The following is a 144,179-nucleotide window of genomic DNA, read 5'->3' on the forward strand; positions in this document are numbered from 1 at the left end:
TCTGCTTGGTTTGTCTATATAATTGGAGCTACTTATGGTATCTATCTCAGTGAATACTTCTCCAATATCTCTGTACTTTTTGCCTGTTTGAAAAACATTGTTGCTTTACAATATCTATTTATCTAGTCTTTCTCATTTATCTGGTTATTTTTCAGAATGCATTTGTAATTTTTTTTCAGATTTCAAAATCTTACGGGGGCCTGGGCGGCGCAGTGGGTCACCCTGGCAGATTACAAGGTCAGGAATGTGAGACCAGCCTGGCCAATATGGTGAAACCCCGTCTCTACTAAAAATACAAAAATTAGCCAGGTGTGGTGGCACGTGCCTGTAATCCCAGCTACTTGGGAGGCTGAGGCAGGAGAATTGCTTGAACCTGGGAAGCGGAGGTTGCAGGGGCCACTGCACTCCAGCCTGGGCAACACAGCGAGACTCCGTCTCAAAAAAAAAGAACAAACAACAAAAAAAACGGGAACTTTTACTGAAACGGAGTTACACTGTATGGCGGCAAGAACCTTCGAGTTCTAGTTATGCCACTGCTAATTGTCTGATCTTTCACAAGTTTAACTCTAAACCTCAGTTCCTCGTGTGTAAACTAGGGATAACATTAACATTTATCTCACAAGATTTTCAGGACTGAGTGTTTAAAAATTCCTATAAGACATTTAGCATATTTCCTACTTGAACGCCTGGCGTAGGAAACACTAGAAAATTTAATTATTATGATTAACATGGGGGCAAATATCCCTTTACAATGTGAAGACTTCGATGTAATGGCTTCTTTTAGATTAAAGATCGACAAGAGTGTCACTGTCGTGCTTTTCGTTTAACACCCACTTCAACGAGGTGCCCGCTGCGCCCGCGACCGCCGCCCCTTCCACCGGTCCGATTTAAAGCGGACCAAGCTCCACGCTTTAGCAGAACCCGAGAAGCGGCGGGAGCGTCGCCTGGGAGATGAGGGTAGGGCGAATCTAGCATTCAGGTACGGCTACTGGAGCCCAACCACCGGCACTTCCGGGGGGCGGGAGGAAACGAAGGCGCGGCACCGGACGCAACGCCCAGCAGCCAATCAGAAGGCGGGGCGCCCATTCAAATTGCGGCCTTCTGGGGAGCCGGCGCTGGAGGTGGTGAGTGGCATGGGGACTGTCTTGAGGGGGTCCCCAAGGTGTCGGACTCTGCGGAGGGGTGAAGTTTCGGCACTGGGGAGGGCGTGCGGACGCTTTCCGTGCAGGCGACCGCTGCGCTGCGTGCGGGTGGTCTTAGCTCAGTTCCCGCATTCAATTCCTCACAATTCCAGGTCGGCGGCACAGGGGTCCCCGAACGAAGGGCGCAGGACAGCGCCCTTCTCTCTGTCTTCGTCTTCGCCCTTCTCTTCGTCTCTGCTGGGACCGAGAAGGCGGACTTCATGGCCGCTGGGCCCGCGGGCTTCTCCCCGAGTCTCCCCGAGTCGGTTGGCATTAAGAGGTAATTCTTAGTCATAGCCCCTAGTAATGACTAGCAGAGAAAGAACAGAATCACCGGATGTTTTGGTTTGGATTCCTTGTAATCCTTCCAGTGCTCTTTAAAATCTGATGGCGAAACTCCTCAAACAGAAACCGTATTGATTTGTGCAAATCGCAAATGGTTTTTAGTTGCAAGAGAATTTACAGAATCTTTTATTTTTGCCCTTAAATTCATTTCATAACAGGAGAATTTTGTATTTTGAGTTGAAACGTTGATGGGAGATGCTTATAACCTGACGAATTTTTTTTTTGTAACGACTGTTATTTATGTAAACATTTAAAAGCCTCATTTAAAAATTACCTTCCATTAATTTGTTCCTCGATAGCAATAATCTTTGCAATAGTTTGAACCAGTGTCATTTTACAGGTTAGAACCCGGCATGCAAATTTAAAGTCTTGTTTACATCCTTGTAAGGAGTTGGATACTAAATTGACTAAAAGCCAGGTCTCTTAGCTGTCACTGCTGTTCCCTTTCTTTAAAACGTTAATACCTGATAGATATTGTTGCTGTATATTTACATACACCTCTGTATAATTTGTCTTACTGCTAAAGGGCGGGTTGTCTGTTTATCTAATCTTGCATGTTTTTTCTCAACACAATTAATTTACAGTTCTTATTGTACTTACTGCCTGTGGTACTTGGGAATAATCTGCCTCCTGACACCAATCAATTTAATCTTCTCTGTAGGCATTCCTGTATTCAACATACATGGGCTGGGCGCGGTGGCACACACCTGTAATCCAGCACTTTGGGAGGCCGAGGTGGGTGGATCACAAGGTCAAGAAATCGAGACCATCCTGGCCAACAAAAATTAGCTGGGCGTGGTGGTGGGCGCCCGTATAGTCCCAGCTCCTTGGGAGGCTGAGGCAGGAGAATTGCTTGAATACGGGAGGTGGAGGTTGCAGCAAGGCAAGGTCCCCCCACTGCACTCCAGCCTGGCGACACAGCAAGGCTCCGTCCAAAAAAATATATATATATTTTTATACAAATAAAATAAACCTTCTTATGGAACATTGGTGGAAAAAAGAAAATACTTTGTAGCAGGTATTTATAAAAATACTTTGCTCCACACTCTGATTTAGGTGCTAGGGTTTCCTTTAGTCCTTCCCACTCCCCAAGCTGGGAGTACTTGAAAATCTATGTTGACATCCACTTTTTACATCTAAGTCACTTGACACATTTGGCCTGATATATGGCTTATCAGTATATTTATTCTAGACTAAAGAAATGGGAATTGTATTCTTGTCTTTGAAGTCTACACTATCTATCAGAGGGCCTGGCACTAGTGGAAAGTTCGTCAATATTTGTTGAATAATGATGGTAGTTCTCTGAGAGACTTGCCTGAAGTTGCTTGGAAGCAGTATCTGAGCTGCAGATTGTGATCTATTGTAATATATGCCTCTGGGAATTTACTTACACAATAGGATGTTCTCTATATATTTTTGAAGCTTGTTTGTAGTCTATGTAATCTAAATCTTTTTTTTTTCTTTCAGTTTAGCAGGTATTTTCAGAAACGGATACATAAGAAATGGCTGGAAATCAAATGAATGTCCAAAGAAGAGCTTAGGGTCTTATTCTTTTTTAAAATAACTGTCATTATTCTTTTTTAAAATAACTGCCAAAATGTCATTACACAGTACTCATAATAGAAATAACCGCGGCGATATTCTTGATATTCCTTCTTCCCAAAATAGTTCATCACTGAATGCCCTCACCCACAGTAGCCGACTTAAGCTGCATTTGAAGTCAGATATGTCAGAATGTGAAAATTATGATCCATTATTGAGATCTGCAGGTAAAGTCAGAGACATAAATAGCACTTACGTTATTTCTGCCAGTGAAAAAACAGCAGACATGCCCCTTACCCCTAATCCTGTAGGTAAATTGACACTTCAGAGAAGAACTACAAGGAACAAAGAATCATCTTTGCTTGGTAGGGATTTGGAAGACACAACTGAAAAAACAGCAGAAACACATCTTACATTACAACGTCGTGCTAAAACAGATTCTGAAGAAAAGTGGAAAACAGCTGAAACAGATTCTGTCAAAATGACACTGAATGTGGGAGGTGAAACAGAAAATAATGGTGTTTCTAAGGAAAGTAGAACAAATGTAAAGATTGTAAATAATGCTAAAAACTCTTTTGTTGCCTCTTGTGTACCTTTAGATAAAGATCCACAAGTCATTGAAATGATGGCTGATAAGAAATACAAAGAAATATTTTCTCCCCCCAGTAGAGCAAATGAAAATATTGCACTTAAGTACTCAAGTAATAGAGCACCCATTGCTTCCCTGAGTCAGACTGAAGTTGTTAGATCAGGACACTTGACAACAAAACCTACTCAGAGCAAGTTGGATATCAAAGTGTCGGGAACAGGAAACTTGCATCATAGAACTATTGGGAAGGAAATTGCAAAAACTTCAAATAAATTTGGGAGCTTAGAAAAAAGAACACCTACGAAATGTACAACAGAACACAAATTGACACCAAAGTGCGGTCTGCCTCAGCTTAAGAGCCCAGCTCCATCAATACTGAAGAATAGAATGTCTAACCTTCAAGTTAAACAAAGACCAAAAAGTTCCTTTCTTGCGAATAAACAGGAAAGGTCAGCAGAAAATACAATCCTTCCTGAAGAAGAAACTGTAGTTCAGAACACCTCTGCAGGAAAAGACCCCTTAAAAGTAGAGAATAGTCAAGTGACAGTGGCAGTACGCGTAAGGCCTTTCACTAAGAGGTATGTGACGCCTTTCAAAATCTAAAGCCAAGCAGTTACATGTAACGTACCTTTAATTCCTCTTTGCCTTTGGAAAGTCTGTATTCATGCATCTTCAAACTTGAAACTTGTTGGCAATATTTTTATATAGAGAGAACTTTTAGGTCTAGTTGTAGTGTGTTGATAATTTTTGATGACTGACTATAAAATTTAAAAATTGAATCACCATATTTTGTATGTTGAAGTTTCTCTAGATATATTGTTTTTAAAAAGTCTGAATAAGTCACTTAGGTCTCTAATGAAATCTGCTTTCAGATCTGCAATATATGCTGGAATGTTATACCTATCCCTTAAAAAGAGCCATAACAGGCCAGGTGTGGTGGGTCACACCTGTAATCCCAGTGCTTTGGGAGGCCGAGGCAGACAGATCACTTGAGGCCAGGGGTTTGAGACCAGCCTGGCCAATATGGTGATACCCTGTCTCTACTAAAAATAGAAAAATTAGCCAGGTGTGGTGGTGCACACCTGTAATCCCAGCTACTCGGGAGGCTGAGGCAGGAGAATCACTTGAACCTGGGAGGCAGAGGCTGTACTGAGCTGAGATCAGGCCACTGCACTCCAGCCTGGGTGACAGAACAAGACTCTGTCTGTCTCAAAAAAACAAAACAAAACAAAAAAAAAACCATAACAAACTACTGGTTCCCTAAAGAGGTCCTTTCAAAACCCTTTCCAGAGTAGTGATTACCATCATCATCGTCTCCGATTACTATATAGTAGTTATAAATGCAGTGATGCATTAGATTTGATTTTGATGGCAAAAAATCTCTCTCTAAAAGTGGTTGTGGGTGGGAAAGACACAGATTAAAGATAAGGTTGGAAAAGATGGACATGAGAAAATGTGAATGTGACAAAATATAATTGTTTTAAAATATTTTGATGTAGTAGTTTAAAATATTTTAAGGGACAGTGAAAAACTTCACAGGATTAATAGTGTTTAACTTGAAGCTGTGTATCTAAGCAAGTTAGAAGAGGATATGGTGACCACTGCATTGGGGCAGGAACCTCCAGTTTGAACCTAAGGGGTCAGTAGTTAAAGGCAAGTTATACAGTACTGTAGAACCTTTTTTGTGCAAATGGGTTAGTATTAAGAGGGAGAACTGAGGGTGAGTTGGTTTGAGAGAATTGGAATGCCTAACAGAGCCTCAAGAACCATGATAGGAAGAGAAACAATAGAAAGAGCTGGTAGGGACAAAACGCAAGATGGATGACTATACTGAACTTATTAAGGAACCAAATGTCTGATTCCAAACTCATCAGACAAGACTTGAAAGCAGGGCCAGGGTAGAGTACTTGTCAAATTGATGAGGCAGGTGTTTTTTCCAGAATAAATTCTGATTTAAAGCAGTCACAGAGTCAGGGGTGGAGGGGGGAGGGAGTGGATATCTGGAGCCAGACAAGGAGTGATGATGTTTTTCTGTAGATCTAAAGTAAGTGAAAGATTTCCACCTAAGTCTCAAAGGGAAAAAGGGTATACATGAAGATTCATGATTTTAAGGAAGAGAATCTAGAGTAAGAAGGAGAGATCTTTAGTAGCCAAGAGAGACTTATGATTCAAACTTATAGTCAACTGAGTTTGTTAAAATTATATTTGTATTTTATGCCAGCTTTATTTAGATTGGTACCCCCCAACTTTGTATAAGAAAGATGTTTCTAGATTTGAACGAAGAGTATAGGTAGATTATAGTAGGTGGGATGGGGAAAGGTGTAGTTCAAGAGAAAAAAAAAAGAGGAAAAAAATCTTGTAAAAGTAGGATAGGTTTAAAGGAGAAATCTGGAATTTTCCCTTTGGGGGCACTGAAGCCACAGGAAATATATTTTGGAAACCCACTAAAATTGTTTGCTTATCTGCATTTTCCACATAAAACTAAAGGATTATCTTGCCTTGGAAGATTGTTTAAATAGTTTTGAGGTATTTATTATGTTCTGTGAGAATAATACCCATGACAATTTTAGTTACTTGATTTTTTTCTTTGTGCTTCTTTCAAGAGAGAAGATTGAAAAAGCATCCCAGGTGGTCTTCATGAGTGGGAAAGAAATAACTGTGGAACATCCTGACATGAAACAAGTTTATAGTTTTATTTATGATGTTTCATTCTGGTCTTTTGATGAATGTCATCCTCACTATGCTAGCCAGACAACTGTCTATGAGAAGCTAGCAGCACCACTCCTAGAAAGAGCCTTTGAAGGCTTCAATACCTGTCTTTTTGCTTATGGTCAGACTGGCTCTGGAAAATCATATACGTAAGTTGTATTGGAATGCAATTATCCAAGTGTTTAAATATACTTTTGTGAGAAGTGGCATGGGGGTGATAGAAAGAATATAGTTTTGAAACCACACAGATCTTTGCCCAAATCTCATCCATTTTATATACTAGTTCTGCAAACTTGGGCAATTTACTTAGCCTCTGGGCTTCAGTTTACACATTTACCTTGATACAGTTCATCTTGTAATTATCACTGGCCCCATTTTACTGTACTTTATATATTTTATGTAAACTGAGGCCCAGAGAGGTTATCTTATAAGTATTTTGGCGAGAATTAAAAGTAAGGCGTCTAAGCTAGGTGTGGTGGCACACACCTGTAGTCTCAGCTACTTGGGAAGCTGAGGTAGGAGGATTGCTTAAGCTCAGGAGTTCGAGTCCAGCCTGGGCAACTTAGTCGCCATCTCTTAAAAAGAAAGGAGTAGGGGGACATCTGATAAATGGTAGCTATGATAATGATACCTGTCCTAGAAGGAAATACTCAGCATTTTAACAGTAGCTAACATTTGAGTTCTTACTATATTCCAGGCGCTGTGCTAAAGACTTTGCTTATATTCTCTCACAGCAATTCTCTGAATTAGACAGTTTTATTATTCCCATTTTACAGTAGAGGAAATTTAAGTTTAGTGAGGTTAAGTATCTTGGAGTCACGATTTGGACTCAGGCAGATTTAACTCCAGAGTCCAGATTCTTAATTATGAGATTCCATGAACTTGCGTCCTACTCCCTTCCCTGCCTATTTCCCCAAAAAGAATAAAAAAAAAATGAATTAGTTTTATTTCCTCCTTATTCATAATGTATTTTTCAGGATGATGGGATTTAGTGAAGAACCAGGAATAATTCCAAGATTTTGTGAAGATCTTTTTTCTCAAGTAGCCAGAAAACAAACCCAAGAGGTATGTTCTTATAGTACCTGCAAGCTTCTTATCAGAGTAGAAAATAGTCAAATTAAGTTGAAATCAGTCATGGCCACTAAGGAAATACTTAATGCAAGATCAGTTCTAATTTATAGATCACTATTCTTTGGAACAGTGGTATGGAGAGGGAGGGTGGAAATTCTAAATTCAGAATCAATTTCACCTGGTGGGCAGTGATAGCGAAGTTGTCTCTTCTGTCTTCTCTCGTTTTTGCTTTACTTTGGTGTATACGTAGAGGCTCACAAATGTGGTAGCTATGTGCTATTATACATGTCTTTGTAGTCAGATAGGTGCACAGACTTAACTAAGGACAGCAGGCGTAAACTTTTGGACAGTGTGAATCAGAAAGAGTAGTGAAATTGGAATTTGAACCCAGAGTTGACTTCAAAAGCCACACTTTTTCCACTGTACTATACCTGAATAGGTTGTACTGGCTTCCTGTTTCACTTATTCATTTATACATTCAGCTACCTTTTACCGAGCATTCTGCTGTTGCTAGGCAGCTTGTTAGATCAATTTTTTTTTTCCTCAAATTTACTTGGTCATAAGAATTAACTGGGGATTCTTGGCAGGGACATATATGTGCATGTGTATGTGTGTGTGCACACTTGCTAAAAATCTCTTCTGGGAGTTCTGAGTCAGTTGGTCTGGTGTAGAGTTTGGGATTTTACAATTTTCATGCTTTTCCTCCAATATTTTTTATGATAAGGGAAATTGGGAAAATTGTGCTCGATTAGGGGTCTGGAGTTAAAAGACCCAGTTCCTGTATTCAAAGGAGTGTAGTGGGAGAAATAAGTCAGTTAACAGCCAAGTACAATCAATTAAATGCTAAGCAAACTAAAGTAGATGCTCTAATAGAACATGTAAGTGAGAACATACAAGGTTGGAGGGAGACATTCTCTTAGAAGAAGGAGCAGCTGAGCTTATTTTTGAAGGCTACATAGCATTATTAGCTTGGTGAAGAAGGGGAGAAGGACATTCCAGGAAGAGGGAGCAGCATGTACCATGCATGTACTATGCTTTGCTTTCAAAGCAAAAAAGTAGGGAGCCTTTGGGAATCTATAAATTGTTTACTTTGCTTTGAGCATGGAATTTGAGGGTGGAGAGTGAAAAGAGAAGAAACTAGAGGGTGGGTGTGGTGGCTCACTCCTATAATCCCAGTACTTTGGGAGGCCAAAGCGGGCAGATCACCTGAGGTCAGGAGTTCGAGACCAGTCTGGCCAACATGGTGAAATCTGTCTCTACTAAAAATACAAAAATTAGCCAGGTGTGGTGGCACATGCCTGTAATCCCAGCTACTTGGGAGGCTGAGGCAGGAGAATTGCTTGAACCCGGGAGATGGAGGTTGTAGTGAGCCGAGATTGCGCCACTGCACTTCAGCCTGGGCTACAGAGCATGACTCCGTCTCAAAAAAAAAGAATAAACTAGACAGGCAAGCAGAACTTGACTCATGAAGGACTATCTTAGTAAGTATAACTGGTAAGACTTGCTGATTATTGGAAATGGAGGATGAGGGAGAGAGAATTTAATGTTGGACAACCAGATTAGATACCGATGTCATTTTTTTGAGATCACAAGAGGAAAAGTAGATTTGAGTAATGATGAGTTCTGTCTGCTCTGTAGATATACTGCCTGTCCTCTGTCTTCTTCTACCCTCAACCTCTCATTCCCAGTAATTAAATTGAAAATAAGAGGAATATGGGGATCAATAGAAACCTGGTGGTCTTGAGACTATGAGAGGAAATATGATTCAAGTCCAAGTTTAGTGGGCATAAGGGAGTGAGAAAGCTGTGGGCCTGTAGGGTAGAGTCCTCTATTGGCTGTTCACATTTTAGAAGGATAGTAATTTGAAGGTAAAGCCAGGGAGAGAGAGATAAGTGAAGCTGAAGCAAAGTTGAGGCAAAGGTCTTTGGAATTATTTCAAAGGATGGAAGGCTCGGAATTTTGCATGGAATGACTATGTCATTGAATGGCATAGTGTAATGAATGCTTAAGAGCATGGTCAGCCAGGCATGGTGGCTCACTCCTGTAATCCCAGCACTTTGGGGGGCCGAGGCAGGCGGATCACTTGAGGTTGGGAGTTTGAGACCAGCCTGGCCAACATGGTGAAACCCTGTCTCTACTAAAAATACAAAAATTAGCTGGGTGTGGTGGCGGTCGCCTGTAATCTTAGCTGTTTGGGAGGCTGAGGCAGGAGAATCACTTGAACCCTGGAGGCAGAGATTGCAGTGAGCTGAGATCATGCCACTGTACTCCAGCCTGGGTGACAGAGCGAGATTCTGTCTCAAAAAAAAAAAAACAAAAACAAAAACAAAAAAGAGCTTGGACTTTGGAGATACATTATTTGAATTTGAATCTAAGCTTTATCACTGCAGTAGAAATGTGATCTTGAACAATTTACTTAATGTCTCTGTGTTTCGGAACAGAAAATAGAGATGATATTGACAATATCATTCTCATAGATTTGTTGTGAGGATTGAATGAGTTGATCTATACAAAAGGGTTTGAAGAGTGCCTGGTACATAGTGAACCCCACTAAATGTGGTTATATCAGGATGGTAGAAGATAATAGTACGTGGATGGGGGTAAGAGAAGGTGGTGTACAAGCACGATGCCAGGAGCCTCAAAGGAGAAGAAAAAAGTGGGTCCTCTCCAATGTGGCCCCAACTACCTTTTCTAATTTGTTCCCTACACCACATTTTCATTTCTAAGTCTTCCTGGAGCTTCTGTAACATAAAATACTACTTTACATAATAAAAGCATTATTACATATTTATTGAATTCTGACAGCCCCCATCCCTGTTCATAGCATTTGGCAATTACCTTATAATTACTTGGTGTTCCCATATACCTGGTCTCTTTGTCTGGAAGTGTTTTGTTTCTCTCTCATGACACCAACTATATTCTGTCTTTTATTACTCATGTACTATATTGCATATCCAATTAGATTCTGAGTTCTTTCAGGATAAAAACTATGTCCAGTTCATCTCATATTTTCCCACAGCTCCTAGAAGAATGCTTTGTACCTTATAGGGCACAATAAATATTTGGTGAATTGAACTTAAATCTCTTTGACACTCCCTTGAAGCTTCCAATTCTGTTAGATGCTTGCTGACTCACTTCTGGGTCAGTGGATGAAATTTATTCTCTGATAAGGAAACCATGCCCTAACTGTCAGAAGAACTGTTTAGAAGCAAAGTTTTCCCTTTTTGGCCTCTACACTGTATCTTTCTGAGTCAAAAGGAGGAGAAGCTCAGCCCACTTAGTCTAATGATTGCTTTCTGCTCCAATCAGGAAGAATTAATTTAACGTTCCATCTTACCAGATAAAATGTCAACCTACAGGGTGTCTTTCCTATTTTGAGCACATGCGGTGCACAGATGCTGCTGTCCTTACCCAAGAATGCCCTACCCCTCTTTCTGGTTTAGTCTACTCTGTCTCTCATGCCTCACATTCTATTTCCTCCTTCCCTGTTCTCTCTGGCCATCCTAAATTTTCCCTTTTCTGATTAGTCATTTTATTTATAGTCATCTCATTTTGTTGCTTAATTAATTTTCTATTGCTATGTTTTGTCTGTTGGAAGGTATGTTATATGTCTCTGAGATCTTAGCCTCATGGGCAAGAACCTTGTCTTACACTTCTTTATGTCTTTCTGACAATAACCTAAAGCCATACACACAGTAGGTAGGTACTTAAGAAATGCTTATTGGATTTAATTGAACCTTATGTAGAAGTTAAGAAGAAATGCAAGGACTTTTGTTGTTGTTCATATTCAAATTTTTTTTATTGAGATAAAATTCATATAACATCAAATTAACCACTTCAAAGTATACAATTCAGTGGTATTCAGTACATTTATAATGTTGTACAACTATTACCTCTAGTCCTAAAAAATTTTCATTACCCTCAAAGGGGACCCTCTACCCATTAAGCAGTCACAATCCATTCCCCCTTCTCCCCAATCCCTGGCAACTACTAATTTGCTTTTGTTCTATGAATTTACCTGTTCTGTGGAAATTTCATATAAATGGAATCATGCAGTATGTGATATTTTGTGTTTGGCTTCTTTCACTTAGCATAATGTATTGAGGTTCATCTGCATTGTAGCATATACAGTACTTCATTCCTTTTAATGACTGAATAATATTTCATTGTATAGATATGCCAGTTTTGTTTATCTGTTTATCAGTTGATGGACATTTAGGTTGTTTATACCTTTTGGCTATTGTGAATAGTCCTGCTGTGAACACTGGTACATGTTTTTGTTTGAATACCTGTTCTCAATTGTTTTGGAATGTATAGGAGTGGAATTTCCAAATTTCTATGGTGATTCTTTCTTTTTTTTTTTGAGATGGAATCTCGCTCTGTCGCTTAGGCTGGAGTGCAGTGGCACGATCTCAGCTCACTGTAACCTCCACCTCTCGGGTTCAAGCGATTCTCCTGCCTCAGTCTCCCAAGTAGCTGGAATTACAGGCACCGGCACCACGCCTGGCTAATTTTTGTATTTTTAGTAGAGACAGGGTTTCACCATGTTGGCCAGGCGGGTCTCGAACTCCTGATCTCAAATGATCCTCCCACCTCGGCCTCCCAAAGTGCTGGGATTACAGGTGTGAGCCACTGTGCCCGGCCTGGTAATTCTAGTTTTAACCTTTCAAGGAACTGTCAGCTATTTTCCAAGTGGCTGTACCATTTTACATCCACTAGCAATGGAGGAGGGTTCCAGTTTCTCCACATCTTCACCCACACTTGTTGGTTTCCACTTCTTCTTCGTATTATTGCCATCCTAGTGGGTGTGAAGTGGTTTTTCACTGTGATTTTGATTTGCATTTCCCTACTGAGAAATGATGTTGATCATCTTTTCATGTGCTTGTTTGCCATTTGTACATTCTTCTTTGGAGAAATGTCTATTCAAGTCCTTTGTGTATTTTAAAATTGGGCTGTTACGTTGTTGAGTTGTAAGATATTTTTATATATTTATATATTTTGGATGCTAGATCCTAATCACAGATATTATTTGCAAAACATTAAAATAAATTATGTGCTGTGTTTCTATTTCTACTAGGTCAGCTATCACATTGAAATGAGCTTCTTTGAAGTATATAATGAAAAAATTCATGATCTTCTGGTTTGTAAAGATGAAAATGGGCAGAGAAAGCAACCAGTAAGATTAAAACAATTTATTATTGGTTTTGAATTTCTGTTCTTATAAATGCATCTAATTATTTGCATTCTCTGGACGATATAGCTTAAACTTTTACTAGAAATATATGACAGCAAATGTTTGGATCTATAGTCCAATTAGATTATTTAGAAAATAAGTGGAACATTGGCTGGGCGCAGTGGCTCACTTCTGTAATCCCAGCACTTTAGGAGGCTGAGGGGAGCGGATTGCCTGAGCTCAGGAGTTCAAGACCAGCCTGGGCAACACGGTGAAACCCTGTCTCAGGGGTTTTTAAAATACAAAAAATTTTAAAATACAAAAAATTAGCCAGACATGGCAGCTTGCGCCTGTAGTCCCAGCTACTTGGGAGGCTCTGGCAAGAGAATTGCTTGAACCTAGGAGGCGGAGGTTGCAGTGAGCTAAGATCGAGCCTCTGTACTCCAGCCTGGGCGACAGAGTGAGAGTTTGTCTCCAAAAAATAAAAAATGAAAAAAAGAAAATAAGCAGAACATTATCATTAGTAGAAATTAAATTAGTTGTTAGATTTAACCTCTTATTTTAATAAAGAATTGTGTAAAACTAAAGATAAAATAGTTGTTCCAAGATTTAGTTGGACCGTGTAAGTTGAACACCAGATCCCTAAGTCTATAAGCCAAAATGTAGTAAAACTTTTTAAAATTATATTTTATTATAGAATATGTATTTCAATGGGTTACTTTGCAAATTCATACCTTGTAGATAATCTGTGAATAGAAAGTTTCACAATTATATCATTTTTTAAAAAAACTGCTATTTGAATTTAAAATTTTTAACTTTGCAATGGACCTTGGAGCACAATAAACAAAAATCTAAATAAGTCAGCCAGGCGCGGTGGCTCACGCCTGTAATCCCAGCACTTTGGGAGGCTGAGGTGGGCAGATCGCAAGGTGAAGAGATCGAGACCATGCTGGCCAACATGGTGAAATTCCATCTCTACTAAAAATACGAAAATTAGCTAGGCGTGATGGCACATGCCTGTAGTCCCAGCTCCTCAGAAGGCTGAGTCAGGAGAATCACTTGACTGGGAGGCGGAGGTTTCAGTGAGCCGAGATTGCATCACTGCACTCCAGCCTGGCGACAGAGCGAGAGTCTCTCAAGGAAAAAAAAAAAGTCAGCTGCCTTCTTCACTTGCCCGTGGTCGTGCCATTTACTATTGGCAACATCAAGAAACTTAAACAAAACTTGATGTTTGCTTCTATGATTTCTGTATGTTTAAAGCTTCTGCTCACAAAGTTGAAAATGTATAATGTAACAATAAAGAAAAATTTTAATGTCTGAAATTTAACAAATATGTTTTAGAGAGCATTTAAAAGTATATAAATCATAGCTACTGCAAGATTTAAAATTCAAATGTCTTACTGAAAAACTAGGAAGATAAGCTGGGTGTGGTGGCTCACGCCTGTAATCCCAGCATTTTGGGAGGCCGAGGTGGGCGGATCACTTGAGGTTAGGAGTTCCCGACCAGCCTGGCCAACATGGTGAAACTCCTGTCTACTAAAAATACAAAAGTTAGCCGGTGTGGTGGCGCTGTCTTATAATCCCAGCTACTGAGGCAGCTGAGATAAGAGAATCGCTTGAACCCTGGAGGCAGAGGTTGCAGTGAGCCAAGATTGTGCCACTGCACTCCAGCCTGGACAACAGAGCAAGACTCCATCTCAAAAACAAACAAACAAACAAACAGGTAAGACATCTGATGCTAAAATATATTGTTCTAATTATTGTCTATTAGACAATTCTAATACCAGTTTTTAAGAATAAAAAAACTAGTAAGACATTTGATGCTATAATATATTATTGCATATTGTACTACTATAAACAGTTTTTTATATTGAAGCTGTTTCCTAATGCCTCACAGATTTGTTTTTGTGAGAGCTTTTGTGTGTGTGTGTGTGTGTGTGTGTGTGTGTGTGTGTGTGTGTGTTTCTGGATAAAGACAAATCTCTTACCTTAAACTCAAGATATAGAAAAAGCCGATCATTTAAAATTATATGAAATATTTGTCATACTCCTAATGATGCATGTATTTGCTTCTACTAGCTGAGAGTGAGGGAACATCCTGTTTATGGACCATATGTTGAAGCACTGTCAATGTAAGTGTTTGGCTCAGCAAGGGCAAAGAGTATAAAACAAATGAATAGAGTGAATGTTACTCTCCCATAATCTTTATTGTATTCTCATTGGCCTTCCTAACTTTGAAACCCTGGGTAACTATTTCGCCTTCTACCCTTGATATTGTCCAGTTGAGTTTTCCCTCTCTTTCCATAGCGTGTTAGTTACTTGTTTATATACTTGCTTGTATCTTTCACAGTACCTGTAAAGTGTCTGCCATGGAGTATTCATTATACTGAGTATGAAGTAAATATTTGCTTTTTCTCCCTTTTACCCCTTCCATTCATCATTAATTAAGTCTTCCCTCTCAACCTGCTTTTTATACCTATGACTCTAAGCTAAACAGGAAAGGAGGTAGTAAGAAGAGTTAAGAGTTTGATACATGCCAGGAGGCCTTTACTTTCTTTTCCAACCCTCCAAATGCTTTCTTAAAGGAAAAGAAAAATGATTAAGTATTAACTCAGCTGCATTTAATACATCTGGGATTGTATTGGGACCCATATACACCCACATATAAATATACCTATACATATACATATGTGTTAAAGTATATCTTTTGGCATTGTGATTTAGACTTCAGTATTAAGATGCTAAGGTGCTTCATTGTGTTAAGAAGAATCATACTTTTTGTTAAAATTAAAGCATTATTTTATTTCCTGTCCTTTAAGAATGGGGAAAATAAAAGATTCTGGGAGAATCAGTAAAATAATATTCATGAATTAGTCCATTGCGACCTTCAGAGAGTAAATATGTAATTGAAATGTTATTATTGTTTTATGAGAACAAGAGTATAATCATCAGTAAAATTGATTTTGTCTTTTCACTTCTTAAAAATAGGAATGTTGTCAGTTCTTACACTGATATCCAGGTAAGATTGATTGCATTTTGTCTTCTTTTCACTAGATAGAAAGAGCATAATCCTACATATTTTCTCTTAATTGCTGTTTTACAAATAAAAGGTTAGTTTCTTTAATTTATCACAAACTGATTTTGTTTAAGTTTTCATCAAAATAATTGCTCTTCTATATTAAAAATATTAACCTTCATGTAAGCTTAGAGTTACGGAAACAGTCTTTTAAAGTTATTATGTCTTGCCTCAGATTTCTATGACAGAAAAAAAGGCAATGGGAATATAAATTATTAAAAGATATGTACTCATTTCATTTTATAAATTAATTACAAATGTGAATATGTTATCTCTCTTAATTTTTATACCAATGAATTACAGTCTGCTGATCTGATCTTCCTTCCTTTTTCCTTACAAGAGTTGGCTAGAATTGGGAAATAAACAAAGAGCTACTGCTGCTACTGGGATGAATGATAAAAGCTCCCGATCTCATTCAGTTTTCACCCTGGTGATGACCCAGACCAAGGTATTTTTTTTCCACAGGCAAAATAGTAAATACATTTAAGTAATTCATGTTTTTCTTACTGTCTTCTTTAAATCAAAAGGTAAAAGTACAGTCATATAAATATATAAATTCAATTTGATTATAGGAAATACACCTTAGTTTCAATGACTTTTGGTCAATGACCAAATGACTTATGGCAGTATACTATTTACCAAATTTTTAAATCAATAATAGATGCTTATTATACCATTGATATGATCATATCAATATATGATAGTATGTTTTAAAATAATATATAGTAATTATGCAGAGTATTTAGAAAAACATCAGAAAGTAAAAGATTTTTTGAAATTTAGCCCTAGGTTCCACGACTCAGATAGTCCCCTCTAAACATTTTGGTATATAATCTTTCAGTTTTTTTTACCATCACAGTTAAATTCACTTAAAATCACACTGTTAAAATCTGTAACAATTTTATATTAAAATTTTTATAAAATAATTTTAATAGCTATATAATATTCCATTAATTATTATAGTTTCTCAAGTTTTTCTCTACTGTTGGACATTTATATTATTTTTAAATGTTTTGCTATTATAATGCTGGGATAAGCAACATCTTTGTGCATTAAACTTTTTCTTTATTTATTGTTATTTCTTTAATATAACTGAGTGGTTATGGATTGTAATCTCTTTAAAGTAATTTGTTTTATTTTGGCATAATCTATCCACTGCTCAATATATTCTTTTCAGTAGACCGTGTGAATATTTTTGTTTTATAAATTATCACAGATTCACAAAGGGATGATTTTAGGCCAGGTGCAGTGGCTCATGCCTGTAATTCCAGCACTTTGAGAGGCCAAGGCAGGAGGATCACTTGAGCTCAGGAGTTTGAGACCGGCCTGAGCAACATAGTGAGACCTTGTCTGTACCAAAAATTAAAAAAAGTAGCAGGTGTAGCAGCATGTGCCTCTAGTCCCAGCTACTCCGGGGCCAAAGTGGGAGAACTGCTTGAACGCAGGAGATCAAGGCTGCAGTGAGCCATGATCACACCACTGCACTCCAGCCTGGGCGACAGAGTGACCCTGTCTGAAAAAACAAGAAGGGACAATTTAAAAAATAAAAGAGTGATGTGTAATATTTTACAACTTTCCCTTTAAAAAGCGTATATTTGCGAAGTCATAGAACTTAAATTATTTTAATTTAATATCATTTTGCTGTAGACAGAATTTGTGGAAGGGGAAGAACATGATCACAGAATAACAAGTCGAATTAACTTAATAGATCTGGCAGGCAGTGAGCGCTGCTCTACGGCTCACACTAGTGGAGATCGACTAAAGGTAAATGGAATGGTTTTCTCCTTTGGATGAAATTTATTCCTGAGGTCATTATTTTAAGGAGAATACAAACTGAATACACTTAACCTCCCCCCAAATACATCTTTATCGGCAGTTTATAGACTGCAATGCTGTGGCTGAAAAAGAGATATGTACTTTTTGGTTATGATTAACTTTTAAAGAAAATATGAAATAATGGCTGGGCGCGGTGGCTCACGCCTGTAATCCCAGCACTTTGGGAGGCCGAGGCGGGCGGATCACAAGGTCAGGAGCCGAGACCACGGTGAAACCCCGTCTCTACTAAAAATAGAAAAAATTAGCCGGGCGCGGTGGCGGGCGCCTGTAGTCCCAGCTACTCGGGAGTCTGAGGCAGGGGAATGGCGGGAACCTGGGAGGCGGAGCTTGCAGTGAGCCGAGATCGCGCCACTGCACTCCAGCCAGGGGGACACAGCGAGATTCCGTCTCAAAAAAAGAAAATATGTTTGAGTCATAAGAAAGTTGGTAGTTTATAGAAAAAAGTATTTATAGACAGGCGTTGTGGCATGTGTCTGTAGTCCCAGCTACTTGAGAAGCTCAAGTGGGAGGATCGCTTGAACCTGGATGGTTGAGGCTACAGTGAGCCATGTTTGTGCCACTGCACTCCAGCCTGGGCAACAGAGTGAGTCTCTGTCTCAAAAAAAAAGAAAAGAAAAAAGTGTTTACTCAGTAATTATATGAGGGGAGAAATATATTTTGTGAAATAAATTTCTTGCTAAGAAGTATTTTAAGTTAAAAATTTTTTTTTTCTTGCATGCAGGAAGGTGTGAGTATTAATAAGTCCTTGCTAACTTTGGGAAAAGTTATATCTGCACTTTCTGAACAAGCAAACCAAAAGAGAGTTTTTATTCCTTATCGTGAATCTGTTCTTACATGGCAAGTATCTTTTGATGTATAAAGAACTGTATAAAATATAGCGAATACTATGGGGAAAAGAATGATAGACTGACTTCATTAACTTTGCGATGGAGAAAGGTGGTAAGCATTATGAATTCTAGAGCCAAACTACCTGGATTTGAATCTCAGCTCAGCATCTTATAAGCTCTGTGACTTTGGGTAAATTACTTAATATTCTAGGCTGTTTCCTCGTCTGTAAAATAGGAATAAAATCAGTAAGTGGGGGGTAAGTGAGGATTATTAGTTTTAGGGGTAAGTGAGGATTACTAGTTACAATTCTTAATACATAATATGTACTATATGAGTGTAAATAACTGTTCTTGTACTTAACTATTATTTGTGCCTGATGTTTGAACATATATGGTACTACCAAACATATTGGTAGTTGTATAAAGAGAAATTGAATTATTTTGTTTGCTTACTACACAGTGACTAATACATTGGTACTCAATAAATGTTTTCATTAGTGAATGTATATTTAATTTTCAATATGTTACATTCAGATTACATCTGTATGGATTTCATATTCAGTTCTGATAGGCATTTACGATAAGGACTGCATCTTTACTTGAGGGTAATGTGTTTTTATAATTGGTTTATTATAATGTGGTTGCCACCTTGAAACCTGTAAGGGAAAATCTGATTTTTTTCATGTCTTATGGAAGTTAAAAATAGTGGTATTCATTTTGCACTGATACATGTTTTAAGTCTCATACTGTTTTTCTCTAAAATAAAGATTTTGCTTATAGTACAATATAGAATTTTTGTTTCAATGTTCATTCATCATTTTCTACATTTATTGAGCACCTGCTTCAAAAGGTTGTGGTGGCACTGGGAATACAAAGATGACTAAGACACATAGCGCCTTCCCTATGGTAGCTCACAGTCACAAATACTTGATGATTAACCACATTTTAAAATCTCTGCACAGATTGTTGCCTCCTCAAACAATATAAAAAGTGTAAGAGAGAAAAAGTGTTTATGAGATCTAGAAATAGTTACAAATACCAGAAAAAGTTTTAAATGGTATTTGAATAGAGTATAATAATACTGTATTATATACCCTACTAGTTTGTTTTGTACTTTCTAGATAATTACTGTTATTAAGTTGTTGTAGAAGCAAAGTCTTATTATGACGTTTTTTCTTGCAGGCTGTTAAAAGAAAGTCTGGGTGGAAATTCAAAAACTGCAATGATTGCTACGATTAGTCCTGCTGCCAGCAACGTAGAAGAAACATTAAGCACACTTAGATATGCTAACCAAGCCCGTTTAATAGTCAACATTGCCAAAGTAAATGAAGATATGAATGCCAAGTTAATTAGAGGTGAGTATTTTCTCGGAATTTAAAAATTATTTTGCCACAATTTAGTCTCAGGTATTGTTAGTTGCAGTCTTAAAATATGCAATTTATGAACATCAGAGGTATTTTTCTATAACTATTTTAATAGATTCTAGTCATCAGCCTATAGTGATGGAGGATGATAGGTAGAAGGACAGATAATAAATAAGAAGAAAGACAATTAGAAAAAGAACATAGAAAACAGAGTCTGGGTAAGGGGGAAACAGTAAGCATTAAACAATAAATTTACACACTGAGTCATAGATGTGTGCAGCAAAAAACCAATAAAACTATTTACTGTTTTTCTTTTATGACCTCTCTTCCATTGACATTTTATGTACTAGCTCTGCTCATGCTTAGTTCATTGACCCAGAGACAATTTGAGCTTGAGTTTCTAGTATAGGTTGATCTTCATTTATGCTAAATACTGCTTTCTGTTTATCTCTAGGTAATCATCAATTTAGGATAGACTTTAATGCCTGCAAGAAATCTTGATTTGTACAGTTTTATCTTTGCTGATGTAGAACTATCATCTTTTCATGCCCCTTTGTCCTCTCGCCCTTTTTAGCAGGAGGTGATAGACACTTCAGATATATGAGCCAGAGAAGAATCTGTTTTCTCTATCCTGGTCCATCCTTGCCCTTTTGGATCCCTTGTGTTTCACAAGTGGGACTGTTTTCATTAAAAATTAGTATTCTGAGCCGGGTGCAGTGGCTCATACCTATAGTCCCAGCATTTTGGGAGGCCGAGGCAGGCGGACCATTTAAGGTCAGGAGTTCGAGACCATGCTGGCCAACATGGGGAAACCCTATCTCTATTAAAAATACAAAAATTAGCCAGACACAGTGGTGGGCACCTGTAATCCTGGCTACTCGGGAAGCTGAGGCAGGAGAATTGCTTGAGCCCGGGAGGCAGAGGTTGCAATGAGCCGAGATTGTACCACTGCACTCTAGCCTGGGCGACAGTGAGACTCTGTTTAAATAAATAAATAAATATTCTGAATTCCAGCTTGAAAAATCTTTGATTTTGGCTGTTCTGCCTAGTGAATAGCCATTCTTTTATTTCTTTACTTTTTAAATAAACTTATTTTCACTTTAACAATTCCCCTTTTGCCTCTCGAAAGTGTCCCACTTTGGTCAATACATTATACAGCTTTCCTACTTATGAACAGGGAAAGTTCATTAATATGGGAGCATATTTCAGGTTAAGACTAAGTAAAGATTTATAGGTTATATAAGTAAAGTAAAGCTGATTTCTCCAATATTCTATTTTATTTAGTAATACTGTATTTAAAACTTCAAATGAAATAGAAGATTGGAGGATTATGCTTACTGTGGAAATTATGTATTAGATGTTATTATTCATGCATCTTTGTATAAATCTTCAGAATTGAAGGCAGAAATTGCAAAGCTAAAAGCTGCTCAGCGAAACAATCGGAATATTGACCCTGAACGATACAGGCTCTGTCGGCAAGAAATAACATCCTTAAGAATGAAACTGCATCAACAGGAGAGAGACATGGCAGAAATGCAAAGGTAGAATATAGTCAGTACTCTAAATGCTAAGTGTGTTGCTCTGGAATCATAGGAATTGCAGGGACTTCAAGAGGATACTGAGTCTTTTTCCCTACCTTCCTTATGAATAGAGCAGCCCACTCCCAGATTATCGTGTTTTAAATATTACTAGGTAGTTCCTTAATTTTCACTGATTGTCTCTTGACTCTCAATCTTATATATCTGGATATTTTTAACTCTTATTATTTTCTTTGTCTTTGGAAAGAGTGTGGAAAGAAAAGTTTGAACAAGCTGAAAAAAGAAAACTTCAAGAAACGAAAGAGTTACAGGTATTAGTTCAACTTTCTAAACTGATTTGAAAATAAATATGCCAAGAAATAAATATCGCCAATATGCCAATGCATGTAAATTTAATGTTTCAAATACTTACTGTATACTGACTCTGTACAAAGCAATACCACAAGGAAAATTAATATAAAGAAATGTTAAGATCAAGACTGATTGCTTAGAGCCAGTCCATAAGCTAGTTGGAAAGTTAAAATATGAATAAACCATCTTGTTATATTTACTTTGGTTCTACAAATATATATTAAATGTCTATGCTGTGCCAGGAACAGGGGAAGCCAAGGTTATTAAATACAGTTTCATCCCTCAGAGAGCTTGTGATCCAGAGAGAGATTTACAAAACATAAATAGAAGACTGAAATACAATGTGATTTCATTAGATTGAGCCATAAGCAATTGCCATTTTTGTAGGTAAAGAATGGTTGAACACTGGCAGTTTCATATGGTTGAATCTAATGTAATGAAAAGTATTTCAAGTGATTGGAGGAGGGGAGTACTATAAGAATTCAGGAGAAGGAGGGAAAATTCCGTGGTGTGGCCAATCCAACCTCATAGAAGAGGTGGCATTTGAGATGGGCTTTGAAGTTTGCATAAGATTTTAATAGGAAGAGAAAAGGAAGAGAGCATTCTCGGAAGAGAAAATTCTGAAAGTAAAGGTAGAAAAGTTTGAGGTGTCTTTAGAAAGGGTATGTAGATCAGTTTTATTGGAAGCAGTTTATATGAGATCATGAGGAGATACAATTGGAAAGATATGCTATGATTAGTAGGACTTGATTTCCAGGCCAAGGAAATTAAGTTTTATCCTGTAGGAAGTGAGAAGCTGTTGAAAGTGACCAGGGATTTACATTTTGAGAGTATCCTTTCAAGAGAATTAACTGGCATAGGATATAAGATGGATTGAAAACAGAAGCTATTGATGGTGATCAGGAGGCTGCTTCCATAGTTTTGGTGTGAGTTGACAGGGGCCTAAGGTGACGGCAATGAAGATACAACAAAAGAAACTGATCTATTCTAAAGACCATCAGTCAGTATGAATAGATCCAATTTGGTGATGGTAGATTGATATATGAGTAGACTGAGGATGGTGAAGGACAAAGAAGGTAGGGAGATAACAAAGGAGAGATTCTAAGGAAGGAGGAGAGAGTCTAAAAAACCTTTAGGGCCAGGCACAATGGCTCACGCCTGTAATCCCAGCACTTTGGGAGGCTGAGGCAGGTGGATCACCTGAGATCAGGAGTTCGAGACCAGCCTGGTCAACATGGCGAAACCCTATCTCTACTAAAAATACAAAAATTAGCCGGGTGTGGCAGTAGGTGCCTGTAATTCCACCTACATGGGATGCTGAGGCAGAATTGCTTGAACCCAGGAGGCAGAGGTTGCAGTGAGCCGAGATCATGCCACTGCACTCCAGCCGGGGTGACAGAGCGAGACTCTGTCTCAAACAAGTAATTTAGTGAGACTTCATATAGAATTGTTCTAATGTTTAATATAGACCATTTGTTTTAGGTGAATTTAACAATTTCATACTGTGATTAAAATTAACTTCTTTTTCTGACTTCTACCAGAAAGCAGGAATTACATTTCAAATGGACAATCATTTACCAAACCTTGTTAATCTGAATGAAGATCCACAACTATCAGAGATGCTGCTATATATGATAAAAGAAGGAACAACTACAGTTGGAAAGTATAAACCAAACTCAAGCCATGATATTCAGTTATCTGGTGTGCTGATTGCTGATGATCATTGGTATGTTAATCCTTTAAAAAAAAAGGCACCTGTTCTATATCTTGATAACATGTGGTTTCCTTCATATGGCATATTCATTGATACTTATTGTTCAGTATAATTCTTCAAACCCGTTGTTTAGTCAGGAAAAACATACATTCTGAGTGTGTTGTAAGAATGATAGGTCAGTTACTGTCGATATAAAGTACAGTGTAAAGCTCTGTTTTTGTTTTGGCATACTTGATCTGTTGATTGAAGAATTATAATGATGCACATGAAAATAAACTATCTATCTTACATAACAGAATTTTTGGTTGGATTGACCAATTTAAAAATATTATTTTATGTGAATTTTGTTCATATGAATGGAATGATACTTGTATATATTGTTGGAATGATAGTATATGTAAACTTTTTTGACTCTATATTGTGTTTCCAAGATTTATGTATATTGGTCCTGTTTTATTGTCACTGCTATGAAGCATTCCATTGTATGACTTTATCTCTTATAAAGTTTAGAAAGCGCTTTTAAATTGTATGTCTAAGAGTAGAGATACTAGGTTGTAGAATATGTGCATGTTCAACTTTAGTAGATAATTTCAAATTATTTTCCAAAATGGATTTTTACTCTCATTGGCCTTGAGAATACCTGTTACTCCACATCCTTGCCAATATTTAGTACTGTCAGACTTTAATTTATGCCAATCTGATGAACATAAAATAGTATATCATTATGGATTCATTTTACATTTCTTTGATTAATAATAAGGTTGAACATTTTTTCATGTGTTGATTGGCCATTTTTGTTTACTATTGTGACTTGCCTTTTCATATCTTTTGCCAATTTTTCAACTGATTTGTTTATTTCTTAATAATTTGTAGGAGTTACCAATCTTTCATGAGCTTTTTGGTATAAATATCTTTTTTTCTAATGTGTAACATCTTTTTACTCTCTTTGGTGCCTTTTGATTGATTGAAGTTCTTAATTTTATTGTAGTACCTGGCATCAGTCTTTTCCTTTATAGTTGTCAGTTTTTATGTCTTAAAGAAAGAATGTTCTGGCTGGGCGTGGTGGCTCATGCCTGTAATCCTAGCACAGGCATGTGGGCGGATTGTCTCAGGACTTTGAGACCAGCCTGGGCAACATGGTGAAACCCCATCTTTACTAAAAATACAAAAAGTTTTCCGGGCATGGTGGTGCCCGCCTGTAATCCCAGCTACTTGGAAGACTGAGGCACAAGAATCGCTTGAACCCAGCAGGTGGAAGTTGCAGTGTGCTGAGATCATGCCACTGCACTCCAGCCTGAGTGACAGAGCAAGACTCTGTCTCAAAAAAAAAAAAAAAAAAAAAAAAAAAAACAGAGAAAGAACGTTCTGGCCAAGTGCAGTGGCTCACGCCTATAATCCCAACACTTTGGGAGGCAAAGGCGGGCGGATCACTTGAGACCAGTTCAAGATCAGCCTGGTCAACATGGTGAAACCTCGTCTCTACTGAAAATACAAAAATTAGCCTGGCATGGTGGTGGGCACCTGTCGTCTCAGCTACCTGGGAAGCTAAAGCATGGGAATCACTTGAACCTGGGAGGTGGAAGCTACAGTGAACCAAGATCACCCCGCTGTACGCCAGCGTAGGTGACAGAGTGAGACTCTATCTCTATCTCAAAAAAAGAAAAAAGAAAGAGGTCTCTATGACCTCTACATTGAAAAAATTTCTCCTAAATTTTCTTCTGGATGTTTTGAAGTTTTGCTTTCACATTTAAGTTATTGAATGTCTGGAATTTTTTATTTGGTGTGAATTAGGGGTCTAAATTCATTTATTTTCCACATGAATAGCCATTTCTCCCAGTAACATATATTAAATAGTTTATTGCTTCTTTTGGGATCTGTAGTGCTCCTACAAAAAATTCCTAAAAATATGGGAATCTATTTCTTCCTACTAATACCCTATAGTCTTAATTACTTGAGCTTTGTAATTAATCATTATTTATTTATTTTTTGATTCAGAGTTTTGCTCTGTCTCCCAGGCTGGAGTGTAGTGGCGCCATCTCAGCTCATTGCAACCTCCACCTCCTGGGGTCAAGCAATTCTCCTGCCTCCACCTCCTCAGTAGCTGGGATTGCAGGCATCCACTATTATGCCTGGCTAAGTTTTGTATTTTCAGTAGAGATGGGGTTTCACCATGTTGGCCAGGCTGGTCTCGAACTCCCACCTCAGCTGATCTGCCTGCCTCGACCTCTCAAAGTGCTGGGATTACAGGTGTGAGCTACCACACCCAGCCTCTAATGAATCTTTATATCTTAATGATTCATGGAGCCTCACTGGTGACACAGCCTCACTGTGTCACCCAGGCTGAAGTGCAGTGGTGTGATCTTGGCTCACTGTAACCTCTGCCTCCTGGGTTCAAGTGATTCTCGTGCTTCAGCCTCCCAAGTAGCTGGGATTACAGGTGCATGCCACCATGCCCAGCTAATTTTTGTATTTTTAGTAGAGACAGTTTCGTCATGTTGGCCAGGCTGCTCTTGAACTCCTGACCTCAGGTGATCTACCCGCTTTGGCCTCACAAAGTACTGGGATTACAGACGTGAGCCACTGCACCTGGCTAAGAATCTTTATATTTGGTCGGGCATATCCTCTTGTTCTTTAGGTTCTTTTGCTCTTTTATTAATTAATTATTTTCTTTAACAAATAAATACAGAATTATTAACATCTGTGGCAAAGATACAGAAAATGCTCCCAAAGAGTTAAGAGTCCAGTAAGAAACTTGGAAGCCTCCTGCTTGCCTCTAACTCTCTACTTCCATTTTTAGTACCTTCCTCAGTTTATCTCATTCACTAGACCATGAACTTTATGAGAGCTGGTTTCAGGTCTGTCTTCACTGCTGACACATACCTGGCTCTTGGAGGTTTAATGAATAGAAGAACTTCATGGCTGAGGCTGGTCATGTGAAAGAGAAAAAAATAACTTCAGTATCTATTAATGCATGTTAAGTGTTATATGAGTGCTGCATACTTACTGCTTAAAAGTGAAGAGAAGGAAGAATTGACTTCTAACTTAAACCCTAAAGAACAGCTTCTTAGAGGACTGTAAGTTGGGCCTTCAAGAATGGTTGCAAGAAGGGAGAGCATGCCCTATCCGGAAGGAATGACTCAAAGAAAGGAGGAAAGCTGACATTAAGGCAAATTCAGAGTATTCATATGGTTGATTGAGTGTGAAATGGGGTTCTTATGGGAAAATAGTGGCAGATGAGGGAGTTTGGTGGTTGAAGCCAGATTGTAGGGAGTCCAGAATGGTAGGCCATGGAATTTTGAGAGCAGAGTAGATATAATTAGGAGAGGAAAGGGGTCAGAACAAGTACACATTGTGTAAACCTTCACCTGGATAAGACACTAGACTGGTGGGAGGGATGTAGTGCCTAAGGATGAGCTATTTTTTCCATATACTTTTCTCTGGATGCTTTAATTAAACTATTATTCTCTAATCACATATCTTGGAGCCTCATCAACAGCTAAAAAGATCTTTGGTTAGGACTCAGCTTTTGTTGCAGTTTTTCTTTTTCTTTCTATCCAGTTAATCCAAAGATGAATTGGACTTTGGAGTTTCTTTCCTATTATCTGAATAAAAAGTCTCAAATATGTAGCACTTATAGCTGATTTTCCACAGTATCACCTTATCATCCAGTTAATTAGATGACTTAAGAAGTAGACTTTGATCTCCATGTTTTTCCTTCCTCTGTAGTACCCCAGTTTTCAAGAGGGGAAAAATATTTGTTCTTTCTGTTAAAGCTCATATGTAAAACCAGAAGCTTAGAAAATTAAAAAAACACTTAAAATTGTTTTATTCATAAGAAATCATTGGCAGTATGTTAATGTTTTTTGCTAGAGTTTTTTTTTTTTTTTTTTTTTTTTAATTTTTTGGGGAAGGTTTTTGTTTTCAAAGAAGTTATAATAAAAATACACCCAATGAAAAATGTTCCCACCACTAGTGGATTGGATTGCTAGAGGCCAGGCTTTTTTCACCACACTTCAAAAATCTAATTGGAGGCTCGATGCAGTGGCTCATGCCTGTAATCCCACCTCTTTGGGAGGCCGAGGCAGGTGGATCACTTGAGGTCAGGAATTCAAGACCAGCCTGATGAACATGACGAAACCCCATATCTACTAAAATGCAAACGTTAGCTGGGCGTGGTGGTGGATGCCTGTAATCCCAGCTACTCGGGCGGCTGAGGCAGGAGAATTGCTTGAACCCAGGAGGCGGAGGTTGCAGGGAGCTGAGATTGTACCACTATACTCTAGCCTGGGTGACAGAGCAAGACTCTGTTTGGAAAAAAAAAAAAATCTAGTTGGAGGAAACTAAAATAATTTAAAGTTATTGTTACATATTGGTATGAACCTTAACACCAAAGGAATAGCCCAAGCAGAATTATCCCATATTGCCTTTTTCTTACTTTTTAGTGTGTTCTGTAATTGTAACAATGTGCTTCTTTTTTTAACAGTACTATCACAAATTTAGGTGGGACAGTGAGTATTATCCCACTTGGGGAAGCAAAGACATACGTAAATGGAAAACTTATTTTGGAACTCACAGTATTACATCATGTAAGTGGATGGGTGCTACAATATAAGAAACTGTTTGACTTTGGACAAGTCATTTAATTTCTTTGAGTTCTGGTTTTCTCTATAAGATAAGGTGTTGAAGCAGATTAAGTACTTTTTCATTTCAAAAATTCTTTTTCCTATTAATTGCCTTCTTGTGCAAAGACAAAAGTTATTTTTATATGAATCAGTACCTGAAGAGCTGACTACTAACAGCATCATTATATGTCCTATAAAGACCTAGGCTTTAGAATTAGACAGACAGGGTTGGAATCCTGGCTTTGCCACTTGCTATGTAACCTTTGGCAATTTATTTAACTAGGTGATTAAACAATATCACCCAAGTCAGGACACTTTTGAGATCATTATTAATAATTACATCAAGAGAACAAACATCAGCAGTGTGTTGCAGGCAAACCCAGACATATTGTGACTATATATCCTGCCTTTCAGGGATAGCGAAGGATTAACTGAAATAATAATTTGTGTATATAGTTCTTAGAATAGTATCTGCAAATAGTAAGCTCTCAATGAATGTCTGTTGTTATTATCAAGCTTCGTGCTCTTTAGTTTCCTCATTCCTAAAATTGGGATGATTATAGGTATCTCACTGAGTTGTTGTGAATCGTAAATGAGATAACATACAGTCTTGCACCTCATAATGATGTTTTGGGCAATGAGGGACCACATATATCACAGTGGTCCCATAAGATTATTATACTGTATTTTTACTGTATTTTTTTTCTGTTTAGATATACAAATATTTACCATTGTGTTATAGTTGCCTATGGTATTCAGTACAGTAACATGCTGTACCGGTTTGTAACCTAAGAGCAATAGGCTATGCCATATAGCCTAGGTGTGTAGTAGGCTATACCATCTAGGTTTGTGTAAGTACATTCCATGATGTTCACACAACTATGAAATCATCTAACAGTGTACTTCTCAGAACATATCCCTGTTGTTAAGAGACTTATGACTGTATATGTAATGTGCTTAATGCAGTGTTTGGTATATACAAAGTAATAAACGTTGGGAGGCTGAGGTGGGTGGATCATGAGGTCAGGAGTTTGAGACCAGCCTAACCAACATGGTGAAATTCCATCTCTACTAAAAATGCAAAAATTAGCTGGGCGTGGTGGCGCACACCTGTAATCCCAGCTACTCAGGAGGCTGAGGCAGTAGAATTGCTTGAACCCGTGAGGCTGAGGTTGCAGTGAGCTGAGATTGCGCCACTGAACTCTAGCCTGGAGACATAGTGAGACTCTGTGCCAAAAGAAAAAAAAAATAATAAATGTTAATTGCTATGATATTTATGTTTATCATTAATACTAGACTATATTGAACTGTTGGGCATAATGAATTTTCTCATATAATTTTTTGGTTGAGACTCATCTCAAGTAGTACATTTTTTTGTGTGCTTTAGGGTGATCGAGTGATTCTTGGTGGAGATCATTATTTTAGATTTAATCATCCAGTAGAAGTCCAGAAAGGAAAAAGGCCATCTGGAAGAGATACACCTATAAGTGAGGGTCCAAAAGACTTTGAATTTGCAAAAAATGAGTTGCTCATGGCACAGAGATCACAGTAAGTATTGCTGTTGATATGAAATAGTAAGTGTATGAGAGAGATCTACAACAGAGTGAATCATATTGTGCCAGTCTCTAGTAATTAACTCTTTGGGTGCTGGTTTCTAGTGATGTAATTTTTTCTCTTGGTACATTCATTAGTTCAGCAAATGTTTATTGACCATCTATTATGTGTCTGTCACTGTACCAAATGCTGGGGATATAAAGAACAAGGATTGAAATTTAGCTCATGTGCTGGAGGAATTCATCATCTCGAGGGGCTGACAGTTCTAACAGTGCTGTGACGCAGTGCTCTGACAAGAGTCCTGAACTGTATGGTGTGGAAGCTCACGGGGTGACACCTGGCCCTGACCAGTTATCAGTGAAGGTTTCTAGAAGATGAGAAGACGTCCCGTAGAGGAGAATCCCAATAGACGATTAGAATTTAGCCAGAGGAAGACTGGGAAAGTGTACTTTTGTTTTTCTTTTCTTCTTGTGCCCCAGTTTTAGTTCATGCAGTATTGTAGGATTTCTGGCATAAGCAGTATCCTTGTAAGCTAAATGGTAAAGTATATACAAATAAAATGCTAAGGAGTTTAGACTTTATATTAAAGGATAAGGGAAACATTAAAGAATTTTGAGCAGACGTGAGACACTTATAATCAGAATCACATTTTTAGAGAGATCACCAGCACTCAAATCTGTAGAATGTATTAGAGATAGAGCAAGCTTAAAACCTGCAAATGCAGCCAAGAGACTACCAAAGTAAGATAAATATAGTGTGGTTAGGTAGGAAGGAAACATAAAGGAGATAAGATTGACAAGGCTTGATGACTAAAGAGGATGAAAGGAGGAGGAATCAAGAACTAGTTACAGACTAGACTAACTGCTTTGTCACCTTTTAAGAAGCCTCAACCTGCTTTTGCTCTTTAAAAATATTTTTTTTATTGAATACAGTATAAATAGCATAAAATTACCGTGTAAGCCATTTTTAATTGTGTAGTCCAAAGGCGTTAAGTACCTTCACATTGTTTTGTTTTGTTTTGAAACGGAGTCTGGCTTTATTGTCTAGCCTGGAGTACGGTTGGCATGATCTGGGTTCATTGCAACCTCCGCCTCCTGGCCTCAAGCCATCCTCCCACCTCAGCCTCCCAAGCAGCTGAGACTACAGGCGCACACTACCATGCCCAGATAATTTTTGTATTTTTTTGTAGAGATGGGGTTTCACCATGTTGCCCAGGCTGGTCTCGAACTCCTGAGCTCAAGCAATCCACCTGCCTCAGCCTCCCAAAGTGCTGGGATTACAGGCTTAGTCACTGTGCCCACCCTAGTGCCTTCACATTGTTGTGAAACCATCACCATCAGCCATCTCCAGAAATGTTTTATTATTACACACCAAAACTCTGTATTTGTTAAACAATAGCCATTCTCCTCTCTCCCTAGCTGTGATATCCACTAGCCTTCTTTTTGATATTCTTATTTTTTTTTTTTTTTTTTTTTCTGAGACAGAGTCTCGCTCTGTCGCCCAGGCTGGAGTGCAGTGGCCGGATCTCAGCTCACTGCAAGCTCCGCCTCCGGGGTTCACACCATTCTCCTGCCTCAGCCTCCCGAGTAGCTGGGACTACAGATGCCCGCCACCTCGCCCGGCTATTTTTTTGTATTTTTTAGTAGAGACGGGGTTTCACTGTGTTAGCCAGGATGGTCTCGATCTCCTGACCTCGTGATCCACCCGTCTCGGCCTCCCAAAGTGCTGGGATTACAGGCTTGAGCCACCACGCCCGGCCTCTTATTCTTTTTTTCAGTAAAATTGGGAATGGAAATTTCTATATAATGTAGTTACTAAAGCACTGATTTTATTGAGAAGAAAGTGTCTTTAGTTTTCTGTAATCATTGATGCTTTCTCTCCCATATATGGAGAAGTGACAAAGCTGATTTCATGTTTTGACTTATCAAAACATCAAATTATTATAAATGGTTTAAAATACATGATACAATCTCTACCTTACCAGCTCTTCTATCATGTATTTTTAGTCATTTCAATATTTTCCTAACTTATGACCTAAACATAAAAACTTGATATATGAAATATAATTTTTGCTCTAACCAGTTTGTTTAACATAAAATAACCTTATTTTGTATTTACTATAATATTAACTATAATTTTACTGTACTGTTTATTATGACATATTTTTGCATAATTTATTTTCCTTAAGCATTAGAAAAATATATTTATTCAAATATCAGGCATCTGCAATAGTAACTAAGTTAGAAATAAGCAATTTTTCATCCTGTGTGTTTAAATTTTGAGTGTAAACAATTGTAGAGCCAGTGAAAAATTTAAAAACACTGTTGATAGAATATCAGAAATTAAGTTTTAAGATTTAAACTTTTGTTCAATGGAAAACTTTTCAGTAGCATTAAGAACTATTACGATGTATAAAGAATTCTTAACATATATCCTGTAAACATCTTGCTACGTTGTAGACTTGAAGCAGAAATAAAAGAGGCGCAGTTGAAGGCAAAGGAAGAAATGATGCAAGGAATCCAGATTGCAAAAGAAATGGCTCAGCAAGAGCTTTCTTCTCAAAAAGTTGCATATGAAAGCAAAATAAAAGCACTGGAAGCAGAACTGGTAAAAGGCAGAATTGGTTTTATTTATTTATTTCTTTTTTTCCGACAGTGTACCCCACGTGATGTGTTGCCTATAAAGTTGATTACGTCCCTTTAAGGGAACTGGGAGAGATCAGAGATTAGTGAATCAAAGCCACAGTGAGTCTTGGCCCTCTTTAATTTTACTTTAAGAAATAAGTCGGAGCTGGGCATGGTGGCTCGTGCCTGTAATCCCAGTACTTTAGGAGGCCAAGGTGGGCAGATTACTTGAGCCCAGGAGTTCAAGACCAACCGGGGGCAATGTAGGGAGATCGGTCTCTCCAAAAAGTTTAAAATATTAGCTGGGTGTGATAGCATGCGCCTGTAATCCCAGCTACTCAGGAGGCTGAGATAGGAGGATCACCTAGCCCAGGGAAGTCAAGGCTGCAGTGAACCTTGACAGAGTAAGACCCTGTCTCAAAAGAAAAAAAAAAAGAAAAGAGACAGGTTGGTGGCAATAATAGACAATGGCTATCGGAAGAAGAAGAAAAATAAAAAACTTCTGTCCTCTAGCCGCTTGAGTCATGGCTGTCTCCATGGTTTATTGGAAATCTTGGGTTCCCAGAAGCCCATTTTAGAGAATACTCTTAAAAAGTTTGACTAGTGGTATTTATTTTTAGTTAACCTGAATGAAGTGGAGAAGCTTTAATAGGGCAACTTTTCTATTAGTGAGTAATTTCTTGTACATTGGCTAAAGAAAGGGACTTTTGTACTTTTTTGCTACTTTTTTTGCCTGGGTTATTTTTTATTATCATTCTTTAAAGAGAGAAGAGTCTCAAAGGAAAAAAATGCAGGAAATAAATAACCAGAAGGCTAATCACATAATTGAGGAATTAGAAAAGGCAAAGCAGCATCTTGAACAAGAAATATATGTCAACAAAAAGCGATTAGAAATGGAGACTTTGGCTACAAAACAGGTAATTTTATTGTGTAACCAGTTTGCTCTATTCTGAGAAAAAGCTGAATTTTTTTCTTTTTCCAAATAAGTTGCTTATGGTATGTTGACAGAAGAGAGCCAAATCCAGGTTTGTAGATGTGTAGATGAGAAAAGTACTTCTTGCCTGAAAGCTTGAATCCTGGTACTGCTCACAGACCTGCTCACACATCACACAGAGATTTTGAAAGAGACAGACTTCTTATTTCCATCTTGTTCCACTCCAGTTTTCTCTTTTTATGCATCTACAACTATCTGGTCATTGGTCATGCCAAGTAATTTAAATAACTGAAATAGTACTAGGGCACATCTGAGGAAGGAAAAAAGGCACAGCTCTTATACTGGGTCACATCCTGATGTCACAATGAAACATCTGCCTGTGGAAAGAGCAGCAAGCAGCCTGTTTCCAGAACTCACAGTAGGGCATTCCTTACCTCAGTCTTACGAGCTTAGGCACCTGCCTGCTTTTATCATGTCATTGAGGATAAAGGCATCTTTCATGGGCCACCTCAACTATTCAGTTTCACAAGCCTAAGGGATAAAACCAGAATGTTAATACCTTTAGGCACCTTACTGTCAACATTTTGGGCCATTCTTTCTATTAGTGGTTCTTGAAGAGGTGGTCCCTAGACCAGCAACATCAACATCACCTTGGGAACATGTTAGAAATGCAAATTTTTAGACCGGGCATGGTGGCTCACGCCTGTAATTCCAGGACTTTGAGAGGCTGAAGCGGGTGGATCACGAGGTCAAGAGATCGAGACTATCTTGGCCAACATGGTGAAACCCTGTCTCTACTAAAATACAAAAATTAGCTGGGCATGGTGGCGCATGCCTGTAATCCCAGCTACTCAGGAAGCTGAGGTAGGAGAATCTCTTGAACCCGGGAGGCGGGTTTGCAGTGAGCCAAGATCGTGGCACTGCACTCCAGCCTGGTGACAGAGCAAGAGTCTGTCTCAAAAGAAAAAAAGAAAAGAAAAGAAAAAAGAAATGCAAAGTTTTAGGCTGCACTCCAGAACTACTAAAGCAGAAACTGAGAGTGGGGCACAGAACCTATTTTAAGAAGCCCTGTGGGATGTTCTGATGAACACTAAAGTTTGTAAGCTCTGTTTTGATTCCTTATATCTTAGTCTTAAGGTTTTACTCTCTCAAATGGCAATTTTATTTCTCTTTTTTCCAAGTTTGTGAGGTCGGGGAAACCAGGGTGGGAGTTGGGGTGGAAGAAAATACTCCTAGTAATTGCAAAGTATTGGTACCATAATACAGTTATTATGGATCTACTAGTCAACTCACGGACACAAAGTGACTAGTGAACTACCTCAGAGAGGTTTAGGAGAAAAACATAGAACTGTTTAAATCTTGAAAAACAATTATTATTACTGGGATTATAATGCTTACTTGTGCTAAGCTAGATTTCTTGTATCTTTTAAATGTAACTTCTTTGTTTAGTCAACAAGTGTTCTTGGATGTGGCCTCTTTTTTTTTTTTTTTTTAACAGTTTGTCCTTTTTTCTTCTTTTTTTTTCTGCCTTTTTTGAGTTTTCTTATTTTTAATTCATTTTTATTTCAGTAGCTTTAGAAGTACAAGTGGCTTTGGTTTCGTGGATGAATTATATAGTGGTGAAGTCTAGGATTTAGTGCACCTGTCACCTGAGTAGCTTACATTGTATCCAATAGGTAGTTTTTCATTTCTTGTCCTCTCCCACCCTCCTTCTTTCTGAATCTTCAATGTACATTGTACCAGGAGTACACACAGTTCACAATTTAGGTTGCACGCTCCTTATGATAATCTAATACCTGATGATCTGAGCTGGAACCATTTCATCCTGAAACCAACCCCTGCACCCCTGTCTGTGGAAAAATTGTCTTCCATGAAAGCAGTCTGTGATGCCAGAAAGGTTGGGGACTGCTGCATTATACCACTCTATATGCCTTTGCATGCCCATAGCTTAGCTCTCACTTATAAGTGAGACCATGCTGATATTTGGTTTTCAATTCCTGAGTTACTTCACTTAGAATTATTGCCTCCAGTTCCATTCAAGTTGCTGCAAAAGATATTTCGTTTTTTATTGCTAGGTAGTATTCCATGGTGTGTGTGTTGTGTGTGTGTGTGTGTATATACATATATACACACACACACAAAAAAAAACATATTTTCTTGATCCATTCATTGGTTGATGGACACTTAGGTTGATTCCATATCTTTGCAATTGTGAATTGTGCTGTGATAAGTATACACATGCAGGAGTCTTTTTGATATAATGACTTCTTTTCCTCTTTTTTTCTAGTTTTTTAACTTCTATCAATGGGAAGAAAAAAGATTAATTTATGTCATCAAAAATTCCTAATGATACTGTTGTGGGGAAAATTATAAGGAAATTTTATAAATCATTTTTAAAAGCTTTTCATGTTTAATAAAACACATAAAACATGTTAACTATATAGGCTTAATAAAACATGTACTATAAAATGAAGTTTACTATAGTGTGTTATCATTATCAATCTTTCTTAAAAATAGGTCTTATTGTGTATATTTAAGTTATATAATGTTATGGGGTATATAAATTGTAAAATGGTTACTATAGTGAAGCAAATTAGCATATCCATCATCTCAATGTGGTGTTATAATTTCTCTATTTGCATATTCTCACATGTGGGTCTGTATGAATGAATATCAATTAGGCTTTAGAAGACCATAGCATCCGCCATGCAAGAATTCTGGAAGCTTTAGAAACTGAAAAGCAAAAAATTGCTAAAGAAGTACAAATTCTACAGCAGAATCGGAGTAATAGGGATAAAACTTTTACAAGTGAGTATGTGCTGATTTCAGCAAATATTTTCTAAAATTATGCATGTTATATGTAATATAATTACTAAAATGTTACCATTAGTTGCCTTTATATATTCAAAATATTTTATTCTAGTTGACTTTTCTGGATCTAAATAAATTTGTATGAATGGTTGTTTTTGAATATTCTGTTTTTAGGATATTTATTATATCAATGCTTTAGACTGAATGTTTGTATTCCCCCAAAATTAATATATTGAATTCATAACCTCCAAGGCAATGGTGTTAGGAAGTGGGGGCCTTTGGTAGGTAAGTCAGTCATGAGGGTAGATCCCTCATAGATAGAATTAGTGCCACTGTGAAAGAAATTGCAGAGTCCCCTCACCTCTTCCACCAAGTGAGGACATGGCATGAAGATGGTAGTCTGCAACCCAGAACAGGGCCCTCACCAGAACCTGACCGATGCTGGAACCCTGATCTCAGACTTCCAGCCTCCTGAACTGTGAGCAATAAATTGCTGTTGATTATAAGCCACCCAATCTGGCAATTCGTTAGTAGTACTGCAACTGAGCAAATAGTAAGCAAAATTTCAATGTGCAGCATGTTTTTAAAAAATGTATCTTATTCTAATTCTTAATCCTTGTTTTATATCTGTTAATAGTTGTGCTTCATCATGGATTACTTTGTTTTCTTTTTCACTTAGACACTGTTTTCTTAAGAGAGATTTTTTCTCGCTTTACTGAGGTATAATTAACAAATAAAAATTATGTATATTTAAGATGTACAACGTGATGTTTTTACATATATTGCAAAATGATTACCATAATCAAGCTAGTTAACATATTTATCATCTCACCTAGTTTTTTTTTTTTTGTCATGACGAAACCTAGGATATACTCTCCTATTTCAAGTATACAATATCATTATTAATTCTAGGCAACTTTCTGTACATTAGACCTCCAGAGTGTATTGATCCTGTATAACTGAAACTTTGTACCCTTTGACAAACATCTTCCTATTCCCCTATCCTATATTTCCTGGTAACCATCATTCTACTCTCTGTGCCTATCAGTTCAACATTTTTAGATTCCACATATAAGTGAGATCATATAGTATTTATCTTTCTATGTCTGGCTTATTTCACTTTTGGTGGTGTTAAAGTTTTCTAATATATAAGATCATGTCATCTGTAAACAAACAATTTACTTCTTCCTTCTCAGTTTGGATATCTTTTATCTCTTTTTCTTACCCAACTGGTTTTGTTAGGACTTCCAGCACTATGTTGAATAGAAGTGGTGAGAGTAGGCATCCTTGTCATGTGCCTGATCTTAAAGGAAGAACTTTCAACTATTTGCCATTGAAGATGTTAGGTGTGGGCTTGTCATATATAGCCTTTATTATGTTGAGGTACATTCTTCTATATCTAATTTGTTGACAGTATCATAAAAGGATGTTGTACTTTGTCAAATGCTTTTTTGCACCTATTGAAATGATGATATGATTTTTATCCTTATTCTGTTAATGTGGTATATCACATTTATTGATTTGTATATGTTAAACCATCCTTGCATCTCAGTGATAAACCCCACTTGATCATGGTGTTTGATCCTTTTAATGTGCTGTTGAATTTGATTTGCTAGTATTTTGTTGAAGGTTTTTGGATCTATGTTCATCAGGGATATTGGCCTGTAGTTTTCTTTTCTTGTAGTGTCTTTGTCTGGCTTTAGTATCAGGGTAATGCTGGTCTTGCAAAAGGAATTGGAAATGTTCCTATTCAGCTTTTTGGAAGAGTTTGAGAAGGATTAGCATTAATTCTTCTTTAATTGTTTGGTAGATTTCACCAGTGAAGGCATTAAGTCCTGTGAGACCTTTCTGTTTTTGAGACAGAGTCTTGCTCTGTTGGCAGGCTGGAGTATGGTGGCGTGATCTTGGCTCACTGCGACGTCCACCTCCCGGGTTCAAGCGATTCTCCTGCCTCAGCCTCCGAAGTAGCTGGGAGTACAGTTTTTGTATTTTTAGTAGAGATGGGGTTTCACCATGTTGGCCAGGATGGTCTCTACCTCCTTACCTCGTGATCTGCCCACCTTAGCCTCCCAAAGTGCTGGGATTTTGCCCAGGCTGGAATGCAGTGGTGTGATCTCGGCTCACTGCACCCTCTGCCTCCCAGGCTCAAGCGATTCTCCTGCCTCAGCTTCTGAGTAGCTGGGACTACAGGCATGCATCACCAGCTAATTTTTGTATTTTTAGTAAAGACAGGGTTTCACCATGTTGGCCAGGCTGGTCTCAAACTTCTGACCTCAAGTGATCTGCCTGCCTTGGCTTCTGAAAGTGCTGGGATTACAGGTGTCAGCCACCATGCCTAGCCAAGTCCTGGGAGACTTTTGATTGCACTTTTTTTTGGTACATTTCTGTGTAAAACACAGCATATTTTTAATATAATCTTTTTTTATTATGGAAAATTTTAAACAAACTATAAAAGTAGAAATTGCTGCAGTAAGCCTTTATATATTTATCCAACTTCAGTGATTATCAACACATGCTCAATCTTGTTACCACTATCCTCAAACTCACTGCTTCCCTGGACTATTTTGAAGCAAATCCCAGACATCATATCATTTAAGGTGTACACACTTCACTGTGTATCTCTAAATTAGATAAGGACTCTCTTTTTGCTCTCCCTCTCTTTCTCTGTCACTCTTTTAAGCATTACCATCATAACTATATTAATAATAATTTCTTACATATCACACATTTACTCCATATTCATATTTCCTGGATTGTTTCATCCTTTTTTTTTAAAAAAAAAAACAACTTGATTTGTTTGAATCAGGATACCAATATGATCTACACATTGTGTTTGGTAGATGTGCCTTTAAAGTCTCTTTTAATCTGTAAATTCACTCTTATCTAATAATTTGTTGAAGAAATCAGATTATTGGTCCTGTAGAGGTTTTTTGGATTCTGGATTTTGCTGATTGTGTCTCCCTGGTATTGCTTAACAGGCTTCTCTGTTCCAGTGTTCCCTAGAAAGTGGTAGTTAGATCTATAGGCCTATCAAATTCAGGTTCAGTTTTTTAGCAAGAGTACTTGGTAGGTATGTTGTGTAGTTTCTATATCTTCTTTAAAATAGCTTTTAAAATATTAACACTCTTTTTTTTTTTTTTTTTTTTTTTTTTTTCCTAAGACAGAGTCTTGCTCTGTCGCCCAGGCTGGAGTGCATTGGAGTGCAGTAGCGCAATCTCAGCTCACTGCAACCTCTGCCTCGCGGGTTCAAGCAATTCTCCTGCCTCAGCCTCCCGAGTAGCTGGGACTACAGGTATGCGCCACCACGCCTGGCTAATTTTTGTATTTTTAGTAGAAACGGTGTTTCACCATGTTGGCCAGGCTAGTTTCAAACTCCTGACCTCAGGTGACCCGCCTGCCTTTGTCTCCCAAAATGCTGGGATTATAGGCGTGAGCCACTTCACCCAGCCAATACTCTTTGTATCTATTGCCAGAAATAAATACTTTTATTCTTCTGAGGGCCTAGATAGTGCCTTACAATGATTACTTGATTTTTTAATTCTTGTGAATAATGAGTTTATCCTTCCAAAAAGCTATTTTTAGTAGACTATTGGTTATAAGTTTGCCTCAACAATATAGAAAATATTCATGGTAAAAATCTTTTTTTTTTTTTTGAGACAAAGTCTTGCTCTGTCACACAGGCTGGGGTGCAGGGTGCCATCATAGCTCACTGCAACCTCAAACTCCTGGGCTCAAGTGATCCTCTTGTCTCAGGCTCTCCCGTAGGTAGGACTACAGGTGCAAAGGACTACAGGTGCATGCTACCTTGCCTGGCTAATTTATTTTATTTTCTAGAGATAGGGTGTCACTATATTGCCCAGGCAGACCTTGAAATTCTGGCCTTCAAGTGATGCTCCTGCCTCAGCCTCCCAAAATGTGGGGATTAGAGACATGAGCTACTGTGCCCAGTCAGAATCTTAAATTCAAATTAGGAGCTGGGTGTGGGTGTAATGGTGTAACTCATGCCTGTAATCCCAGCACTTGGGAAGGCTGAGGCAGGCAGATTGCTTAAGCCCAGGAGTTCAAGACAAGCCTGAGCAACATGGCGAAACCCCATCTCTACAAAATATAAAAAAGTTAGCTGGGTGTGGTGGCATGCACTTGTAGTTCCAGTTACTTGGAAGGCTGAGATGGGAGGATCACTTGAGCCTGGGGAAGTCAAGGTTGCAGTGAGCCATGATCCAGCCACTGTACTATAGCCGGGGCGACAGAGGGAGACCCTGACTCAAAAAAAAGGAAAGTGAAATTATGCACTAAATTATTTTTCTTTTTTATTTTAATGTCTTGACATACACACACATATATATTTTTTAATTTTTAGACAAAATACAAAAGGGCATGTTTCTATATAAGTAAGGCTATAGAATACCCAATATTTGAAAGAATTTAGAAATGAGGAAGAAATAAAAACGACATTAGAAAAAAAATTTTTTTTCTAGATATTAGAAAGTAAAGCATTGTCTTTGGCTTATCTTTTTTACATCAACTTCAATTTTCTTAAATCTTTCTGCAGGCAAAAGACCTCATTTTACAGGAAAAATGTTTTATTTCACCAAATTACTCAAATATCATTATCCTTCTGCAATATAGAGTTAAAACCATTCATTTACAATCAGTAATTTTTTTTAGGAATTGTTTTGCTTAATGATATATGTTAGTGCCCATGTATGTATTTTGAATCTTTTCTGTGTGCTTTGTATTAGTGCAGACAACTTGGAGCTCTATGAAACTCTCAATGATGATTCAGGAAGCCAATGCGATCAGCAGCAAACTGAAAACATACTATGTTTTTGGCAGGTGAGTAATTAATTATCCTGATTATAAATGTTTTAAACAAGTTGGCCTTTATATCATGTAGTTTCTCTCTCTTTTTTTTTTTTTTTTTCTGAGACAGAGTCTTGCTTTGTTGCCCAGGCTGGAGTGCAGTGGCGCAATCTGGGCTCACTGCAACCTCCACCTCCTGGGTTCAAGCGGTTCTCCTGCCTCAGCCTCCCGAGTAGCTGGGATTACAGGCGTGTGCCACCACATCCAGCTAATTTTTCTATTTTGTAGAGATGGGATTTCACCATGTTGGCCAGGCTGGTCTCAAACTCCTGACCTCGTGATCCACCTGCCTTGGCCTACCAAAATGCTGGGATTATAGGCGTGACCCACCGTGCCTGGCTATCATTTAGTTTCTCTAAAGTCCGTTCTACAGCTGTAGGAAAGAGCTGGTATCAGAATCCGCAGTGAGACTTTACTGTTTCAGAGGTCATTCTGGAGTAAGAGAGATTTCAACAATTAACATACTAGTGTATTTATAAATAAAATAATTTTAGTTGTTTTAGTAATTTGCTAATTTTCTTTTGAGTTGAAAATGTATCAGTATTTCATTGTTCAAAAGGAACATACCTTATTAGAAATTTTTGACTTTAAAAATTTTTTATGTTATTTTTATATGTTATATACTTATATGATTATTACTATAATAAAAATACTTAACTGTGGAAAGACTTAATCAGTGGATGGAATTTTAAGGGAAATTATCTACCCCTGAAAACTCTTAGTATAAATGGGTATGTATGTTTCATGATAAGCTTTTTTTGTTTGTTTTTCTTTCAGACATGATGTATCAGATAAAAGTAGTTCTGACACTTCTATTCGGGTTCGTAACCTGAAACTAGGAATCTCAACATTCTGGAGTCTGGAAAAGTTTGAATCTAAACTTGCAGCAATGAAAGAACTTTATGAGGTTTGGAATATTATTAAAATCTCTATAAACTTTTTAAAATAAAAAAGTATAAAAGTTCAAGTACCTGCTTTTGGTGAAATATATATATATATAAAAGTGACATATTTTCTGTATAGAAAATTTGGAAAACAAAAGGCAATCTGTCAATTACCTAAACCAACCAGTATTAACAATTATATATATTTATTTTTACATTTAAATGGAGTTTTATTGGATTGTTTTAATACAGTTATAGGTACAATGGAGAAATTTAATAGTGGAATCTATTGTCATAATTGTATATTTAAAAAATTTTACATTTAAGCTTAAGGAAAGAAGAAATTTGATAGACATAAATGATATTACATCGTTTGAAATGATCTTCCTAAGCCTAATGTACCTTTTTGCCTATTTATATTTCTCCGTTGCTGTCCTTTGAGTGCTTCCAGCTGCCTGCTGCCTGTTATAGTCACAACTAAAAAATCTCTGTACATAGTAGTTTTTAATATCTTATTTTCTCATATTTTCCAAAATGAAACTAAAAATATGAACTTTTTTTTACACTCTGATGCTTACCGACAAATTGCTTGCCAGAAATATTGCCATTTACCAATGTTACCAGTTTGCATTTTACACATATATATGTGTGTGTGTATATATGTGTGTGTGTATATATTTCAAAAAATATATACACACACATATATATATTTTTTGAAATGGAGTTTGCTCTTGTCACATAGGCTATAGTGCAATGGTGAGATCTCAGCTCACTACAACCTCTGCCTCCCAGGTTCAAGCGATTCTCTTGCTGCAGCCTCCTGAATAGCTGGGATTACAGGTGCCTGCCACCAGCCCCAGCTAATTTTTGTATTTTTTTAATAGAGACGGGGTTTCACCATGTTGGCCAGGCTGGTCTTGAACTCCTGACCTCAGGTGATCCACCCGCCTTGGCCTCCCAAAGTGCTGGGATTACAGGCGTGAGCCACCACACCTGGCCTTATTATTATTATTTTTTAATAGAGACAGAGTCTTGCTATGTTGCCCAGGCTGGTCTTGAACTCCTGGCCTCAAGCAATCCTTTCACCTTAGCCTCCCAATGTGTTGGGATTACAGGTGTGAGCCATTGTGCACAACCTGTATGGTTTTTTTTTTTGAGACGGAGTCTCACTCTGCCCCCAGGCTAGAGTGCAGTGGCGCAATCTCAGCTCAACGCGAGCTCCGCCTCCCGGGTTCATGCCATTCTCCCGCCTTGGCCTCCCAAGTAGCTGGGACTACAGGGACCTGCCACAACGCCCGGCTAATTTTTTTTTTTTTTTTGGTATTTTTAGTAGACAGGGTTTCACTGTCTTAGCCAGGATGGTCTCGATCTCCTGACCTCGTGATCTGCCCGCCTCAGCCTCCCAAAGTGCTGGGATTACAGTAGTGAGCCACCGTGTCCAGCCGCAACCTGTATTTTAATAACTAGTAAATCTAGGGACTTGGGATTTCACTGTTTTTTCTTTAGGGGTAAAGTATGTGTTCATGCTCTTTGAATTTTTTGTTAAATGAAATGTAGGAAATTAATACAGCTCTAGAAGTTATTTACATATTTTGATAAGCCTTTATATTTATCATACCCTTTTTTTTCCTAATTATATCATCTTTTTGGTTTCATTTTGTTATACAGGCATTTTTAATTTGGTAAATTTGAATCCATCTATTATTCCAGAGATCTTACTTAAACATTGTACAACTCCTGCCTTTTCTTTTAATTAAAAAAAAAGTTCACATCTTTGAATCACATAGAATTTATTATGGTGTTTTGTGAGAGGTATGAATTTAAAGTTTAAAGTTCATATTATCTAATTATCCATAAAATTATCCCTAAAATAGTTGCAGCATGTATTAAATTGTTGCATTGCTACTATTTGTAAAATATACTACCTTTAAATGTAACTCCATATGGAACTATATACTATTTAGATCATTATAGTAATGAAGTTATCATATGGAAAAACTTAGAGGATGCTGCCAAATTGTAGCCTAACACTTCAATTGTTTAATGGAAAAATGAAAATAAAAACAAAGTAAAACAAAGGAAAGCAATGAAAGGAATCATGATGAGATAAAAGCAATAATTAATTAATTAGAAATTAATAAATATAAGCTCTTGTTCTTTGAAAAGATAAATGTGATTTTAGAAATGAGAAGTGGCATTTAAGTAAACATAAAGAAAACATTAAAAAATTATGTTACTATAAAACTTTATGGTAATAAATTCGACAATTTCCTACAAAGAAAAGACTTTTTTTTTTTTTTTTTTTTGAGGCGGAGTCTTGCTCTGTCGCCCAGGCTGGAGTGCAGTGGCACTATCTCGGCTCACTGCAAGCTCCGCCTCCTGGGTCTCCTGCCTCAGCCTCCCGAGTAGCTGGGACTACAGGCGCCTGCCGCCACGCCCGGCTAATTTTTTTGTATTTTTAGTAGAGATGGGGTTTCACCGTGTTAGCCAGGATGGTCTCGATCTCCTGACCTCGTGATCCACCCATCTCGGCCTCCCAAAGTGCTGGGATTACAGGCTTGAGCCACCGCGCCCGGCCAAAGAAAAGACTTTTTAGAAAAAAGATAAATTATGAAATTTGACTTCTTAGGTGAATAACCATGCAATAATTTGAAACATTCGTCAACAAACTGGCCTCAAAAAAAAAAAAAAAAAAGTGTAGGAAAAGAAGGTGCTAATCTCAGACACTCTTATGGGTAAGCTCTTTTAAACTGCCAAAGAACAGATAAATCTTATTCTGTTTAAACTATTCTAGAACATAGCAATAAATAGAAAGTGTCACAGTTTATCTTATGCTAGAATAAGGGATTAAAAACAAAACAAACAAAAACCACAAAAACTGACAAGATGACTCAGAAGAGAATTACCAACCAATCTTTTTTGTTTGTTTGTTTTTGAGACAGAGTCTCACTCTATCGCCAGGCTGGAGTGCAGTGGCGCGAGTTCGGCTCACTGCAACCTCTGTCTCCCGGTTCAGCAATTCTCCTGCTTCAGCCTTCCTAGTAGCTGGGACTACAGTTGTGCGCCACCATGCCCAGCTAATTTTTAGATTTTTAGTAGAGACGAGGTTTCACCATGTTGGCCAGGATGGTCTCAATCTCTTGACCTTGTGATCCACTCGCCTCGGCCTCCCAAAGTGCTGGGATTACAGGCGTGAGCCACTGTGCCTGGCCTATGAACTAATCTTAATATGAACACAGCTATAAAAATCCTAAAAGAAATGTTAGCAGGGTCGGGCACGGTGGAGGCCAAGGCTGCAGGATCACTTGAGCCCAGGAATTCAAGAACAGCCTGGGTAACGTAGTTTTTGTTTGTTTGCTTGCTTATTTGTTTGTTTGTTTTGAGACAGAGTTTTGCTCTGTCGCCCAGGTTGTAGTGCAGTGGCACAATCTTGGTTCACTGCAACCTTCGCCTCCCAGGTTCAAGCAATTCTTGTTCCTCGGCTTCCTGAGTATCTGGCTTACGTGCCACCACACCCAGCTAATTTTTTTTTTTTTTTTTTTTTTTTTGTATTTTTAGTAGAGTCAGGATTTTACCATGTTGGCCGTGCTGATCTCAAACTCCTGACCTCAGGTGATCCGCCTGCCTCGGCCTCCCAAAATGCTGGGATTACAGAGATGAGCCACCACACCCGGCCGACCCTGTCTCTTTTACCAAAAATCTAAAAATTAGACAGATGTGGTAGTGCATGCCTGGAGTCCCAGCTGCTTGGAAGGCTGAGGTTAGAGGATTACTTGAGTCCAGAAGGTCAAGGTTGCTCTGTAATCCCAGCACTTTGGGAACCTGAGATGAGAGGATCACTTGAGCCCAGCCTTCTCCCTACAAAAGAAAAAAAGAGAATTCTTACACCATGAAGAAGTAGGGTTTATGTCATAAATGCGAAGTGTATTCATAATAGAAAATCCAAGAAGGCTGAAAGCAATTATACCAAAGCATTGACAATGTTTATGTGAAAATCATGGGTTTATGAGTGGTTTTAATTTTTTTCTTTGTGTTTATATGTATTAATAATTTCTAAATTTTCTACAATTAATATGAATTGCTTGTGTTTTTAGAACAACAAAAGTAGCGTGGAGGTCCTTTGATTATTCTTGCCTTGATATATACTTTAAAACCTAGTGGTTGAATTAACCTAGCTTTAACTTACCTCCTACTTTTAACCATTCATTGCAATTTTTTACTTATTTTTCTGTATAATTATACTGTCTCTGAATCAAGTTCTATGTAGCATTTTGCTAGAACTGTAATTGTTATTACTTTAAATATGTAAAATATAGACTATAATCCTGATCAAGATATTCAACCAGGAAGTGACTACATCTTAACTTCGTCAGATTATTCTTTTGTGTCTCTCCTGAGGATTTTATTGTTTATGTTTTTACTATTCTTATAAATCTCAAGTTTATTATTCCTGAATTATTTAATGATTTCTGTTGTTTTTACTAAAAGTAGATGTCTTTTAATATCATCCGTATCATCGTGTGATTGATTGTTAATTTGATCAGGAATGATTTTTTAGACTTATCAGATAATATATAATCTTGCTAATTTTATGGTTTAAATGTAACAAAGGATTTAATCTTTTTTTTCTTAGTTACTAAACATTTTTTTCACCCCAAATTAACTGAAACTATATATTATATTTTTCTTAGAGTAATGGTAGTAACAGAGATGAAGATGTCTTTTGTGATCCTGAAGATGAATGGGAACCTGACATTACAGATGCACCAGTTTCTTCACTTTCTAGAAGGAGGTAAAGACATTTTTGTTAGTGGTTTTCTTGCTCTGTGTGCGCGCGCGCACGTGTGTGTAAATTGTATATCATGTATATTATTTCCTTATTTTAAAAGAACCATTGTCATGATAGATGTCTGGATAGGAAACCCAGAACTATAAGAGGAATAATATGTTATTGGTCAAATTACAGCACTTAGGGCATTAAATTGTTTATTAGTCAGAAGAGAAACCAGATTTTCAGTGTTTCATCATGTAAGTCTTAAGAGCAACTTAGAGTAGCATAAATTAAATTTTCCGTAAAAATGAACAGTATTTAATTACCTTTAAATTACCCTTTCTCTGGCCAGGTGTGGTGGCTTACGCCTGTAATCCCAGCACTTTGGGAGGCCGAGGTGGGTGGATCACAAGGTCAGGAGATCGAGACCATCCTGGCTAATGTGGTGAAACCCCGTCTCTACCAAAAATACAAAAAATTAGCCAGGCGTGGTGGCGGGCACCTGTACTCCCAGCTACATGGGAGGCTGAGGCAGGAGAATGGTGTGAACCCGGGAGGTGGAGCTTGCACTGAGCTGAGATCGCTCCGCTGCACTCTAGCCTGGGTGACAGAGCAAGACTCCGTCTCAAAAAAAAAAATTACCCTTTCTCAAGAACTTGGTATATTCTATGATCTTTTCTTGTAAGGTACAGAATTTTAAATGCAGTAAACTAGTATGAACTCCACAAAAGAATAAATCATGGTGATAGACAACTTCTATATGTGACAAATGTTGCTTATTAACTCAAAACATAGAAGTCTTCCATGGTGAATAATAGATGCTTTTCAAGGAAAAACTAGTTCTGCGTAGATCTCAGATACTTAGATTACAGAGAGGCAAAATGGTATCTTGGAAAGGCCTTGGAGCCAATTTAGCCTCCTAGTTTGGCTTGGTTTTTAAGCAAGTATTTCTTTGATGACTACTGTCTGCCATGCCCTGAGGAAGCAAAGATGAATACAAAATACTCCCTGTCCTGAAAGACCAGGAATTGAGGAAAGTAGAGGCAGGAGCAGTTGACAAAAACCTGAACTGAGGCCAGACAGAAGGATTTTTAAATGCAGTGAAGAGGAAAGTGGAGTTTATACATATTCAGGATGCAGAATCAATAGAATGCAGAGACTGGTTGTGGGGCTGAAGGTGTGAAGGGTGCTAGGATGACTCCTGGTTTTAAATTGGGTGACTGACTAGAGGAAATTCGTGTTGCCTGAAATGGAGCGTTTAAGAGGAGTTTAATTTTGAACATGAAGAATTTGAGATTCTCAGGGGACATCCAGGTGTATATTTGGGTTTAGAACTTTGGTGGATGGAGCTGGAGATTTTTCGGATGTAAGGGTCAATAGTATTTATCTGTCAGCAGAAGCATCATTGTTATTAAGAGCATTTATTAAATGCTTACTGAGCCTTATCTCACCTAGTACACACTACAAACCTATGAAGTAGATATTGTCATTACCCTTATTTTACAGATGAAGAAACTGAGAATTTAGAGAGGTTGAGTGACTCGTCCAAAGTCACAGAGCTGATATGTCTGGGTGACTCCAAAGCTCCTGATTTTCTTAACTGCTATGCCATATCGCCTCTCCATTGTATATGAAAGAGTAGCATCCTTCTGTTTAAGCTAATTGTTTTTTGTTTTCTTAAACTTCATTGCCTTCAGCTGCAGATCAGAATCCATTCGGGTTTCTAAATCGTTTTAGGCCTATAGCATTGTTTTTGACTTGGCTTATTTTAAACTCATTTATGATTTTCCTCAAAGAGATGAAACTATTTTATAGCAGCTTTTCCCCCATTATTTCTGCTTTATTGGTCATATGATAACCTCTAAGCTATGGAAAGAAATTGCTAATACATAGCAAGCATTATCCTGAATGAAATACAAAGCATATCTTTTACACAGAAATGAGCTCGTTGAGTATAGGGAACATGTCTCTATCCCCTACAATATAGCGTAGTAAAAAGGTCACAAGCTCTGATATCAGGGTCCTGGGTTCTATTCCATGCTCATTGTGGTCATGTACAAGTGACATTACATCCCTAGCCTTCAATTTTCTCATCTAAAATGAAGACAGTAATATATACCTACTTTACAGGGATTTATTATTAAGATTAAGTGAGGTCCTATGTATAGAGCAGCTGCTGCTCCTGCTACTTCTACTATGACCACCATGATTGACAACATGGAAATCATGATGGTTATGTTGCAGAGTTGTTACGAGAATTAGAGATAGTGCATATAAAGCACATATTACAGTGGGTGGGCATTCAATAAATGGCAGCTCTGATTATTAGTGGATGCTTAATATATATTGAATAAGATTAAATCTTAGAATACAGAGAAGCTGATTTCTGTCCAGTACCAGTAACAGATGGTAATATCTTCAAGTGATTTGTATTGAGGACTTGAAAGAGCTGGCTTCTGGCACTGAAGTGAGCTAAATATGGTCCTTAGTTGAAATTGAGTAGATAGAGCTTGAGATATTTAAGCCAACCTAGAGTAACCCAAAAATTTAAACCAGACCAATAAATTCATCAGAGAATGATTTATGAATATCTTTGGATTTTAGGATTGCTAGTTTTGTATTATTTTTATTATAAACAGATTTTTTTTTTTTTTTTTTTTTTTTTGAGATGGAATCTCGCTCTGTCCTCCAGGCTGGAGTGCAGGGGTGCGATCGCGGCTCACTGCAAGCTCCGCCTCCCAGGTTCATGCCATTCTCCTGCCTTAGCCTCCCAAGTGGCTGGGACTACAGGCGCCCGCCACCATGCCCGGCTAATTCTTGTATTTTTAGTAGAGACGGGGTGTCACTGCGTTAGCCAGGATGGTCTCGATTTCCTGACCTTGTGATCCGCCCACCTTGGCCTCCCAAAGTGCTGGGATTACAGGCGTGAGCCACTGCACCCGGCTATAAACAGATTTAAACTTTGTACATTTAGAATTGTAAATCACAATATAACCATTAATAATGAGCATTAAACTTTTAGCCTACTGGGGCCCGGCGTGGTAGCTCACACCTATAATCCCAGCACTTTGGGAGGCCGAGGTGGGTGGATCATGAGGTCAGGAGATCTAGACTATCCTAGCTAACACTGTGAAACCCCGTCTCTACTAAAAAATACAAAAATTAGCCGGGCGTGGTGGAGGGCGCCTGTAGTCCCAGCTACTCGGGAGGCTGAAGCGGGAGAATGGCATGAACCTGGGAGGCGGAGCTTGCAGTAAGCCGAGATCCCGCCACTGCACTCCAGCCTGGGCGACAGAGGGAGACTCCGTCTCTAAAAAAAAAAAAAAAAAAACTTTTAGCCTCCTGTATGTTGGTAATTTACATCATATTTTCTGTTGACTTTTAAGTTAATAATTAGGGAATCAGCAGAAATTTAAAATGTTACCAAAAATCAAAACATCTCAGCATTTTCTAAGATTTTCAAATTGGGTGTTTTCATTTCACAGAGATATTTTTGGATACTTCTATAATTTAAAAGTATCATATTTTTTAAAAATGAATTGCTCTTAGTCTGAGACCTTGTATATGAAGTTTCAGCCTTGTAAGAATGTTTATGACAGAATTCCAAACTCTGAGAATGCCTGTAGGTAATGGAAACACTGACAGATTCTTAATTATAGAACTTCTACTGGGCAATGATATGCCACAGTCGTTCTGCAATAAAATAGACTGGTTTGGCTGCCTATAAATTTTGATATATACTGTTGACAGTTAAAAGTAAATTTCCCTCTGATGTTAAGTAAACACTCTTTGAAAGTAATATGACAAGCATTTTACTTGGGTTTAAACATTGTTTAATTATGATGTTGTTGCAAGAATACTTGTTTTCCTAGTTTAGACTTGCTGTAATAATATACTTTTTTTCACTGCTAAGTAGAAAAACTGTAATATTTGAGAATTGATATTTCCTTTCCCTTTTATCAGTCCTATTTCTGTGTTCTTGTAGGAGTTCATAGCGAAAATTTTATATTTGAAACATTTAGGCTACTAGTGATAGAATGCTTTGGCTTAATAATCTTTTCAACAAATAGTATTTTTCTTTGAGTGGCCGACTGTAGTACAGAGTTGTGTTAGGAAAAAATACTTCAAAGGATCCACTAAATTTAGATCTAGATCACTGCTCTGTTAGTTTTATCGACATAGGAATTAGAATTTGGGTTTAAAAAATTTATAGATGAATGGCAATATGGAGGTAGGCTGCTTTCTCCAGTAGCAGAAAGGGTGGCCTCCATTTTCAAGAAGCAAACAGAAAGAAAGAAAATAACAGCTTAGGCAGCCAAGCAAACTCAAAGCAGAAATTGGGGCATTTTTATAGGCTGAGGAAAAAGAGGTCAGCAAAAAGAGCAATTAGAGATAGAAACATTTCTTCCATTTGTACCACTGCTGCACTTCACAGGTATTATGCTTTGCACACAGTGTAGCAGATACCTACTTTCAGGTTTATTTACCTAAATCACTTCCCTGTTTAAAATCTTTCCTTGAAACATTGAGTACACATGGACACAAAGAAGTGAATAATAGACACTGGGGCCTATTTGAGGATGGTGGGTGGGAGGAAGGTGAGGATTGAAAAACTCTTTAATACCATCAGGTATTATGCCTGTTACCTGTGTGACAAAATTATCTGTAGACCAAACCCCCACAGCATGAAATTTATCCATGTAACAAACCTGCACGTGTACCCCTTGAACCTAAAATGAAAGTTGAAAGAAAATAAATAAATCCCAACTCGGCCACTTAAAAAAATAAGATAAAATCCTTCCCTAGAGAATTTCCTCAGGATAAAATCCAAGCTTTATTGACATACAAAGACCACCTCAAGCTGGCCCCTGTGCACCTCCCAGCCTCATCCCTTGGTGCTCTCTCTCTTACATTATAGGCCACAGTCCTTCTGAACCTCGTTTGGTTCATTGAATGTACACTACTTTCATTTATCAAGTCTTCCTGTTGCTTGTGCCTGTTTCCCAAGCCTGCCCTCTGTTTGGCTAAGTTTTACTTATCCTTGAGGGTCACTGCTCCAAGGAGGCCCCCTGGCTTCTTGGGCCAGGTCAAGTTTTTTTATAGAGTCTACCACAACACTCTATGCCTTCATCACATTCATTACTTTATTGTCATTATTTACCTAATTTATCTCTTTGGTTCTGGACTTTAAGCCTAGTGAGCCCAGAAACCAGGTTTGCCACATTTTACCACAATATCCAGAGCCTGCAAATAGTAGTGCTCAATAAATATTTATTCTGTTTAATTAACTATCTGCCTAGAACAGTGCCTGTAAATAGTAAAATTCTTGCTCAGTTAACCAAATGAATTTTTCCTTGGATGAAAATTTTTAATGAAAAACACACACATGAATGTCCATTTTCTTTAGAGAACTTATAAATATTCTTAATAATATTATTCCATGTGGTATAGAACTGCTAATCTTATGGTTTGTCTTTTTTCAGGAGCAGGAGTTTGATGAAGAACAGAAGAATTTCTGGTTGTTTACATGACATACAAGTTCACCCAATTAAGAAGTTGCATTCTTCACATTCATCAGGTATTTTTTTCTTCACATTTTCTGCATGGCGAGAAAAGCATTAAGTCCTTGTTCTACCATTACATTTTTTCTTGTCCTTGTGCAAATCATTTCATTTCCTGGAAGCTTCCGATTCCTCTGTAAAATTCCTTTCCACTTCAAAAATTCTGTGCTCTGTGATTTATTTCAAAACCTTTTAGTAGAATAATTCAAATATGGAAGATGTGTTTGTTCCAAAATGTATGAGAATATTACTTCCTTACAAGTGAAAAAAGCAAAGTGCAGCGGATTATGTATTTTATTCTATCATTTGTGTGAGAAAGAGAAGATGATGTGGACATAGGTGCTTGTAAATGAATAAGATCTCTCTGGAGAACTACACCAAAACCCCAAAGTGCTGGCTGTACATGGCAGCATGGGGATGGAGACAGGACAGGAAGGAAGGCACCCTTTTCACTGCATACCCTTTGGTTTCTTCTGAATTTTGCATAATGATCTATGTATCATCTATCCCAAAATTATTTCAATTTTTTAAAAAAAGTTAAGGAATTATTCCTATAAATATTTTGTACCGATATTTATTATAATGTTATTTTAAAATGTAGGAGGAGAGGATACACTGTAAATTGTATATGTGTAACTACCTGTAATAATTACAATTTAAAAATTACTACCTGCTGGGCCAGGCAGCTGCATGACCGGTAATCCTAGCACTTTGGGAGGCTGAGGTGGGTGGATCACCTGAGGTTGGGAGTTCTAGACCAGCCTGACCAACATGGAGAAAACCCGTCTCTACTAAAAATACAAAATTAGCTGGGCGTGGTGGTGCACGCCTGTAATCCCAGCTACTTGAGAGGCTGAGGCAGGAGAACCGCTTGAACCTAGGAGGCAGAAGTTGCAGTGAGCCGAGTTGGCACCACTGCACTCCAGCCTGGGCAACAAGGATGAAACTCCATCAAAAAAAAAAAAGAAAAGAAAAAAGAAAAAAATTACTACCTACTACCAATAGACTACTATGCAGCAATAAAAAAGAAGGAATGACTGATTCATACAATAACCTGGATGAATTCCAGAAACATAATGTTGAGTTAAAGAAGCCAGATCCAAAAGAGTGTATACTACATGATTCCTTTTATATGAAGTTTAAGGACAGGCAAACTAAACTATGGTGACAAAAGCCAGAGTAGTTTAGAACTGAATAGTGGTTACCTCTGTTGGGAGTTAGTAACCCAGAAGAGGAAACCTGTTGGGACGGGATGGTGGAAATGTTGTATACATTGAACTAAGTGGGGTTTACATACATACGCATATATAAATCGGCTGTACACTTAAGATATATGCACTTTACAGTACACATATTTAGTAAACAAAAATTTTAAAATAATTATGTAACATAATATCTATTTGATAAAGGTTCTAATAGAATATGAGTAGCCATAAAAGGTATTATATCTCATCTTGACTTAAAATTTTAGAAATTAGGGTTTCTTTTAGGAAGATAATTGTGATCCTACTACTTATTTAATCTAAGGTAGATTAAAATATGCTGTGGGTTTTTTATTAACCAGCAAAATAAAAAGATATATATCTGTGGTAGCAACTTATTTATTTGGTATTATCTGAGTAAGATACTTTACAAAAATAATTTTATTTGTGGTTTTCAAAGACAGAAATGGAATCCCACATGTGAACTTAGTAGGACCCTATCTGGGCAGCTATGAGTGGTGGAAGGGGCACCAGGCCTGGGGGTGAGGGGCTGTACCCCAGTGTCTAGCACTTTCTAGCTTTGGGAAGTTGAGCAAGTATCTTAACTTGTAAAATTCAGGGCCATATATTTTACTGTATTTTTGCAGATATTTCTAAAATGTTTTTGTTGGATTTTAGAATGCATTAATACAATTATCTTCTTAAATAGAGAATATATACTTAACTATTCTCGATGACTATACTATAGTCATTATCATCATAACGATATTGAGTCATCGTTACCCTACTGTAGCTTTGGGTTTTGTAGCTTTTCTTTTTTCTCTTTACAAAACCAAACTCTTTTTTTTTTATTTTTAGTAGAGACAGGGTTCACCATGTTGGCCAGGCTGGTCTTGATCTCCCAACCTCGTGATCCACCCGTCTCAGCCTCCCAAAGTGTTGGGATTACAGGCGTGAGCCACCACGCCCGGCCTTCCTTTTTTTTTCCTTTTTTTTGAGAGGAGTCTCGCACTGTTGCCTGGGCTGGTGTGCAGTAGTGCCATCTTGGCTCGCTGCAACCTTCGCCTCCAAGGTTCACACGATTCTCCTGCCTCAGCCTCCCGAGTAGCTAGGATTACAGGTGCCCACCACCACACCCAGCTAGTTTTTTGTATTTTTAGTATAGACAGGGTTTTACTATGTTGGCCAGGTTGGTTTCGAACTCCTGACCTTGTGATCTGCCCGTCTTGGCCTCCCAAAGTGCTGACGTGAGCCACTGCGCCCGGCCTAGAAACCAAACTCTTACCTTTGTTCTAGTTTTTTAATATTGCCCACCCTATGCCTTTATTCTATCTCCTTTTAGTTTGCTGCTTTTAAACACCTATGAAATGGACCAGAAAACTTAATCTTGTCTATTAAATAAGAATAATTATACTCAATATATTAGGACTCCAGGATAAAGTTATTTCCAGATGTTCTGAATGAATCTTTCAAACTTTTCATTTATTTCTGGTTTAGACAGTGCTTAGAAGATCCATCTCTCAGAGATGTGCTGTATAAACTGTAGATAATCAATTGGTTTTAGCCTATCTTGATTGTAACGTACCTCAAGAAGAAACTATTGTAAAGTAGAAGTACTGAGACATTATGTTTTTTTTGTTTTTGAGATGGAGTTTCACTCTTTTTGCCCAAACTGGAGTGCAATGGCGCAATCTTGGCTCACTGCAATCTCTGCCTCCCGGGTTCAAGCAATTCTCCTGCCTCAGCCTCCCAAGTAGCTGGAATTACAGGCGCCCACCATCATGCCTGGCTAATTTTTTATTTTTAGTAGAGACAGGGTTTCACCGTGTTGGCCAGGCTGGTCTTTAACTCCTGGCCTCAGATGATCTGCCCACCTCGGCCTCCCAAAGTGCTGGGATTACTGGCATGAGCCACTGTGCCCAGCTGAGACATTACTTTTAATATAGTTTATCATTGCCTACTTTTCCAGTTTGTGAATCCAATTGTATTTCTAAGTTTATCTTATGTAATTGTCATTGTTTTCATCAATTACAGTTCTTTAGGTGTTAGGGAAAATTAATCCCACCAGACATAGTGGCACATGCTTATAGTCCCACCTACTGTGGAGGCTGAGGCCAAGGGATTGCTTGAGCCCAGGAGTTTGAGGCTCAGTGTGCTATGATCACCCTTGTGAGTAACCACTGCATTCCAGCCTGGGCAACAGAGCAAGACACTGTCTTTTTTTTTTTTTTTTTTTGAGACGGAGTCTCGCTCTGTCCCCCAAGCTGGAGTGCAGTGGCGCGATCTTGGCTTACTGCAAGCTCTGCCTCTTGGGTTCACGCCATTCTCCTGCCTCAGCCTCCCAGGTAGCTGGGACTACAGGTGCGTGCCACTACCCCCAGCTAATTTTTTGTATTTTTAGTAGAGATGGGGTTTCACCGTGTTAGCCAGGATGGTCTCGATCTCCTGACCTCGTGATCTGCCCGCCTCAGCCTCCCAAAGTGCTGGGATTACAGGCGTGAGCCACCGTGCCTGGCCCAACCCTGTCTCTTAAAAAAAAAAAAAGAAAGAAAAGAAAATTAATTCCTACCAAAAAATAAACAAAGAGATTAAACCAATGGTTATGTGGGATATTTGGATTCTCTATAGTCTCATAGTACAGTCAGGGAGCTACTAAATCTATGGATTAATTGATGCTGTTGAAAGGTTAATTGATCCATAAATGGAATTGTGTTTTCACTTTAGCATATAGAAATGAGGCTGAATTGAAATAAGTATAGCCTACTTTGAATTTATTGATCAATGATCCTATAATATGCGCGCATTAAAACATTTGTTTGAAAGTATTATGCCTGAACATTTTTGGAAGAGAAATAGTATATGAGTAACACTTGCAAGCAGCAGAGGTAGTTTCTGCAGAATTAACATTATGGAGCACCCTGGAAATCAACATATGCAAGTATGGCATGGAAGATATACTTCCAAGTACAGCATAGCATATGATGTTATATATACTAATAGTTTTGTTTTTCTAATTCCACAATGAACACAAAAATGCTTTGTTGTTGTAATACATTTAAATAATGCGGAAATACATAAAGTAAGGATCTCATTTTTTAAAAGAAGAAAGTATTATTCCAAAAACAAGGCTTAAAATGGCTATTTTCTGTTGATCTAGGTTTAATGGACAAATCAAGCACCATTTACTCAAATTCAGCAGAGTCATTTCTTCCTGGAATTTGCAAAGAATTGATTGGTTCTTCATTAGATTTTCTTGGACAGAGTTATGATGAAGAAAGAACTATAGCAGACAGCCTAATGAATAGTTTTCTTAAAATTTATAATGGGCTATTTGCCATTTCCAAGGCTCATGAAGAACAAGATGAAGAAAGTCAAGATAACTGTAAGCAATCCCACTGCTTTTGTTAACTCACATAAATGATTATTTTCTGCACATTGCGCTTTGTTTTGAATGATTATTTGGCACATCTGGCATGCATCTTTTAACTGTGTTAAATGTTTTAATGATGATCATATATGAGTTCTTTTATTTGGATATTATTTCTTCCAGTAATTTTTCTTCTTCTTTCAAAGTGTTTTCTTCTGATCGAGCAATCCAGTCACTTACCGTTCAGACTGCATGTGCTTTTGAGCAGCTAGTAGTGCTAATGAAACACTGGCTGAGTGATATAGTGCCTTGTACCACCAACATAGCAAGACTTGAGGATGAATTGAGACAAGAAGTTAAAAAACTGGGTGGCTACTTACAGTTATTTTTGCAGGTAAATTGATTTGCTTATTATCATTTGAAGGATTCATTTAATAATTATTTATTGACTTTCTACTGTCTGTATCTTTCCCAATATTAGCTCTGTATGATTTTCAAAAGTACGTTCTGTTTTGAAGTCCTGAGACTGTGGATGTCTGTAATTGATTTATTGAACAAAGACTTACATGGCTGTCTATGTACGAGTAGTTCTAAGTGATTTACAAATATTAACTCATTTAATCCTTATAACAACCCCAGCAGTGGGCACTGTTGTTATCACCGTCTTGTAGATGAGGAATTGGAGGCACAGGGAAAATAAATATACCATCCAATGTTACCTAACTAGTAAATGACAGAGTTGGACCTGGACCCAGGCAGTCTTGGTCCCAGTTCATGCTCTACCATTATACCATGCTGGCCCTCAATAAGGGATACTGGGAAGAGAGACGGAGTCTTGCTCAGGGTATGGGATTGGGTTTCAACTCAGACTCAATTGGCCACAGTCCTGCTGACACAGAGACAAGGAAATAATTTTGTTTTCCTGCTTATCTTGTGTCAGATAAGATTAGGTTTGGCTGTAAGAAGAAGTAAGATGAAAGCTTATTGTCTCTCACATAAAATCTAGATGTAGACATGGTGGCTGTGACCACAGAGTCCTCAGGATCCAGGCTCCTCCCAGTGGTCGCCTGCGCCATGCCCAAAGTGTAGCCCCTGATTTTATGACCCACCATGGAGGAGCCCCATCTGAGCTCAGCAGAGCAGGGTAGAAGGAGTGGTGAGAAGGATAGGGCGAAGTTTGCCTTCTTTTTTGTTTTTTTGTTTTTTTTGAGATAGAGTCTCACTCTTGTCACTCAGGTTGGAGTGCAGTGATGCAATCTCGGCTCACTGCAACCTCCACTCCTGGGTTCAAGCGATTCTCCTGCCTCAGCCTCTTGAGTAGCTGGGATTACAAGCACCCACCACCATGCTCCGCTAATTTTTGTATTTTTAGTAGAGATGAGGTTTCACCATGTTGGCCAGACTAGTCTCGAACTCCTGACCTCAGGTAATCTCCTCCCCTCAGCCTCCCAAAGTGCTGAGATTACAGGCGTGAGCCATCATGCCTGGCTGAAGTTTGCCTTCTTTTAAGAGAGGTTTCTGGAAATCACCATATGACACATCTATTTATATATCTTTGGCTAGAATTTTATCATTTGACTGCATCTAGCTGCAAGTATCATAAGGAAATTTATTTTTAAAAAAAATTCTGGACACCTATATGCCAAGCCAAAAATCAAGGGATCTATGGAAGAAGTGGAAAATTGATATTGGAGAATACTTAGTCATCTACCATATTAACAAATTCCTTCATAAAAATTCATTGAATGTACAAAAGGAGCAGATAAGGAAATAATGGTCGAGTACGGTGGCTCATGCCTGTAATCCTAGGACTTTGGGAGGATCAGTTAAGCCTAGGAGTTTGAGAGGAGCCTGGGCAACATAGCAAATAATAACAAGTATCCAACTTGTTAGATACTTTGTCTCTAAAAAAAATTTAAAAATCAGCCAGCTGTGGTGGCATGTATCTGTGTTCCCAGCTACTTGGGAGGCTGAAGTGGGAAGATTGCTTGAGCCCAGGAGTTCGAGGCTACAGTGAGCCATGACTGCACCACTGCACTCCAGCCTGGATGACAGAGTGAGACCATGTCTCAATAATAATAACAAAAAATAAACAATTTTTAAAAAGAAAATACTAAGAGGGTTAGATTTCACTTTTAAAAAAGGATAATTAGACCGTGTAATAAAATGTTCTAGAACACTTGAACAAATTTTATGTTATAGTGCCCATCAAAAGACTTTCCACATTCTATTATTGCGGTAGAATTTTTGTTGTGTCAAATACTTCCTGAATAGGCCGTTTACTGGCTGGGATTTGGAAATCTTTAACTGATCTAACTAGTAAACTTGAAATCAGATGATTGTTTTTAATGTCCGTTGTTCTCCCTCAGGAGGATTTTCTAGGTCTCCCCAAGACTTGGTTAGGCACTTGTCTTATTTGCTTCTCTAGTAACCCTGAACTTCACCCGTTATGACTTTTAATGTAACATACTATTTATAAACCTGTACATCTCAATGGACAGTTAGCTCTGAGAAGGTAGAGGACAGTGGGTGTCTTTTTTCACAAGGCCCCATTATGTGATAGATGTTCAGTTGGATACTTGTTATTGAATGAATTATAAATTCATATGAGATGAAGGATGACTTTGGACATAGGTAATGAGGAAATAGGATGACTAAGACAAAGGGTGGGGGGGGGTGGTGGACTGCAAACAGGTGTGGATGAAGTAGTAGATGAAGGAGAATTTCTGACAGCCTAGAACCATGAAAATGAAAGGTAGGACTGGCCAGAGAGCAAAGCTAGAGAGCCAGAAGGGAAGGGTCTGACTTAAGTTCGAGCCTAGGAAAGGAAGCTTGTTGAAGGATGGTCAGTGCTTAGTTGGCTCTCAGATTTTAGAGGCAGTACTAGAATAGTGGGAGAACACACGAAACAAAAACTCACTACTGGCACTTGAAAAACTGATGTTTGGCTCTTTCCCTTCGGCGCGCCGCTGAAGATCCTGGTGTCGCCATGGGCCGCTGCCCCGCCCGTTGTTACCGGTATTGTAAGAACAATCCGTACCCAAAGTCTCGCTTCTGCCGAGGTGTCCCTGATGCCAAGATTCGCATCTTTGACCTGGGGCGGAAGAAGGCAAAAGTGGATGAGTTTCCGCTCTGTGGCCACATGGTGTCAGATGAATATGAGCAGCTGTCCTCTGAAGCCCTGGAGGCTGCCGGAATTTGTGCCAATAAGTACATGGTAAAAAGTTGTGGCAAGGATGGCTTCCATATCCGGGTGCGGCTCCACCCCTTCCACATCATCCGCATCAACAAGATGTTGTCCTGTGCTGGGGCTGACAGGCTCCAAACGGGCATGCGAGGTGCTTTTGGAAAGCCCCAGGGCACTGTGGCCAGGGTTCACATTGGCCAAGTTATCATGTCCATCCGCACCAAGCTGCAGAACAAGGAGCATGTGATGGAGGCCCTACACAGGGCCAAGTTCAAGTTTCCTGGCCACCAGAAGATCCACATCTCAAAGAAGTGGGGCTTCACCAAGTTCAATGCTGATGAATTTGAAGACATGGTGGCTGAAAAGCGGCTCATCCCAGATGGCTGTGGGGTCAAGTACATCCCCAATCATGGTCCTCTGGAGAAATGGCGGGCCCTGCACTCTTGAGGGCTTCTAATATGCTGCCCCCTTCTTAATACTCACCAATAAATTCTACTTTCTGTCCAAAAAAAAAAAGAAAAACCGATGTTTGAACGCATGCTAAATTAGTTGTGACTCCTTGGACAAACTGCTTAAATTTTTGAGTCTCCTGTTTCTCACAGGAAAATAAAACTGGAAATGCCTACTTGGCAGGACTGCTGTGAGGATCAGATGAATTAATGTTATAAGAATGTCTCTCGGCCGGGCGCGGTGGCTCAAGCCTGTAATCCCAGCACTTTGGGAGGCCGAGACGGGCGGATCACGAGGTCAGGGGATCGAGACCATCCTGGCTAACACGGTGAAACCCCGTCTCTACTAAAAAATACAAAAAAAAAAAAAACTAGCCGGGCGAGGTGGCGGGCGCCTGTAGTCCCAGCTACTCGGGAGGCTGAGGCAGGAGAATGGCATAAACCTGGGAGGCGGAGCTTGCAGTGAGCTGAGATCCGACCACTGCACTCCAGCCTGGGCGACAGAGTGAGACTCCGTCTCCAAAAAAAAAAAAAAAAAAAAAAGAATGTCTCTCTTAGGGTAACTGGTGTGTAGTTTCTTTCCTTCTTTTCGTTTTCTGAGAATACTTTGAACTGAACTGTGGGTTTCAACTCATAGCCCTGTGGGAAATCTTACACAAGGAATCAAGGATGGAGAGACCAGGTGACTTGGAGGGGAAGTTAGATTAAGCTCAGGAGAGACTTGTGTTAAGCTAGCAAACCTGAATTTAGTGACTATTCTTTCTACTAAGTATAGTTTGAGAATCCTTTTCTTGTAGCAATACAATTAGCATATTCCACAAAGCAGGCCAAGAGAAGTATTTTGAAGAGCCACTACAAGGGGCAGGTAACAGAAAGAAGAAAAGTTCAAGAGAAGCTTCCTTATTCCTTTTTTATATGTGTTCTCTGAGTGCATGTGGGAAGTCTTTTGTTTGAAGGGGTTTGGGGTTTTTATCACCCCTTTTACTTCCCCTTCCTCTCCCTCTCGATTTCTTTTCTCCTGAGAAAATCATATCTTTATTAACTGTCAGATGGTTATCAGAACAGGAAAAGTTCAGAGGCAAAAGAGCCACCCTTCTTTTTCTTTCTTTTGGCTTTTACTTATTAATTCTGTCTTATATTTAGTTAATTTTATACTTACCTTATGTCTCCTATTAGTGTGTATGGTCTTTGAGGGTGGAGACTGTCTTACTCATTTTATCACCTTTAGTAGCCACAGGGCTGCATGTTTTCTGGTTCTGAGACATTTATGAAGTGAGATCACTATATCAATAAATGCAGAATTTATTTTCTCCAGATGATTTTTCTTTTTTTTTTTTTCTTTTTTGAAAATCAGCGAGACAGAGTCTCACTCTGTCACCCAGGCTGGAGTGCAGTGGTGCGATCTTGGCTCACTGCAATCTCCGCCTCCCAGGTTCAAGTAATTCTCCTGCCTCAGCCTCCTGAGTAGCTGGGACTACAGGCACCCGCCACCACGCTCGGCTAATTTTTGTATTTTTAGTAGAGGTGGGGTTTCACCATATTGGCCAGGCTGGTCTCAAACTCCTGACCTTGTGATCTGCCTGCCTTGGCCTCCCAAAGTGCTGGGATTACAGGCGTGAGCCACCATGCCCGGCACAGTTTTCTTTTCTTTTCTTTTTTTTTTTTTTTTTTTTCTAAGGTGGAGTCTTACTCTATTGCCCGGCTGGAGTGCAGTGACACAATCTCAGCTTACTGCAACCTCTGCCTCCCAGGTTCAAGCAATTCTCATGTCTCAGCCTACTGAGTAGCTAGGATTACAGGCGTGTGCCACTATGCTTGGCTAATTTTTGTATTTTTAGTAGAGAAAGGTTTTTACCATGTTGGCCAGGCTGATCTTGAACTCCTGACCTCAGGTGATCCACCTGCCTCAGCCTCCCAAAGTGCTGGAATTACAGGCTTGAGCCACTGTGCCCGGCCCTTATCTTTTCTTTACCACCTGTTATAATCTCATGTATCTGATACACGTCCATTTTTATCTTACAGGGATGCTGTTCGGATATTTCATCAATGATAAAAGAGGCTCAAAAGAATGCAATCCAAATTGTACAACAAGCTGTAAAGTATGTGGGGCAGTTAGCAGTTCTGAAAGGGAGCAAGCTACATTTTCTAGAAAATGGTAACAATAAAGCTGCCAGTGTCCAGGTAATTTAACAATGTTAGTTTAGACAGACTTCATCAGAGGGAACATTAGACTTTTGATAATAGTATAGTACTAAACATGGCAAGTTCTTTTTAAGTTTTCAGAATAGCTTGCACTTTTAGTAGTTTTGCAATAAGATTTAAAACTGTTTGGGCCGGGCATGGTGGCTCATGCCTGTAATCCCAGCACTTTGGGAGGCTGAGGCAGATGGATCATTTGAGGTCAGGAGTTCGAGATCAGCCTGGCCAATAGGCGAAACCCCCATCTCTACTAAAAATACAAAAATTAGGCAGTCATGGTGGCCCATGCCTGTAATCCCAGCTACTCAGGAGGCTGAGGCAGGAGAATCACTTGAACCCAGGAGGCAGAGGTTGTAGTGAGCTGAGATTGCGCCAGTACACTCCAGCCTGGGTGACAGAGTAAGACTCCATCTAAAAAAAAAACAACCAAACCAAACAAACAAAAAAAACTTTTAAATATATTGGATTATTTTGCAAATCTTATTTTACCTTTCGGATCCTTAATTTGATGCTAGCCATCTACCATGGAGTGTTTTCTCAGCCAATCAACACATGAAAAACCCTGTAATACCAGAAAATTTGTATCTGCTTACTTTCACTATTTATGCTATTGAAAATATTGTATTATATTAGAATGTTGCTGTGCTCTGGCCAGGCGTGTTGGCTCACACCTGTACTCCCAGCACTTTGGGAGGCCAAGGCTGGTGGATCACCTGAGGTCAGCAGTTCAAGACCAGCTTGGCCAACATGGCGAAACCCCGTCTCTACTAAAAATACAAAAATTAGCTGGGTGTGGTGGCAGGTGCCTGTAATCCCAGCTACTTAGGAGGCTGAGATAGGAGGATAGCTTGAACCAGGGAGGTGGAGGTTGCAGTGAGCCGAGATCGTGCCTTTTCACTCCAGCTTGGGCGACAAGAGCGAAACTCCGTTTCAGAAAAAAAAAAAAGAATGTTCCTGTGTTCTAGCAATATAGAGCCCTGCTTAAAGATGATGAACTTTCTTTACAATATGTTATGTATGGGATACTAAATTACAGATTTGCCAATTTTATTTCTTTATAGACTACAGACTGTTAGTTCTTATTCTAGCTTTAGTTGAACTTAATAAACTTGGGCTGTATTATAGTCCTAAAGTAAGCAGAAAATATAACTTAATTACTTGATAATTTAAAATATATAAAACCTAAATTTAAATAAAATATATAAAACCTAAATTTTCTAGTTAATGCTTAAATACTTTTTCTAGGAGGAATTCATGGATGCTATTTGTGATGGTGTAGGCTTAGGAATGAAGATTTTATTAGATTCTGGACTTGAAAAAGCAAAAGAACTTCAACATGAACTCTTAAGACAGTGTACAAAAAATGAGGTAAGATGAATAAAAGAATATTCCGTACAGTACTAAATAATATGTAAAGTTGATTTTTTTTCAGTCAACAAATTAGATTTCTATAAATTCATGTTTTAATTTGTTTTATTTTTCACTGAAGAGGCTGACATCATGATCTTATGGTGATATTTTCCCAAGTTATTCTTGATTCACTGCAGCCTCTATTGTTAATACTTTGCTTGATCCTATTGCAGCTATTTTCAAGAATTCAGTCTGTAAACTCCTAAGCAGAGAGTGTAGTGTGGTAGTGACACCTAGTGTTCGCTTTCCGGTTGTCATTTTCTTCCTTAGCTTTGTTTAGGCCTCGCCTCTTCTAAGAATGGAAACTATTAGTAACATTTATTGATTCAGTATATTGAACTAATATTTTTCTGGGGCATTCATGTAAGATATTTCATATCAAGATACAGAACCAATAAGCATTTCAGTGATTTCCTAAAATATGTGTCCTCCCATCCTCCAGCTAACTAACATTACTTAGTACCTTAGGAAAGATCTGAGTTTTAATATTAGAAGACATGTATTTGAAACCTGGTTCTATCACTTTCCACTTATCATTTAGCAAGTCACTTAATGCTCTGACCCTATTTCTTTACCTGTCACATGTAATCATACCTACTTCACAGGCTGTAAACTATTTATTGATTAATTTCCTCTGACAGTTACTGGACTAGGTGCTTTACATGTAACAGTGGTAAATCTTAGCCATTTCTTTAATGGATTTGTACTTTGTCAGTAAGAAAAAGCCCTATGAATATCATATTTCATATTCATATCACTTTTCAAGGTGGGAATTTATATTTTTCATGTCATTGAATTGGAGTACTTTGCCTAATTACACAACTATTAAGCCCTGAGCCAGGATTTTATATTCTGCCTGACTCCAAAACTCAACATGCTACGTAAATAAGTTTTTAAAACTATTGTTCATGGATTAATTTTCTTTATTGACAATTACTGTTAGTGAAGTGGGGATTAGAAAGATAAAAATTCAAATTCTTATGAGACTGAATTTCAGAGACTTGTCTGTTTTAGAGTCTTGTCACAACATATTAAAAGCATCCCTGGCCAGGCATGGTGGCTCATGCCTGTAATCCCAGCACTTTGGAAGGCCAAAGCAGGAAGATAGCTTGAGCCCAGAGTGCAAAACCAGCCTGGGAATCGTAGCGAGACCTTGTCTCTACAAAAAATACAGAAATTAGCCGGACATGGTGGCATGCACCTGTAGTACCAGCTACTCCAGAGGCTGAGGCAGGAGTAGTATTACTTGAGCCCAGGAGTTTGAGGCTGCAGTGAGCTGTGATTGCACCACTGCATACCAGCCTGGGCGACAGAGCAAGACCTTGTCTCAAACAAACAAACAAACAAAAACCATCCCTGTCCATTCCATTGCTCTTCCTGGAGTCAAGTGGCTGGGGCAGTGCTACCTGGGGACATTGAGGTTCCTGAGATCTTAGCTACTAGGATGTCTCCTCATTTATATACATATTGTTTGATCTAGAAAAGTAGATCATGTGGAGGACTATTGCCTTCTGTCCCTCTGGGTGGTTGTTTCTGGGAAGGCATGGAGTAAGTTAGTTTTTTGTTGTTGTTGTATAGAAAAACCTTGGTATTAATGTACTTGTAGCTCATCTTAGAATCTGAGGTGAAACTCTGTGTAAGCCACAGAGGTTCTCCATCCCTTTGCTCATACTACAGGGTTATATAGATTTCTCTCTGCCCAGAAAAACTGCATCTCAGAATAGGGGAAAGACACGGAACATTAAGCTGCTCTCCTACTTCCTATGTAGCCTTGAACAACTTACCTGAGCCTCAGTCATTCCATTTTTAAATGAGGATGATCATACTTATTTCATAAAATTGAGGATCATATGAGATGAAGAAACAACATATATGAAAATACTCAAAATGAAGTGCCTGTTAAATCTTAAGTCATTCATCTTACTTGCGTGCGTTCTCTTTTTCTCAATATATGTCTGCCTCTCTCACTTTGTGTTTTTTTGTTTTAAAAAATAAAAAGACGGCTGGGCACGGTGGCTCACGCCTGTAATCCCAGCATTCTGGGAGGCCGAGGTGGGTGGATCAAGAGATCGAGACTATCCTGGCCAAGTTGGTGAAACCCCATCTCTACTAAAAATACAAAAATTAGCTGGGCATGGTGGCGCGCACCTGTAGTGCCAGCTACTCAGGAAGTTGAGGCAGAATTGCTTGAACCTGGGAGGCAGAGATTGCAGTGAGCCGAGATTGTGCCACTGCACTCCAACCTGGCGACAGAGCAAGACTCAGTCTCAAAAAAAAAAAAAAAAATTAATTAATTAATTAAAATAGCACATTGTTACTAAATTTAGGAGCTCATATTGTCACTAAATCAATCTTGCACTCCAATAGGCATGAAGCTGATTTCAGTTCCATAGTGCAACTTTGAAGAAAGGGACATACTGGGCTGTCAAAGTCTCATTCAGACCACCACTGACATCTCAAATTTTGTTTTGCTCGGCAGCAGCACCATTTATCACTAAAACACTTCACCATATTTGCAAAGTGATACCACTTTTGCAGTCTATCACTATTGCAAAGAATTTCTGCTGGCAGTAAGGGCAGAAGGGTATAGAATAAATTAAAGGTATAGATGAAATAATATATGGGAATGTGCTTAGTAAGCTGTTGAAGTAGGTGCAGGTGTTAGCCTTGGTATTGTTTTGAGGAAATAAGCAGCAAAAGGGCCAGGCCCATCCTGTATACAATTGACACTGTCTACATACCCTCCTTTCTCTCGTTTTCTTTCTATAGTATGACAAACCTGTACTTTGTTATTCATGGTAGGGTTTTAGTTTATCTATTCTTGTAAGTTAAAACTCCTCTAAGAACCTATAGAAGAAGGATAAAATATCCAAAGAAATAGAAAATAAGCTGAAACATAAAAGGCATTGGAGCGGAGCTACAATTTTAAAGCTGGAGTCAGGAAGGAAAAATAATTTGGATATTCTTTTGGATATATATATATATATTTTTTCCAAGCGTGTAACACAAATCTGAATTAGAGCTAGGGAAGAGCTCTGTGAGCAAAACCAATTAAATACTGAAAAAGAATCCCCCAGCAGAAATTGAGCAGGAAAGCACCTTAGGGGGCAGCATTGGATAGAATAAAAGCAAAGGCTTAGAATTTAGATGTGGGCTCCCACCCTAGTTCTCAGTCTTGGGAGTTAGGAACCAAGGTCTGTTTCCTAACCTATAAAATGAGGTACACCATGGGCAGCATAGGACTATAATGGAGAATCAAATAACAAAACATTTGTAAAGTTCTTATAGTATTTGCTTGATATGTTACCCCTTTCCAAGGGAAATTTTAGAAATTTCATATCTATAAATACTTAAGTATAACAAATTCTGTTATAACAAATATTAGAGGGTGTCCATATTTAATATAGAAATCAATGTGCAATTTATTTTGAAAGAAATTATTAGTGAATACAGGTGAATTAGACTGATTATTTTCCCATGTCACAGGTAAATAGAAAATACAGACTAAATATATGATCAGTGTGTTTAAAAGGAGAGTAATTGCTATGGCTTGAAATTTTTTATGTAAGTAAAATAAATGAGAGAGATTACAAAGTTGAGCTCTTAAAAGTAAAATAAACGTATTTGGAAAGAAGTCAATATGCAATTTATTTTGAAAGAAATTTCACATAAATGATTTAAGTACTCTCAAGCTATTTCATTGCAATCCCAGAAATAGAACTCCAATCTTTGGGCTTCTAGACTAGAACTTTGTAAGTCTGGTCCTATGCAATTCTATGATTTTTATACTTCTGAATAATAAAGTATAATAAAATATTTTAACATTCTCTATAGGTTACCAAAGAAATGAAAACTAATGCCATGGGATTGATTAGATCTCTTGAAAACATCTTCGCCGAATCGAAAATTGTAAGAGAAGCTTTAAATTGATTTTAATTTTGCTTATTTTTTGTCATTTCGCTTGGTTCAAATTTAGATGTTTTTATTTCCGTTTTTATCCTTAGCCAGAGACAACTCTTGTATATGTTTAATTGTAGCATGTAAGATAGCTTTTTATGTTTTTCATGTGTGTCATAACTTACTAGTTCTAGTAATGGATAAAGGATTGTATAGAAATTTTTAAATGCATCTGTTTCTTATTGCTACTGGTTTAATACCTCAGCTTTTGCTTGGATGGTCATTATAGGTTAAAAAATTGTGTTTAATAATCACTGTGGGCCGGGCGTGGTGGCTCAAGCCTGTAATCCCAGCACTTTGGGAGGCCGAGACGGGCAGATCACGAGGTCAGGAAATCGAGACCGTCCTGGCTAACACGGTGAAACCCCGTCTCTACTAAAAAATACAAAAAACTAGCTGCCTGTAGTCCCAGCTACTGGGGAGGCTGAGGCAGGAGAATGGCATGAACCCGGGAGGCGGAGCTTGCAGTGAGCTGAGATCCGGCCACCGCACTCCAGCCTGGGTGACAGAGCAAGACTCCGTCTCAAAAAAAAAAAAAAAAAAATCATTGTGCTCAAAGATTTTAAAATACAGGTGAATTAGATAGATTATTCCCATGTCACAGGTAAAGAGAAAAATTAAGTATATGATCAATGTGTTAAAAAGGAGAGTAATCGCTATGGCTTGAAAATTTTTATTTAAATGAGAACTATTATAAAGTTGAGCTGTTAAAAATGAAATAAATGTATCTTTTAAGGTATTGGATAATAAATGGCACTGTTACTTTATTCCTTTCTCATGTAATAGGATGACAGACTTTGAAAATTAATTGAAAAGTCTGATTTCTTTTGAAAACAGTAATTAATATTGTATTTTGGTCTTGCTTATAGAAATAGAGTTAAGCACTGGTGAGGAAATTAAACTCTCTTTCTTAAAGAGAAGATTCCGGCAAATGAAATCATATTGACTGAGCCTTACTGCCATCGAACCTGTTAATGTATTATTTTAAATATTAACTTTATTTATACAGAAAAGTTTCCGAAGACAAGTACAAGAAGAAAACTTTGAATACCAAGATTTCAAGAAGATGGCTAATTGTGCTCCAGAATTCTTAAAGTTAAAACATTGCTTAGAGAAAGCTATTGAAATTATTATTTCTGCACTGAAAGGTATATTCTCAAATGGAGTTTATAATCAGAACTTATATTTTAAGGAACCTTAGACATCTTTCCTTTTTTTTGAGATGGAGTCTCACTCTGTCACTCAGGCTGAAGTGCAGTAGCTCGATCTCAGCTCACTGCAACCTCCACCTCCTGGGTTCAAGTGATTCTCCTGCCTCAGCTTCCAAGTAGCTGGGATTACAGGCATGTGCCACCATGCCTAGATAATTTTTGTATTTTTGTAGAGATGGGGTTTTACCATGTTGGCTAGGCTGGTCTCAAACTCCTGACCTCAAACAATTCACCCACCTCAGCCTCCCAAAGTGCTGGGATTACAGGCATGAGCCACAGTGTCCGGCTGACATCTTTCCTTTTTATTTCTAACCTTTTCATTATTTTAGTCATTAACTGAAGCCTGCCCAATGCTACTTCACTGATATTAGTTACCCATATAGGAACTTGTATTTATAATTAAATTCCCACATAATATGTATATCAGTACTTCTGCCTAAATAATTAGATCCTGAAAAACCAGGTGCTTATCCAGCAAATAAACACTTTATGTGACTAATCTTCAGTAGTTTGGAATTGTTTTGATAGGGTCACTCTGACTTGAAAGATATCTAGAGTCTATAAAAGTCATAAATGCCTGATGAAAACTGAAAAGACTAATTAACCTTTCCCTCTCTCTCTTGCATATAGGATGCAGTAGTGATGTAAATCTTCTCCAGAATTGTGTTGAAAGTATTCGCAACTTGGCCAGTGATTTTTACAGTGACTTCGGTGTGCCTTCTACTTCTGTTGACAGCTATGAGAGTAGAGTAACTAATGTTGTCCACAAGGACCTAGAATCTCTAGCTAAGTCTCTCCTCTTTTGTTTTGAATCTGAAGAAAGCCCTGATTTGTTGAAACCTTGGGAAACTTATAATCAAAATACCAAAGAAGAACACCAACAATCTAAATCAAGTGGGATTGATGGCAGCAAGAATAAAGGTGTACCAAAGCGTGTCTATGAGCTTCATGGCTCATCCCCAGCAGTGAGCCCAGAGGAATGCACACCCAGTAGGATTCAGTGGGTGTGAATATAGATGTGTAGGCACTTTTATGACCACCCATTGAAAGAAAAAGAATACTTGCTAGGCAATTTTCTCTATGCAGGAAATTATATGCAAAATTCTCTATGCAGGAGAGTATAAAGAGAAATCAGTACAGATATTTCAAAAAATTCCATGTCTTTTCATTTTTAAAGTATCTTTTTATTGCCCGGGCGCGGTGGCTCACACCTGTAATCCCAGCACTTTGGGAGGTTGAGGCGGGCAGATCATCAGGTCAGGAGTTCAAGACCAGCCTGACCAACATGGTGAAACCCTGTCTCTACTAAAAATACAAAAAAATTAGCCAGACATGGTGGTGCGTGCCTGTAATCCCAGCTACTCAGGAGGCTGAGACAGGAAAATCACTTGAACCTGGGAGGCAGAGGTTGCAGTGAGCCAAGATTGTGCCACTGTATTCCAGCCTGGGCAACAGAGCGAAACTCTTGTCTCAAAAAAACAGAACGAAACAAAAACTTTTTATCAAAGGCTGGGTGCAGTGGCTCATGCCTATAATCCCAGCAATTTGGGAGGCCGAGGCAGGTGGACCACCTGAGGTCAGCAGTTCGAGACCAGCCTGGCCAACATGGCGAAACCCTGTCTCTACTAAAAATACAAAAATTAGCTGGGCATGTTGGCACATGCCTATAATCCCAGCTACTAGGGCGGCTAAGGCAGGAGGACCACTTGAACCTGAGAAGCAGAGGTTGCAGTGAGCTGAGATCATACCACTTCACTTCAGCCTGGGCAACAGAGCGAGACTCCATCTAAATAAATAAATAAATAAAATACCTTTTTATCTTTAAAGTGTTTAACGTTGGTATACTATCCGTAGTTGGTTCATTAGTCTGTTTATAAAGGGTTATTTTCTCATGAGTGGAAACCTGAACAATCAGTTACCTTTGTGCCTATGCCTTCTCTCTCCTCAAACAGCTGGGATGACGTTTATGGTGAAATGGCCTATATAGGTTTATCTAAGACAACTTAATTTGCATCGTTAATTAAAAACTCTTTTCTCAAAGGGTTAACTGGTTGCCATTTTGAATATTATGTTCACGGGTGTAGCTTCCTATTTCTTTCCAAATTATAAGTAGCTACCTAAATATAGTATAATTATATATTAATAATATGGCTTTCTGGCATAATAGTTTACTGTGTTATCTGTGTTCCACAATGGGTTTATGAATATAATTTAAAACTAATTAAATGTTGCCAGAATAATACTCAACTGTTGGATGAGGTTAGGAGATCAGACTGGACCTTCTCTTGATAATGCTTGTTTTGTTAAAGGTATAATGAAATAATTTGTATATAGTTTGATGAAGATTAAAGATCCTTTTATTCCACAGCTTTAAAAAAAAAAACCTTTATTTATGATCAAGTAATAAAGATAACATTCTACTTGTGGGATCTTATATTAAGGAAATAGTTTGACATTTTTGCCTCAAGAGTATGTATAATTTGAAGAGATACTTATTAACTCTGCTTGAGTCATATTGAGCAGTTCCTAGAGAATAAGTCATTTAAATAACCTGATCCTTTCATTTGCCCTTTTCAAATTTACAGATACTACTTGTACATTTGGCATAACTAGTTGAAATTGGCCATTAGTACCATGTATAAATCTGATAGTTTCCTTGTTAGGAAGAGATTGTAAGTAAATATGGTCACTGCAGTCAGAACAGTATTAGTGAACCTGTGTGGTGGTTTCAAGCTCTTTAAAATGGTACAATGTAGCACATTTGCTTTCATTTCTTTTTTATTTTTGGCATTTGACCTTGTATTCTTTCTGAAGCTCTATGTGTATTTGTATTTAGTCAATACTCTGGCAAGTAGCACTTTGCCTGTCCAGTTTGCTGGAGTGTAGATGTACATATGAGGATTTCCCTGGAGGTGCACTTCTTTGAAGAACTTCCTAAAGTATCTGTATAGTAGTTTTCATCTTAATATTCAGTATTTAATCTTCAGTTTGTGCTTTGTAAACTTATGACTTAATTGGTCAGAAACTTTTTAGTGTCTTTATAAAATTTTGTATATATATTTATACTAAATACGTTGTGATACTGTATTTGAATGAATGGTGAAATAATATTTGCTATTGGAATCATGTGCACTGACAAATGTTATAAAGAGAATGCCTTTAATAAATCTTTTCAGCATTAGAATTGCCTCTTGGTCTATGCTTTTTTATTTTACTGATTTTCTTTGTTTACTCTTCATTCAAAATAGCTCTGCCTTGATAATAGGTAGGCTAGTGTTGAAAATCAAATTAATAATTAGGAAACACTAAACAAATATTAATATTGTCATAACAACTACTTTTCTTTTTTTAACATTGTTCTGCCTCTCTTTAGTTGATTATGCCAGGAATAGATTTATCACCATGTGGTATGTGGAAAGAGCATGAGCTTTGGAGTTTAACATAATTTTCACACGTTTGGAGTGTGAATCCCAGCTAGGCTGCTTAGTAACTACATGACCTTAGACATGTTACTTACTGTCTTCACTCCCTTTCCTTCATCTGCAGAAAGAAAAGCAATACCCACCTCATGGATATCTATGAGCATTTAGTGAGAAAAATGTGGGAATAACTCCTGGCAAGTAGTAGACTATTAGTAAATTTATTTTCTGTCCTTTTCATTGCCAGCAACAAAACCCTTGCTATGTGTATAAGATCACACTTGGTGCAGGCATATGCCATTTATAACATTCTGCCAATGTACCAAATTATATTGCAGTCCTTTAAATATGGCGTATTTGAAAATATATCTGCTGTCATTTTGTCCCATGATAATAAATGGACAATAAAGATAACTAAACATTATCTGACTGCTCTTAAAGAAGGTATAATGTGCTATGTGTCCTCCATGGAGTCCATCTGAAAGTTTTAGCAAAAGGTTGTGTTGTCTAGTTAGCTAACTAGCATACTTCACTTTACAGAGCCTAACTGTGTGCCAGTAAGCATTTCAAGGTTTTCCCTAAATATGGAAAGTAAGAATTAATCATAGGTGAGGGGAAAAGGTATCAGTAGTTTGGTTCAGTTTAAAAACAGTTCTGTGCCCAGCTTCCTGTGCATGATTCATCAGGTAAATTTGTGCTCCGGATTTTGCAAGTTACAGTCATTGCATGATATAATCAAGACTGAGCTTTTCCATCTTTCTTCCTTTAGCCAATATTAGTTTATGGGATTTTTAGATGTGGAGCATGGCCATTAAGTTTGTTTTAATATCTGATAACTAGGTTCATTCGTTCATTCCAATAATTATTTACTTAATGCTAGGTATGCTTTTGGTGTTAAGCCATAACAACCTGAAAAAGATTAGATCGCCTCATGAACTTTTGAAAGGCCCAACTTACTGGATCCCAGTTGTTCGTAACATTATATTTTCTCAATGTCAAAGACCTTTAAGCACGCTAAACTCAGCCGGGTGCAATGGCTTATGCCTGTAATCCCAACACTTTGGGAGGCTCAGGCGGGTGGATCACTTGAGGCCAGGAATTTGAGACCAGCCCAGCCAACATGGTGAAACCCCATCTCTATTAAAAATACAAAAATTAGCCGGGCATGGTGGCGCATGGCAGACCTGTAATCCTAGCTACACAGGAGGCTGAGGCAGGAGAATGGCTTGAACCCGGGAGGTAGAGGTTGCAGTGAGCCTAGATCGTGCCACTGTACTCCAGCCTGGGTGACAGAGCGAGACTCTGTCTAAAAAATAATAATAATAAAATAACAAGGCATGGCAGTTCATGCCTATAATACCAGCTATTCGGGAGGCTGAGGCAGGAGAATCGCTTGAACCTGGGAGGCGGAGGTTGCAGTGAGCCGAGATTGCGCTACTGCACTCCAGCCTGGGAGACCGAGGGAGACTGTCAAACAAAAAACCAACCAAACCAAAAACACACACTACACTCGAACATACAGGAGAACCACCAGAGAATCGCTGACTTATTCAAGACAGAATTCAGGGGTAAACTTTTGATTAAGCAGATGGCAACTGGAAACTGCGTATTTCCTGTTGCAGAACGGTCCTAAACTCAGAATCATAGATTTTTAAATAATTTAGCCAACCACAGTGGCTCACGCCTGTAATCCCAGCACTTTGGGTGGTCGGGGCGGGTGGATCACCTGAGGTCAGGAGTTCGAGACAAACCTGACCAACAAGGTGAAACCCCTTCTCTACTAAAAATACAAAAATTAACCGAGCGTTACGGCATGCGCCTGTAATCCCAGCTACTCAGGAGGCGGAGGCAGGAGAATCGCTTGAACCTGGGAGGCGGAGGTTGCGGTGAGCTGAGAAGGCCACATTGCACTCCTGCCTGGGCGACAAGAGCGAAACTCCATCTCAAAAAAAAAAAAAAAAGAATGTAAGAGCTATTTTGTGGTAAGTCACAGGCTTTCGTTTCTCTGGCTAATATTCAGTGAAAACCTGTGAATTTGTCTAAAGAGCGAGCATCTGCCCACTAGAGGGCCTCATTTTCACGAAGAGCAGATTGTGCTGTCCACTAAGATGGAGAATCTCTGAAATTTGGAAAACGGATATCACTTTCTACAGCCCTACATCCCCCTCTTTTTAAAATATTTATGGGCCAAGCATGGTGGCTCACGCCTATAACCCCAGCACTTTGGGAGGCTGAGGCGGACGGATCATGAGGTCCAAAGATGGAGACCATCCTGGCCAACATGGTGAAACCCCGACTCTACTAAAAAATACAAAAATTAGCTTTGCCTGTAGTCCCAGCTACTCGGGAGGCTGAGGCAGGAGAATCACTTGAACCCGGTAGGCAGAGGTTGCAGTGAGCCGAGATGGCACCACGGCAGTCAAGCCTGGCGACAGAGCGAGACTGTCTCAAAAAATATATATATATACGTGTGTGTGTGTGTGTGTGTGTGTGTGTGTGTGTATTTACGGGCCAAGCTTAGTGGATGACACCTATAATCTCAGCACTTTGGGAGGCCGATGTGGGAGGATCACTTGAGCCCAGGCATTCAAGACCAGCCTGGGCAACATAATGAGACCTGGCCTTTATTTAAAAAACAAACGAACAAACAAAAGGCCAGGCACGATGACTCACACCTGTAATCCCAGCACTTTGGGAGGCTGAGGTAGGCGGATCACCTGAGGTCAGGAGTTCAAGACCAGCCTGACCAACATGGTGACACCTCATCTCTACTAAAAACACAAAATAAGCCAGGCGTGGTGGCAGGTGCCTATAATCCCAGCTACTCGGGAGGCTGAGACAGGAAATTGCTTGAACTTGGGAGGTGGAGGTTGCAGTGAGCTGAGATGGCGCCATTGCACTCCAGTCTGGGCGACAAGAACAAAACTCCATCTCAAAAAAAAAAAAAAAGTTTTTCCCCCCAGTTTTATTGAGGTATAATTAACAAATAAATTGTATATATTCAAGGTGTACAATGTGATGGTTTGATATACAAACACATTGTGAAATCATTACTACAATCAAGTTAACACATTCATCACTATACATAGTTACTATTTGTGAATGTACGTGTAGGGAGTAAGGACACTTAAAATTTATTCTTAGCAAATTTCAAGTATATTATACAGTATTATTATTATTTTTAGACTGAGTCTCACTCTGTCACCCAGGCTGGAGTACAGTGGCAGGATATTGGCTCACTGCAACCTCTACTTCCTGGGTTCAAGTGATTCTCCTGCCTCAGCCTCCTGAGTAGCTGAGATTACAGGTGCCCACCACCATGCCCGGATAAGTTTTGTATTTTTTTAGTACAGACAGGGTTTCACCAGGTCGATCAGACTAGTCTCGAACTCTTGACCTCGTGATCCGCCTGCCTCAGACTCCCAAAGTGCTGGGATTACAGGCATGAGCCACCGTGCCCGGCCTACTATACAGTATTGTTAACTAAAGTCACCTTGCTATACATTAGACTCCCAGAATTCATTCATCTGATAAATGAAAGTTTGTATCGTTTGATCAATATCTCCCCATTTTCCTCACCCCATTCCCAACCCCTGGCAAACACCCTTCTCCCCTCTGCTTCTATGAATTTGACTTTTTTAGAATCCTCATACAAGTGAGATCATACAGTATTTGTCTTTCTGTGTCTGCTATTTCACTTAGCACAACGTCCTCAAGCTTCCTCCACGTTGTGGCAAATGGCAAAATTTCCTTTATTAAGGCAGAATATTCCTGTTTGTGTGCGTGTGTAACATTTTCTTTATCCATTCATCCATCAATGGACACTTAGGTTGTTTCCAGATCTTAGCTATTGTGAATATTGCTGCAATGAACATAGGAATGCAGCTATCTCTACAGGGTGCTAATTTCATTTTCTCTGGGTATATACACAGAAGAGGGATGGCTGAGTCATATGGTAGTTCTATTTTCAGTTTCTGAGGAACCCCCATACCGTTTTCATTAATGGCTATACCAGTTCACATTCCCACCAACAGTGTACAAGGGCCCCCTAATTTCTTTCTTTCTTTCTTTCTTTCTTTCTTTCTTTCTTTCTTTCTTTCTTTCTTTCTTTCTTTCTTTCTTTCTTTCTTTCTTTCTTTCTTTCTTTCTCTCTCTCTCTCTTTCTTTCTTTCTCCTTCCTTCCTTCCTTCCTTCCTTCCTTCCTTCCTTCCTTTCTTTCTTTTTGAGACAGTCTCGCTCTGTCACCCAGGGTGGAGTACAGTGGCATGATCTCAGCTCACTGCAACCTCTGTCTCCTGGGTTCAAGCGATTCTCCTTCCTCAGCCTCCTGAGTATCTGGGATTATAGGCAAGTGCCACCACACCTGGCTAATTTTTGTATTTTTAGTAGAGACAGAGTTTCACCATGTTGGCCAGGCTAGTCTCGATCTTCTGACCTCATGATCTGCCCGTCTCGGCCTCCCAAAGTGCTGGGATTACAAACGTGAGCCACTGTCCCCGATCGGGCCCCCTATTTTCTACATCCTTGCCAACACTTACCTCTTGTCTTTTTGATCACAGCCATCCTAACAGGTGTGAGATGAAATCTCATTGTGGTTTTGGTTTGCACTTCCCTGATGATTAGTGATGATGAGCACAAATAGCCACGCCAGCTATTTGCCCATTTTCTTCTCCCTTTTTGTCTCTCCAGGATCCTGTTTTGGGTGGTGTGATGTGTGATCACCATTTTCCCTTCCTTCTCTCCCCAGTCACCCCACTGCCCTCTGCCCCAACTCCCCCAGCTGAAACTGCTCTCACCAAGGTCATCAGTGAACTTCTAATTACAAAAGCCAAAGGAATTTTTCAGTCTTAATCTCGCTTAATTGCTCCCTTTCTTTGGAAATTCTTTCCTCTCATGTCTCCATAGTAGAATATGCCAGAGTTTTCTGATTGTTCTTTTTTCATCCCTTTAATGAGCTTCTTATTCTCCACAAGGTCTTTTAAACATTAGAATTTTGTGTGTTGGTTGAACAAAAATGTATTGTACTTAGGAGATGGACACCCTAAGTTCCCTGTTACTTGTCACTACGCATTATATACATGTAACAAAATGTCATGTGTACTCCACAAATTTGTACAGAAAAATTCAGCGCCCAGACTGGGAGTGGTGGCTCACGCCTGTAATCTCAGCACTTTGGGAGGCTGAGGCAAGGGGATCACTTGAGGTCAAGAGATCGAGACCAGCCTGGCGAACATGGTGAAACCCTGTCTCTACTAAAAATACAAACATTAGCCGGGCATGGTGGTGGGCGCCTGTAATCCCAGATACTTGGGAGGCTGAGGCAGGAGAATCACTTGAATCCAGGAGGCAGAGGTTTCAGTGAGCCAAGATTATGCCACTGCACTCCAGCCTGGACGACAGAGCGAGACTTCATCTCAAAAAAAAAAAAAAAAATATATATATATATATATATGTGCTTAGTGTGACCTTTTCCTTGCAGTCTCCTTACTTTCCCTAGAGATCAACGCATAGTGAAGCTGTTGAGGGCATGGATTCTAGAGGTTCTGCTTCTTACTCCCTACCTCTCTGCCCACTTCCTTAACTCTTAGAACTTCAGTTTTCTTATTTCTAAACTGGTGACAATAACAGTACCTACCTGAGGGTCATGGCTTTGAGGGCTAAGTGACACAACACCTCACAGACACAAGCACTTAGTACAGAAAATCCGATGCATGATAACTCAAGAAATGGTGGCCATGATTATTAATTTTATCTACTTGAGTGATGTAACCACTGTTTATAAGCTGGTACTCCCAAATGTACATTTCTTTCTTTTGAGCGCTCTTATTCAATTGTCTACTTGGCCATAATACAAGCACCTTAAATCTAACAGTATCTAAAGAATTAACTCATACCCTATATCTTTTTTTTTTTTTTTTTCCTTTGAGACAGAGACTCGCGCTGTTGCCCAGGCTGGAGTGCAGTGGTGCTATCTCGGCTCACTGCAACCTCTGCCTCCTGGGTTCAAGCGATTCTTCTGCCTCAGCCTCCCAACCCTATACTTTTTAAACCTAATTCTTTCTGTATTCCTTATTTTTGCTGAAAATGCCACCATTCACCCAGATGGATCCACCATCCATCCAAAGTCACCCAGACCAAAAATCTTAAGCTTATTATCTATTTGACCACACCTGATCCCCACAATCACCCCAGGAGGTGAGTGCTATTATGATCCCATTTTGCAGATGAGGAAAATGAGCCCTCTTGGCTTTGCAGTACAGAATCTCAGAACCAGAATTCCTGGGCCAAAGTCCACGCTCTATATCCCTTTCTTCTAAAATAAGTTCCTATTGGAAGCTAATTAAGAAGCACACATGCTGTTGCCTCTGTTCTTGCACTTCATAAAAATGGAATAATTCAGTATATATTTGCCTTTTTTTTTTGGAGACAGAGTCTAGCTCTTTCACCCAGGCTACAGTTCAGTGACATGATCTCAGCTCACTTTAGCCTCGACCTCCTGGGATCAAGCAATCCTCCCACCTCAGCCTCCCAAGTAGCTGGGACCACAGGTGTGCGCCACCATGCCTGGCTTAATTTTTGTATTTTTTGTAGAGGTGGGACTTTACCATATTGCCCAGGCTGGTCTCAAACTCCTGGGCTCAAGAGATGTGCCAGCGTCGGCTTCCCAAAGTGCTAGGATTACAGGCGTCAGCCACCATGCCCGGCCACAGTATATATTTAAGTATGTATCTGATTTCTTTTGCTCAACAAAATGTTTTGTGATTTATCTGTGTTGTTAAATGAACCTGTAGTTAGGCTTTTTTATTGCTCAGGAATATTCCATTGTATTGCTGTACTGCAACGGGTTTATCCCTTCACCTGCTGAGCAAAGCCTGGGTTATTTCCATTTTTGAAAACTTGTCCAGATGGATCGCTCTGTCTTTTTGTTGTTGTTGTTGTCATTTAAGGTTGGCATTATACTTAGTGCAAGCTCAGCTCTTAGGATTTAGAAGTCGTCCTTCTCGCATTTTTTTCTTCCAGATCATAAAGGTCATATCTGTTAATAACCTCCTTAGACCTCCCAGGTCAGCAGGCTCTAAGCTTCTCAGAGCCCTGTAATGCTCTCCCCTTCCCTCACATCCCCTCTCCTCCATCTCACTCCTGGGCAGTTGGGCTCCAACAATGCCCCCATCTCCTCCCTCCCTGGCCCACTTGCTTGCTGTCCAGAACCTGCTGCTTCTGAGAGCATCACAATAGCATCTCTTATATCCTCCAGGTGATCTCCCCTACTAGAAACCCCTTAGGGTTTTTTTTGTTTGTTTGTTTTTTTTTGAGATGGAGTCTTGCTCTATGGCCCAGGCTGGAGTGCAATGGTGCAATCTCGGCTCACTGAAGTCTGCCCTGTTCAAGTGATTCTTCTGCCTCAGCCTCCTGAGCAGCTGGGACTACAGGCTCCTACCACCACGCCCTGCTCAGTTTTGTATTTTTTGGTAGAGACAGCGTTTCACCTTGTTGTCCAGGCTGGTCTCAAACTCCTGACCTAAAGCAATCCACCTACCTCAGCCTCCCAAAGTGCTGGGATTACAGGTGTGAGCCAACATGCCAGGCCCCCTTAGGGATTTTAGATAAAACTTCACCTATTTACTATTCAAGAACAGAAAAGTGAGAAAGACTTCTTTAAGCTTCTTGATTTGAGTTCAGGTTCTTTCCCTACTTTCCTCTCTAAAACTAAACCTCCCTCCCCACCACATAATTTAGAAGAAACAAGTTGGTTCAAGTGGACAAGGAAGGAATTTAAGAAAAAGAAAACTGCCTCAACCCCAGGCTATGATGTAACTCACAACCTCCTTCTGGAAAGGAATTAGCATTCCTGATACAATGCTTGAGGAATGTTCTACTGGAACAAAAAGAGATTCTGAACTTCTGGGAAGCCAGGGCTCCTCACTCACCTGACTGACTACGCACTCTTTAACTAGACTTTTTTTTTTTTTTTTTTTTTTTTTTTTTTGAGATGGAGTCTTGCTCTGTTGCCAGGCTGGAGTTCAGTGGCATAATCTTAACTCACTGCAACCTCTGCCTCCCAGGTTCAAGTGATTCTCCTGCCTCAGCCTCCCGAGTAGCCGGTGCTACAGGCGGGTGCCCCGCTAATTTTTGTATTTTTAGTAGAGATGAGGTTTCACCACGTTGGCCAGGCTGGTCTTGAACTACTGACCTCAGGTGATCCACCCACCTTGGCCTCCCAAAGTGCTGGGATTACAGGCCACCGCGCCTGGCCAGATGTTTTTTTTTTTTTAACGCAACCCAGAGGCTGAAGTGAGAGCATTGTTTGGGCCCAGGAGTTCAAGATCAGCCTAAACAACATAGTGAGAACTTTTCTCTACAAAAAATGAAGCAAAACAAAACAAAACAAAAAACCCAACAATAAAAAAAACTTAGCCAGGAGTGGAAGTGTGCACCTGTGGTCCAATCTACTTGGGAGGGTAAAGTGGGAGGCTCGCTTGAACCTGGGAGGTCGAGGTTGCAACGAGCCATGATCACATCACTGCACTCTAGCCTAGGTGACAGAGCGAGACTCTGTCTCAAACACACACACACACACACACACACACACACACACACAATGATTCTCTAACCATTCTCTTCTCTTTCCAGAAAATGTCTCTACCAAAAAGGACTCGTTAAACTGACTTGCTCAAAAACCTTTTCCTGGCAGCAACTTTGAAATCAAACTTTGGCATGGGCTCACAATCGCTTGAGTCATTGCATGGCCATTGTGAGGGGATTGGTGATTATTTATATAAAGTGGAGGCTAAAAATAGAACTCACTTTTTTTTTTTTTTGAGACAGTCTCGCTCTGTTGCCAGGCTGGAGTGCAGTGGCACGATCTCAGCTCACTGCAACCTCTGCCTCCTGGGTTCAAGCGATTCTTGTGCCTCAGCCTCCCAAGTAGCTGGGATTACAGGCACGCACCACCACACCCAGCTAATTTTTGTATTTTTAGTAGAGACAGGGTTTTGCTATGTTGGCCAGGCTGGTCTTGATCTCCTGACCTTGTAATCCGCCCACTTTGGCCTCCCAAAGAGATTACAGGCGTGAGCCACCATGCCCGGCCAGAACTCACTGTTTACAGATTTAAACTTTTAACTATCTTTTTTTTTTTTTTTTTTTTTAAGTGCTTCCTTGTTTTCACTCTTTTCACAAAGTAAAATTACGAGTTTGGGGAGAAGCTAAAAAGAATATAAGAATACTGTGTTGGAGCAGAGCACAGTGCTAGGGCCTCTACTGCCCAAAACAGCTGATGAAAGAGGCAGAGGGTAAAAACCAAACACACAGAAACACAAAAGTGCAAGCAGAAAGGGCAGAGTTTAGGGAGTCAGCACTGAGTGGCAAGAACGTGGGATTTCGGGCCAGCCAGACGTGGGTTGGAGTTTCTGCCTGGCCTTTTACTGCATGACTCTGCAGCCTCCCTGTATCCTGCTTTTCTCATGGTCTCCAGAGATGATCATACATCCTCATGGGGTCATTGTGAGAGAATGGAAATGTTAAGCCATGTGAATTGCTTAAGAGAGTGACCGGCATGCAGGTTTCACTACATTTATTATTATGAGTGTATTAATATTATCTACCCAGTTTCCAGCCTCAGACCCTGCCTGGACTGTCTCCTGTCCCTGCTGGGTCCGGCTCTGGCAGCCAGGTGCCTCAGCCCCTGAGCTGTGCCAGGAAGGCCCGACTCTCCATCTTCACCTGCTTCTCAAGGCTTCATTCCCTTCACTCTCTGTGTTTTGTGCTCTTTATACTTACACCTGTGCTTCCTCTTCAGGTTTTTCTGGCAGGCTAAGTCCCAGTCCCTCAGGTCTGCGTCAGCCATTTTTTAAGCATTCTAACCCAGAAAAAGACTGCCAGGGCCAGGCATGGTGGCTTGTGCCTGTAATCCTAGCACTTTAGGAGGCTGAGGCAGGTGGATCACTTGAAGCCAGGAATTTGAGACCAGCCTGGCCAACACGGTGAAACCCTGTCTCTACTAAAAATACGAAAATTAGCTGGGCATGGTAGCACATGCTTGTAGTCCCAGCTACTGAGAAGGCTGAGGCATGAGAATTGCTTGAACGTGGGAGGTAGAGGTTGCATTAAGCCGAGATGGCACCACTGCACTCCAACCTGGGTGACAGAGTAAGACTCGGTCTCAAAAAAAAAAAAAAAAAGACTTGTAGGCTCTTCACCGCTTCTCCTGGTGACTTACCAGCCTGGTCAGTGTAGAATGTCCAGTGGGCATTGTTTCCTTTTAGGAGTCACTGGACACACACCTATATTAACGTCATTTACCTCTGGCCATCGGTCTTCCCTGACAAATACAGTCAGAGCTAACACTTCCTGAGAGCTTGCACTGTGACCTTGTTGAGTACTTACATGGGCTAGTGTCTTACAAACATGATCTCATTTAATGTTCACAATAATTCAAAATAACATGCAATGTGCCGTTATTGCCACCATTTTACAGATAACAAAATTAAGGCTCAGAGATGTTAAATAACTAGGGCAAGATCACATAGCAGGAGGAGGCAGAAAGATTAAGATTTTGGTTTGTTGAATATCAAATTCTTTACTTTTTACCACTACCTTACACTTCTACAGTTCATCATTTGTATTGCATTGTATTGTATTGATTGTATTGTATTGTACTATATTGCATTATACTGTATTGTATTTATTTTTGAGATGGAGCCTTGCTCTGTTACCCAGGCTGGAGTGCAGTGGCATGATCTCAGTTCACTGCAACCTCTGCCTCCCAGGTTCAAGCGATTCTCCTGTCTCAGCCTCCCAAGTAGCTGGGATTACAGGCGCCCGCCACCACGCCTAGCTAATTTTTGTATTTTTAGTAGAGATGGGGTTTCACCATGTTGGCCAGGCTGGTCCTAAACTCCTGACCTTGTGATCCACCTGCCTCAGCCTCCCAAAGTGCTGGGATTATAGGCGTGAGCCACCGTGCCCGGCCTGTGTTATATTTATGTTCAAGTCTGGCCCCTCAACTCCCATTTCAATTACTTTTAGAGGGAAGGATACAGTTTGCAGAATCCTTAGAATGACACAAAAGCCTTAATGCTAGTCTGAAATTTTTGCTTATATGGAGATCTTTCTTTCTTTTTGCATTTCTCTCAGTTTCCATATCCTCCCTAACCAATAGGTTGTCACATTATCCCGAGGCTAACGGATTAAGAAATGTGAAGTGTCCCCATTGCCAAGTAAATGCACATTGGCCCAGAATACGTGACCAGAAACTTACCAAAAGCTTAAGCACTCAAGTGATATTCACACAGATTAGATTATGGAAAATCCCTTCTGAAGTAAAAGAAAATGTATTAGACACTAAGGGAAATTTCCAGAACAGCAACCCAAGTTCCTACTAACCCATGTGCAAATCAGCAAGGAGTTTCTGAGTTATTTGCAGAGCGGTACTTTCAGAAGGGTCTTCACAAGAAAAATGAAAAATCTCTGGAGCTTCTGATGCTCCTTGGTCTTTCTGCAGCATGACATGCCTTAATTATTCCCTTGTCCGCTCCAGGCCATCTCCCCTCCTCTCCATCTTATCCAGTCCTAGCCATCCCTCAAATTCTACCTCCTTTATGAAAATCTTTCAATCAAACATACATGGAATGCCTGTGGTGTGCCCTGCCTGCCACTGAGACACTGAGAATACAATGGCTGTGAGGAAAGGTAGGAGGTTCCAGTCCTCTCTCTCTCTCTCTTTTGAGATAGGGTCTCCTTCTTTCACCTGGGCTGGAGTGCAGTGGCATGATTATGACTCACTGTGGCTTTGAACTCCTGGGCTCAAGCAATCATCTCACATCTGGGCTCAAGCAATCCTCCCACCCGAGCCTCCAGAGTAGTAGCTGGGATTACAGGTATATGCCACCTTGTCCAGTTACTTTTTTTTAATGTAGAGATGGGATCTTATGATGTTGCCCAGGGTGGTCTTGAACTGGCCTCAAGCAATCCTCCCACCTCAACCTCGCAAAGCACTGGAATTACAGGCATGAGCCGCCATGCCCAGCAAGGCCTCTCTTTTTGTTTATAGATGGCCATCTTTTCCCTGTCTCATCACATTGTCATCCCTCTATGCATGTCTGTCTCCCAATTGTTCCTTCTACCTGCTTTTTAAAAATTTATTAATTATTTATTTATTTATTTTAAGAAAGGGTCTTGCTCCGTCTCCCAGGCTGGGGTGCAGTGGTGTGAACATGGTTCACTGCAACCTCAACTTCCTGGGCTCAAGCAATCCTCCTGCCTCAGCCTCCTGAGTAGCTGAGATTACAGGCACATGCCACCACACCTCATTTTGTGTGTGTGTGTGTGTGTGTGTGTGTGTGTGGAGACAGGGTCTTGCTATGTTGCCCAGTTTGGTCTTGAAATCCTGGGTTCAAGTGATTCTCCCAACTCGGTCCCCCAAAATGTTGGGAGTACAGGCGAGAGCCACCAGGCCCAGACAGGCCTCTCTTTTTGGCTTGCAAATGGCTGTCTTTTCCTTGTCCTTTCACATCATCATCCCTTTCTGCACGTCGTCTTCCAATTTCCCTTTTTGATAAGGACACAGTCGTATTGGATTAGCATCCATCCTAATGACCTCATTTTAACTTGGTTACCTTTGTAAAGACCCTGTCTTCAAATCAGATCACATTCTGAAGTACTGGGGATTAGGACTTTGACATATGAATTTTGAGGATAACACAATTCAGCTCATAAGAGGAGACATCATAAACTTAGTTTTAAATTTGTTGATGTGAGGGATCTTGGCACGGCCACAGTGTGACATGCAGTAGGAAGGTGAGGATACGTGTGAAGGGGGCTGCTTTATAGGTCTTTTATATTTCCATACTCTGGCGTAGCTCTCCTTTTGTCACACAAACCTTGTCACTCCTATAAGTAGATACTTTGCCTCAGGGGAGTTTAATGAATCATCTACTTCTCTCTCACTTTTTTCTTTTTTTCTTTTTTTCTTTTTTTTTTTTGAGACAGAGTCTTGCTCTATTGCTCAGGTTGGAGTGCCGTGGCTCGATCTTGGCTCACTGTAACCTCCACCTCCCAGGTTCAAGTAATTCTCCCTGCCTCAGCCTCCCGAGTAGCTGGGATTATAGGAGCCTGCCACCATGCCCAGCTAATTTTTAAATTTTTTTTAGTAGAGATGGTGTTTCGCCATGTTCGCCAGGCTGGTCTTGACTCCTGGCCTCAGGTGATCAGCCCGCCTTGGCCTCCCAAAGTGCTGAGGTTTCTGTAAGTAGAATCATACCTGTGAACTCCTGTGTTTAACCTCTTTTGCTTAATATTATCTCTGTGAGATTTAGGTTGTTACGTATAGTGGTAGTTCATTTTCATTGCTGTATGGTATTCCATTGTATGACTGTCACAATTTATTCATCTAATAATAAATTAGACTCATTGTTGCATTAATAATAAATGGTGGCTGGGCGCGGTAGCTCACACCTGTAATCCCAGCACTTTGGGAGGCCGAGGTGGGTGGATCACGAGGTCAGGAGATTGTGACCATCCTGGCTACCGTGGTGAAACCCCGTCTCTACTAAAAATACAAAAAATAAGCCAGGCGTGGTGGCGGGCGCCTATAGTCCCAGCTACTTGGGAGGCTGAGGCAGGAGAATGGCGTGAATCCAGGAGGCAGAGCTTGCAGTGAGCCGAGATCGCGCCACTGCACTGCAGCCTGGGAGACAGCGAGGCTCCATCTCAAAAAAAAAAAAAAAAAAAAAAAAAATAATAATAATAATAATAATAATAAATGGTGATAGGTTGCATTTTCTTCTTCTTCTTTTTTTTTTTTGAGACGGCATCTTACTCTGTCACCCAGGCTGGAGTGCAGTGGCGCGATCTCGCCTCACTGCAAGCTCCGCCTCCCAAGTTCATGCCATTCTCCCGCCTCGGCCTCCGGAGTAGCTGGGACTTTTTGTATTTTTTAGTAGAGACGGGGTTTCACCGTGTTAGCCAGGATGATCTCGATCTCCTGACCTCATGATCCACCCGCCTCGGCCTCCCAAAGTGCTGGGATTACAGGCGTGAGCCACTGCGCCCGGCCTTTTTTTTTTTTTTTGAAACGGATCTTGCTCTGTCTCCCAGGCTGGAGTGTAGTGGTGCGATCTCGGTTCTCGGCTCACTGCAACCTCCGCCTCCCAGGTTCAAGCAATTCTCCTGCTTTGGCCTCCTGAGTATGTGGGACCACAGGCACACACCACCATGCCCGGCTAATTTTTGTAATTTTAGTAGAGATGGGTTTCACAATGTTGGGCAGGCTGGTCTCAAGCTCCTGACCTCAAGTGATCCACCTGCCTTAGCCTCCCAAAGTGCTGGAATTACAGGCATGAGCCACCATGCCTGGCCGATAAACTGCATTACTGACCATCCTTCCTGTATCCATACCCTTTGTCATGTAACTTTTCAGTGCCTTTCCACTGTGGGCAGGGTGCAATTCCCTGCCATAGGTTTGACCATGTGATTTGCTTTGGTTATGAGGATATTAGCAGAAGTTATGCCATCTTGAAAAAAGTGCTCTGAAGATTCGTTTTGCTAGCTCTTGTCTCTCTGCTGTTGCCATGAGACAAATAGGTGCAAGCTGGTCCTAGCAGCGGGATGAGAGATGTGTAAAGCAGGGCTCCACTGAACCCTGCAGAGCCCAGCCTAGATGAGCCAGTCATAGAAGCATGAGCTAAAAAGTATGCTATTACTGTATGCCGTGGGGATTAGTGTGGCCATAGTTACCTGACACTCCGTTCTACAGTTGATGGACCTTGGTGTCATTCTCCGTTTTTGGTAATTACAGTAATGTTGATATCAACATTCTAGGACATATCTTTTGGTGCACACATCTACAGTTTTCCCCATTGCTCAATAATGTAAAAATTAATGATCTGTCTGTATGTAATTTCCTTTATTAATTTTATTATGAAATATATATCCAAAAAGTAAAAGTAACATCTATGTGTCTGTTTTCATCTAAGCCTCTGGAGAGATTTATAGTAATTGCAAACAATAATTTCTATGGCAAAAGTGGTTAAGACCTCACTCTTTAACTGTACGTACAGCTGTTTACTTTCCTGCAAATAGAAGGCCTTGGGAGGCCAGTGGGAACATGGCCTGGTGGGATCTAAGTTGTGTTTCTCTTTGCCTCTACAAGTTAAACCGAACCCACTTTGAACTTGTTCTCTCCCAGTTGGTGCCCTTGTCAGGGCCATACATCACCAGCATGCTTCCCCCAGACGACCATTTCAACTATACATCATCCAAGTGAGCTGGGGCTCTCTTAACGTATTGCTCTTATACATCAACAAAGTGAGCTTCGGCTCCAGTAATCTATTAGTGTAATACACCACCAGGGTGAGGCATATTGATAGAGCAAAGCTGGTCGATCTGTGAATTGTGGATATCTAGGAGTTCGGGTCAAGAGAGTAATGCAGATTTCAGGTTGGATTGATGTGGCTATGAATGGTATTTTATGATATAAAGTTTACCTCTGATTTAGAAAGTAATTTAATGTGGGTGACAGCTCAGGTTCGGGCTAAGAGAGGTCGACGTGGTAGATATCTGTAACTCTTGGAAGATGTATTTCAGGAATAAATTACTGTTCTTGATACTTTTATTTCATTTTGCGATATGTCATCGGGGGCACCAGAAAATTGGCCTGGGAGGAAAGTTTTGCACATAAAGCAAAACGGGCTCATTCTGCTGCCTGCCAGGTAAATAAATGTGAGGGGAGTGTGGCCTTTGGAAGGCTCAGTTACCATCTGTTTCAGCTGGTCAGAACTGCATTCTCAGGGTCTTGCTCTTGACCTAATGTTTATGTAACAAAGCAGCGCAGCAGTTACAATGCATAAATTGTTATCAGTTTCTGCAAGACCTCAGAGATCAGAAGAATTGTAGCGTTTAGGCAGAGGAACAAGGGAATACAGAAAGTACAATGACCAGACCCCAATGGTTGGTTCAGATAAATTAGGCCCCACATCAGGGGCACATAGCTACATTTGTTGCTCAGGACAGAAGCAGCTCTGTTCTATACCATATGCATAACAACCATACGCATAACTGACAGCTTCTGATAAGACTTGGAAAGAATTTTCTGGAGACTCTCGAGGGTTACCTACAACTTCATTAGATATAAAAACAATGTTAGCAAACACTTACTAAATAATTATCCATTGATTCACTTAATTCTCACAACAGCCTTATGAGTTAGGAGCTATTAGCTCTCTCTGAAAGTTTAGAAGAGTGAAGCACAGAAAGGTTGAGGGACTTGCCCCATGTCACACAGCTGCTACAGGTAAATGATGAAGATGGGATGAAGCCAGGTAATCTGGATCTAGACATTCTGCTTTTAGCCACCAAGAGCAGAGTCCCAAACCTAGCTGCACATCAGTATCACCCAGGTAGCTTTTTTTTTTTTTTTTTTTCCCTGAGACAGAGTCTTGCTTTGTCTCCCAGGCTGGAATGCAATGGTCATGATCTTGGCTCACTGCAACCTCCACTTCCCATCTCAAATGATCCTACAGCCTTGGCCTCCCAAAGTGCTGGGATTATAGGCGTGAGCCACTGCTTCCAGTACTGGGTAGCTTTTTAAAAATACGAACACCTGGCTAGGTGCTGTGGCTCACGTCTGTAATCCCAGCAGTTTGGGAGGCCGAGGTGGGCAGATCACTTGAGGTCAGGAGTTCGAGACTAGCCTGGTCAACATGGTGAAACCCCATCTCTACTAAAAATACAAAAAATTAGCTGGGTATGATGGCTGGTGCCTGTAACCCCAGCTACTAGGGAGGCTGAGGCATGAGAATCGCTTGAACCTGGGAGATGGAGGTTGTAGTGAGCTGAGATCGCACCACTGCACTCCAGCCTGGACGACAGAGTGAGACTCCTTCTTGAAACAAACAAACAAACAAACAAACAAACAAAACAAAAACAAAATCTGACTTCTAGAGATTTTGATTTATAATTGATCTGGGATAGCAATGGCCTATAAATAGGTTTTTGCAGCCTTTTTTCTATTGTGCAGGCAAAATGAGAAATAACTCGCTATCTATCAATAAATGGTACTTATTTTTATTATAATATTTTAATGCAAATACACCTGAAAAGGGCAGAAACCACTTTCCAATCAGCAAGCGAGAGGCAGTGCCACCTGGGTAGAGTCACTCATTGGCTCAATGGCGACACCCACAGGCGAAGTAAACAACTGCAGATTACCATGCTTTGCCCAGCTAATCATCAGATGCCAGCAGCCTCACAGGGTCTAATATTAGTCATGGGCCCCTTTTAAAAGATGAAAGTGGGCCTGGCGTGGTGGCTTATGCCCTGTAATTCCAGCACCTTGAGAGGCCAAGGCAGGAGGATCATTTGAGGTCAGGAGTTTGAGACCAGCCTGGTCAACATGGTAAAACCCTGTCTCTACTAAAAATACAAAAATTAGCCTGGTATGGTGGTGGGCGCCTGTAATCCCAGCTACTTGGGAGGCTGAGGCAGGAGAATTGCTTAAAAAAAAAAAAAAGAACCCCGGAGGCAGAGGTTGCAGTGAGTCAAGATTATGCCACTGCACTCCAGCCTGAGCAACAGAGTGAGACTCCACCTCAAAAAAAAAAAAAAAAGTAGAAATACTTTAAAAGTAAAAGTACTTTTTAAACTTAACACCTATTTTTAGAAAGATTTTAGAAATTTCTCCTTATCTCAAAGGCAATGAGTATTTTGTTTCAATGGAGATGCCTTTCATAGTTGATAGCAGTCGTGACAAACAGAGCTTGTGTTCTGTCATTTCAAGCAGCTGAGACAGAACCACATGACATTTGTATAGGGGCTCCCTTCCCATGGGTGTGCCCATTTGCCCCTGTGTGGGGAATCTTAATGCTGCCTTGTTCTTAATGCTGCCTAATGCGACAGCTCCAATCTACACTGCAGGCCAAATGGAAAATGGCACAAACTCAACTCATTCACACACCCATTTGGCATTTGCAACAAAAATCAGGAAACATGGTCATTCTTCCAAGGGTTTTCGATGTTATAAGGACAGAATGCAGATAAAAATTAACATCTTAATATTACTAATTCTTTGAACAATATATTAATGTTTTTATGCAATGTAACCAGGTGAAATTACCTGAAACTGACCATTAAGCTTTTCAATGCTAATACAGAGTGTAGATCTTTCTGTGCAATATTTGATTTTAGCCCAAACCTTTAAACTCTATTAACATCGAAATGCTGAATGAGGCTATAAGATACGCATACAGAATTTTGGAAACTGAAACAGATAAGCTTTTAAAATGTAATTGATGACACCTGCAATCCCAGCACTTTGGGAGGCCGAGGCGGGTGGATTACTTGAGACCAGGAGTTTGAGACCAGCCTAACATGGTGAAAACCCGTCTCTATTAAAAATACAAAAATTAGCCGGGTATGGTGGTGGGTACCTGTAATCCCAGCTACTCAGGAGGCGGAGGCAGGAGAATCCCTTGAACCTGAAAGGTGGAGGTTGCAATGAGCTAATATTGCACCACTGCATTCCAGCCTGGGCGACAGAGCAAAACTCTGTCTCAAAAAAAAAGTGTCTTGAGTATGATAAACCCACACAGGAAGAATTGATTAACTGTTGCTGTTCTTAATTAGACAACAGCAACAACAAAGTCGAGTGGGCTTTGTGGAGTGGTCTACCTGATAGTTCCTTTGGTCAGGGACCTAACTGGCCTGATGTAAAACCATAGCGAGGAAGGGAGCAGGGGAAATGACTGCCTCATCTTCACTCTCCTGCCTCCCTCCAGACTCCGTCTGGGGCCAAATCCAACAAGAAGCCAGATAAGGCAAGGGAATGTCCTAGAATGGGGCATATGGGTCAGCCTCCCCAGCATAGAGCCAAGTGGAAGAGGATTTAGTTTAGACCCAGGAAAGCAAACAATTTCAAGGTCCTATTGGGAGTGTGGAGGAAATGCCCTTCCCAGCCTCTTCCCCCATTGGAAGGAGAATTCAAGAATTAGGATAGAGAGGCCGGGCGCGGTGGCTCACGCCTGTAATCCCAGCACTTTGGGAGGCTGAGGCGGGCAGATCACTTGAGGTCAGGAGTTTGAGACTAGCATGGCCAACATGGTGAAACCCCATGTCTATTAAAAATATAAAAATTAGCTGAGTGTGGTGGCGGGTGCCTGTAATCCCAGTTGCTTGGGAGGCTGAGGCAGGAGAATTGCTTGAACCTGGGAGGCGGAGGTTGCAGTGAGCTGAGATCGCGCCACTGCACTCCAGCCTGGGCAACAAGAGTAAAAACTTTGCTCAAAAAAAAAAAAAAAAAAAAAAGAAAGAAAGAAAGAAAAGAATTAGGATAGAGAGATTGGGCATAGTGCCTGCCTTCCAGTGTGAAATTAATTATACAGGACTTTGTAAGGAATGCAAGGTGGAATAGGGGACAGATGTTTCATTCACATAATAAAGTCAAAGTCATGTTAATAGAGGAGTTGATCTTGAATGAAGACTTGATGAGGGTTATTAATAGGCCTGACTTTCCCTTTTCCTAAGTGATAATCAAAGAAAAACAAATGGAGGGGAGGGAATCTACCAAACTGCAACAAGCAGAAAAGGAATCATCCCACATCATTTCTTCCCTGCCCTCTCCCCTCCCTCCTGGGACTAGAAGCTGCTCCATCTCCTCTACCTAGCAGCGAAATGAAATGGAGAGGGAGGCTGGGGCCCACCCTCCCACCAGAGGCTGAGAAAAATGCAATACCCTTGAAACCTGTTCACTTCTTGGGGAAAGAAAGTCTGCAGAGAGCAGAAGGAGACAGGTCTTCAGAAAGAGAGGGCATAAAGGGAAAAGGCCCTTTTGTCTGTTGCGGGAGGAGGCAGACCGTGTGAAAGTGACTTAGCCTGTGCCCAGGTGCAAAGTTAGTGCCAAGTAAGTGTTAACTGTGGCTTGCTTTCTTCTCTCTCCTCTCTCTCACACGCACACCCACACCCACCCATTCACATACACACATGCAGTCACAAGCAGATTCTACTACAAATGCCTGTCTCTGCTATAGGACCCTACTGTCACCTGACATCATACTCCGGGAAGTGACATGGGCGAGGTGTGGGAGACTTTAATAGTGTCCTCTCTGGGACCTCCCCGGGATAGGGCATGGTAAGGCAGCATGGATGCTGATCACCAGCCATTACAAAATGCAAAATTTTGCTTCTTTGGAGGTTTTGGCTTAATGTGGGCTCAGTTCCACTTCACCTCTATGGAGTGCAGAGGATGTGGTGGTGTGGCCTAGATGCTTTGAACTAGTCTGCATACAGGAGCCCAGGGCCCCTAGGAAGGATCACAGCTGCACGGTGGGGACGTTGGGGGTGCAGCCGCTTAGCTGAACAGAATGGGAGTGGCTGCAACAGCCTGTGAAGGTGCTTGATTTCAGGGTCTTTATCCAAATAAAATATGGCTGCTTGCTGACAGGTTAGGGAACACACCTCACTTGACACATAAACCAGCACTGATATGTTCATTTATTTCTGTAAGGTTTGCAGTTACCTAATGGGGTTGGGTTTACAGGGTGGCCCTTTAGCCCCCACATTTTTTTTCCCCTATCAAGTTGAGAAGCCTGAAATTCCTGTTGCAAACACCAAAGGCTCTAGGAGAGGCAGAAAAATGACATAGAACACAGAGCCAACCAATGCAATCCACGAAAATGAGAGTGTTTATGCTTAACAATTCAGGAAATATGGTAAACACATTTATTGTATTTATTTATTTTTTGAGATACAGTCTCAATTTGTTGCCCAGGCTGGAGTACAGTGGTGCGATCTTGGCTCACTGCAAACTCTGCCCCCCGGGTTCGAGTGATTCTCCTGCTTCAGCCTCCTGAGTAGCTGGGATTACAGGTGTGCACCACCATGCCCCACTAATTTTTACATTTTTAGTAGAGACGGGGTTTTAGTAGAGACAGGGTTTTTTTTGACCAGGCTGGTCTCAAACTCTTGACTTCAAGTGATCTGCCCGCCTCAGTCTCCCAAAATGTTGGGATTACAAGCGTGAACCACCATACTTGGTGGATAAGCTCATTTAAAGAGATACCCACACATTCACATACTGCCTGACACTGTTCATTAATCTTTACAGGAGCCCCTTAAGCTCACCATTTTATACATGGAGAAGAGGTTAAAATTCACACAGCTAACAAGGGCCAGGGCTGGGATTTGAACCCAGTGCACTCTGATGAGATGTCTCACCTTCAAACATCCTACCTCGCTGCTGGAGGTGACCACTTAGCAAGATTTGCAAAAGGTACTTACAGTTTAGTAAAACACAAGAGCTTCTTGATTACTTTGCATTCTTGTTAGTCATTTCTTAGGGTCTGCCAGCTTTTATCACTGGTTAAAATGGTAACCACTTTTCATTCTAAATTAATCCTGCCCTCTAATTAGGAGCTTTAGTAACCTTAGAAGGTGATCTAATGCAGGTAAAATTTAAAAAGAAAGATTTTTCACACTTCACTTTTAAAATATGAAATCATGCAGGCAGCTTTGAACCAGTGTTACAACTCTTAGGTTTCCCCCAGCTGCATAGTACCCAGGAAATCAGGCCACCTCACCTTTCTGAGCTTTCAGAACAAACAAAAACTCCAGTAAATCTGGCTTGCTTTACGTTAGTGACTCTAATTACAACCGTTCCCCTCTTGCAACCTCTTTGAGACCTTATGTTAATGGGAGAGCTTCACAGAGTCACTCATGGTGTTTTCAGTTATGCAGTTTTTTTTTTTTTGGAAACCTGATTTTCTGCTGACACTTACTATTTCTTAAAGTGGCTTTGCACTTCTCTTCTTTTGAATTTGAGCCATGGATGAACTAGGCAGCTAGTTGTCAGCTCTGGGCTTGGTCTTTATTCTTTGAATGATGCTCTTCAGTTCCCATGGGCAAGGACAAAGCAGGGGACTGTCCTGGGCTGATGCAATCACCCAGAGCCGTGTGATTCATGTGCTCAGTCCAAGCTGGGCATGGCCCAGTGACTGCCACTTTCATTTGAGTAGACCCGGCTTCGATAAGGATTCCTGGAGGGCAACAACCCAGCTTTTGTGGAGACAATCCCAGAATAAGGTAACTGATCGCACACTAAAGTAATGATAGAGTTAACTTCCCAATTCTTTAAAGCGTAAGTGCAATTGGAACAGTCACTAAACACAGTTCAATGACAGCATCATCCTAGTTCCCTTAGCAAAGACCACATGACGTCTAGGACTGATGAGTCACAGAACAGCGGAGATGGAAAGAACATGAAAGTCATGGGCTACACCTCTTTGTTTATTTTATTTTATCTTTGTTTTTTTATGTATTTATGTATTTATTTATTTATTGAGACGGAGTTTCAGCTCTGCCACCCAGGCTGGAGTGCAATGGCGCAGTCTCGGCTCACTATAACCTCCGCCTCCTGGGTTCAAGCAATTCTTCTGCCTCAGCCTCCCGAGTAGCTGGGATTTTTGTATTTTTAGTAGAGACGGGGTTTCACCATGTTGGCCAGACTGGTCTAGAACTCCTGACCTCAGGTGATTCCCTTGCCTCGGCCTCCCAAAGTGGTAAGATTGCAGGTGTGAGCCACTGTGCCTGACCTATTTTATTTTATATTATTATTATTATTATTGTTTTTTGAGATAGGGTCTTGCTCTGCTATCCAAGCTAGAGTGCAGTGGCACAATCAGGGCTCACTGAAGCTTCAACCTCCCCAGCTCAAACAATCCTCCCACCTCAACCTCCCACCCACATACCCCCACCACTGAGAAGTGGAACTACAGGTGTGCACCACCATACCCGGCTAAATGTTTTTGAATTTTAGTAGAGATGAGGTCTCAATATGTTGTTCAGGCTGGTCTCAAACTCCTGAGCTCAAGCGATCCTCCTGCCTCAGTCCCTGAAAGTGCTGGGATTACTGGCATGAGCCACTGCACCCAGTTACTTCTTGATTTTAAAGTACCAAAAGTCACATAGCCAGTTGGCAGTCCAGCAGGCACAGTAGCATTCTTGTGTGATTGGCTATAAATGTTGTGTCTCTAAGTAGTAGCATAAGAAATCACAAAAATGCCTTCAGGAGAGGCAGTAGAAAGGCATCGTGTAAAAGAGCTGAGCCTCGGGAGGATGGGCTGTATAAGACATGACTGACAGCCAGCCACATATCTGTGGCGTGCCTAATGAGGGTGCCCTGAGTGTCTCTGTCATCTGGAGTATGGTGGGGCACATTTTCCCTTGGAGATTTCCTTAGAGATGGCCACGGTGGCTGAGAGTAGAATCCCCAGTCTGAGAGGTTCCCGAGTGTCTTGTATTGAACAGTGATTTTTTTTTTTTTATTTCTGTCTAGCATCCCTCATGCATTGGGTGAACTGCTTTTTCCTTATTCTAAATCATGTGAATCTGATTCCAGCTGCAGTGTTCCATCCTTGGCCATGGTCATGTGGCCTAGGCCTGACCAAGGAGAGGGAAAAGGAAACAGAGGCCTAAGGATGTCAATTGAGTTCCTGGATCCAGCTGTGTCTGAAGAGAGGGTTTGCTCTTCTGGACTTTTGGGTTACATGAGGCAATTACGTTTCTGTGACTAACAACCAAAACAGTGCTAATGTCTGGGGGTTGGGGAAAGGTTGCTGAAGGGGCTCAATGGGTGCGTGTGGTCATCAGACCGGGCAAAGAGGCAAACAGTTTCATGATAGGACAGAGTCCAGACAGTCCATTTCTGCCCACAGCCAGGCCCAGAAGCCCCCAGTGTGGGGGCCTGGCAGGCGGTGGGCCCCTCTCTGAACCCAGTCACTTATTGCCTGAAAAGCCTTTCTTATCCCAGGAAAGACAGGGCTGTGGGCTGGAGCAAGTATCTTTAGCTTTTCCAGAAAACAGCATGGTGGCCAGTATGGAGACAGAAAGCAGTACAACTCTACTGGCAGCTTGTCTAAGGAAAGATAAGGCTTCTGACCTCTAGTCCCTTGGGGGAACTCAGGAAGACATACGGGCCTTGACTTCTCAGAGCTTGGCTTTCAGAGTGGAGTGGAGGTGTGGGTGTCCGAGCTGCGGGGGTGCAATGCTTCCCCAGGCTCCCAGGCTGATTCACAGGTGCTCCAGTTCTCAGCTCCCCACGGGGGACCGGCAGATGGGTAGTGAGCCAGATGTTGGAACAAGCACAGCCCAACTTGTCAAGTTTTGGGTGGCCCTGAGGAGTGTTTCTAGTGATTGCCCTTTCTGTTGCAAAGCACACCTTCAACTGTTAGCGGCTGGCATCTGCTGCAGGTGTAAATGTGCTTCTTGGTACTTTATCATTGTCCTACAGTGGGGCTGGGCATTCTGCAACCCACTGTCAAAAGGAATGCTTTTTCACTCATCCACTTTACGTCATTGTAAGGATGTTCTGATACTTATAGGATAACCCTTCCATGAAGGTCTAAAACCTGGATCAGGCCGGGGGTGGTGGCTCACACCTGTAATCCCAGCACTTTGGGAGGCCGAGGCAGGCGGATCATGAGGTCAGGAGATCGAAACCATCCTGGCTAATACAGTGAAACCCCGTCTCTACTAAAAATACAAAAAACTTAGCCGGGCGTGGTGGCGTGTGCCTGTAGTCCCAGCTACTCGGGAGGCTGAGGCAGGAGAATGGTGTGAACCCAGGAGGTGGAGCTTGCAGTGAGCTGAGGTCACGCCACTGCACTCCAGTCTGGGCGACAGAGCATGACTCCATCTCAAAAAAAAAAAACAAAAAAAAAAACAAAAACCCTGGATCAGATGACTCTTCTAAGTGCATTGTTACTTTGGCATTGAAGGATGGTTGAAATTTCATATATTTGATACCCGTGGCCCAATACTCAGAAAACACTGTTGGGAAATACATGCAAAATGTCAAATTTGATTAAAGGTTGTATCAATAGTTCCACTAGGCCGGGCGTGGTGGCTCAGAGAGGGGTTCAGAGAGGGGCCCACAGCCTGTAATCCCAGCACCTTGGGAGACTGAGGCGGGTGGATCACGAAGTCAAGAGATCGAGACAATCCTGGCCAACATGGGGAAACACTGTCTCTACTAAAACTACAAAAATTAGCTGGGTGTGGTGGCACATGCCTGTAGTCCCAGCTCCTCGGGAGAATGAGGCAGGAGAATCACTTGAACCTGGAGGTAGAGGTTGCAGTGAGCCGAGATTGAGTTACTGCACTCCAGCCTGGTGACAGAGACTCCATTTCAAAAAAAAAAAAATTCTAGGAAACACTGTAAGTGAAGCTACCATGTTTCTGGTGAAACCTAGATCAATTTGGACCTTATTGGCCATGGGATTAGTCGACTGGGTTAGTAACAAATACACGAGTGCTTCCCAGTGGCTCCTGCCTTATTTTATCCATGCTTAGAATTTTCCAGTTTACCCTCATTGCCTCTAAAGTAGACATGCAATTATCAGAAAGTTCAGTGGTTTCTAGAACAGTAACAGTTCATGTTTCCGTAGTTCTTCTTTTTCCTTTCTTTCTTTTTTTTAAGAATTAGAATAAGCACAACAACATTAATGGAGTTGACTCAGCAGTTACAATGCTGTCTTCTCAGTGGCTGGTTTCCCTGACTTATTCTTTAGAAGAACTTGAAGTATTGGCGGTGACACATTTTAATCTACCAGCCGCAAAATATAACCCTGGTAATCATTGTTGGAAAATGCACGCACTGTGATGTAATAGAATTTTTACTCACTAGGTATTTTCTAAATCCTCAGAGTAAGAATGGGTCTCCTTTAAAGTTTCTAGTGATTTATGCAAAGAGACTTGGCTCCTGGATGTCCCTTGAGCAATAATCACACAGTATTAAAAAGGCATTTCGGGAAGAAGTCTGGGGAAGTTATCTTTGCAGGGATTTTTGGCAATGTAGAGAAGCCCTTTACTTAAAAAAGCACACGATGGGAAACAGAGAACTCCAAAGGTTTTTCTTTTTTTTGGTCTATTCAGCTAACTTCAGAATAGATTTGTGAAGAGAAAAGGCAGGGCACTAGTTAATGAGGCCTGATTTATAGGCAACCAATGCTGTTCTTGGTGAGGCCTGGAATGCTCACTTAGCCTCTTTTGCGTCAAATCCTCTTGTCTCTCCTGGAGTCACTTCACTGCTCCTGAAGGTGTTCTTCAAACATCCTCACTTCCAGGCTCCTAAGTTCAAACATGACGGGCTCTTGGCTGACGCAGCCTTCTGCAGCTGGATGCTGGCTTACAAACAGAGACCATTTCCCATGTGGCATGATTGCTAGGGGATTGGAAAGAGCTCTCTCTCTGCTGCCCAGATATCTAAGTGGCCTTCTCCAGTGCTAGGATTTCCACCATTAGTCATGACTTAGTGTCAGAATTTAGGTCGCTAGTAGAGGTGGTGGTAGGTGGGGTACGGAAGTGAAAAGACCTGTGCATCCAGGATGGGGTTTTATTTTACTTTTATTTTCATTTATTTTAGTTTTTGAGGATCAAATATCTTTTTCTAAATTTTTTTATTTTTATTTTTTGAGACAGAGTCTCACTCTGTTGCCCAGACTGGAGTAGGGTGGTGCAATCTTGGCTCACTGCAACCTCCACCTCCCAGGTCCAAGCAGTCCTCCAGCCTCAGTCTCCCGAGTAGTTGGGACTACAGGCATGAGCCACCATGCCCGGCTAATTTTTGTATTTTCAATAGAGACCGGGTTTTACCATGTTGGCCAGGCTGGTCTTGAACTGCTGACCTCAAGTGATCCACCCGCCTCAGCCTCCCAAAGTGCTGGGATTATAGGCATGAGCCATCGTGCCCGGCCCAAGTATCTTTCTAAATTGTGGACATCTGTACAAAATTAGAGGCTAAATCGGTAGATGTCAAAGTCTGGAGAAAAGTCAAAGCTGTTTTCAATTTTTTTCCTATTCTTTCCTTATCTCCTTTTCTCAAATTCTTGCTTCTTAGAGGTAACCACTTCCCAACTACCCCATGGCACCTAGTATAGGGCCTCCCTCACAGCCAGCACACTTTCAAAAGCTCCTCTGAGCTCTTCACCTGTTGTCCTTCCTCCAGCGACCTGGAGCCCACCTGCTGCTAAAGAGTATCAGGGAACAGTGAGGAGTTAGAGGAGGCTCTGGGAGGCGTTTGTGAATTAGTTGTTTACTCACTCAGCTGCAGTGCTCCAATCTGGAGAGGCAGTGACGAGGTGCTGAGTAGAAACTGCAGTTTCAGGGAAGAAAAGTCTGGCGAAACTTACTCACGTCAGGAAGGGAAGCAGTGGCTTGACCTTTCAGACCTGCCCAGCAAGAGGACACTGGGTGCCAGGGTCACCTGGGTCTCCATCGTACCCCACTCTATCCTTCATGTTATAGCCATTGGAGTGGTGGCTCCTGCCTGTAATCCCAGAACTTTGGGATTGAGTTGGGAGGATCCTTTGATCCCAGGAATCCAAGACCAGCCTGGGCAACATAGTAAGAACTTCATCTCTACAAAAAGAAACCTCAAAAAACAAACAAACAAAAAAACCCCATCCAGGTGTGGTGGTGCATGCCTGTAGTCCCAGCTACTCAGGAGGCTGAGGTGGGAGGATCACTGGGACCCAGAAGGTTGAGGCTGCCGTGAGTGGTGATCACGCTACTGCACTCCATCCTGGGTGACAGAGGGAGATCCTGTCTCAAAAAGGAAAAACAACAACAACAACAACAAAAAAAAAAAAACAGAAGGAAAACCAGGTTAGGACAACTTTAATCTAAAAACAGCATAAGAAAGATAATCAGCAACCTGAGCTTAGGTTCCAGTTCTGTATCTTTTTTTTTTTTGAAACAGAATTTTGCTGTCACACAGGCTAGAGTGCAGTGGCGCAATCTCGACTCACTGCAACCTCTACTTCCCCAGTTCAAGCAATTCCCCTGTTCAGCCTCCCGAATAGCTGGGATTATAGGCACATACCACCTTGTCCCATTAATTTTTTTGTATTTTTAGTAGAGATGGGGGTTTCACATGTTGGCCAGACCGGTCTTGAACTCCTGACGTCAGGCAATCCACCCGCCTCGGCTTCCCAAACTGCTGGGATTACAGGCGTGAGCCACCACACCCGGCCTCTTTTTTTTTTTTTTTTTTTTTTTTGATACAGAGTGTTGTTCTGTTGCCTAGGCTGGGGTGCAGTGGCACTATCTTAGCTCACGGAAACCTCCGTCTCCCAGGTTCAAGCAATTCTCCTGCCTCAGCCTCCCAAGTAGCTGGGATTACAGGCGTCCATCACCACGTCTAACTTTTTTTGTATTTTTAGTAGAGATGGGGTTTCACCACGTTGGCCAGGCTGGTGTCGAACTCCTGACCTCAGGTGATCCACCCGCCTTGGCCTCCCAAAGTGCTGGGATTACAGGCGTGAGCCACTGCTCCAGGCCCAGCTCTGTATCTTTCAGTGCCATCTCGGGCAAATAATGTTTCCTTGTGGTTCCTCGAAACTCCACATCACAGAGTTGTAAGGACCACGTGGGATAAAGTTGCAAAAGTGTTTTGAGAGGTTGCTTTTGAGATCTGCAGTTTGGTGCTTCTCACTCCATAGTGTGCTCACGAATCACCTGGGGGTCTCGTTAAACTCAGATCTGACTTAGTGGGTCTGGGGCAAGGCCTGAATCCACCTTTCTAACAAGCTCCCAGGTGACGGCAATGCTGCTGGTCTATGGATCACACCGTGAGCTGCCAGGATTATCTGAAAGGTTTATCACAGGCTAGGCATATCGTAAGTGTTCCAGAGGTGGTGGCTGTCATTAGTAGTAATATCCAGAATAGCTTTGCCCTTATTTTGATCTAGAGAATTGCTTTAGGATTTACCTCCCACCTCCACCACTAATCGGGGTGACAGAATATTTTGTAGTCCTGGCTGGGCACAGTGGCTCACGCCTGTAATCCTAGCACTTTGGGAGGCCCAGGTGGGTAGATTGCTTGAGCCCAGGAGTTCAAGACTAGCCTGGGCAACATGGTGAAACTCTATCTCTACAAAAACCACAAAAATTAGCCGGGTGTGGTGGCATGTGCCTGTAGTCCCAGCGACTTGGGAAGCTGAGGTGGGAGGATCACCTGAGCCCAGGGAGACTGAGGCTGCAGTGAGCTCTGATGGCACCACTGCACTCCAGCCTGCGTGACAGAGTGAGACCTTGTCTCAAAAAAAAAAAAAAAAAAAAAAAAAAAAAAAAAAAAAAAAAAAAATTGCAGTCCTGAGGAAAAATTATAGTTATAGTACGAGCCATTTTTCCTGAACACCCCTTGGACAACCCTTTGAGAGTGAGAACTTTCATGATTATATTTCTAGAAGGAAGGGGTTTTTCTTTATCCCTTGCCATTACCTCTGTCTTTGAATGGGTTAAGATGTATCAAATCTAGATTCCTGTGAGGCCTGAGCTTGGAATAAATCTTATGCCACCTTCAGAGGAGATGCAAGAATTTTCCAGGTTAGACCAGTGCCTTCTTGGAGATCTATTGAGACAGGAGTCAGTGTTAATTTTGTGTTCAATCTTCCATAGTCCAGTCAACACTGCTCAGGAAGATGTGGCTTCTTCTAGTCTGACACAGAATAATAAATGTGCAGAACCCAGTAACCTCAAGGGCCTCAACAAAGTCTGAGGTATGAGGTATTTTCCTCACTCACCTTTAATCATTTTTTAAAAATTAAAATCCAGATCCCACACAATAATCATTTTTAAAAGTAAAATTCCATGTTTACATTAAACCTGACAGGTATGCAAAAATTTTGTCATGGGTAAAGTAGAAAGGAAGTTTGCTGACTGGGCGTGGTGGCTTATGCCTGTAATCCCAGCACTCTGGGAGGCCGAGGTGGGTGGATCACCTGAGGTCAGGAGTTCGAGACCAGCCTGGCCAACATGGAGAAACCCTGTCCCTCCTAAAAATACAAAATTAGCCAGGCGTGGTGGTGCATGCCTGTAATCCCAGCTACTTGTGAGGCTGAGGTAGAAGAATCGCTTGAACCCGGGAGGCGAAGCTTGCAGCCAGTCGAGATCGCGCCATTGCACTCCAGCCTGGGCAACAAGAGTGAAACTCTGTATCAAAAAAAAAAAAAAAAAAGAAAAGGCCAGGCACTGTCGCTCATGCCTGTAATCCCAGCACTTTGAGAGGCCGAGGCTGGTGGATCACGAGGTCAGGAGATCGAGACCATCCTGGCAAATACGGTGAAACCCGTCTCTACTAAAATACAAAATAGTAGCTGGGCGTAGTGGCGGGCGCCTGTAGTCCCAGCTAGTTGGGAGGCTGAGGCAGGAGAATGGCATGAACCCGGGAGGTGGAGCTTGCAGTGAGCCGAGATCGCGCCACTGCACTCCAGCCTGGGCGACAGAGCGAGACTCCGTCTCAAAAAAAAAAAAAAAAAAAAAAAAAAAAAAAAAAAAAACTTCGTCCCTTTACCACCTCTCTCAGACAGGCATTGTTCCTGTTTTATCTGATTTAATTCCTCCAGCATGATTGTAGCCTCAGTTGTATTATTAACATCCTCATTTTACAAATGAGGAAACCGAGGCTTGTGCAATTCAGGTGATTTCCCCAGCGAATGCCTGTCAATTGACCGGGAAGATGCATTCGTTGGTCACAGGCTCTGAAGAGATGAGAGAGCAGGCCGAGGTGGGATTCTGGTTCCTTCTGGACGAATGTGGGTTCATTCTTTCTAGTCCTTCCATTTGCTAAGGGCTGGGTGCCCCTACCTTTTTCCTTGATTATCCAGTGACTGGTTTGTTTGTTTGTTTTTTTATCTGCATTCCTCTGGTAAAATTAACTTTTTTTTTTTTTTTTTTTTTTGAAACAAGGTCTCACTTTGTCACCCAGGCTGGAGTGCAGTGGTCCCATATTGGCTCACTACAACCTCTGCCTTCTGGGTTACCGCGATTCTCATGCCTTAGCCTCTTGAATAGCTGGGACTACAGGTGAGCATCACCACGCCCAGCTAATGGTAAAACTAACTTTAAAAAAAGCTCTGGAGGCCGGGCACAGTGGCTCATGCCTGTAATCCCAGCACTTTGGGAGGCCGAGATGGGAGGATCATTTGAGGTCAGGAGATCGAGACCAGCCTGACCAACATTGTGAAACTCTGTCTCTACTAAAAATGCAAAAAATTAGTTGGGCGTGGTGGTGTGCGCCTGTAATCCCAGCTACTTGACAGGCTGAGGCAGGAGAATCTCTTGAACCCTGGAGGTGGAGGTTGCAGTAAGCCAAGATTGTGCCACTGTACTCTAGCCTGGGCTACAGAGCAAACTTCTTCTCAAAAAAAAAAAAAAAAAAAAAAAAAAAAGAAGCTCTGGGCTTCCTGTCCATCTGGACTGTGCGCCATTTAACAACTGCCACTTTTCTCCCCAGAAGAGGCTGCGTTTCAGTAGCAGAGAATGTGTCCCCAATATATAATTTATCATTCTTTTATAAAGCACTTTAAGCTCTTTGGGGATAGCGAGGGCTGTGTAAATATGTTATTTATTATTCATTAACTTTATCCTCTTAATGGTCCCCCCCTAACAGGTCTCAATCAATCGAGAGGCGTCAGGTTGCAAGAAATGCCACACAACCTCCTTTGTTGGTGAGAGGCTTGGCCACCGCCCACGCATTTCCATAGACTAGGTTGTCTTCAGGTGAGCAGCTGACCTGAGGTGTTTATGATCCCTGTAGCAAACTCTGTTCATCACAGAAATGTTGTTCAAAGCACAGGAACCCTCAATTCATTGGTGAGTAGGGGAGAGCAATGGTTTAGTGAATTGAATATTTTTGTTTCAGCACTTCAGAGTTGCTGGATATCTTGCCCAAATTTATTTCTCCTAGCTAGTAGAGTACACTAAATACAAATAAATCTTTCTTTTTCTTGTTCTTTTTTTTTTTTTTTTTTTTTTTTGAGATAGGGTCTCACTCTGTCATCCAGGCTGGGGTACAGTGGCATGATCACTACTCACTGCAGCCTCAATCTCCTGGGCTCAGGTGATCCTTCCACATCAGCCACCCAAGTAGCTGGGACTACAGGTGTGTGCCACCACGCCTGGTACATTTTTGTATTTTGTTTGAGATGGGGTTTTGTCATGTTTCCCAGGCTGAAATCTTTCTAAAAATTAGACTTTGTGTCTAATATTAGGTCGGGTGTGGTGCCTCATGCCTGTAATCCTAGCACTTTGGGAGGCAGAGGCAGGCAGATCACCTGAGGTCAGGAGTTCAAGACCAACCTGGCCAACATGGTGAAATCCCATCTCTACTAAAAATATAAAAATTAACTGGATGTGGTAGTGCACACCTGTAATTCCAGCTACTCAGGAGGCGAAGCAGGATAATCGCTGGAACCCTGGAGGCAGAGGTTGCAGTGCGCTGCGATTGTGACACTGCACTCCAGCCTGGGAGACAGAGCAAGACTCTGTCTCTAAAAAAAAAAAAAGAAAAAAAAAAATGCTCATTTGTAAAAATGTAGAAGATAAGAAAAAGAAGAAGAAAATAAATATCACCAATAGTTTTTACTGCACAGAAATAATAACAGCTTTAAAATTTTAATTTCCATCCAGTCTTTCTCATGTTTGGCATGCTGCATCTTGCTTTTCTTATTCAACATTTTCTGTTTCATGAATACTTTCCTGTGTCATCAAATATTTCTCAGAATATGATTTAAATGTCCTTATATGGACATGCACAAGCAGATCTTTCCTTGGTAACTTAGGCTGTGTGCACTGTCATTATTCCAGAACATTAATTTCCATTGATGATGTCACAGGGCTAGGTGACCTGACTGAAAATGAAGTGTCAGCAGAACTCACACTAAAACTTAAGTGTATTTTAATACACCACTTAATAAACTGTTTCTCATAATAATGAGTTTTTCCCCATTACCAGAAGAAAATAAAAATCCTAGTCAATTTAGATTTTTCCTGAGGCTTGAAGATAGTAAAATTGAGAGCACACTGGGCAAGAAGCCAGCAATGACATTAATAAAGCCCACCATAAGCCAGGTACAGTGGCTTATGCCTGCAATCCTAGCACTTTGGGAGGCTGAGGTGGGAGGATCACTTGAGCCCAGGAGTTTGAGACTGGCCTGGGCAACATAGTGAGACCTTGTCTCAACAAAAATTAAAAAATCAGCCAGGTGTGGTGACACACGCCTGTAGTCTCAGCTACTCAGGAGGCCGAGACAGGAGGATCGCTTGGGCCAGGGAGGTAAAGGCTATAGTGAGCTATGATCACACCACTACATTCCAGCCTGGGTTACAGAGTGAGACTCTTTCTCTAAAACAAATAAATAGGGCAGGCGAGGGGCTCACGCCTGTAATCCCAGCACTTTGGGAGGCTGAAGCGGGTGGATCACCTGGGATCAGGAGTTGAAGACCAGCCTGACTAACATGGCGAACCCCTGTCTCTACTAAAAATATAAAAATTAGCTGGGCATGGTGGTGCGCACCTGTAGTCCGGCTACTCAGCTAGCTGAGGCAGGAGAATCGCTTTAAGCCAGGAGGCGGAAGTCGCAGTGGACCGAGATTGCGACACTGCACTCCAGCCTGGGTGACAGAGCAAGACTCCTTCTCAAAAAATAAAATAAAATAAAATAAAATAAAATAAAATTAAAATAACGTAAAGACCATGATAATGATTTGTTAGCAGCCATGATAAATTCACAGAATCTTTCAGCTTGGGTTCCCTCATTTGTGCTGCTACACTCCAGGGACATCAGACATGAAGTCGTGGACCACAGGTCTGCCCTGAAGTATCTCCTTTGACAGTTCTGTTCTTATTCCTGTGAGACTTACCAGATCCATGAGCACAAATCCATGTACTGCGTTTCTTTTAGAACAAATTAGAACAGGTCAAGTTGTAACGCAAAGAAAACAAACCTACAATGATTCATGACACACGAATGTCTGAGAGCCCGGAGAGGGAAGCACGCAGGGCAGAGCTCTGTTCTGGGTGGGAGGGCACTTCTGGCCCTCCGGCTGCCCATCACTGACTTCTCTTAGTGGGGCTCTTGTTTGGGCTTTTCCTCTCACTAAGGTTTGATTCTGTCCGAAGCTCCTGGCAGGCAGAGGCCATATCTGTGTAAATCACTGTGTATAATACCCAGCCAAAACCCATCCACCAATGTCCCTGATAAGAGGCTTTATTTACTCATTTCCTTAAGAGGCAATGCATTCACCTGGTTCAAAAATCCAAAAGGCAGATGGGTGCAGTAGCTCACGCTTGTAATCCTGACACTTTGGGAGGCCAAGGTGGGCAGATCATCTAAGGTCAAGAGTTCAAGACCAGCCTGGCCAACATGGTGAAACCCTGTCACTAGTGAAAATACAAAAATTAGCCAGGAGTGGTGATACATACCTGTAATCCCAGCTACTCGGGAGGATGAGGCAGGAGAATCGCTTGAACTAGGGAAGCAGAGGTTGCAGTGAGCCGAGATCGTGCCACTGCACCCCAGCCTGGGCGACAGAGCGAGACTCCATCTCAAAAAATAAAAATAAAAATAAATCCAAGGCACAAAAGGGTAGCAAAAAAAAAAAAAAAGGCCTTCTTCCCTCCCCAGTCATCTTGTTTTACCAGTTTCTTATGTGTCCTTCCTTAGATATTTATGCATTTATAAGCAAGTATATATATTTTTCACCTTTTAAATTAAATAGTGTGTTCTGTGTATACTCTTCTCTACCTTGCTTGGTTCCCATAGCAATGTCTTAGAAATCATTTCAAAAGCAGTTCATAAAGAGCTTCCCATTCTATTTTACAGCTGCCTAGTATTCAATTTTCTAGGCCATAATATAGTCAATCCATCCCTTATTATTATATTATTATTATTATTTTGAGACAGAATTTCACTATCTTGCCCAGGTTGGAGTGCAGTGGCATGATCATAGCTCACTGCAACCTCGACTTCCTGGGCTCAAGCAATTCTTCTGCTGCAACCTCCCGAGTACCTGGGACCACAGGCACACACCACCATGCCTGGCTAATTTTTGTATTTTTTGTAGAGACAGGATTTTGTGGTGTTGCCCAGGCTTGTCTCAAACTCCTGGCTTCAAGTGATCCTCCAGCCTTGGCCTCCCAAAGTGCCAGGATTACAGGCATGAGCCACCAAACCTGGCCTCACCCCTCATTAATTGACATTTAGATTTTTCAATCTTTTATCATTACAATGCTTCAATGAATAACAGTGTAATTCATTATTTTATATGTATGAGGGAATAATATATGCTTTGGCCTCTCACTATATGGATCTGAAAGTTTGAAAGGCATGGGATGAATTGAGGCAAATATCATTACATGTTGAATTGGGGGGAAGGCAGGGTTCAGCTCTTTTTTAACAAAACAAAACAAAATTAGCCTGCCCAGGTGAGTGTCTAATAGGGTAAATAGCATAGCGTAGGCATTACTGAATTTCAGTGCTTAGCTCTTTGCTATCTGATCAACGTAGAGAGATACAAAGCAGTCAATTTGAGGTACTTGCGTTCTCCAAGGCTTCTTTTATCCTTTCTCTTTACTCGATCCCATTTTCTTGTATTTTTAAAGAATCAAGAATAGGTATTGAACACTCTAAACACTGGAGTACTACCAGTCCTCTGCCTTTAGCTTCAAAAGGAACCTGAGCCTCCAGCTACCGGTGAGCTCTATTCCCTCCCTTTTCCTTCCTCCCTTCTTTCCCCTTCCCTGCTTCCTTCCCTCTCTTCCTTTTTTCCTTCCATCAACCACCAAGTAACCAGCCTTTACTGAGTGCCTGTCCTATGCAAGCCCTGTGCCAAAATCCCTGCTCTAAAGGATCTTGCTACTAGTCGGAGAAGAAGAGAGGGCCGCCGTTATGGTTGTGTAGTTTGGAGGACACTTCCTGGAGGGAGGTGGGCTTGGAGAAGACCTCATGGGCAGAACTGAGGTTGGGGGAATCCCAGGCATTGTTCCCTGCAGGTGGATGGAACAGAACAAATGAGGGGGAGGGGGAGGTGTGCTCCCCAGACACAGAGAACATCACAGCAATGCTGGAGAGAGGAGCAGGCGAGATTGGGAAGGGTGGTTTGGGGTCAGATTGTAGGTCTTTGAGATACTGGGGACCAGAGATTGTGTGAGCAGTTGCAGGGGAACAGGTCAGAGCTGGAATGATGTCCCGGCCATACTGTGTAGATTGACTGCTACTCCAGCCTGGGCAATAGAGTGAGACTTGGTTTTAAAAAAAAAAAAAAAATTATCATGTGGGGCAGGGCTCAGTGACTCAAACCTATAATCCCAGAACTTTGAGAGGCCAAGGCTGGAGGATTATTTGAGGCCAGGAATTCAAGACAAGCCTGGGCAACATAGGGAGACCCCATCTCTACAAAAAATAAAAAAAATTAGCCAGGTGAGGTGGCACACGCCTGTGGTCCTAGATACTCCAGAGGCTGAGGCAAGAGGATCACTTGAACTCAGAAGTTTGAGGTTACAGCAAGTTGTGACCCCACCACTGTACTCCAGTGCCTGGGGGACAGAGCGAGACCCTGTCCCTTAAAAACAAATTCCCATGTGTACTCCAGATACCACATCATAAACAACGGGAATAATTTTTCTGAAAATGTCATTTGGATATTTTTTGAGTAAGAATCATCTGAAAAAGAATCCCAAGAAATGTGTCCTCCATTTCCCAAATATATTAAAGATCATTTCAAACTAATGTTGAAGGAACAATAGCCACACCAATAGTTTTTTTTAATGTAAACTTTTTTAATAATTAAGTTCTGCTGTAGGAAAATTTAGAAAGGTAGAAAAGCAAAAAGAACAGAATAATCATCCACAATTTTACTTCCCAGGAAAATTATGTTAACACTTAGGAATCTTGTTATATCTGTTTAGGTCTCGAATATAATATATATATGCAAATACATGTACCCTGCTTTTCTTTACTTATTATCAGCATTTCCTCATAGCATTCAATATTCCTTTAAAGCCTTATTTTTACTGATGGCATAAATCCATTTCTATGAGTGCACCATAATTTGTTTAACCATTCTTCTAGCTTGGGAGATTTGTGTTGTTTCCAATTTCTCACTACTACAGATAAAAGCTTCAGCAAGCATTTTGGTACATAAATACTTACATCTCTGATTATTTCCTGAGGATATATTCATAGGAGTGGGATTATAATATCCAAGGGTATGGAATTTGTTATTTTGTTGTTGCTTTGACTTGAAACAGGGTCTTGCTATGCCATTCAGGTTGGAGTGCAGTGGCACTATCATGGCTCACTGCAGCCTCAACCTCCTGGGCTCAAGCAATCCTCCCATCCCAGCCTCCTGAGTGACTTTCCCAATTACAGGCAACCACCACTATGCCAGCTAAATTTTAATTTTTTTTTGTAGAGATGGGGTCTTGCCATGTTGCCCAGGCTGGTTTCAAACTGCTGGCCTCAAGCAGTCTTCCTGCCTGAGCCTCCTAAAGTGCTGGGATTACAGGTGTGAACCACTGTGCCTGGCTAGATATGAAATTTGCAAAGAAGTTTAATATACATTAATACATTTATACTTCCATCACCATTATATGAAAGCATCAGTCTCAAAATAACCTTATCAACAATAAGTATTACCATTTTTAAAAATTTTAAGCTGTTTGATAGGTGAAAAATTACATCTTACTTTTGGTTCACTTTCATGCTTCAGTTATCAATGAAGTTACACATTTTTTCCATGTGTTAATTGACCACTTATATATATTTTTTTCTTTCTTCCTTTTTTTTTTTTTTTTTTTGAGGTAGAGTCTCTCTCTGTCACCCATGATGGAGTGCAAGGGTACAATCTTGACTCACTGCAGCCTCTGCCTCCTGGGTTCAAGAGATTCTCCTGCCTCAGTCTCCCGAGTAGCTGGTATTACAGGCATGTGCCACCACGCCTGGCTAATTTTGTATTTTTAGTAGAGATGGGATTTCTTCATGTTGGTCAGGCTGGTCTTGAACTCATGACCTCAGGTAATCCGCCCACCTCAGCCTCCCAGAGTGCTGGGATTACAGGCGTGAGCCACTGTGTCTGGAAAACACTTATATTTTTTCTTTTATGAAGAAATTGTTTATGCCTTTTGATCATTTTTCCATTAAGCCATTTATGGGTTTTCATTTGGTTGTTATTTTAGTTTGGCTTTTATTTTGGTTCGTTTTTATGGCTTTACTTACATTAAGAATACTACATTTTTATCATATGCATTGCAAGTGTTTTTATAGTTTTTAGTTTGCCTTTTGTTATATTTTTGAAAATCAGTAATTTAAAATTTTACAGGGTCAAAATTGGTATCTTGTTCTATTGTTTCATTGTTTCTTTCCATATATTTTTTTGTGTGTGTGTGTGAGATAGAGTCTCACTTTGTCACCAGGCTGGAGTGCAGTGGTGCCATCTCAGCTCACTGCACCCTCTGCCTCCCGAGTTCAAGTGATTCTCCTGCCTCAGCCTCCCAAGTAGCTGGGATTACAGGCGTGTGCTGCCATGCCTAGCTAATTTTTATACTTTTAGTAGAGACGGGGTTTCACCATGTTGGCCAGGATGTTCTCGATCTCTTGACCTTGTGATCTGCCCACCTCGGCCTCCCAAAGTGCTGGGATTAGAGGTGTGAGCCATCGAGCCTGGCCTGTTTCCATAAATTTTATGCTTAGAAAATCTTTCATCATCTTCAGATTGTATAAATAGTCACCATTATATTTTTCTACTCTTTTTAATGCTTTCACTTTAATTTTTTTTTTTTTTTTTTTTTTTTTTTTTTTTTTTTTTTTGAGACAGGGTCTCACTCCAGTTGCCCAGGCTGGAGTGTAATGGCACAGTCAGGGCTCACTTCAGCCTTAACTTTCCTGGGCTCAGATGATTCTCCCATCCCAGCCTCCCCAGCCTCAGTAGCTGGAACTACAGGCACGCACCACCACACTTGGCTAATTTTTTGTATATTTTGTAGAGATGGAGTCTTACCATGTTGCCCAGGCTGGTCCCGAACTCCTGGGCTCAGGTGATCCTCCCACCTCAGCCTCCCAAAATGCTAGGATCACAGAAAAGCCACCGGGTCCATCCACATTAAATTCTTTAATGTATTTGGGACTTATTTTGCTGTGTAATGAGTTGTAAAGAGGATTTTTCCCCAAGTAGTTAACCATTTGTGAAAACCATATTTATTTCACACTGTACCTTTCCTCATTGATTTGTGATTTTAAAAATACCATACCATATCCTAATAGCTTAAATATTTTAGGGTCCATTTTAGAACCATCTTTTGTACTTCATTGATCTATTTCCTTATTCTCATGTCACTACCACATTGTTTCAGTGAATGTGTCTTTCAATTGGCTTTAATATCTAGTAAGGCAGATTCTCCCTTACCATTCTTCTCTGTTGGAATTTTCTAACTATTCTCAACTGTCTATTATTTCAGATATATGCTAAAGTGATTTTGTCAAATTTAAAAAGTTTTGAATTTTATAAGCCTGTGTACCAATTGAAATAAAGTGTTCTCCCACGAATGTGTCTGCCTGTTTCCTCAGGTGTCTTGCTAATTCTAATCCAACAGGAGAAAGCCTCTTGAAAGTCCCTGGCAGATGACAGAGAGGAAAATTAGAGGCAGATGATAGCTGTCCTGGGTGACTAGTATTGAACATTACGTATTTCCTTGTCAGAACAATTAGAAAGGAAAAAACATTAGATGCCTTAAAACCTACTAAAAACTTAAGTGGGCAGTTGCAGAAGTAGAATTACATGCACACGTATGTAAAGAGTCAAAGTGGCTTTAACCGTAAATGGATTGTACATATTCAAGAGAATGGCCACAAGCTGTGTTTCCTTCATAATTTGGAATGCCTCTGTGCAGGTCGTAAAGAGCTTGTGTCAGTATAAACCCAGCCGCACTGTGTTTTGTGTCCTACACCCCTCCATTCTGTGGGTTGATGTGTCACCAACAGAGTTAAGCGTGATTCGCTTAGCTGAGTCAGGATCAGATGCTGGGGAGCTTAAAAATAGATGTGTTGGAGAGCAGATTTAGCTTTATTTCATGAAACATGGAGTCTTACAGGCTGCATACTAAACCCTAATGGAAACTTTAGCATTTTAAGCGGGCTGAGCAAAAACTCTTCCTCCTTTGGTCTAACTCAGCCTCAGTGGAAATCTAAGAAAAAGAAAGAGGGAGAGAAGTTCCCTGATTTTATAAAGACTGTCCAATGATTGTGTGAGCTACTTATAAAAGTAAATCTAAAGATCTTTATTCACTTGTGCAGGATTTAAGTTAAAGTGGTAACAATGTTGGATATCTTTCTAGTACAGAGAAGGCAATATTCACAATTTCAAAAGGACTATCTTGGAGTTTTAGTAGTCTGGGCAAGCTGATTGCTCTAACAAACAACCCTTACACTGAGCAGCTTAACACAGTAAAACTTTATTTCTCACTCATGTCACATTTTAATGTGAGTCACATTTTAATGTGAGTCATGACTCTACTCCATGCAGTCATGCAGGGATGCAACTCTACCTTGTAGCTCCACCCTCCTTCCAGCCAGCAGATGGGAAAAGAAAAGGAGCATCCCATGTAGAATGTTTTCATAGGCCAGGTCTGGACATAATGTTTCCAATGGGTAGAATTTAGTCCCATGTCCACACCTAACCTCAAAGGAGACTGGAAAATGCAGTCTAGCAGTGTGCCCAGAAAGAAATGAGGAGCACAGATATCGGTGAGTACTAGTGGCTTCTGCCATAGGACTTTCTTTCTCTCTCTTTCTTCCTTCCTTCCCTTCCTTCCTTCCTTCCTTCCTTCCTTCCTTCCTTCCTTCCTTCCTTCCTTCCTTCCTCCTTCCTTCCTTCTCTTTTTTTTTTTTTTGAGATGGAGTTTCACTCTTGTTGCCCAGGCTGGAGTGCAATGGCACGGTCTCAGCTCACTGCAACCTCCACCTCTCGAGTTCAAGCAATTCTCTGCCTTAGCCTCCTGAGTAGCTGGGATTACAGGCACTTGCCACCACACCTGGCTAATTTTTGTATTTTCAGTAGAGACAGTGTTTTGCCATATTGGCCAGGCTAGTCTCGAAATCCTGACCTCAGGTGATTCTCCCGCCTCAGCCTCCCAAAGTGCTGGGATTACAGGCGTGAGCCACCGTGCCTGGGCAGGACCCATTCATTTCTTCATGCACTCATCCATTCATAAATACTTACCGAATAGTCATTATGTGCCAGATACTAGCTAAGAAGACAAGACTGCAGGGTATCTGCCTTCAGGAAAATACAGTCTTGGTCTTGAATCCTCACCTACTAGCTGTGTAAGTTTCATCTGTTTGAGCTACTAGGTAGGGATGAATGGATCTTGTAGTGCTATTGTGAGGGCTGCATGAAATAACATATATGAAGCCCCATCATGCTTTACACACATGTAGTAAATGACCTATTCTGCATTGATCATATGTCTCCAACATTATTTGCTATTACTGTTAAGACACAGAATTCACACAATGCTTGCTTTCCCCTCAGATCTCAAAAGAGTAGATTTGTGCTGTCACTTTCACTGTTTACAAATTAGCTGGTTTTCATTCTATCCAAATAGCATTTTTCCAAATATGAAAAATACTTAATTCTTCAGCCCAAGTAGTTTATGGTTTTTATTATGGCCCATTTGTGCCCTTCACATTGAGAAAAGAAAAACATTCATTTGAGGGCCTAGAAGCTATTGGCAGTACAATCAGTGGGAGTACCAGCAAAAGGAATCTCATAGGTTTGCACAATAAAACCTCGAGTTCGAGGGACAAAGAGGTCTAGCCATCCACTGTTGTGTTCACATTGGCCACTAGATGGCAGTGTATCACAGGAATATGATGACCCACTCTGGGGCACTAATGGGTATTGCTCTCGGACTTCAAGTCCTAACTTCAAAACAAACTAAAGAGAGATGAAAGAAGCAGCATAAAAATATCAATTTTTTTTCTTCTTAAATTTGTGAAAAGAAATATCTCTAAACACTCTCAAAATGTTCTCTTGTGACATTTTATATCCATTTTTATACCTGGAAGCCAATATAAATAACACAGTTATTATAGTTTACGAACACTGACTGTGCATGCACGAGGCTCTCAGGGTTTTCTGAGTCAGTTTCTGAGTGCCCTTTGAGCCTGATTTCTATTCTTGGTTTTCCATGCACATTTGGGAGCTGGTCTTGATTGAGGCTGCTGATAAAATTCTCATTTTTTTCCTGGTTAAAAAAAAAAAAGACTGGGCACGGTGGCTCATGCCTGTAATCCCAGCACTTTGGGAGGGTAAGGCAGGCAGATCATGAGGTCAGGAGTTTGAGACCAGCCTGTCCAACATAGTGAAATCCCCGTCTCTACTAAAAATACCAAAAAAAAAAAAAAAATTAGCTGGGCGTGGTGCTGGGTGCCTGTAATCCTAGCTACTCGGGAGGCTGAGGCAGGAGAATCGCTTGAACCCAGGAAGCAGAGGATGCAATGAGCCGAGATCGTGCCACTGCACTCAGCCTGGGTGACAGTGTGAGACTGTCTAAAACAAACAAACAAACACACACACAAAAAAAAAACGCCAGGCGTGGTGGCTCACCCCTGTAATCTCAGCAATTTGGGAGGCCACAGTGGGCGGATCGCTTGAGGCCAGGACTTGGAGACCAGCCAGGCCAACATGGTGAAACTCTGTCTCTACTAAAAATGCAAAAATTAGCCGGGTACGGTGGCACGCCTCTGTAGTCCCAGCTAGTTGGGAGGCTGGGGCAGGAGAATTGCTTGAACCCTGGAAGCAGAGGTTGCAGTGAGCTGAGATGATGCCACTGCACTCCAGCCTGGATGACAGAGATTCCGTCTCCAAAAAACAAAAAGAGACATTCACTCGGAGACATCCAGAGATACTGAAAGCTAATGGGAGAATTTCTAGCATTGTTTATCCTTGAAGTGCTCATAAGGCTGTTCAGCCCAGAATGGAAGTTAGGTAATGTTTTGTTTGTTGCTTAGTTTTAATTCATATCTATGTGTGTTTTCTTCAGAGAACCAAATACTGAGTGGCAATTCATTAGACATGGTTGGAGATGATGCCTTAGAAGAGAGCTTTATGAATAATAATAATAATCACAGAAGCTGTTGTTTACTGAGATATCACTATATGGCACTGTTCCAAAGGCTTTACATATATTATTTCATCTAATCCTCACTCCAGCCAGGTATGAAAAATACTATTGTTATTGTTAATTTACAAGCAAGGAAATAGAGAGAGAGGTTAAGTAACATGTTCAAGGTCACAGGGCCAGTAAATAGTAGATTCAAAATTTGAACATGGGTTTATCTGGCTCCAAAGCCAATTAAAAAAACCCAAGCCTGGCCGGGCGCGGTGGCTCAAGCCTGTAATCCCAGCACTTTGGGAGGCTGAGACGGGTGGATCACAAGGTCAGGAGATCGAGACCATCCTGGCTAACATGGTGAAACCCTGTCTCTACTAAAAAAATACAAAAAACTAGCCGGGCGCGGTGGCGGGCGCCTGTAGTCTCAGCTACTTGGGAGGCTGAGGCAGGAGAATGGCATAAACTCAGGAGGCGGAGCTTGCAGCGAGCTGAGATCCGGCCACAGCACTCCAGCCTGGGCGACAGAGCGAGACTCCATCTCAAAAAAAAAAAAAAAAAGAAAAACAAACAAACAAACAAACAAAAAAACCCAAGCCCTTGTTTTTTAAATATGTCATATTTGTTTTCTCTCTTTCTTTCTTTCTTTCTTTCTTTCTTTCTTTCTTTCTTTCTTTCTTTCTTTCTTTCTTTCTTTCTTTCTTTCTTTCTTTTTTTCTTTCTTTCTTTCTTTCTTTCTTTCTTTTTAGACAGAGTCTCCCTCTCTTGCCAGGCTGGAGTACAGTGGTGTGATCTCGGCTCACTGCAACCTCTGCCTCCTGGGTTCAAGCAATTCCCCTGCCTCAGCCTCCCAAGTAGCTGGGACTATGGGTGCACGCCACCACGCCTGGCTAATTTTTTATATTTTAGGAGAGACGGGGTTTCACCATGTTGGCCAGGATGGTCTCGATCTCCTGACCTGGTGATCTGCCCGCCTCAGTCTCCCAAAGTGCTAGGATTACAGGCATGAGCCACCGCGCCCGGCTGTCATATTTGTTTTCTTATTGGATTGTCTCCCTGCCTAGACTGTGAACTCCATTAGGGCAGTGATGATGTATCTATTTTGTTCATCATTTCCAGATGTGTCAGATACCCAGCAGGTATCAAGAATGATTTGTCAAAGGAAAAAATGTATAGTGATCATGTTTTCAGAATAAAAATAGTCATGTGTTTCTAGAAAACGGTTTTTATTGATTTGTTCACTTACTTATATAAAGTCATATAAAAGGCTGAGTGCAGTGGCTCATGCCTGTAGTCCCAGCACTTTGGGAGGCCAAGGCAGGCAGATCACTTGAGCCCAGGAGTTCGAGACCAGCCTGGGCAACACAGCAAGACCCTGTCTCTATGAAAATAAAATAAAATAAAGTCATGTAAAGATAAAATATTTCATCACATTTTAAAATAACCCTTAAGAAATCAGCATAATCTAGACAATTTAAATTGCTGAAATCAGCAATGTCAGGAAGACAGGATTGCTGCCCCAAAAGAGCTGCAGTAGACTGAGAAGTCAGCACACAGCAGTGTGAAGATGGACAGCCTGGGCCGGGCGCTGTGCCTCATGCCTCTAATCCCAGCACTTTGGGAGGCCAAGGCAGGCAGATCACCTGAGGTCGGGAGTTCGAGACCAGCCTGACCAACATGGAGAAACCCTGTCTCTACTAAAAATACAAAATTAGCCAGGTGTGGTGGCGCATGCCTGTAATCCCAGGTACTGGGGAGGCTGAGACAGGAGAATCGCTTGAACCTGGGAGGCGGAGTTTGTGGTGAGCCAAGATTATGCCATTGTACTCCAACAAGAGCAAAACTCTGTTAAAAAAAAAAAAAAAAAAAAAAAAAAAAAAAAAAAAAAAAAAAAGCCTGAGGTGAGGATCTGGCAGGTGAAACCAAAAACCTGCTCGAAGGGTCTAAGAGACTATGCTACTGCATAGTCGTATGCAGTGTAACTTCCTTCCCTCCTTTCTTCCTTCCACTCCAGCCTGACAGAGTAAGATCCTGTCTCTAAAAAAAATAAAAATAAAAAGAGAGAGAGTGGGTTTTGAGGCGGGAGGGTATGAAGGAAAGCCTCAGAGTGGTGAGGGAGGACAGGTGGCCATGGGTGGCCTAGAATGGGTACTGTTTACTAAGTCATCAAGAAGGGAATTGGGTCACTCATGCTCCTCCCATTCCCAAAGCCCCATCCGCTGCTTTGTCTCAGGTAGAAATAAGTATGACAGAGCTTCCGGCACCTACCTTCTCTTGCAAGTTCCCAGTTTAAACTTGTGCACTAAATCTCACCTTTAATGAGAAGCAGCTTTTGGTGCTTCAGCAATCGTTCCGGAGCCTCCTCCTACCGCTGTCAGGTTTGTGGGTTTTATTTTTGTGTGTGTAATTGGAAAATTCCCCTGTGAGACTGGAAAAAGGCATTAATGTCGCTACAAAAATAGTCTCCGGATCCAACCTATGGGATTGGGCAAGCTTCTGAAAGTGAAGCCCATCAGAGAGGTGAGGGTCAGATGGGTAATTTCACTCCTCGCTCTGGTCGGACATTGGTCTTTGCTCTGTACAATTAGGAGATGACAACAGCCTGGGGACGACGAGGCTGCAGCGAGCGACACAACACATAAAACACATTTACGACACCTCCGTGGCAGAGCTGGTTGGCGGCTGGCCGCATCCAGGCAACAGGAGGAGTTTTGTGCTGGGCCTGAGAGCCGCCATTGCAAGTTCCCTAAAGGGTGTTGGTGTCGCTGAAACAAGCTCCTTGCGTCCAAATACCAATCTGCAGGTCTTTCTCTTTCCACATCATCTCACCTCCTCCTGCCTTTTCTTCACCAAAAAGAAAAATCGCCAAATGTCTTCTCTCTCTCTCTCTTTTGTCCACCAGAGCCAAATTCTCTTCTCCACGATCTTCAATAATTTATTCTGGAAAATTCACCAGGAGAATTTATTTTGCATTTCAATGTCTCCATGATTGAGTATCGTGTGTGATGTCTAAGCATGGCCACTTGCACTGATAGATAACTAGAAAAGATTTGCTTATGAAGCAAGGAAACTTTTCCATTTACAAGAGCACCTCTCCTCTCTTCCACATTCCTGATTTTTAGCAAAGTGCCCTTCACTTGCCAGAGACTCGACTTGCATTGCTTGTAGAGAAATCGTCCGCTTGCCTCTTGGTGTAAGACTCACTTCCCCTCCCATCTCCAGTTTGCATGTCTCTGAATTCCCCAAATCTTCTGGGCTCATATTTAATAGACCAGTGTTTGTGTAAATCAATGCCTATAAACCGTTCACTTGAGAATGGGGAGCTGGTATTTTTTATGACTCAAAGGACAGTAAAAGCAGCCTCCACATAGGGCAACCACATGTTTTGTGATTGAGTTATTAAGTTCTTCTTAGATCCATCCCAGTCCTGACATACTGCACATCTCCTGTAGCCTGTAATTTCTCTAGTAGGAAAAGAACTAAAAGACAGGCAAGCTCCATCTGAAATACCCTGGAATCTCAAGTACACTTGCAGGTCAAGAAATAATTCCAGTCTGAGTTTCTTATGATGGCAAGACTGAGATGTATTAAGTGTGGGGTGAAGGAAATAAATTATACCCTAATATGTCTTTTGCTATATCAGTATATTTATTAAGAGTTCTAATTTCTTTCTTCCTTCCTTCCTTTCTTCCTTCCTCTCTCCCCTTCCCTTCTCCTTCCTTCCTTCTTTCTTTTCTTTCTCTTTCTCTCTTTCTCTCTCTTTCTTTCTCTTTCTTTCTTCCTTTCTTCCTTCCTTTCTTTCTTTCCTCCCTCCCTCCCTTTCTCTCTCTTCTTTCCCTTTCTTTCTTTTCTTTCTTTCTTTCCTTCCTTCCTTCCCTGTCCTTCCTTCCTTTCCTCCTTCTCCTCCTTCTTCTCCTTCTTCTCCTTCCTTCCTTCCTTCCTTCCTTCCTTCCTTCCTTCCTTCCTTCCTTCCTTTTCTTTCTGTCTTTTTTCTTTCTCTCTTACAAGGTCTCACTCTGTCATCTGGGTTGGAATGCAGTGGCACAATCATGGCTCACTGCAGCCTTGACCTTCTAGGCTCAAGTGATCTTCCCATCACAGCCTCCTGAGTAGCTGGGACTACAGACACCTGCCAGCACCTATTTGTTTCTTAAAACGTCATTCTAGAGCCAGGGTCAGCAAACAATGGCCTATGGGCCAAATCTGACCCACTACCTGTTTTTGCGTTGTCCAAAGGCTAAGAATGGCTTTTACATTTTTAAATAGTTGAAAACAAGCAAAAGAATAATATTTCCTAATGTGAAAATTACATGAAATTTAAATTTTAATGTCCCAAAATAAAGTTTGATGGGAACACAGGCATACTTGTTCGCTTTTGTCTTGTTTATGACTTCTGTGCTTCCACAGCAGAGTTGAGTAGTTGCCACAGAGAGCGTATGGCTTGCAAAGCCTAAAATTTTTACCATCTGGCCCTTTACAGAAAAAGTTTGTAGAGCGCTATTCTAGAAAAACAAAATGATGCTTCTTTGTTCACAAATAAATTCTCAAAATGTCAGTCCCCAAAAGGCAATTTTTTTTTTTTTTAAATCTTTAGGGAGTGCCATTTCACAATGATCCCTTCTGAGCTAGGTCCTACCTAATTTTACTCCAAGGGGTTCTTCAGAGTAGATGGTTGCCTCCTTGAAGAATGCTGCTTGGTAAGTATTATTTCCTAGTGTTACTTTTCAATAGGAAATAATAAGTGTTACTTTCACTATAGTAATAAGTGTTACTTTTCACAATAGTAATAAATGATACTTTTCAATAGGGACACAACTCTTTATTTGAGGAAACTATAAAGCAGTGTTTCTCATCCCTGATGGCTCTTTACAATCACCAAAGGAGCTTTTAAAAATCCCAATAGCCAGGTTGTACCCTAGACCCAGACAATTTGAATCTCTGAGTGTGGGGCCCAGACATCTGTATTTCTTTTTGTTCTTTTCCCCTTCCTTCGTTCCTTCCTTCCTTCCTTTCCTTCTTTCCTTCCTTCCTTCCTTCCTTCCTTCCTTCCTTCCTTCCTTCCTTCCTTCCTTCCTTCCTTCCTCCCTCCCTCCCTCCCTCCCTCCTTTCTTTCCTTTCTCTCTCTCTCTCTCTCTCTCTCTCTCTCTCTCTCTCTCTCGTCCCCCTCTGTGGCCCAGGCTGGAGTTCAGTGGTGTGAGCTCAGCTCACTGAAACCTCTGCCCGCCGAGTACAAGTGATTCTCTTGCCTCAGCTTCCCAAGTAGCTGGGATTACAGGCACACACCTGGCTAATTTTTTTGTATTTTTAGTAGAGATGGGGGTTTGCCATGTTGGCCAGGCTGGTCTCGAACTCCTGACCTCAGGTGATCCACCTGCCTCAGCCTTCCAAAGTGCTGGGATTACAGACGTGAGTCACTGCGCCCAGCCGACATCGGTATTTCTTTAAGTACCCTAGGTGATTCCAGTGTGCCATCAAGGTTGACTACTGTGAAAGTCCAGCTGTACAAAGGGAAAACCTTCTATTTAGAAAGTAGTGTTTTGATTGCTGTAGCCAATTCCATTGGAAATACAAATATTTACCGAACGCCCACAAAAAGCTAATTGTTCTGGAACCTGTCTCTCAAAAAGGAATGAAACATCTCTCCACTCTCAGTAATTTAGCAAGGTAGATCATTGGTAATGGGTTGAGTGGTCTCCTTTTCCCCATCTAGACCACTATCTAAGTAATCATTTCTGAGTGCTCGTTAAATATGTAGAATTAGGTATGTAGATATATGGATGCCAAAAGGGGCTGGGAGAATCTTAAATTTTATCATTAGAAGCAGCATCATCACAGCATAAAGCTCTTAGATCCTCCCACTTACCAGCTAACCAACCCTGAACATATCCCTTTATTTCTTTTAGATTTGTTTTCTACTTCTGTAAAATGAGGTAATTATAATACAGTACCTACATCACAAGGCTGTTGGAAAGATTAGATGGCATAATACCCATAGAAGCTCTTTTATGGCCAGGCATGGTGGCTCATGCCTGTAATCCCAGCACTTTAGGAGGCTGAGGTGGGAGTATTGCTTGAGCCCAGGAGTTCAAGAGCAGCCTGGGCAACATGGCAAAACCTCATCTCTACAAAAAATACAAAAATTAGCTGGGTGTGGTGGTGCACATCTGTGGTCCCAGCTACTTGGGAGGCTGAGGTGAAGGGATTGCTTGAGACTGAGAGGTAGGCATGCAGGGGTTGCAGTGAGCTGGGACTGCACCACGGTACTCCAGACTGGGCAACAGAGCAAGACCCTGTCTCAAAAAAACAAACAAAAGAAGGAGAAGGGAAAGAAGAAGAAGGAGGAGGAGGAGGAGGAGGAAGAAGAGGAGGAGGAGGAGGAAGAGGAAGAGGAAGCAGCTCTTCTATGACTAAGAATTCTATTCACTGATTGGATACATTTTCATTGGGAGTTACACTGCAGTGGGAGAGACAGAAATAAGCAAGGAAACTGGTAAAATATGAACAGATGCCCATGGTGGTAAGTGCTGTAGAGAAAAATAAAGCAGGGGAGGAAGCAGGAGTGTTGGGGGCAGGGTGCTGACGGTGGAGTGCTGAGGGTGATTTTTCAAATGGTCAGAGAAAACTCACTAAGGAGACCCAATGACTGTGAGTTATCATTACGATATTAATGAGAAATGATAAACTACCTGACATGCCTCTGAAACAACTTGTAACTGATAATATTGGGGGCCCCTTAAAATTCCTTGTAGAAAATGGGTCAAGGACATGAAAACTGGTGGGATTAATGGAAGTGGCTAAAAAACATATAGAAAAGCTCATCTCTCCTAGTGACCAAAGAAAGGCAAATTACAACAAGATAACATTTGTAATTTATTGGATTGGGAAACTGGCATTGTCATCAACTGCTAATGGGAGTCTGAACTGATACCTCCTTTTTGGAGGGCAATTTGTCAGTATTTATCAAATTTTAAAGTTCATGCACATTTAGACCCAGAAATTCCGTTTTTAGGAAATGATTTTCTAGAAATATTCACACAGAAGTATACAAGAATATGTGTATAAATATATTTATTTATTATTATTACAGTAAAAAAGGTGGCTCGTGCCTGTAATCCCAGCACTTTGGCAGGCTGAGGTGGGTGAATTGCTTGAGTCCAGGGGTTCAAGACCAGCCTAGGCAACATGGCGAAACCCCATCTCTACAAAATAAAAATTAGTCAGGCATGGTGGCATGCACCTGAGGTCCTACCTGCTTGGGAGTCTGAAGTGGGAGGATCACTTGAGCCCAGGAGTTCAAGGCTGCAGTGAGCTATAACTCCAGCCTGCACTCCAGCCTGGGTGACAGAGTAAAACCCTGTCTCCAAAAAAAAAAAAAAAAAAAAAAAAAAAAGGTAAGAAAGTATAGATAACCTAACTGTGTATCTCAGGCACTTGATAAATGTTTGTTAAATGAATAAATGAATGCATGGAATTTTTTTTTGTGGTGGAGTTTTGCTCTTGTTACCTAAGCTGGAGTGCAATGGCATGATCTCAGCTCACTGCAACCTCCATCTCCCGATTTAAGCGATTCTCCTGCCTTAACCTCCCGAGTAGCTGGGATTACAGGCGCCATCCATCACTCCCCGCTAATTTTTTGTATTTTTAGTAGAGACGGGGTTTCACCATGTTGATCAGGCTGGTCTTGAACCCCTGACCTCAGATGATCCACCCGCCTCGGCCTCCCAAAGTGCTGGCATTACAGGCATGAGCCACCGCACCTGACTGGATAAATGGAATATTATAAGGCAATTATAAATTAGGTAATGTGTGTGCACAAACAGAAGAGGATGACTGTATTAGCAAATGCAGAAGCCCATGGGGAACAATGTTAATATATAGGGCATAAAATACACACAGACATACCATGCTGTACAAAGGTCTGGAGAGCTACCAGTCAGACCACAGAAATCGAGTGTGTTAAACAATAGCAAAGAGTATTTAATTGCAGTTTCTTTACATGCTGCAGAATGGGAGCTCAAGGAGGTATTGAGGGAACATTTTCACATTTTCATTTTCTACATTTCAGTATTGGTAGAAATGTTGTCAATTATCATATACGACTTAGGTACATTTTAAAAATTAAAATGATTCCTAGTTTTTAAAATGTCTCTTAGAAATACAGACATTTTAGCTGGGCAAAAGCTACCACATTCCTCACTGGCACTCATTTGCTATCCACTACAACTAAGCGAAGGTGGGAGGCATCCACTCAATGCCAAATGTGTTATTTCATGTCATCTTGCTAGATGGGGGAGATGGAAGCTTTCAGAAGTTAAGCAACTTGCCACAAGTCACCAGCTGCACGTTGTAAGGCTTGTCTGGTGTCAAAGAACACAAGCCCTCTTGTTGCTGACCAGTAGCCATGGAGGAGTTCAGGGTCCTGAAAACACTGACCACCACGCAGGAATGAGGACCTGAGGTCATATCGAGGCCCTCTCAGTCACGCAGGAGCAATATTGAAGGCAGAGACATAAGGGATAAACTTCAGCTTTCTCACATTTTGCCCAGGACCAATCTTTGTGCAATTAAAATTAAGATATTGCTCTAGAAATTTTTGAATCATATTTGAACACAATTAAGGCCAGAGACAGGTGCCCATGAATGAGTTCAGACCTCACTGAGTTGCATTTCAGCCACTGAGCCATGGGAACTGGAGTCAGCCATGAGAAAACCAGTTCTGAAACCAGTTTTGCTGGAAAACTGTTTTCTTGGAAATTGACCATATATTCCTCAAAGTCTTGTGTCTAAGAAAGATTCAAAGGAAGCATTTCTTGTAGAACTGAGTGCCAGGACAAAATTGATCACCCAAGAAACTGCTACACTTTCTCATTCAGATAACTCGAGCCAGTAATCTATATTGCCCTTTTTGGCTCCGATTGTAGAAAGCCCAAGAGCAAATCTGAAGCTCAATTATTACAGCTGTGAGTCCTTAGATGTAGCAGATCTTTTGACTCTCAATATTTTCTTCCTGGATCTTCTAATTTTGCTTCTATTATTCTACCATGTCTTTTGCCCATAGAGTCAAAGCTGAAGTCCTGACAATGCCCTGCAGGGCTCTCCATGGCCTGGTTCCTGACCAGCTTCCCAGCCTCTTGTCCCGTCATTCACTCCATCCATGACTGGCTTTCTACAAACACACACCAAGCTTAGAACTGCTTCTAGCTTTTGTGGTCATTCTGCCTGGTTCTGGACTTCTGTTTCAGCCCATTTCTTGGCTGGTTCTCTCTCACCAGGTCTCAGGGGAAGACCTTAGAGAGACTTTCCTTGACCTCTTCCCACTAAGCACCAGTTACTTTGCCCTGGGTCACCATGTTCATTTCCTTCAGAGCACTTTTCGCTGTCTGTATTGATCATGTTTACTTACTGATTGTCTCTCATCGTGGAAGGAGTTCAGGACCTGTTCAGTCTTATTCATCTCTATATTCCTAGAGCTTAGAAGAGGCAGGTAGTAGGCTGTCTTAATCCATTTGGACTGCTACAACAGAATACCATAGACTAGTTGGCTTAAACAACAAACATTTATTTCTCACAGCTCTAGAGGCTGGGAAGTCCAAGATCAAAGCACTGGCAGATTTGGTGTTTGGGGAGGGCCTGTTTCCTGGTTTAGAGATGGTGCCTTTTCACTGTGTCATCACCTGGTGGAAGGAGCCAGCTAGCTCTCTGGGACCTGTGTTTTTTTTGTTTTTGTTTTTGTTTTTTTTTGAGACGGAGCCTTGCTCTGTCACCCAAGCTGGAGTGCAGTGGCACAATCTCGGCTCACTGCAACCTCTGCCTCCCAGGTTCAAGTGATTCTCCTGCTTCAGCCTCCGGCCTCCTGGATTCAAGCAATTCTTCTGCCTCAGCCTCCCGAGTAGCTGGGATTAAAGGTGTCTGCCACCACACCCAGCTAATTTTTGTATTTTTAGTAGAGACGGGGTTTTACTATGTTGGCCAGGCTGGTCTCAAACTCCTGACCTTGGCCTCCCAAAGTGCTGGGATTAGAGGCGTGAGCCACCACAGGGTACCTGTTTTGTAAGGGTACTGATCCCATTCATGGGAGCTCTGCCCTCAGGACCTAATCACCTCCCAAAGGCCCCACCTCCTAATATCACCACCTTGGAGTTGAAGATTTCAACATATAAATTTGGGGGAAACACAAACATTGAGACCATAGCATGGGTACTTGATAAATATTTGTTGGAGGATTAATGAATAAATTTGTTTTAGACGGTTTCAAAACTTTTTTGGTTCAACAAGAAAGGTTAGTTACAAATATTCCAATCAGTAAAATATCAAACATAGTTATGAGTTACAAACATTCAAATCAGTACAAATATCAAACATAGTTGTGAGCTAAGGAGCATTTTCCTCCTATCACCTGCAGAGTACACATCGAAGAATTTAGCTTATTGCACCAAGCACTGCAATTAAGAGGTCTCTGGCAATGTAAAAACTGCTTTATATAATTCTTTTTTGAGACCGTGTCTTCTTCTGTTGCCCAGGTTGGAGTGTAATGGTGTGATTACAGGTCACTACAGACTCCAACTTGTGTGTTCAAACTCTCCTCCCACTTCAGCCTCCCAAGTAGCTGGGACTACAGGCATGCCCCACCACGCCCAGCTAATTTTAGAATTATTTAGTAGAGATGGAATCTCCCTATGTTGGCCTGGCTGGTTTTGAGCTCCTGGCCTCAAGTGATCCTCACACCTTAGACTCTCCAAGTACTGTGATTCTAGGTGTGAGCCACTGCACCTAGCCCTATAATTCTTACATGCCATCTACCAAACTTTATTACTTAGTGTCCACAAGATACGTTCATTGAATAGGGGTTAAGTGCCCCCTCCTAGCCTTCAGCCTGCACCAATTCTCCTTCCTCTGGAACATGAGGCATCATACAACTGGTTCACCTCAAAGTGTATGCTGTTTCTTATTGGCTGCTCTTGCAGGTGTTAGTCTGGTCTCAATGAGATGGTCAAATCTGAGAGGGAAAGAACTTATGTTTTTCTTATGTGACTCATCTCTCACTGCTTGGAACCTAGCACAGCAAAAATGCTAAATAAGCATTTGATGATTGGTTGATTGACAAACATACCATATACCAGTCAGTTACATCATCATTGGAAAAGCAGGTTTAGGCCAGGCACAGTGGCTCATGCCTGTAATCCAAACACTTTGGGAGGCCAAGGCAGGTGGATCACTTGAGGCCAGGAGTTTGAGACCAGCCGGGCCAATATGGCGAAACCCTGTCTATACTAAAAAAAAATACCAAAATTAGCCAGGTGTGGTGGCACACTCCTGTAATCCCAGCTATACAGGAGGCTGAGGCACTAGAATCACTTGAACTTGGAAGGCAGAGGTTGCAGTGAGCTGAGATTGCACCACAGCACTCCAGCCTGGGCAATGGAGTGAGACTCTGTCTCAAAAAAAAAAAAAAAAAAAAGAAAGCAGCAGGTTTATTTCACATTTAAAGATTTAAAGTTGCACCATGATAATATGTTATTTGGTAATGTACCAGATGAAGCCACGGAGCACATTCATCAAGCATAGAACTCTCCTAGGTCCTGGGATAAAAGCTGGATGAATAAGATTGCAAGGAGCTTGTGGTCTCATTTAGGAAATGCCATTTATAAAAAGTGAATTAAGATATATATATATATATATATATATAGAGAGAGAGAGAGAGAGAGAGAGAGAGAGAGAGAGAGAGTTTTTTGTTTGTTTGTTTTGAGACGGAGTCTTGCTCTGTCACCCAGGGTGGAGTGCAGTGGCCCGATTTTGACTCACTGCAACCTCCACCTCCTGGGTTCAGAAGTGATTCTCCTGCCTCAGTCTCCTGAGTAGCTGGGACTACAGGCATGAGTTACCATGCCCCGCTAATTTTTGTAGTTTTAGTACAGACCAGATTTCACCATATTGGTCAGGCTGATCTCGAACTCCTGACCTCATGATCCACCCGCCTTGGCCTCCCAAAGTGCTGAGATTACAGATGTGAGCCATCACACCCGGCCAACAATATATTAAAAGATAATGGAATTTTAGTGCTAGAAAAGATAATAAGGACCTAGACTAGGTATTGGCAAACTTTTTTCTGTAAAAGGCCAGATAGTAAATCTGTCAGACTTTGCAGGCCCTATGGTCTCTGTTGTAACTCTGTCAGTCACCAGCAGGCAGCGGGCAGCATTTGACTCCAGGCTATGGTTTGCCAATCCCTGTCCATGGTATTTCAATAAGTGTCTTCGGATAAGAATAATAAATTGGGCTGGGCTCAGTGGCTCATGTCTGTAATCCCAGGACCATGAAAGGCCAAAGTGGGAGGATTGCTTGAGCTGAGGAGTTTGAGACCAGCCTGGACAACACAGTGAGACCCCGTCTCTAAAAAAAAGAAAAAACAACAAGAAGATATGTGAGCTCCTGTGGTTAGGCAGGCAGCACTGCGGTAGGAGGTGGGAGTTGTCCTGGTCTTGAAGGCATGTTCAGGTTTGGAAAGCAGAGAGGAGGAAGAGCAGGTGTTGAAGTCAGATGACCATCAAGAGCAACAAAGCAAAGCTGAGTAATTGGGAGAAATGGTGAGAAGAAAATTTGGCAGGAAAATAATTTGCATTGAGGAATAGACAGAGAGTGATAAGACTGAAAAGATGGTGGGACATTTTGGAGAACAGGCTAATCCTGTAGGCCAGAACATCTGGAAATGCTCCACTTAAACAGCAGAGGGGAATGATAACTTGAAATGATGCTATTTCTATAAACTGTTTTATCATAAAAGTTAACTCAATTTATCATTCTATTCCATAATATTTGTTTTAGCATAAACAATTAATGTCAGCCGGGCACAGTGGCTCATGCCTGTAATCTCAGCACTTTGGGAGGCCAAGGCGGGAGATCACTTGAGGTCAGAAGATGGAAATCAGTCTGGCCAACATGGTGAAATCTAAAAATACAAAAAAAATTTACTAAAAATACAAAAATATGTTACTAAAAGTATTTACTAAAAATACAAAATACTTTACTAAAAAATACAAAAAAATTAGCTGGCTACGGTGGCCGGCACCTATAATCCCACTATTTGGGAGGCTGGGACAGGAGAATGGCTTGAACCCAGGAAGCAGAGACTGTAGTGAGCCAAGATTGGCTATTGCACTCCAGCCTGGGTGACAGAGTGAGATTTCATTAAAATAAAAAAAAGTCATAAATGGCTTACCATTGCATAAAATTAATGCTTCAGGAAAATTTGCTCTGTTCATTCAGTGGTTTTGAGGGCTTCACCACACACTCCTGGAAGCCCTCTTACCTTAGTTTGAGAAGGATGGCTGTAGGCAATGAGAAGGATTCTGATAAGGGCTGGGCTAGTGGAGGGAGACCCTCTGGAAAGGTCATTATGATGTACTCAGATGACTGGGTTATGTGCACAGGTACTAAAATTTGGGGTCACAGAGACAATTAGAAAGCTATTTTCATAGACAGCTGGGAAGTCATGGGAACTTGTGACTGAGAGACTAAAAAGGCAGAAGACAAATATATTCAAGAGGTAAGGATGCCAGCGTTTGATGAAAAACAGTTGGGCAAGTAAGATATACACATACAATAATTCCAAACTCCAAAGTAAGACAGAAGACTAATCTTTTTTTTGTGTTATAAGTTTAGAGATACCATATTTTGTTCTCAGATCCATGTGTCAACATTTTAACATATCTGGAATCAGAATGCATCAAACAATTGATGATGCAACCCAGTTTAATTGCAGGTTTTGTTCTTTCTGGGTGGCACACAAAATTATGAGATGTCCTACCATGGCATCTTAAATTTGTTGAAATATGATATTTGTAAGGTTTTAATTATAAATTTCTAGCTAATGATCTCTCTTTGAGACCATTAAAATGACAGTATAAGCTACCCCAAGGGTCAAGATGAGATCAGAGGCTTTTTGAGTCTATCATGGGGATTTTTGATTCCATGCTTTAAAAGAAGGTGGTTCTCATTGTCCATCAATATATAATTGATGGACAGCAAAGACTAAGATCCTTTCCAGAATTTTCCCTTTCCTCCCATAACTGCTCAAAACAATGTAGGTCTGTGTGATCACTTGATTTTTCACCTACTACCTGCCAGAGGCTACATTATACACAAAATGCAAATAAATCAAGTCACACTCTTTATGACCTTTTAGAAGATACAGATACTGTCAAAATACGTAAGAGTTTTCTTCGGCCGGGCGCGGTGGCTCAAGCCTGTAATCCCAGCACTTTGGGAGGCCGAGGCGGGTGGATCACGAGGTCAGGAGATCGAGACCATCCTGGCTAACACGGTGAAACCCCGTCTCTACTAAAAAAAATACAAAAAAAACTAGCTGGGCGAGGTGGCGGGCGCCTGTAGTCCCAGCTACTCGGGAGGCTGAGGCAGGAGAATGGCGTAAACCCGGGAGGCGGAGCTTGCAGTGAGCTGAGATCCAGCCACTGCACTCCAGCCTGGGCGACAGAACGAGACTCCGTCTCAAAAAAAAAAAAAAAAAAAAAAAAAAAGTTTTCTTTAGACAATGTTGTTGCCACTTATTTATGGCAATTACTTTACAGTCAAAGTCAGCTCCCAAGTTTTCTGAAAATTCCTCTAAAATAGTAAATGGTTTACAATATTCTAAACTTTTAGGTGTCCTTTCCACTAGGAGGTGAGTCCATGAAGCGTGAGCTGCTGCCCGTTCTTGCCTCAGTCCGTGAGTGCTGAAGGAAGTGCTGGGTGAGCTGGGGGCTGTGGGATGAAACGTATGGAGCTTCCTCTTGTTTCATTGTTTCCAAGCTGTATCCACTTCTGGACCTCACTGATTTCCTGCTTTTTTTTCTTTTTCTTTTTCTTTTTTTTTTTTTTAAGTCAGCCCTGCCTCCCTTTTCTATTTTCCTATTAGGTAAAGAGTCTGATGAACTCATTCATGCATAAATTTCAGATAAAATTATTTATGCCGCTACTCCTCCAATGGCTGTTGCATTTTCAGTCTTGAACCCAAGCCTGTAGTCAAATTGGGAAATTTCAGGAACTTGGACTTACATTTTAAAGTACACTACAAGCCGGGCATGGTGGCTCACGCTTGTAATCCCAACACTTTGGGAGGCTGAGGCAAGAGGATCACTTGAGGCCAGGAGTTTGATACCAGACTGAGCAAGATAGAGAGACCCCATTTCTACAAAAAAATCAAAAAATTAGTTGGGCATGATGGCATGTGCCTGTAGTCCCAGCTACTTGGGAGGCTGAGTTGGGAGGTTGTTTGAGCCTGGGATGTTAAGGCTGCAGTGAACCATAATCATGCCACTGCATTCCAGCTTCGGCGACAGAGCAGGACCCTGTGTCAAAAAAATTTTTGAGACAAAAATAAAAATACACTAGAAAATGTCACCTATACATAGAAACAGTAATAATAATATTTCACAGGGTGATTATATGGGTCAAGTGAGCTAATATTTTTAAGTGTCTGGCACACAGTATACACTTAATTAACGGTGGCTATTACCACTATTGCTTCTTGAGTTATTGTTTAGCAAATCTCTGTACAATTAGAAGCTGTTATCTCTGCAATGGCAGCAGAGACAGTACGTTCTCCTCCCCAGCTGCATAAGGTAAGTGTGATCTGATGTTGTAGACAATGAGCTTCATTACTACAGATTATATATTTCTGGTGACCACTGTGGTCAAGTTCAGCTTGCCAGAAATAAGGAGCAACCCATAACAGGTCTCACTGAGTAATAGTATGTTTCAAGTGCAAACAAATACCTCATTTAAATGCCTTATAAAACAGTAGAGAAATTATGTGTAATGGAAATTTAGGGAAGGTCTGCTAACATTGTATTTTTCTTTCCTTAAATTTCCCCACCCACAATTTAAATATTTTTAATAAAGCAAATTGTGTAATGCATCAATGAGATGTCCTTCTCAGGACATGGTTTCAAGGAGATTCCAGTTGGACGGTCAGGCTCTGAGAAGTGGAGTGAGGTTTGTTGGGCCCTGCTGGGTTTGGGATTGATTAATGGTGTTGTGATAAGCGGAGAAACAGATCAGTGGCAGCTCCTGCTCCCAGCTGTCACAGCTGGGCCTCTTCTCTCTTGCAGCCTTTAAAGCACCTCCTTTCCTGTGGAATTTCTGTACATTATTTGCTCAGACGCCAAGATGCCATAGAAGCAGCTGGCTCTGAGAATCTGGTCAGGTGCATGTATTTGTTGTGGTTTAGGACATTACCTTAGTAATTCCCCATTCCTGTCTTCCCCAGGAGTGAGGGGTAACAAATGCACTCTAACTTTGGAGAGAGAGCAAGCAGGCTAGCCAACTTGCAAAGCCAAGTGCATCTTTAGTAGTGGAATGTTATATATTGTTTCTTTTTCTAAAAGAAACAATGTACAACATTATAAAGAAACATTTTGTTTCTTTCATATTTCTGTTTCTAAAATGTTTTACATAGCCTGGCCAACATGGTGAAACCCTGTCTCTACTAAAAATACAAAAATTAGCAGGGTGTGGTGGCGCATGCCTGTGATCCCAGCTATGTGGGAGGCTGAGGCACGAGAATTGCTTGAACCCCGGAGGTGGAGGTTGCCGTGAGCCAAGATCGCACCACTACACTCCAGTGGGTGACATAGAGAGACCCTGTCTCAAAATAAAATAAAATAAAATAAAATAAAATAAAATAAAATAAAATAAAATGAAATAAGTTTTACAGAGTTGACTGACAGGTGAGCCTCACATGAGCTTTTGGAGGCTCCCACATATAGACTGAATTGCCAAGTGAGACTTGGTTTCTGAGTTAACGCGTCCATTGCAGCAATGCATTATCATCCCCGCCTATATTAAGGTGGCCTATCACATAGCAACAGACACTCAGATCGCCTTCAACACAGGCTTGCTCAGCAGTCTCAGAAGGGTCTCCCCATTCCCTCTTGAATAAGGATTTAGCCTGGCTGAGGGAGAAGCCAAAAGCAAATCACATAAGCAGACCTCCAAATTCACCTCAAGGTGCAATGCGTGGGTGAGGTTTCAAGGTCACTAAAGATATCAGCAATACATGAGGTGTTTATCATGTTAGTTGAACAGGTGTTGCTATTCCCATATTACACATGAAGAAACCGAGGCTCACAGAAGTTGATATCAGAACTAGAAATAAGACCCAGATCTTTTGAGTCCTCATGCTGTTTTCTTCCTATAACATGGCATCATATTAATACTTTTTTTTTTAGACAAGGTCTCACTCTGTTGCCCAGGCTGGAGTGCAGTGGTACAATCACAGCTCATCGCAGCCTCAACCTTTCAGGCTCAAGTGATCCCCCTGCCTTAGCCTCACAAGTAGCTGGGACTATAGGTGCACATCACCATGCCCGGATAACTTTTTATTTTTATTTTTGTAGAGATGGGGTCTCACCGTGTTGCTCAGGCTGGTCTCAAACTCCTGGACTCAAGTGATTCTTCTGCCTCAGTCTCCCAAGGTGCTGGGATTACAGGTGTGAACCACCACATGCAGCCCATTTTTCTTTTTTAAAAAACAGAAGACAATACTTCATAATCTATGAAGTCTCTTCCAGCTCTGGCGCTCTATAAGTCTAGGATCCTGAAATACAAAACCTGGCTTTTCAGGCCTGGGTGACTGTGGTGGTTGGCATTGTTTCAAAGGCTGTATCCTCAAATGTAGATTTTGTTCATTCTGAGAAGGTGAGTAGTACCTTTGAAGTCAGAAAAGGAGTGAGATTATTTTACTTTATTTGTTTTCATTGCATTGAAATATGACTTTATAAGTAGTATCCAAGTAAATAATGAGAATAATGCAATGAACACTTAAGTTTAAAGTTTATGATCCCTTTTGTAGCAGTGTCAGAGATATGAGCAAAACTAATAAATTAAAACTAGTAAATTTTTGAAGAAACTCTTGTTTGGTCAATTTCACACGATTAAAATGGGACATTATTAAAGGTACCTCAAACATCCACACCACTCCAAATAATGTCCCACATTCCCCTACTAAAGATGCACTTGGCTTGGCAAGTTGGCTAGCTTACTCTCTCTCTTCATTCACTCTTCTGCACAGCACTGCAGGCAATTTTTCTGAGTGGAGTTGGGAGACCAATAAGCCTACTCTGTTCTGAAAACGAGATTACAGAAATGTATTTTCCATGGGAGAAAGTTAATTTTTAAATATACATTTTTCTCTATTTCTAAACATGGAATGAACATGTTTCCCTTTATTCTTAAATGTAAAATGCATATTCCTGAATGCAGCTTTACCGAACAACTTTTGTCTTAGAAGTTCTACTATTTATTTATTTTGTCATTATCTGATATGTCAGCAGTATTTCATAATGCCTTGTGTCACACAAAAGCAAACACAGTCATGTTACATTAATGACTAGGCTGGGATCATATAACTGACTAGCTATAATTCTATGCCCCCTTGCCATAAAAAACATGACCCTAAATCCTAACCAGCTTTGGAATAAAAGGCCCCACAATTATGATATAGTAACAAAGTTCATGTTGTATACAATTTGATTGTTTCAATGTTCTTTGCCCATCCATTTTCATTTTACCTGCTATTATACATGTTAGTAAAAGGTAAAGTGGAAATCTACTCTTTGGTATTTTAGGTACAATGTTCATTTACCCAACATACTTGGCCGGATAAAACTTAGTATAGTGGAAACTTCTTTTATAATCCTGGTGTTTGAAGTTAGGACTAAACCTAGCTTGCAGTGTAATTGTAATCACAGACATTTTCCATATGTATTTGGGTTTCCTAAACGAGGTCTAGGTAATCATCTGCATGCATCTAAATATAAGATCAGTCACCCCAATACCACTTGATTTTTAGCTAGACTAGTCTTTACCAGATACTAGTTACTCAACAAGTGCTAACCGTCTGGAGGAGACGGCAACCTTCTCTTTGGTCTATTACTCACCCAAAGGGTTCAGCAGAGATGATCAGTAAAAGGAGCTATATATGCCCAATCTATTAGACAAAGTAAGACTAGCAAAGATAGCTCCGTGTGATTTTACCTTCCTCCAAAAGAGGAGCTGTTGCAAGGGCTCCAGTATGCACTTTTGTCCTTCCTGTGAATCTTGCAGGGTTATTTTTTGGAGGCTAGATAGAAAAAGCTTCCATCGTTGTATCATTTCCTTCAGTGCCAGCAGCTTTTATTCTTTTCAACAAGTGTTTAGAGGAAAGTGTTGATGCTTATTAATCTGTTTCTTGTCTTACAAATGTGCTTACACATGATTGGTGGTAAAACTGCGTATCTGACAGCTCTCAATGTAATCTACATGGCAGGACAAGATTGTTACACTGAACAGATCTGTTTGGAATTGTTATTCTTTGTAATTACCTTCATTAAGTGAAAGCATGTGTCAATCAACTTTGAACTTTGAACATACCAGTGATTTGCAAGAAAAATGCACTTCAGTTTCTTATAGGCACACATGTGCTTGAAGATGAGTATATATTTAGGTAGGTATATGTGCTGTATTAGAAACATGTTTTGGTAATTTTCTGAATATATAATTTCCCCCTAGTTTGCATATGGTAACTTTAAATATAAATAAAGTATACAACAGCTCCAGATAATGATATCAACAGAGTATGTTTAATAAATGGCTAATTTATGTACTAATATTTAAACAGATACTTTTAAAATAAAGAACACTCCTCCCTAAATTTCTGCAATAAAAGTATATGTTCACATGAATTTTAACTGCCTCTCCTCAGTAGAGTATACATTTGAAAACATATTTACTTTTTTGCATTACTATACATTGTACATCAACCCTAGTGTTATCACTTTCTTGATTTTATCAGAGCTTACCTGGGTCAGGAATCTGTCACCAATGAGGGGACACTTCAAGAAAGTATCCTGAACTTTTGTAGGTTAGTTAAGAAGTGCAAGGGTGGAGGGTGAGAGGAGGGTGAGGATCGCAAAACTACCCATCAGGTACTATGTTTATTACCCGGGTGACAAAATAGTCTGTACACCAAACCACCATAACATGTAATTTACCTACATAACAAACCTGAGGCTGGGCGTGCTGGCTCCTACCTGTAATTCCAGCACTCTGGGAGGCTGAGGCAGAGGATCCGAGTCCAGGAGTTCAACACCAGCCTAGGTAACATGGCGAGACCCCATCTCTACTAAAATACAAAAAAATTAGGCAGGCATGATGGTGTATGCCTGTAGTCCCAGCTACTTCAGGGGCTGAGGTGGGAGGATTGCTTGAGCCTAGGAGTTCAAGGCTGCAGTAAGCCTTGATTGTGCCACTGCACTCCAGCCTGAGCAATGGGAGTGAGACCCTGTCTCCCCCGCCCTCCCAAAAAAAAGAAAAGAAAGAAAAAAGTATAACAACCTGCACATGTACCTCTGAACCTAAAATAAAAGTTTTTTTTTTTTAAAAAAAACGTGCTTCTCATTCTACCTTTCACTGACTGTTATAAACCAATGCTCTTCTCTCCCTTAGTGTAATGGACGCCCCCATGCACTTATTCATTCATTCAGCATTTCATTCTTTCATTCATTGATCCACATTTCAATCATTAATAAATTCATTCACTCAAATAGCTGTACAGCACCCTGGGGGATTAAACAAATGAGTAAGATACTCAAAACAGAATCTAGGAAACGAAACAGAAGAAAAGCTTAGGAATTACTAGCACTGTAGTGTCCTAGTCTGGCTTTTCCAGTCCGGACATTATGCAAATTCCTTTCTGCTTCTTCCGCATGACCATTTTTCTCCACCAGGGGGAGTTGAGGTACAGAAAAACAGATAAAGGTGGTGGAGGCAGCTTTACGACTGGTCAGCAACTCCCTTCCCTTCTAAGAGCTGAAATTACTGATTAAAACGAGGTTCTTCACACCCTCTGTTAACTTCAGCTATGCAGCTTATCCTCCATATAGGAGCCAGAGGAATCTCTGTGGACTGGCATTTTTCAACCTAAACCCTCCAGTGGCTTCCCGCCTCCCGGAGTGAAGTGGAGACGCTGTTAACCTGCTTTGCCCTCTTCCCTCCCTCACTTTATTTCCTACTCCTCATCCCATCCCTCAGGCCACTCCAGCCCCACAGACCCCGTCTCCACTCCCATTTCAGGCCTCTGCATTGGCTGTTCCCTCTACCTGGGTTCTCTTCCAAGATATTCTCCAAAGTCTCCTTCCTTTGAGTCTTTGTCAAATATTGCCTTTTCCATGAGACCCACTGTAACTGTGCTTCCAAAACTTGCAGCCCTGGCCTCAACATGCATTAGCATGAGCTATCCGCTACGCCCATTATTATTATTATTAAGGCAGAGTTTTACTCTTGTTGCCCAGGCTGGAGTGCACTGGTGCGATTTCGGCTCACTGCAACCTCCACCTCCTGGGTTCAAGTGATTATCCTGATTCAGCCTCCTGAGTAGCTGGGATTACAGGCATGCGCCACCATGCCTGGCTAATTTTGTATTTTTAGTAGGCACGGGGTTTCTCCATGTTGGTCAAATTGGTCTGGATCTCCCAACCTCAGGTGATCCGCCCACCTCAGCCTCCAAAAGTGCTGGGATTACACACCTGAGCCACCACGCCTGGCCCTGCTACCCCTTTTTAGGCAGCACTTAAGACCTTCTATCTAACATGCTATATAACTTGTTTTTTCTCTTCCTTTCTTTCTCTTCCTTCCTTCCTTCCTTTCTTTTTCTTTTTCTTTCTTTTTTCCCTCCCTCCCTCCCTCCCTCCCTTCCTCTCTCTCTCTCTCCCTGTCTCTTCTTGAGACAAGGTATAGTTCTGTCACCCAGGCTGGAGTGCAGTGGCACAATCACAGCTCACTGCAGCCTCTGCCTCCTGAGCTCAAGTGATCCTCCCATCTCAACCTCCCAAGTAGCTGGGGCTATAGGCTCACACCACCACACTTGGCTAATTTTTCCTGTTTTTAGTAGAGATGGGGTTTTGCCGTGTTGCCCAGGCTACTTATTTTCTATATTTATTGTCTGTCTCACCTCATACGGAGGTAAGTTCTATGAAGGCAAAGATTTTTGTTTATTTTACTGATTGATGTTTTCCCATTTCTTAGAGCAATGCCTGGAACATAGTGTCTATTAAGTATTTTTTGGATAAGTGAGGATTTCCAGGTCTTCCTGACCAAGCCCAGTAGGCTTGGTTTTATGAGGATGTCCACCATTTAAACTTTGCTATTTTCTGATGGAAGTATCTGAGAGGAGTGTTGTGAGTAAATGCATGTAAAGAACTCAGAACAGTGCCCAGCACCTGGTAGACTTTTAATGCACAGGGCACTTCATGGCAGGAGGCATGGGGTTAAAATGTGTGCTCTGAGCCAAACCAATCAGGGCTAAGTCCTGACTCCATCTTTCCTAGATGTGTGACCTTGGGAAATGACTTCATCTCCAGGTGCTCTCAGTTTTCACTTCATAAAACAGAGATGATGATGAGATACAGTGCCTCAAAGGGCTGTGGGGAAGTGTCACTGAGGTCATCGATGTGAGGTGCTTAGAAGAGGAACAGGTTGCTCAAAACCTCTCGGATGGGCTGTGGGGAGGGCCGGTGGAGGGTCCAGCAAAGGAGAAATCTGTGAAGAAACTGAGGGCGATTCCAAAACTCTCAGCTCCAGGAGTATTCTGAGGAGAAGTGACTGAAGTGGATCACGGAGCTTCTGGAACAATTTGGGAAAACTCTGGCGAGCTGACCTGGAAGAGGCACGGAGGGTGGGGGGAAGTTAGTGGGGAGACATTTAGAGGGAGAAATCCTGCAAAGCTGGGAGTTTAATGTGGCACTGAGTCGGGGACCCACAAAATCCCTTGTGGCCCTAGTGTGGGGCTCAGTGAATGCAGGTGGGCAGATTTGGGGTGAGGATGTCACTTGGGACTGGAGTTGGCCGTGTGCCTCGGAGCAGGGTCTTTAAAACACCAAACCCCTTGATCTCCTTTGTAAGAAGGGTTAAGGTTCCATGAGTGCCTGGAAGTGGAGGCTGTGAAAATTAGTGAGACAAGTACAGAAAACTCTTTGTTATTGAAAAGGAAGAGTCATTATTAAAGTAGGAAGATGAAAAAGAATTTATAAAATGCTCAAAGAATGCATGCAAAGGTTGTTGTACTTTCTGTAATTAAGGAAAATATTTCTAGAGGTGATTGATCATATCTCTTTGTGTTATAATGCCTACTGCTATGACTATAATAGCCCAGTCAACACACTCTTTTAGAAACTAGATGATTTTTAAAAAATACGATCATTTCAGCATTCGCAGTTTTCTGCTGTTGAAATACATATTTTACTTTTAACAGCTTTAGTAAGATATAACGCACTTACCATATAATCTGTCCTTTTAAAAATGTACAGTTCGGTGGTATTGGGTGTATTTTAGTTGTGCACCCATCACTACCATCAATTTTAGAACATTTTTATCATCCCAAATGAACTGTACCCATTAGTAATCACTCCCTATTCTTCCCTACCCTCAGCCTCTGACTATCACTAATTTCCTTTCTGTCTCTATAGATTTACCTATTTTGGACATTTCACGGAAGTAGAATTATAGAATTTGTCAACTTTTTGTTTTGTTTTGTTTTGTTTGAGACAAGGTCTTACTTCGCCACCCCTACTGGAGTGCAGTGGTACAACTATAGTGCACTACAGCCTGGAACTCCAGGGCTCAAGTGATCCTCTCACCTCAGCCTCCGAAGTTGCTGGGACTGCAGGCGCACACCACCACGCTCAGCAATATGTCAACTTTTATGACTGACTTCTTTCACTTAGCATAATTTTGTTTGTTTGTTTTTTAGACGGAGTCTTGCATTGTCACCTGGGCTAGAGTGTAGTGGTGCGATCTCGGCTCACTGCAACCTCCCACTCCTGGGTTCAAGCGATTCTCCTGACTCAGCCTTCCGAGTAGCTGGGATTACAGGTTCTTGCCACCACATTCAGCTAATTTTTTTTGTATTTTTAGTAGAGACAGGGTTTCACTATGTTGGCCAGGCTGGTCTTAAATTCCTGACCTGGTGATCTACTTGTCTCGGCCTCCCAAAGTGCACCTGGCCCACTTAGCATAATTTTTATAAGGTTCATCCAAGTTGTGGCATGTATCAGTACTTCATTGCTTTTTATCAATGAATAATATTTCAGTGTGTGGATATACCACATTTTGTTTATGCAGTCATCAGTTGATGAGCATTTGAATTGTTTTCACTTTTTGAATATTATGAATAATGCTGCTATGCACATTGGTGTATACATTCCTGTGTGGATATATATTTTTACTTAGCCTGGGTACCTATCAAGGAGTAGAGTTGCTGGACCATATGATACCTCCATGTTTCACCTTTTCTTTTCTTTTTTTTTTTTTTTTTGTTTGAGACAGAGCCTTGCTTTGTCATTCAGGCTGCAGTGCAGTATGCAATCATAGCTCATTGCAACCTCAAACTCCCTCCCCAATTCCAGCACTTTGGGAGGCGGAGGTGGGCAGATTGCTTGAGCCCAGGACTTGGAGACCAGACCTACCCTGGGCAACACAGAGAGACCACGCCTCTTTAAAAAAAAAAAAAAAAAAAATGAGGCTGGGTGCCCTGAGGGGTGAGACAGATCACTTGAGGTTGGGACTCTGAGACCAGCCTGGGCAACATGGTGAAACCCTGTCTCTACTAAAAATACAAAATTAGCCGGGCGTGTTAGCACATGTCTGTAGTCCAATCTATTCGGGAGTCTGAGGCAGGAGAATCGCTTGAACATGGGAGGCAGAGGTTGCAGTGAGCCGAGATCATGCCCCTGCACTCCAGCCTGGATGACAGAGGGAGACCCCCATCTAAAAAAAAAACAAAAACAAAATATCTACAAACAATCAGTGGAGTATTCCTATTGGGTTGCTATTTATTTTATTTTATTTTTTCAATTGTTTTTGGGGAGCAGGTGATTTTTTTTGTTGTATGGATAAGTTATTTAGCCATGATTTCTGATATTTTAGTGCACCTGTTCCCTGAGCAGCATACGTTGTACCCAGTGCACCCAAACTCACAGCTCACTGTAACTCCCAACTCCCAAGCAATCCCCTGCCTCAGCCTTCCAGAGTGCTGGGATCGTAGGCATAAGCCACCATGCCTGGCCCATGTTTTACCTTTTGAAGAACTGCCAGACTGTTTTCCAAAGCAGTGAAGCACATATTTTTGCAGTAAAGCAAGAAATTTTATAAATGCTATGCCCTTTCCGCAAGTTCCACTTTTTATCCAGACCTTCTCCTAAGAGCTGATTTCTGCAGCCTGGAACCTCCAGGTGGGCAGCCTGCCTACAGTGCCAAGGGCAGGTGTCAGAAAGGTTGATGGAAGAGAGTGGGAGGGACAGCAGAGGGAGGAGAAGAGAAAGAGCAAGGCAGAGAGAAAGAAGAAGTGGGTGACTAAGGCAGGAGTAATAAAACATTGAGCTACTGGGGGCTGTCCACTCCTAAGCCCCAAATTTTAGAATACATTTGTAGTATAAGTTTTCCAAGCAAGTCTCTCAAGTGCTTAAAAGGTGGGGGTTGGGGGATTTGACCTCCATGTAGAATGCTGAACGCTGTCATCAGCTGTGGCTGGTTCACAGGATTACTCATGTCCTGCGGTGAAGGGCAGATAGGAAAATGACTCACTTCACATACAGCAGCGCCCCTCCACCCTGACGTACATAAGCATCACCTGGGAGCTTTTAAATACGACCGACGCCAGGGCCTCATGCCAGAGATTCTGACAGACTTGGAATGGGGTGGAGCCTGAAGGCTGACCTATTCTAAAGGCTCTTCAGGGATTTTTAATATGCAGCTAGGATTGAAAATCACTTATGTAGACATACAGTTTTTATGTTTTAACAAACACATTTAAGGCAAACAAACTACTGGGGTGATCTTTGGATGCATCACAGAACTTTTTCAGAAGCATTTGGTAGTCCCAATGATTTCTACTTCTAAAGAGTGCTAGTGAATGAGGGATTCTGATTGAGGACTGACTTTGCTGCCTTAGGGTTCTCTCCTAACCAAAAGGCTTTCTGTTTTGGAATCATGGAGCACATCTTTTGTGGGCTGCGAAAAGCTCTAGGTGGAAGGGAAGAGCATCAGGTGGTGAAGCTGAGCCAGGAGAGTCTAAAATCCATGTGGCCGCTCAGGCACCCTGGAGTCTAGAGGGAGTTCCCTGATCTCACATTTGAGAGTGATTCTAGGGGTAAGTACTTTTTTTTTTTTTTTTTTTTTTTTGGTAACTTTTTTTATTGCAAAGATAGTTTTTGATTATTATAGAGCAGAACTGGTTGATGGGCTTGAAATTTTATATTTTTCTCTAATTGAAATATCTACAAACAGAGGCTGGGTGCGGTGGCTCATGACTGTAATCCCAGCACTTTGGAGGCTGAGGTGGGTGGATCGCTTGGGCCTAGAAGTTTGAGACCAACCTGGGCAACGTAGTGAGACCACGTCTCTATCTTAAAAAGTTTTTAACCGGGTGCGGTGGCAGGTGCCTGTAATCCCAGCTACTTGGGAAACTGAAGCTGGAGAATCGCTTGAACACAGGAGGCAGAGGCTGCAGTTAACTGAGATAGCACCATTGCACTTCAGCCTGGGCAACAAGATTGAAACTCCAACTTGAAAAAAAAAAAAAAAAAAAAAAAAAAAGGCCTTGCGCGGTGGCTCATGCCTGTAATCCCCGCACTTTTGGGAGGCCAAGGTGGGTGGATCACCTGAGGTTGGGAGTTCAAGACCAGCCTGACCAACATGGAGAAACCCCATCTCTACTAATACAAAATTAGCCAGATGTGGTGGCACATGCCTGTAATCCCAGCTACTTGGGAGGCTGAGGCAGGAGAATGACTTGAACCCGGGAGGCGGAGGTTGTGGTGAGCTGAGATTGTGCCACTGCACTCCAGCCTGGGTGACAAGAGCGAAACTCCATCTAAAAAAAAAAAAAAAGAAAGACAGAAAGAAAGAAAGAAAGAAAAAGAAAGAAAAAAAAGAAAGAAAGAAAATATTTACAATCAGTGGAGCATTCCTATTGGGTTGCTTAATATATATTTTTTTAATTTTCAAAAGTTTTTGGGGAACAGGTGATTTTTTTGTTACATGTATCAGTTCTTTAGTGGTGATCTCTGAGAGTTTGCTGCACCTTTCACCTGAGCAGTATGTACTGTTCCCAATGTGTTGTTTTTTATTCCTCACCTCCCTCACCCCTTTCCCCGCTGAATCCCCAAAGCCCATTATCTCATTCTAATGCCTTTTTATACTCATAGCTTAGCTCCTACTTCTAAGTGAGGGGGTGGGTACCATACATTCATGAAGACATGTTTATCGAGTTCCTTCTGAGTGCCTGTTAATCATCTGGAGCAGTACCATGGAGTTAGAAGACAAGTCCTCCGACTCCGTGCCTTCCAGTCTCCACATACCTCAGTGACCTTCACACCAGCACCCTAGTCCAAGTCACTGTCTTCTCCAGCCTAAATGTCTGCAGTTGCGTCCTACTAACTGGTCTCCTCGCTTCTGCTCTTAGTCCCCTATAGCCTATTCTCATAGCTAGAGGGATTAAAAAAAAAAATCAGATGCCCTTATTCCCTTGCTCAAAGCTTTCAAATGGCTTCTCATCACATTTAGAATATAATTCAGCTCCTCACATATTACAATACTGCACCCCTACCCACCTCTTCATTCTCATCTCCTCTACTTTCATCTTCCCAACCCTGTTGGCCTTGCTCATTTCTTTCTGAGAGCCTTTGCACTTTCTGTTCTCTCTGCTTGTTTTCCCCCTAGATATCAGTTGGTGCTTACAAGTTTCTCTAAACCAAGCACCCTGTAGTAGAATCCATGTGTCTCTCACAGCAGCCACTAAGATCATTTGCAATTAAGAGGTACTCAATAAGACACTTGATGATGTGAATGGATATAAATACAAAGAAAAGAACATATAAAGAAAATGACATGCTGGAAAAATCCCTGCCCAAAATTCTCTGGAACAGGTAACTCAAAATTGCCAAATCAGCGTATCAAGTCTGATGTGGTTCTCTTGCTGCTCAGAGAGCTGCAAAGATTTTACGCTTGTGCAAGCAGATCCTCTGGAAGAAGTAATTTTCTCTTTGGGAGAGTAGCAGTACACAGGCTCAGCAGTAAATTCACAGTATCTTACAAGATGAAAAGTGAAAATCATATTAAAAGTAGTAATCATACAGTAGCGGCACCAATCTCTTGTACATTAATGGTATGGTGCCATAATTTGACCATAATTTCTCTGTGTTTCTGGCTCTCTCAACTATGAAAATGCTTAGTGGCAGGTCTACACAGCACGAAGTAAAACAGTGGTAGCAGAGAAAGATACATTTTGATATAGCACAGTCTCTGCTTCCTATATTTCTTTCACCATTTAAGTAATAGTAGGCTTTGCATTTGTATAAATCATGCAGACAATAGTGTGGGACTCTGAAGACGTGGTCCATGATGGCTCGAGTCTGTGGATCACAAACCTCAGATGAAGGTGGAGAGTGTCAGGGGAGGCAGGCACGGTTTCAATCTATTTTCTTCCATCGTTGCTTGTAATAGGTTTTCCGAAATGCTTTCACCTTATGAGCATTCATTCTGCTTATTCTTTTGGAGTTGTTCTTCATTACTCAAAAATCATCTCTGATTGTCTTCCACATGTTTTTCCTTTTTAGAAAAAACCCTCACCAGGTGCTTGGGAGGCTGAGGTGGGAGGGTTGCTTGAGTTCGAGACCAGCCTAGGCAACATAGCGAGATCCCCCATCTGAAAAAAAGAAAACAACAAACAAACGAAAAAACCACACACAAGTTTAAAAATGGGGGAGAAAACCCTCACACACAAACCTAAATGCAATATATGTTGATTTTAGATGATTTGGAAATACATAGAACAAAGAAAAAACAGTTACCCATAATTCTACCACCTAGAA

At 40.8% G+C, this 144,179-nt stretch overlaps 2 protein-coding genes across 6 annotated transcripts; both read left to right on the forward strand.

Annotated features, from left to right (window-relative positions):
• The first annotated feature begins 1,033 nt into the window (after nucleotides 1-1,033).
• KIF14 (kinesin family member 14) lies at nucleotides 1,034-70,119 on the forward strand. 5 transcript variants are annotated; one of them, XM_037985764.2, is made up of 32 exons: nucleotides 1,034-1,124; nucleotides 1,295-1,461; nucleotides 2,188-2,261; nucleotides 2,994-4,235; nucleotides 6,261-6,515; nucleotides 7,344-7,431; nucleotides 12,515-12,613; nucleotides 14,690-14,742; nucleotides 15,599-15,629; nucleotides 16,027-16,134; nucleotides 17,334-17,450; nucleotides 18,244-18,359; nucleotides 19,532-19,704; nucleotides 21,107-21,254; nucleotides 21,499-21,562; nucleotides 23,144-23,328; nucleotides 27,800-27,902; nucleotides 29,326-29,486; nucleotides 31,952-32,099; nucleotides 32,881-33,033; nucleotides 35,732-35,858; nucleotides 40,604-40,697; nucleotides 41,502-41,631; nucleotides 46,300-46,400; nucleotides 51,863-51,957; nucleotides 56,300-56,524; nucleotides 56,716-56,903; nucleotides 62,168-62,326; nucleotides 63,590-63,712; nucleotides 67,589-67,663; nucleotides 68,721-68,859; nucleotides 69,553-70,119. In XM_037985764.2, the coding sequence occupies exons 4-32, from the start codon at nucleotides 3,124-3,126 to the stop codon at nucleotides 69,930-69,932; spliced, it is 4,950 nt and encodes a 1,649-aa protein (XP_037841692.2). In that variant the 5' UTR covers nucleotides 1,034-1,124; nucleotides 1,295-1,461; nucleotides 2,188-2,261; nucleotides 2,994-3,123; the 3' UTR covers nucleotides 69,933-70,119. The 5 variants fall into 5 exon arrangements, with proteins under 5 accessions (XP_037841692.2, XP_037841693.2, XP_072867750.1 ...); XM_037985765.2 differs by having other exon boundaries at nucleotides 2,999-4,235; XM_073011649.1 differs by lacking the exon at nucleotides 2,188-2,261.
• On the forward strand, nucleotides 59,452-60,218 carry LOC103230348 (large ribosomal subunit protein uL16-like). Its single transcript, XM_007989025.3, has one exon. It carries the CDS (start codon nucleotides 59,499-59,501, stop codon nucleotides 60,141-60,143), a length of 645 nt encoding a protein of 214 aa, XP_007987216.3. The 5' UTR covers nucleotides 59,452-59,498; the 3' UTR covers nucleotides 60,144-60,218.
• Nucleotides 70,120-144,179: the final 74,060 nt, after the last annotated feature.

Source organism: Chlorocebus sabaeus, chromosome 25 (genome assembly GCF_047675955.1).
Source record: "Chlorocebus sabaeus isolate Y175 chromosome 25, mChlSab1.0.hap1, whole genome shotgun sequence".
NCBI classification, from domain to species: Eukaryota; Metazoa; Chordata; class Mammalia; order Primates; family Cercopithecidae; genus Chlorocebus; species Chlorocebus sabaeus.

What these genes read in the sequence shown, in the direction of transcription:
- KIF14 (XM_037985764.2), top strand. Translation starts at nt 3,124, where the DNA reads ATGTCATTACACAGTACTCATAATAGAAATAACCGCGGCGATATTCTT. An exon ending in AACTCACAGTATTACATCAT is followed by an intron (nt 27,903 to 29,325) that starts GTAAGTGGATGG and finishes TGTGTGCTTTAG; the next exon opens with GGTGATCGAGTGATTCTTGG. An exon ending in TCTTCACTTTCTAGAAGGAG is followed by an intron (nt 46,401 to 51,862) that starts GTAAAGACATTT and finishes GTCTTTTTTCAG; the next exon opens with GAGCAGGAGTTTGATGAAGA.
- LOC103230348 (XM_007989025.3), top strand. Translation starts at nt 59,499, where the DNA reads ATGGGCCGCTGCCCCGCCCGTTGTTACCGGTATTGTAAGAACAATCCG.